The sequence below is a fragment of the Moschus berezovskii genome, chromosome 4, assembly GCF_049115385.1.
Source record: "Moschus berezovskii isolate FMDL1 chromosome 4, NW_MosBer_1.0, whole genome shotgun sequence".
In the NCBI taxonomy this organism is placed as follows: Eukaryota; Metazoa; Chordata; class Mammalia; order Artiodactyla; family Moschidae; genus Moschus; species Moschus berezovskii.
In genome coordinates, this window is record NC_142463.1 from 103,918,125 (window position 1) to 104,062,303 (window position 144,179).

Below are 144,179 nucleotides of genomic sequence, written 5' to 3' on the forward strand. Positions count from 1 at the left end.
CTATCTTTAGGTTATTTTCTGCCACCTTAATTTTTGCTCTTTAGACTTCTTTTCAGTGTCTTTTCTCCCTCACTTCCTGCTCTCTATTGGATTGGCTGGGCTTTTTTTTTTCCTTCTTCCTCCCGGTTTTTAGTTTCTAAGTTATACATTCATTTTCCATTTTTTAAAATTGCTATTCTTAATTATTTTATTACGCATAAATTGGGAAGATTATTTTTAGTATGCATTTATTATGGATACTTAATTTATAAAGTTAGCATTATGGTGCTTTATGGTTTTTGAATTTTACATTTTGCTTAGAAAGCCTATTATTAAAGAATAAAATTGTTCTTTATTTTCTTGTCATAATTTTATAATTTTTATTTATATATTCTGATTGTTAGTTCATCTACAGTTCTTTCATGTAGAGCTTCAGGGAGAGAATCTACCTTTATTTGTTTCCAAATGGATAGCTAATAGTCTCAACACTTCTTATACTGTTCATCTTTTCTGTATTAACTTAAAATGATAAAGATTATTTATCATTTAAGTTATCATTATTCAAAATTATCTTCATCACAAAGTACATTTCCATTTAAATGTGGGTCTATTTCTGTGCGTTTTACTCTATTCCAATATACTTAACCTCTCCAGGTATATTATCAACTCTTTTTTTTTTTTTATTTTTTATTGGAGGCTAATTATTTTACAATATTATATTGGTTGGTTTTGCCATACATTGACATGAATCCGCCTCGAGTGTACATGAGTTCCCCCTCCTGAACCCCCCTCCCACCTCCCTCCTCCCTTTATCCTCCCTCTGGGTCATCCCCGCACACCAGCCCCGAGTATCCTGTAACATGCATCGACCCTGAACTGCTGATTCGTTTCACATACGACAACATACATGTTTCAGTGCCATTCTCTCAAATCATCCCACCCTCACCCTCTCCCACAGAGTCCCAAAGACTGTTCGATACATCTGTGTCTCTTTTGCTATCTCGTATACAGGGTTATATTAATGGTATAATATTTAATAGGGCAAATCCTTCCACTATCCATGACTCTGTAAAAGGAAAAATACTAAATTTCTCAATTGTCTATTCTTGTCCATATTCTCTCCTCATGTGTCAAGTCCTTACTGTCTGAAAAATGCCCCTTGGGGTTTTGATTGAGGTTATGCTGAATTGAGAGATTAACAGGAGATATACAGTGACAGACTTTATTTTTTGGGGCTCCAAAATCAATGCAGATGATTACTGCAGCCATGAAATTAAAAGATGCTTGCTTCTTGGAAGAAAAGCTATGACCAACCTAGACAGCAAATTAAAAAGCAGAAACATTACTTTACCAACAAGTTCTGTCTAGTCAAAGCCATGGCTTTTCCAGTAGTCATGTATGGATGTGAGAGTTGGACTATAAAGAAAGATGAGCGCCAAAGAATTGATGCTTTTGAACCGTGGTGTTGGAGAAGACTCTTTAGAGTCTCTTGGAGAGCAAGGAGATCCAACCAGTCCATCCTAAAGGAAATCAACCCTGAATATTCATTGGAAGGACTGATGCTGAAGCTAAAACTCCTATATTTTGGCCACCTGATTCGAAGAATTGACTCATTTGAAAAGACCCTGATGCTGGGAAAGATTGAATGCCAGAGAAGGGGACGGCAGAGGATGAGATGGTTGGGTGGCATCACTGACTCAATGGACATGAGTTTGAGTAAACTCCAGGAGTTGGTGATGGACAGGGAGGCCTGGCGTGCTGCAGTCCATGGGGTCGCAAAGAGTCAGACACGACCGAGTGACTGAACTGAAACTGATTGCCATCATAATAATATTTACTTCCCCACCCAAGATTTTATTCTTTCTTTATTTATTCAAAATGTTTTGAGTTATCTCTCTAGAAATATTTATAATTTTTTTCCATATAAACCATGTATTTCATATTGGGTTTATATTCTTGTTATTTTTATAAATGAGATTTTCTTCCATTATAATTTTTCATCAGTTATTATTGGCATACAGGTAGATGTTGATTTTATCTTTTATTCAGCCATTTTATTGTACTCTCTTATTAATTCTAGTTAATGTTTCATTGGTTGTCTCAAGATTATCTAAATAGGCAACCATTTTGCCTGCATGTGATTCTTGTCTCCTCTTTTCCAGTACTTAGCTCTCTTCTACTATTGATACATTGGCTAAGACATCTAGATCACTGTTGAATAGCAGCAGTTATAACAGATAGTATTATTGTTTTATTCACGAAAAACTTTCTAACGTTTCATAAGGTGTGATGTTCAATTATGTTTTTTAATAGATGGCCTTCATCAAATTAATGCAATTTCCTTTTCTTAGCTTACAATAACTTTTATCAGAAATAAGAGTTGGCTTAATAAATGTGTTTCAGCATCTTACAAGATTACCTTTTTGCTAATATTATTTAGTCTTTCAGTATAGGAATATATTCCCTAATATCAACCACACTTGCGTTACTGGAATTAACCCTATTGGCTAACTAAATTCATTTAATGCAACAAAAATTTAAGTATCTAATATATATCAAGCACTTTTCTGGGCACTTGGCATGTATTAGAGAACTGACAATGATTCCTCAGGAAACTTAGATGTCTATGACCTATTGATGAACTTAAATTGTTAATATTTGATTAAGTATTTAATAAGTGAGGTTGATGTTAATTTTTCTTTTCTGTGCTATACTTTTTGCTTTCCTTGTCAAAGTTAGATTATAGAAATATATTGCAAGTATTTCACTATTTCCCATGCCATAGAATTGCATACTTAACAAATGAATCTATCTCTTCCTTAAAGGTTTTCTATAACCATACAATCACCTAGACCTGGGGTCTTCCTCTTAAAAAGTTATTCTTATTGTGATGAAAACCATGAAATTTACTCTTAACCATCTTTGAGTGTACATTTCAATAAAGGTAAGTATATTCACATTATTGTGCTTTTTTCCTTTTTAAGTATATTTACTACCTTTTCAGTTGCTTCTATGGTTATTGGGCTATTAAGTTCTCTATCTCTTATCAAGTCATTTTAGTTTGTATTTCCCTCGAAATTCCTTTGTTTCACTTAGATTTAAATTTATTGCTATAATGTAATACACAATACATTCTTATGCTTTTTAGATATTCACTTTTTCTGTGCTTATGTCCCTTGTTCATTCCCAGTGTTGGTTGTTGTTTTTTTGTATTTCCTCCATCTTTCTTTTTATCAGACTTACCAAGGATTGTCCATTTTATCTGTCTTTTGTTCAAAGAATCAGTTTTTGGGTATATTAGTCAAGTGTAATTTTTGTTTGCTTGTTTACAACTCCATTCTCTCTTAATTCCATCCTTCTGCTTTTTTTTTATTTTTAGGGTTGTTGTTGATGTTCTTTGTCTAGCTTACTGAGTTTAACATTTGGTTCATTGATTTTCAACCTTTCATGTTTTCTAAGTGCATTTCTAAAGCCATATGTTTTCTTTTTTAATACTACTTTCTGCATGCTATAGGGAGAAGGCAGTGGGAACCCACTCCAGTACTCTTGCCTAGAAAAATCCCATGGACAGAGGAGCCTTGTAGGCTGCAGTCCATGGGGTCGCTAGGAGTGGGACACGACTGAGCAACTTCACTTTCACTTTTCACTTTCATGCATTGGAGAAGGAAATGGCAACCCACTCCAGTGTTGTGCCCACTCCAGTGTTCTTGCCTGGAAAATCCCAGGGACGGGGGAGCCTGGTGGGCTGCCGTCTATGGGGTCGCACAGAGTCGGATATGACTGAAGCGACTTAGCCACAGCAGCATGCTATAGGTTTCACTATGTTTTGCAATATTGTCTTCAATTTCAATTTTTTTCAAACCAAAAGTTGTTTATTACAAGAATTTTTCTTAACTTACAAGCAGATAGTTATTTTTTAACTACTTGTTAGCAGTATATATTTTTCCCTCCCACCACTACCCTGCTACATATCCACCCAGAGAACCAGCCCCTCTTCAGTGAAGACTGCCCTCAAGACTGGCCCCATTAATTTGGGTAAAGATCAGCAAGCTTTCTCCAGTCTGTGATCCCCAACAGTCATCTCACCCTGCTCTGTCTTGTGAGGGTCATTTGACACATTCATACCACATTCTTACCAGGCGAGGCCTTTAGGTAAGGAATTCAGAGATCTCTCCGCACTACATTTCAAAACAGTATTTCTCAAAGGGAGGCCCAGAGACCTTGAATATCAGAATTACCAGGTGATACTAATTAAACATAGAGTTTCTAGATCCCCATCTCAGATGTATTGTCAGAATCTCTGGGAATGGGGTCCAGGAATCTACATTTTTAACAGACACCCCATGTGAGTCTATTCTAGCACATTGAAGTTCAACTTTACAGGATACCCTGATAAGCTTCAATAAGTTCAGAGAAAGTCTACTAGATAGGAAGGTTTTAGGAACCATGTACATAAAGAATTTTGAAGAAACCTAGGATGTTTAACGCTAGGGAAAAAAAAGAACTTGATGGGGAGAACAAGAGAGATGGCTCTCATATGAAAGATACTTTAAATATATTCCATATTGCTTTCAGTGGATAAATCCAAAGGGCCGAAATTAGAGGAAAACAGATCTCTAACAACTTGAACTTTTCAAAAATGGAATACCCTTCTTGAGAATTAGTAAATTCACTGCTATTTGGACATGTTCAAGTAGATTAGATTATTTTGTACCTGAGATGTTGAATATATATATATATATATATATATATATAAGATTCACATATAAAATGGCTAATCCCAACCTAAGAGCTAAAACTACAAAACTGTTATCAAAATTAGGTGTGCAAATGACCAAATAAACTCATTCACTGCTTACCTGAAAGTCAAGGAAATGTGGCTAAGAAACTGTTTAGAAAAACATACTACTATATTTATGTAGTAGTTGTAGCCAAGGTCCCTAAACAGAAGTGGTGCCCAGTGGTGCCAAGGGGATCCATAACAGTATCAAGCATTAATAGATTCAGATTTCAAGTTCTAGTTGAAAAAAGATAACATTTTATTTGTTTTTAAACTAAACTAAGCTCTTAAACTAAATTCTTAAAATCAGAAGTATTAGTCAACAGTCTCCCTCCAAAGTTGAGGGAAGTTTTTGGAAAAAGAAGGCAAAAAAGCATCGAGAAAGATCACTTATTTTCTAGAGAAATCTGCTAATATTAGAATTAAACGGTTTAGTTAGATAGTAATTTAGTTGCTTTTCTGTACCTTATATCATATTCTCTAGCTTAAGTTGTTACAGTTCTGCATGTGAAAAAAAAACATATCACATAGCATAACATAACAAAAATTCATCATATTTTACTTAGTTGGGCTTCCCTTGTGTCTCAGCTGGTAAAGAATCCGAATCAATGTAGGAGACCTGGATTTGATCCCTGGGTTGGGAAGATCCCCTGGAGAAGGGAAAGGCTACCCACTCCAGTATTCTGGCCTGGAGAACTCTATGGACTATAGTCCATCTGGTCCCAAAGAGTAGGATACAACTGAGCGACTTTCACTTTCACTTTTCAAGATTAGTAGAACTGTGGTGTTGGAGAAGACTCTTGAGAGTCCCTTGTACCGCAAGAAGGTCCATTCTAAGGGAGATGGATCCTGGGTGTTCACTGGAAGGACTGATGCTAAAGCTGAAACTGCAATACTTTGGCCACCTCACGCGACGAGTTGACTCACTGGAAAAGACTCTGATGCTGGGAAAGGTTGGGGGCGGGAGGAGAAGGGGACGACAGAGAATGAGATGGCTGGATGGCATCACCGACTCTGTGGACATGAATTTGAGTGAACTCCGGGAGTTGGTGATGGACAGGGAGGCCTGGCGTGCTGTGATTCATGGGGTCGCGGAGAGTCGGACACGACTGAGCGACTGAACTGAACTGAACTGAACTGATGTCACAACATTAAGATCAAACTAATAACACAAATCCACTCCACTGCCAATTTTTTTAACTCCTTGCAATCCTCGAGCAAGTCCTCGAGAATATTAAAATGTAAACAAAAGTCTTTATATTTATCTTACAGAAGATACAAACATCAATTATAAATAAGAGATACAAGGCTTTTTTAGTTAAAACATAATTAACATGATTACAAAGCATCCGTAATAAAGCAGAGGTAATAATTCTATTGCTTGTAATTCTATTCAGAGTTCACTGAGCCATTGAAGACAAAAACCAAGGCAAATCCTTATTATAGAAACAAAATAAATGCGTTAGATACTGACTCAGCATTTGCTTTTCTCCAATCTAAACAACCTAATCTTAATTCCTGTGGCATGAGGGGTGGATTGAAAAAGGAAGAAGCTAAAATTTGGTTGGTACAGAGTTCCTAGTGTGTGGCATGTGAATGGTATAGTCACAGTGAAACCAAAGGGAGAAAGTCTTCTCTCACAAAACCTGCCTTTCCTGCAGTCTTCTCCATCTCACTTCATGGCAGCTTCATCCTGCTAGTTGTTCAGGCTAAAAAACCTAGTATCTTGCTGGAATTCCTCTCTGTCTTATGTATCTTTCATCCAAATCATCAACTATTTCTGTCAGTCTCCAGAATCCAACCACTTCCTCACCATTTCCATCTCCCTGGTTAAGACCACCCACCTTTCACCTAGATTACTGTAAATGGGGCTAACTAGTCTCCCTGCTTTCTGCCTTTGCTCTCTGCAGTTTATTCTCGATTCAGCAGCTGGATTGATCTACGCCCTAAAGCTCTCCAGTGACTTCCCATCTCATTCAAAATAAAAGTCAATGCCCTCATGTAGGGTCCAACACACACTGTTCCCCATTATTTATCTTTCCCCCTCCCTGCCTCAATTCCAACTACACTAGCTACTTTGCTCTTTTTTTCCCTGAATGATTTTATTTTTTATTCTTTTAAAAACTTTTTATTTTATATTGGAGTATAACTGATTATGATAGTTTCAGGGCACAGTAAAGTGACTCAGCTATACATATACAATTATCCATTCTCCCCCAAACTCCCCTTCACTTTGCTCTTTTATGAACAGGATTTTGCAATTGTTCTACCTTTTACCTGGGTTTCTTTCTTTCCTCTTTTTTTTTTTTTTTAGAATTCTATACTTAGTAAAAGATATCTTTTTAAAAAAATGTTTATTGGGATATAGTTGATTTATACCTGCAAGTTTCTTTCTTTAGATAACACATGGCTTACTCCTTTCATCTCCTCAAGGATTTTGCTCATGTTCACTTCTTAGTCAATGGTTCCCTGACCACCCTATATATAACTGCGAACTTTATACACCCCAGTATTTTTCCATCTCCCTTCTTTAAACTGTTTCTTTCTGTATAAAATTGGAAGGACTGATGCTAAAACTGAAACTCCAATACTTTGGTCACCTCATGCGACTAGTTGACTCACTGGAAAAGACTCTGATGCTGGGAGGGATTGGGGGCAGGAGGAGAAGGGGACGACAGAGAATGAAATGGCTGGATGGCAGCACTGACTCGATGGACATGAGTTTGAGTGAACTCTGGGAGTTGGCGATGGACAGGGAGGCCTGGCGTGCTGTGATTCATGGGGTTGCAAAGAGTCGGACACGACTGAGCGACTGAACTGAACTACCATAAATTTTACTTAATTTGTTTGTCTGATGGTCCTCACTAGATTGTAAATTCCATGAGATGAGGAATGTTTGTTTTGTTCAGTGCTTATCTCCCCATTTTTTTGCCAAACCATGTGGCTTACGGGATCTTATTTCCCTTACCAGGGATTGCACAGCAGCCCACCACAGTGAAAGCACAGAGTCCTAAATGCTGGACTGCCAGCGATTTCCTGTAATGATTATTTCCATAGCCAGCACATGGTAGGTATTCAATAAATGCTTGTTGAAAGAATGAATACATGCTACAAATCCTCTAGTAACCAGTGTTGAGAATCAGATGCCTGTGCAGAGCCATTTTGGGGGCTCCATACCAGTGCTAAAGCAAATGCATAACCCTGTGAGATTTCTATGAGTACACTGCTCCCAAGAATTGAGTAAGATGTTTAACACGAAGATATAAAACAATGGTTTCCATATGCACATTGCAGTTTTCCTAGTCCGTTTCCTTCATTTGAAAGACAGAGGTCTAGTGAGCTTAAATCATCTCTGCTGCTGCTGCTGCTAAGTCTTTTCAATCGTGTCCTACTCTGCGACCCCCATAGACGGCAGGCCACCAGGCTCCCCCGTCCCTGGGATTCTCCAGGCAAGAACACTGGAGTGTGTTGCCATTTCCTTCTCCAATGCATGAAAGTGAAAAGTGAAAGTGAAGTTGCTCAATCATGTCCGACTCTTAGCAACCCCATGGACTGCAGCCCACCAAGCTCCTTCGTCCATGGGCTTTTCCAGGCAAGAGTACTGGAGTGCCATTGCCTTCTCAGAAATCATCTCTGAAACTCATCTAAACATTAGTAATGAAACAAGCTATAAATCAGATTACTTGGCTCCCAATTCATTATTCTTTTCATTCTATCATGGTACCCTCTAAACTTGAGAGTTCCTCTGACCAGGAATTCTATAGTAGCTGAGTTTAAATTACTATATCACCAAAAAATAAAAGTCTTAATTCTCAACATTATGCCTAAATTAAGTTGTGGTGAGTCTGGATATTTCAATAATAACTGGAAATTAAAGAAAAAAAATTTCACTGTTATTTGCATATTTCCTGTCGTGAATGGAAGGAACTGTCATTTGCAGTACAGTGTTTTGGTATAAACATAGATTCTGGTGTTCACATCTTCCGGTTCAAATCCCACTTTTGTCACTTTCTGGCAGAAATCTTCTTAATCTCTCTAAGCTTCAATTTTCTCATTTTCCAAAAGAGGGTAACAAAATACCCTGGTGATCTAGTAGCTAGGACTTTGGGCTTTCACTGCCAAAGGTATGGGTTCAATCCCCCATTGGGGAATTAAGATACTGCAAGCTCTGTGGCCAAACAAAAATATGCTATATTCAATTGCATGGAAAGTACTCAGCACATGGCCTGAAACACACATGTGTATATTGACACATCTACTGTCAACTGCCCTGGAGGAGGAAATGGCAACCCACTCCAGTATCCTACCTGGAGAATCCTATGGACAGCGTAGCCTGCCGGCCACAGTCCGTGGGGTCGCACAGAGCGACTTAACACGCACACACGCACGCACTGTCAATTGCAATCAGATAGGAGTAGAAATTATAATCGGATTCTCACCCTTCAAATTTTAGATTTTATACTAAAATAACTTTCCAAATTGAATGCCTGTTTATTTAAACTTTATAGCTAGTAGTTTTGTCTAATTCTCCCCCAAATGAAAAAAATTATAAACAGTAGATTCATGCAACAATTCAGTATGATTTAAAGCCAAAACAGATTACACTCAACAGTAAAGCATTTCATGATCTATTCTGGCCAAAATGATGCGTTTTCCTTCATTGGTGTAACCATTACTCAGAGAACCAGCAGCCAGTTACAAAGGTCCTGCTGCTGCTGCTGCTGCGTCACTTCAGTCGTGTCCGACTCTGTGTGACCCCATAGACAGAAGCCCACCAGGGTCCCCTGTCCCTGGGATTCTCCAGGTAAGAACACTGGAGTGGGTTGCCATTTCCTTCTCCAATGTGTGAAAGTGAAAAGTGAAAGTGAAGTCGCTCAGTCGTGTCTGACCCTTAGCGACCCCACGGACTGCAGCCTACCAGGCTCCTCCATCCATGGGATTTTCTAGGCAAGAGTACTGGAGTGGCTTGTCATTGCCTTCTCCTACAAAGGTCCTATTGTCATCCATACCTTCCTAGTGGTCCAGGGGCGCCCTCTGGCAGGGAGCTGAAAAAAGTCAACTCTACACTAAATGAAATACTTTTTTTAAAGCTAATGCTTTTCAAGTAAATCCTTAACAATTTATGAAATTAACATTCTCTTTAATAACTGCTAGCATATTGTCAAAAAAGACAAATGCAACTTTACAAGGGCACCAGAATGTTCAGGTCTTACATTTCTCTAATTTACTGGGAAATGGAAAGAAAATCCAGGCCCTTTTCCCCAGAATTTACTTCACATAGTTCAATAAAATTGTTGGCATGGATCATCAATATAGATAAGTATATTGATCTCTTCATTTGTTCTGTCTACATAAAAGTCTATACTTTAACATGCCACTGTAGCAGTTTGCCCAGTAATGTGTATCACCAACATTAAATATTTATTGGGTATCTCTGTGTACAGGACACTGCACTAGGTGAAAAGGATGGGGAAAACAGTTCTCTATCCTCAAAGAAATGGCTATCTACTTTTTTAAAAAGGATGTGAAAAATGAAATACAGGGTAAGATGTGCATTGAAAAAGATAAGCTTCTCTCAATTTGCTTTCTGTGTTACCTTGGGAAAGTTATTCAACTTCTGTGAACTTCAGTTTATCTGTAATATGGAGATAAAAGTCACCCCAAAGGAAAGTTGCACAAGTTAACTGAAATATGGATGAAGGACTCAGCGTATAGAAAATGCTCGGTAAAAGGTGGTTATTTTTATTTATTAAGAGAAATCTTAAATAATAGCATCCTACATTAAATTTCACTTGCTTCAAATGGAAAGATATGTAAACAAAATATTTTCTATTTTCTTTTTTTCAACATTATTCTCTCTAGTAAAGAAAAATAAGTGATTCTGATGAGTTGCTTATTAAATCAGTAATTAGCCATTTCTAAAGGAATTATTTCAGTATAAAAATGTAATTAAGACTCCTTTGCCACTTACGAAATTTAGGATTCATAAGAACACACATTTTCTGGTACTTACTTTATATGCTTTGCCTATTCTCTTGAAATATTTAAAATTTAAAAATAGCTTCATTGCATTTTATGGTCATCTACAGAAAGCTGAGCACCAAAGAATTGATGCTTTTGAACTGTGGTGTTGGCGAAGACTCTTGAGAGTCCCCTGGACTGCAAGGAGATCCAACCAGTCCATCCTAAAGGAGATCAGTCCTGGGTGTTCATTGGAAGGACTGATGTTGAAGCTGAAACTCCAGTACTTTGGCCACCTGATGCAAAGAGCTGACTCATTTGAAAAGACCCTGATGCTGGGAAAGATTGAAGGTAGAGGAGAAGGGGACGGCAGAGGATGAGGTGGTTGGATGGCATCACTGACTCAATGGACATGAGTTTGGGTAAACTCCGGGAGCTGGTGATGGACAGGGAGGCCTGGCGTGCTGCGGTTCACGCGGTCGCAAAGAGTCAGACACGACTGAGCGACTGAAATGAACTGAACTGAACATTTCTAACAAAAGCAGCCCAAGAACAGAATCATGGTCATCAAAAGAATCTTAGCAATTTCTAGTGTAATCTTTTTCTTTTTAGAAATAAGAATTTAGAAAGCATCTCCTTAACATTACAAAGCACTTAAAATTTATTTTGTGAATTTTAATAATTTCTCAGGGAGGGCAAGCATGTAACAATCTTTTTTTTTTTAAATTCAGTTTGTACCTGGGGAAACAAACAGTAAAACTAAGCACAGTATAGGATTTCCCTGGTGGTAAGAATCTGCCTGCCAATGGAGGGGGCACATGTTTGATCCTTGGTCTAGGAAAATCCCACATACCAGGGCAACTAAGCCAACTACTGAGTCAGCACTCTAGAGCCCTGGAGCTGCAACTACTGAGCCTGTGTGATACAACTACTGAAGCCCCTGTGCCTTGAGCCTGTGCTCCACAGAGAAGCCACCACAATGAGAAGCCCATGCATGGCAAAGAGTTGACCCGACTCGCTGCAACTAGAGAAAGCTGCTTGCAACCATAAATAAATGTTTTTTTTAAAAAAACTAAGCACAATATAAAACATTCACTAAGAAAAAATAGTTAAAGTTAAGCTAAAGACTACATGTATCATCTCACTTAATTCTCACAATAACCTGATACAGGTGATATTTTCTCCATTTAACAAATGGGGAAACTGAATCACTAATCACTTATGTAACTTACCACTGTCCTGCAACTAGTCAACAGCAGACTCAAATCCAGGCTGTCTGATTCCAGAGCCAGGGCTCTCAACTTCTATATATATTACTGAAAAGTGACAATTCTCTAAATATCCATGTTGCTGTTGCTGCTGCTGCTAAGTCACTTCAGTCATGTCTGACTCTGTGCGACCCCATAGACGGCAGCCCACCAGGCTCCCCCGTCCCTGGGATTCTCCAGGCAAGAACACTGGAGTGGGTTGCCATTTCCTTCTCCAATGTGTGAAAGTGAAGTTGCTCAGTCGTGTCCGACCCTTAGCGACCCCACGGACTGCAGCCTACCAGGCTCCTCCATCCATGGGATTTTCTAGGCAAGAGTACTGGAGTGGCTTGCCATTGCCTTCTCCGAAATATCCATGCTGCTGCTGCTGCTGCTAAGTCACTTCAGTCGTGTCCGACTCTGTGTGACCCCATAGACGGAAGCCCACCAGGCTCCCCCATCCCTGGGATTCTCCAGTCAAGAACACTGGATTGGATTGCCATGACTCTGACATAAATAAATGATTGTATAAATAAATGAAGGAAAAGGATGGCTTTTTTACAGAAGAATTCCAAATAACTGTAGAAGGAATGAGGAAAAGAATTACCATTAGGTAAACACCAACTTTTGCAAGCAAGAACCATCAACAGATTCCAGTTAAAATTAACAGGTAAATGATGAGAATAGGATATTTGCAACTAATCGAGGCATCTCTCCATATGGTATTTATTAAATATAAGGAGAAAAATAGTAAATTTACAATGGAGAAACCCAGCAGACACCACCTAAACAAAGTGATCAAAGGTAACATCACTGCCAGAAGAGTAGAATCACTGTAATTACTGAATGTGCAGACAGAACCTTCCACGAAAAAAATTTTTACTTAATGATTTAAAGCTCGTCAATACTTCTGCTGCCATGAAGTCTGGTACTAACCTACCAACTGTGACAAAAACTTAACAAATTCTGCTTGATTTGAGACTGCTGCTGCTGCTGCTAAGTGACTTCAGTCGTGTCTGACTCTGTGTGACCCCATAGACGGAAGCCCACCAGGCTCCCCTGTCCCTGGGATTCTCCAGGCAAGAACACTGGAGTGGGTTGCCATTTCCTTCTCCTAGGTAGGCACTAAGTCTCTAAAATCACTTGAAGCATTTTTACTGTTCTGTCTTCATGAAAACTGTACCCTTTAAAGAAATTTGTGATGGAACAGCCCAAATAGTCCCATTAATATTTCTATTATTATATAGTAATGCAAGATACAGTTATTATGGAAATTATATTTGGAAGCTATAGTTTATAACTTCTGAAATCCATTCTATTTTTAAATATTATTAACAAAGGAAACTGAAATATGCCATATGCAAAAAATAAAAGGTATGTGTATCTTTTGATTTCAAATAATTATTTGATATTTATTCTTTACTATGTACCAGGCACAGTTTTTTTCCTGCACATTATTTCATTTAATTCTCATCATTTCCTAAGGTTGATTATATTACCACCACTTATCAGAGGTGTAAATGGTTACAAAGGTTAAAAATATTGTATAAGGATGGGTTTTCTGACACAAGCAATACTGTCACTTTTTCTAAATATTTTTTTCAATTGCTAACAAGAAGAAAATCTAATTAATTTGAGTTTCATTGACTTTAATCTTTACTTTTCTCCTATGCAGATGTATGTTAACAGACAGTAAAAGAATGGTAAATAATTACTAATCTAACTAAGAGTTGGCCATATTGTTATTATAATTATACTGAACTTATTTACATATCCTTTGTTTTATATCAAACTTTGAGCTCTTATGGAGGAAAATCATGATTTTGATTAAATATAAAATGGGCAGTTAAACTTCAAATAGTACACACTTTGTAAGAAGCTGAAGTACATGTCATTACTCAGGTAATCATTCTTGATTATTTCATTTACATACATATTTACAAGTCTAAACAAAATGTACACATATAAACACCATATTTAAGTTTCTAAAAATTTATTTAATTGGAGAATAATTACAATATTGTGATGGTTTTTGCCATACATCAATATGAATTGACCACAGGAATACGTGTCCCCTCCATCCTGAAGCCCCCTCCCACCTTCCTCCCCACTCTACCCCTCCAGGTGTCACAGAGCACTGGCTTTGGGTGCCCTGTGTCATATATAAAACTCCCACTGGTTATCTATTTTACATATGGCAATATATATGTTTCAATGCTATTCTCTCAAATCATCCCACCTTCTCCTTCTACCACTGAGTCCAAAAGTCTGTTCTTTACATCTGTAAACACCATATTTTTTAATGTTCTGTTTTCCACCGTTAAAGCACTGATTCCTTGAATCTAGTAAAAAAAATTTTCAAATAACTGCATCAGAAAGTTTATAATTAATATAATCATTTATATTTGAAGAATGTTGTATTTATTTTTCAAATTTGAAATTTTTATCATTAAAAATTTGTCTTTTTATGGTTTATTTACACCCTCAATTGTTAAAATAGAAGTAAGGTACTTCATGGGCTTCCCAGGTGGCGCTAGCAGTAAAGAACCCGCCTGCCAATACATGAGATACAAGAGGCACGGGTTCGATCCCTGGGTGGGGAAGATTCCCTGGAGAAGGACATGGCAACCCACTCCAGTATTCTTGCCTGGGAAATCCCATGGACAGAAGAGTCTGGTGGGCTACATTCCTTAGGGTTGCAAAGAATCAGAGAGGACTGAAGCGAATTAACCCACACACAAGGTACTTCATATTAGCTTCTGGATTTGCCATGTCTTGACTACAAAACAAATCACTAGGTTTATACTGGAGACTTGATCATTCATTTCAGTCCTATTTTTAGAGGGATGGGAATACAAAAGAAGTTCTTAATCTGGAGACAGTTAAAATGGCTCTTTTCGTTATCTTCAAAAAGGAAACAGACTGCCAAACTTCAGGATCATCACAACATCCATTAAATATATATCTTGTATAAAATGTTTACATTCTATTAAATACTGTATCTTAGCCACATATAAAATAACACTGCCACTGACATCAGTGGAATTTCATGGGCAATGGAATGAGTCAGTAAGTCTTGTCAAAATAGGCATATTCCTCCCCCTCTAAAATGCTATAATTGTCTAAATATAAATAAAAGGATGCAGTGTCCATGTATTACTTACAGGTTGACAATTGTCTAAAAAAAGCACAAAGTTCACAGACAAGCCTTTCTCTCCTTTTTCTTCTGAAAAATGAATAAAATGGAAAACAATCTTATACCACATTGAAATTCAAATTATAGGTTGCTATTGTTGTTCAACCGCTAAGTCGTGTCCGACTCTTTGTGACCTGGTGGACTGTAATCTGCTAGGCTCCTCTGTCCATGGGATTTTCCAGGCAAGAAAACTGGCATGGGTTGCCATTTCCTCCTCCAGGGGATCTTCCTGGACCAAGGATTGAATCTGTAGCTCCTGCACTGGCAAGCGGATTCTTTAACAACGAGCCACCAAGGAAGCCCAAATCATAGATAAGAAAAAACAAAAACCAATGACATGAGAGAATTTTCAACTATTGGAAACTTACAAGATCTGCAGTTACTTCTTTCATTAACAATTGTTTGCTGTTTTCTATATTTTAAATTGTATTATACTTTAAGTAAAATATTTATATCTTAAAATTCAAATAACATTTTAAATAACAATTTTTAGATATTAAGATTGTTCTCATTTGTATCCATTTAAAGATTCATATTTTCACTTTAATATAACTTTTCTTGCAAAATGTACCTCAAAAATAGAAAAGAATGCCAAAAGGGAAGTTTTATTTATGCGGTAGAAAAACTGAAAAGGAAAGAAATTTTAGAGGTGACAAAAACCTATGGTATTTCAGTTTCTGATCTCCTGTAAAGGATTTGAAAATTGTATACAAAGCTTTATAAAATAAGCTTAACAGCTAGATTCATGTTAGCGTGCTCCGGGTGTAGTTTTAACTGTACACGTCACACAATAGAATGAAAGAATAATGATTTGCTGATGTTGAATGTATTGATTAAACTGTGAGCCCAATAAACACTGGTTACTTTTTTGGTAGAAATATTTACAAGCAATTACAGTCACTGATTTCTTGCAGTTGTTTCTTGTTATGTTCCTGATTTTACAATTCCCCAACGCAAAGGTGCAGAAAACTAGTATTTACCCTCCTTTTCGAAAGATGGCATGATGGAGAGAAGACTCGCAGGGTATAAACACAAATGCAGACATTTGGAAGTTGATGGCTTTAAGATTCATTCTGTTGTTAAGTTTTTAAATAAAATTTTTCAGTTTTTTCTTAAAATCCCAGTACTTCTTTGCATTAGCCCAACCAAGTACATGATCCCTACCCATTTTTGACCCTGTTCACTGCTTCTGCCCGCAGTTTCAGCATCGCAGGTCCCCGGTATCCCGGGCGAGTTGAAGCCCACGGAGTGCAAAAACCCAGGGCCCCAAAAACTGGGAGGTTCCTGGCTCCGTTGGACCCACAGCCTGCGAGTTCCAGCGGCAGATCACAGCTCCAGGCTCTCCTAAGGGATCTGAGGCCTCTCCCAGAATAACCTGTTCCTTTTGTTCGTTTGTTCAACAAACGTGTTCAACTTCCGATGCCCCTCAGTCTTCGGAAAATCACTTCGGGCCTCACTTTGCAGGGCAGTGTCCTCACCTTGTTAATGACCCAAAGAAGCCGCGGAAGACGAATCTCGGGCACTGTTTAGCAGATATTACCAAACGCTGTCCCTCCAAGTGCCGTGAATCTGCGGGGAACATAAGGCCTCCTCCCTTCCCTTCATCCTTCACCACCACCCAAGAAAGCGTTAATAGCAAAGAGCGAGCACGGCGAGGCTCTGCCGTGCGTGCATCTGAGCCAGCCTTACGCCAAGTTCCTCCACACCGCGAGGCGCCACCTTCTCCCCCCAGCCAGCAGGAGGGGTGGCAAGCCGCGGCCAGGCCTCGAGGCTAAGGGCGGGGAGGGGTCTAAGCGTCGAGGCCTCAAAAACCTCCGGGCTGGAGGTGGATCGAGAATCACGTCCGGGATTGGCGGGGTGTCTCTGCTGAATTCGTGCATCCAGTCGGGAGGCTGGGTTCCCCGGACAGCGTAGCGGAACTACAACTCCCGAGACCACCGCTCCCCGGACTTCCGGAAGCCGGAGCTGGCCGGGGAGGAAGTTGCTGAGACCCGGCCAAAAGAACGGGGGTTAATTTAGAAAGAAAAACCCGAGGTGGGAAGAGCTATAGGGCTAACCTCTCAATTCGCCACCATGAACGTGGTTTTTGCTGTAAAGCAGTACATTTCCAAAATGATAGAGGACAGCGGACCTGGCATGAAAGTACTCCTCATGGATAAAGAGACGGTGAGTTTGCTTTTGCTCAGTGTTTGGGGTGGGGGGGACCCTCCTCCCTTGCAATAGGTGGTCCCATTCCACTGTAGGGTTTAGCATTTAATTAAAGATTTGTAAGTTCAGCATGGAACTGAAAGGCTTTATAAAGCTTGCCTAGATGGTTTTCAGTCTGAATGATTCTAACTACTATCAGATAGTCTTCTTGTACCCAAAACAATTGATTGAAATCAGAAATCTTTTTATAAATGCCTCTGCCAAGAAATGATATATAAGACAGACCACTGGGAAGACTTTGGGATTGCCCTTGTTATTTCCACTCAGCGTTGTGTTTTTAAAGTAAAGCTATTAGAGCTCAAACTGAGATGACAGGTTATTATTTATCGGTCACAAAATTTAAAAAAAAAAACCACTTAAGAAAGAAAAACGGGGGGTGGGAAGAGCTATAGGGCTAACCTGTCAATTCGCCACCATGAACGTGGTTTTTGCTGTAACCACGTGGTGGGAAACTTTTTATTTGTCATTCTATGGGTTGTCCGTGTCAGAGAGAGCATTTCATTATGGTACATTACTTATTATTTTAGATGCTCAGTAAACGTTATTACATATGTTAGTATTTAAGTTATCCCAGTTCAGTTCAGGTCAGTTCAGTCGCTCAGTCGTATCCGACTCCTTGCGACCCCATGAATCACAGCACGCCAGGACTCCCTGTCCATCACCAACTCCCGGAGTTCACTCAAACTCATGTCCATCGAGTCGGTGATGCCAGGAAGTAGTATTAATGGGGAAATTTTTTTTTTTAAGTCTTAGGTATTACTGCTTGTTTTTATTATTTTGGACTGGCATAATATTCTCTAATTTTTTCTTTACAGACTGGCATAGTGAGTATGGTATACACACAATCGGAAATTCTCCAGAAGGAAGTGTATCTTTTTGAACGCATTGATTCTCAAAATCGAGAGATCATGAAACACCTGAAAGCAATTTGTTTTCTTCGACCTACCAAGGTACTACATAAACAGCTGCCATGTGCTTAGGCAAATACAGCACACTAGGATCTGGAAGTATTATGAAGACAAAATAAATTTCTATTATCATCATTTGTGGCATCATAATTATACTGGCTTATCAGTTATAACCATGACTTTCCTCCTTTCCATATCTCAGTCACTCCTCACAGCTAGATTTCCTTCAAGACGTTTTGTAGGTTCTCAGCTACTTGCAAAGCCGCTAACTGCCCTGAGACCCACATCTCTTTATTCTGAATGAAACTCCACACCTATCCACTGAACACCATTACCATTTAATCTTACATACTTATGTCAGTGTTTTGAGTCTTTATCATTTTATTCATATCTATGTTCAGGAATCTTTAATGGCTCAATTTTACTTCCCTGACATATTTAGTAGCCCTCAGGTCTCTCCTCTAGCTGGCCAGGTCTGCCCTTATGTATTCAGTCTTGTATGTCCTGTCTCTGCTCCTCCACTGCAGCCAAATAGGCCTTTGAATGATCCTTCTACATGCTCACACCTGCCCCGTTTGTTCTTGTCTCCTAATTAAAGGTTACCCTTCTGTCAGTTTTCGTCCATTATCTAAATCTAACTTGAATCTTCCTTTAAAAATCCTTTACTATTTATCTTATTTTGTATATTCTCTTGTTTTATATTCACGTTCTTAACTCCAGTGCTTGTGTATTATGTACTTTCCAAGATGCAAATCTTACTGTGTCACCACACTTGAAATCCTTGAATGATTTCTCATTGCTTTTATGATAAAGACACAACTCCTTCTTCAGCGTGGCCTGCAAGGCCCTGTATGGTCTAGTTCCTACTATTTCTATAGCCTCATTTCAAACCATTCCCCGTTTGGTCTTAGCCACACTATTCTTTCAGTCCACTATATTCCATCATGCTGCAGGACCTTTGCACAGGTTTCTCTGTTTGCTGGACCCTTCACTCCCTCAAGCAAATCTTTCCTGGCCTTGCTGACCAGGTCAAACCCCCTCTTATAAATACTTATAGCACCATCTTCTCCGAACTATTGCTTGTCATGGTTGAAGTCTCATATGGTTTGTATGACTAATTGATATGTCTCATGTACCAGCAGTAAGTTCCAGAAGAGCAGAGATGATGTCCATATTTTCACACTACTGTGTCCCCAGTGTCTACCACATAGCAGATACTCAATACGTAGTTCTGAATTAATATATCAACTAATTCTTTTGTTATAGTAGTTTCCAATTGTTTCTTATTAGTCATGAAATTTTGGTTCTGAGAGGGGTCTTAAAGATAATTTAGTCCATCATCGCCTAATTTTTTTTATTAGAGAAGCTCTTTCACAGCCTTATGTATATGTTCTCTCAAGCTCAAAATGTGTTCTTAGAAACAATTTTTCCTTAAGATTACATTTAAAGTTAATTTTTTAAGTTAATTTTTAATATATTTTAAAATTTAAATGACAGTTTTTAAGGTCATTTTTCCATTTATCAAGCAATATGTATTGGTTACATTACTTTTCATTCTGTAAGGAAATGTATGGTTTTTTAATATTCAAAAATGATATTTTATATCATGTAGAGTTTGGAGATCAACTTTATACTGAAATTTAGCCATATGTTATAGTTTCAAAAGTAGATAAAACCTGCATTATGATCTTACCTAATTGGAATTATGTTTTGACCATATGAAAATCAGTTGTTTTTTATTTCTAAATTTCATGGTTTATTTTTAAATAATGCAATTATACAAAAGGCTTTAACCTACTGTTTATAAATACTTCAAAAATACTGCAGTTCTGCCACCTTTGGTCCCAATAAGTTAAAAGCCCAAGTGAATATAATTAACTATATTTTCTCTTGAATGTTGATTTTTAAAGGACTAGACAAATTTTGATGTTCTACAGAAAAAATAAGAATTTTGATCAGATGAATACAAATTTACAGACAAACAGCTTGAGACAAATTTGCATAATTGTTATCTATTTTATGTTGTATTTCAACATCTATGTACTTTATATTTTTTAAAACTAATTTGACCAGAGCAGTGCAGCTATATCACATATGATTTGATCGTTATATTTAATGTATCTCTTTTATCCCCAGTCCTCACCCCTCCCAACACAGGCACACTTAATCTAGACCTCAGCACAGTAGACTCTTAGTAAATACTTAAATAAATCAATGGATTTTACATATTTATTACTTGATCACTTAAGCGGTTTTTCTCATTTTGTTTGTTCTTTTCTTTTCTAGGAGAATGTGGATTATCTGATTCAGGAGCTCCGAAGACCTAAATACAGTATATATTTTATTTGTAAGTATTTTTGCACCTGTTTAATCATGTAACTAAATCCTAGCTAATATGTTCTACTACGTACTGCATATCATCAATAAATTAATTGAATCCATCACTCTAAGAGTCTGGCGGGTGTTTTGTCCTTCAAAGTATTACCCGTATTGGACCAGCATTCTGTTTCTGAGAACTAAATGTGGTTTCCACTCATCATTGACTGCTTAGGTTAAAAAAAAAATTTAAGTTTTACCTTGCCTTTCAAATTTCCTTATAAGTTAAAAGTTGTAAGTAGTTAACTTTCACATTCCACCTTTGCCAAAAAAAGTATGTATACTTATTCCTATTTTACACTGTTATGAACTGACATAGAAGCCGATTTATTTATTTGGAGGGAGGATATAGTTGAGTTTGTTGGAAAAGCAGAGATTTACTTTACATACCATTCTTCATCTCTTTGCAACTTTATGTAATACTTGAAAGTAAAAGTCATCAGATATATATGTCCTGTTTGCACAACTTTTGGGCAGGGGAGGAGAGGTGGAGGCCTGGAAATAAACTAGGTTTGTGGTTATCATACAATTTATATGGGTTTTTTTTTTTTTTTTTAAATCTAATACATTTTGCTTTGGAAGTTACATCTTTTCTCCTCTAGATGTCATTATTGATCTTTATAAAATTAATGTAGGTTACTTAAAAGCTTTGGAGTTTTTGGGTTTAGACTATAGTCTTAAGACATACATACTTTCTTCAGGATATATTGCAATTTAATAATGGTACCAAAAATTAACATTTGTGATAAGACACTGTATTTTATAAAAACTCTCTCATATATTATTTTATTCAGCCTTTAAAACAACCTCAGGAGGTAGAAATAGGCAATTTTATTCATTTCTATTATCCTACTTTTGTTTTTGTCATTGTTTTTTTTTTCTGTTAATAATCACAGGTTTTCATTTTCAGTTAAACTTTTCCTTTTGAGATAATTATAGATTCACATACAGTTGTAAGAAATAATACATAGATCCCATATACTATTTACCCTGTGTCCCCTAATGAAGCATCTTACATAACTATAGTTCGGTATCACATCATACCATATTGACATTGATACAGTAAGGATGCAAAGCATTTCCATCTTCCTAGGATCCCTCACATTGCATTTTGTCTACTTCCCTCCCATCCCAGCCTCCTCAGTAACCTCTGGCAACCACCAGCCTGTTTTCCATTTGTATAATTTTGTCATTTCAATAATGTTATATAAGTAGAATCATGCAGTATATAATCTTCTGAAATTGGCTTTTTTTCATTCAGCATAATGCTCTTAACAATTCATCCAGGTTGTTGTGTATCAATACTTGATTTAAAAAAAAATTTTTTTTTTTTTAAATTTATTCCATGGTATGACTATACCACAATTTGTTTAACTGTTCACATAATGAAGGACATCTGAGTTGTTTCTAGTTTGGGCTAATACAAATAAAGTTGTTATAAATATTTGTGTACAGGTTTTTGTGTGAACATAAGTCTTTATTTCTCTGTAATACATAATTCCCAGGGATCAATTGCTTGGTCATATGGTAGCTGCATGTTTAGTGTTTTAAAAAACTACTAAATGTTTTCTGGACTTAGTATGCCATTTTACAAATACAGTAGCAATATCCAGGTGATCTAATTTCCTTGTATCCTAACAAGCATTTAGCGTTGTCCCTGGTTTTCATTTTAGCCATTCTGATACGTATGTAGTCATTCAGTAACTTTTTAGTCTGATTACAAGCTAGGTACTTAGGATAGGAAAGTGTAGAAACTTTTGTATTCAGCCACACACACACACATTTATAGAAGGAGATCGATTCTCCATGCTGCCAAATCTATGTGCACATTTAATAGAATCACTGTTTTGCTGAGTCTCTTAGCTAAAAAGTGAATGGATATTGAGATAAAAGACTCCTTTTTCCTATGAAGAGTTATCTGATGCAGTGGCCAAGATTAATAATGAATAATAAATCTAGTATTTACTCTTCTGGTTCTAGAGATTGATTTAGGCTGTGAATCTGTGAAGTCGAAGAAAAAAATGATATATGTTAAAGTAGTTAGCACTAAGCCTAGGAAAAATAGACTGTTGAAATGTCTTGGGTGGAGCAATTTGACAGTTTTATTTAATTGAAATAAACTAAAATGAGTTTATATATAGTGATTTTATTCTTTTTTTTTTTAGAGGATAATCGCTTTACAATGTTGTGTTGGTTTCTGCTGTACAGTGTGAACCAGCTATAATTATACATATATCCCCTCCTCTTGAGTCTCCCTCCCACCTCTCTAGAGCACAGGGTTACTCTCCCTGTGTTATACAGCAGCTGACTCACAGGTTTTTGCAGCTAACATGAAACCAGGTGTCCCACTACAGCCCTGGCTTCAGGTCCTAGTTTTCTCTCTGTCGGGCTGTGTGATCTGGATAAATCAGTCCCTATGAAGGTTAGTTACTGATCATAAAATGAGGATGGTAATACAGACCGTGTGTTCTGAACAAAGTTGTTCTTTATAGACTTTCAGCACAATTTATATCAGCACTAAACTGGCCTTCTGCTCATGTCATTTTTTAATAATTTTATTTTTGTATATTCTTATGTCTACTAAATATCTTGTATTTAGTATTAGTATCCTATCCTTTATTTTTAAAAAAACTTTATTGTGGAAGTTTTCAAAAGTAGACAGAATAGCGTAATTAATCCCAATGTACCCATCATCTAGTTTCTACAGTTACTGTACCATGACCAATCTTGTTTTAGCTGTACTGCTGTCTACTCCCTCATCAACATTATATTGAAGAAAATCTAACAGATTGTATGATTTCATCCATAAATATTTCCATGTGCATCTTTAAATAATGACTCATTTTTTAAAAATAGCATTAGTACATCCAAACAATGAGAAGTAATTCCTGTTTATTCAAGTATTCATTCAGTGCTCAGATTTCAAATTCTTTCATGCCTTTTTTTTCCTGCTCAGTTTGTTTGAATTAGGATCATAGTAAGGTACACACATTGCTATTGGAAGATACACTGTTGAAATTTCTTTAATCTTCTATAGCTCCTCTCTCTAACTTCACCCCCACACAGTCTATTTATTGAAGAAACCACAAAACCACGTCCTTCTGTTAGTTTCCTTCAGCCTCTGATTACATCCACATGGGATAGTTTAACATGTGAAGGAAAGGGCAACCCACTCCAGTATTCTTGCCTGGAGAATCCCATGGACAGAGGAGCCTGGCAGGCTGCAGTCTGTGGGGTCGCAAAGAGTCGGACACAACTGAGCGACTTCACTTTCACTTTCAATTTAAAGAACTATCTTTCAGTTCCTATAAATTGGTACTTGGATACACAGGTTTAATTAAATTCAATTTGATTTCTTTTTGAAAAGAATATTTCATCAGCAGTGTTGTGTGCTTCCGTCGATTGTCTTACTGACACTGGCAAAGGTTAATACTCAATATTTAGTTCCATCCATTGATTCATTAGGAGTTGGAAAAAAAAATGGTGTTTTAATTCTATCGTTATCATTCCTGCTTTGCTTTTTAGCTGGAAAATTGCTATAGTTTCCCCTCATCTATTAATACTATTTGGTTATCTGATGATACAGTTGGGATATAAAAGGGCAAATACTTATTTCTTTTTAAGTATTCGCTCTTTTCAATATAATGATTTGGTTCCCTGGGGTTCTCCAGTGCCTATAATAATGGTTCCTTTTTTTTAGTATTATGAATTTACAGATTTAAATATATTTGTGTTATTCATTCCAATGTGAAGGTGTTTGACTTATACCGCAATGTAAAGTATAGTACCACATATACTAAACTTCATTTTGTTCATTAGACTTTAACTGTCAGGCCCCATTATGTCTAATTGTAACAAAAATTATCTCCTCTGAGTAAACCACAACTTACATGTCTGTTTCAGATTTCAGTAATGTAATAAGTAAGAGTGATGTGAAGTCATTAGCTGAAGCTGATGAACAGGAAGTTGTGGCTGAGGTTCAGGTAAATATATTGGTCCTCTAACACATCTCTTTTATTGGCCCTTTCTAAAGATTTGAGTCTATAAATAAGGAAAGTGCTGTCTCTTAAGAAGGGAGGCTGTTGATCAGACACAATAAATGTGCATTGAATCACACTGTACTTATATATATATATATATAGAAAGTTTGGAAGAGGTATCAAATTGAATGGGAATAGAATTAAAGAAGTCAGTGGAAATAAGGAGATTGGAATGGTACTGGACTGGCAGGGAGGGTTTCACAGTGTTGGAGTCAGAGGCAGTTATGTTTTATAAAGGTAGTCTTATGAGCTATGCTATAAGAATTTTCATCTGCACAGTTATAGTTTGTGTCTGATTGGGAGAGAATAGGAAGTAAAGGATGAATGGGGTTTGTTAAAGGAATAAGCAGATTGGTCATTAGGTTAAAATTTGGAAACTTCAACATTCTACATGCTATGGAATACCTCACATTAGAACATTTCATGTTACCTTTTCCTTCTTAAACCCTTTAGTGTTCTTGAACACATTTATCACAAATGTTTTAAACACATTTATTACCTCAGTGAAGAATATCTCCTCAGGGGAGCAAATAAGCAAGCTTTGGATTTTTAGAAGGATGTGCTAGGTGATAAATGAGTAAAAAAGAATGACTTATTTTAAATCACATTCTCCCTCATGAGAATACACTGGACAGCAATGTTCTTACTCATCTGAGTGTAACACTGTATATCTTTAGCAGTGTTTTATTTTTACTAATTGAAAAGTCTCCTTAAATATCTTATGTATACTTATACAACTTTAGGGTTTTGATCGGGTTTTTTTTTTAAGATTTATGTTTGCTTCTATTTTATAATTGTCTTATTAATTCCCTCACATTGACTATTGTTACTCAATTGTTAATTGATCAATTTTTCTTTTTTATACCTGTATTTCCTCCAATTTGATTGTATCACATAGTATTATATCACATATGAAAAATATTATTGCATGATACAGTTAGTTTGTGGAATAACTGACTGATCTTGGTGCTTTGTTTGTAGGAATTTTATGGTGATTACATTGCTGTGAATCCACATTTGTTTTCCCTCAATATTTTGGGTTGCTGCCAGGTATGGAAAGAAGGGAGGGTTTTGTTTGTTTGTTTATTTAACAGATGGAAGTTAATTCAGTAAGTAATTGGACTTGTAAGAAAAAATTCAAATATGTTCTATGAATGTATGTTTTTAACAAAAAGGGTCGAAATTGGGATCCAGCCCAGCTATCCAGAACAACTCAAGGACTGACAGCTCTCCTTTTATCTCTGAAGAAATGTCCGATGATTCGTTATCAGCTTTCATCAGAAGCAGCAAAGAGACTTGCAGAATGTGTTAAGGTACGGCATTCTGTATCCTCAGTTCCAAAACATCAAGACCATTAATTTCCTTATCATATTTCAGAAACTAAAGGAATATTTTATCTGAAACCAAGGAGATGATAGGTTTATTGGCAAAGAGGTAGGAATTATATTTTGAGACCCAAGGCAACAAATTAGAGCTAAGATTCTTAGGTTTAACTCAGGAAACGTTTGCAAGCTACTTAACTTCTTTTGATCCAATTAAACCGCTTGTAAAATAAGAGTTTCAAATTCCAACTCCTTAAACAGAATGCTACTAAAATTTTATCAAGCTTTTGAATCCTTTTATGGAAGGCCTTTGAAAGTGCAAAAAACTATTGTAAACGTGGTTTTTATGTATGAATTTTCTATTTATGTCATCTCTATCTGCTACCAATTGGTTGACCAAACGTCTTTCTCTCTTACCCACAGCAAGTGATAACTAAAGAATATGAACTGTTTGAATTCCGGCGGACTGAGGTCCCTCCACTGCTACTTATTTTAGATCGCTGCGATGATGCCATCACCCCATTGCTAAACCAGGTGCAGAGCCCTTTGTTAGCACGACGGAAGGATGATTTCAAGTGGTATTCATCAAAATGCAGATGTGGAAATGAACATGGTTCATTTATTTGCCTCCTATTTTCAGCTATTCTTGTTTTTGCCTTGTGTTTCCTAGTATTCTGGTATCAGTGTTCTAGCCACAGTCATCTTCAACTCTTGCTTCTGCCTCATCCTTCCTGTCTCTTTCTGCCACCATTCCTAATTAAGGCAACTTCTAGGTTCTCTGGAGTTTCCATGGTGGCTTAGAAGTGAAAAATCTGCCTGCAGTGCAGGAGACATGGGTTCAATCCCTGGGTTGGAAAGATCCCCTAGAGGAGGGCATGGCAATCCACTCCAGTATTCTTGCCTGGAGATTCCCATGGACAAAGAAGCCAGGGTCACAAAGAGTCATACATGACTAAAGCAACTGACCACACATGCACACTAGGTTCCGTAGATTCTACTTTTCCAGTGTCTATCTGTTCTTTCCCATTCATATTAGCATTACCTTGGTGTAACTAATCTCTTACAGCAGTAGTCCCCAGCCTTTTTGCCACCAGGGACAGGTTTCATGGAAGACAGTTTCTCCATGGACAGGGCTCGGAGGGAGGGGAGCCAGAGGGGTGGTGTTCTGGCCTTGTATGGTGGTGTTCAGGTAATGCGATCTATGGGGAGTGGCAGATGAAGCTTGAGTACACTCGCTCACCCAAGGCTCACCTCCCGCTGTGCAGTCTGGTTCCTAACAGGCCAAGGACCACTACCAGTCTGCGGCTCAGGGGTTGGAGACCCCTGTGTCATAGGAATTCTGAAATAGTCATCTACTTGATTTCCCACTTTTAATTGCTTTCCGCTATAATGTATCTCACAGATACAATGTTATTAAATTACTTTTTCTAAAGCTCACAACTCTTATCCTATTACTCCTGACTTAAAAATCTTACCTGTTTCCCATTTGCCTGCTGGATTAAATACAGACTCCTGAACTTGACCACCATGATCCTTCATAATGTGGGCTCAACCTTCTAGAAAACCTGCAGCTCACTACTGTGTAGATATGCCTGATTATTCTCTGCCATCATTTTATTCATGCTGTGACCTCGATCTGAACTCTGAAATGTTTGGAATACATTCTCTTCCCATCTTCACCTCTTAAAATTCTTATTTGTTAAAACCACTTGAAATATATCCTTGAAGCTTTTACTCTTTTGTCAGATATAATTTTTTTTTATTCAAATTACTGTAGAACTTTTTCTCTCATGTCTCATGCTGCACTTTCTATGTTGTACCTTTGTTTTCACATTCTTCTAGGTTATACATCCCTTCAAGGCAGACTATGTCTTACTAATGCTTGTTCTGTGAATTCAAGTGCAATGCCTTACAGTTTGTAGATGCTTTATTAATAATGACTTTAAATTTGTAGGAAAAGGCACAGTCTATATTTCAGTTCCATCTCAGCTTATAATAATGTTAATGCTAGGGGAAATCTGTGGCTGTGGAGTACAACTCCTCTATGATACAATAGCCTTATATTCTTAAAATTCAAAGTAATATAACTTTACATGTTTTATATATGACATATTTTATATACTTTTAGTAATAATTAAAGAAATTTGATAGTGTAAAGAAGTAGAAAGAATAATTGCCTATAATTCTGTTTCCCAAAGAAAAGCAATCATTCATTCAACAGATTTCACTGAGGACCTGATAGGTACCAGGTACTGTATTAAGTACTGGAGATAAAAGGTTAAAAGATGCAGTCTCTGTTCTCAAAGAGTTCATGATCCAATGAAGAGAAAGTAAACCGATCATTTTAATTATGAAGTATGTGCTAATGGCAAAAGCATGCACAGGATGCTGTGTATGGAAGCATAAAACATTTTGTTGTACTTATTTTAAATGCTCTAATGAAACTTGTTTTTTCAAGGATTTACTTGGCAAATATTTTAGGAAATAAAGTGCTTTCTTTTATAACCTCTTAAGTTATTATAACAAATCTAGATTATTTATATATGTATACACTTATACATATATAAATATTTAGTTTTAGACTCTAGGTTTAGGGAGTAATTTGCTGAAAAATAGTTTTCTCTAATGGGCCTATGACTAAAAGTAACCTATTCTCCATAAAAGGTGAAAAGGCAAATTTTGGGGTTTCTCCTTTTCAGTTTTACCAAATAAGTTCACATTTTGTAAAACTGGAAACCAGTCCTTCTTCACAATGCATATTAAGTAAAAATATATAATAAAGTGGATTCACAGGCAACTTTCTGAATATGCATGTTTTGATCAACCTATAAGGTTTTTTCTGATAATATTAGTGTTCCCAGGATAAATATAGCACTACTCAGATCTGCAAGACGTAGTTCTCATGCTGCAGAAAAACCACAGAAGCATACAGGAAATGGTACAGCTTATAACTGCAGTACCAATATAGCCCTATCTGTGAAGCCAAAAATATACTCTTAATTCACAGGCAAAAATTGGAGCTAATGATAGATCTAATTTGTTTTTTTTCTATCAGGAATATTAATCTAGCTGCCCTTCTTCCAAAAGTGTGAAATCTAAAAGTATTTTGACTTTTGGATGTTTAACCAATTAAAATAAGAATCTTAATGCTTAGTATAGCACAAAATATTAATAAAATTTGAGCCAAATAGAGAACCTCCATGTAAAAAAGACTAGTTTACTAAGAATATTATCAGTTTTCGTTTTCCTGCCAATTAATATTTCCACATTTTGTTAGTTACCAATTTTTTTGGTCATTATTCTTTATTTAGTGGACATACCAGGCCATGGTCCATGAACTGCTGGGTATAAACAACAATCGGATTGATCTTTCCAGAGTGCCAGGAATCAGTAAAGATCTGAGAGAGGTGGTCCTATCTGCTGAAAATGATGAGTTCTATGCTAATGTAAGTGGTTTAAAGTTCTTTTTAATTGTTTCTATGTGAGGTTAATCCTGATTTGTTAGAATGGGAGCAGGTGTGGGATTTCGTGTGGAAGGATGAGCGAGGCATCCTATAGATAAACTGCATCTCAAGGGAAGACAGAAGACTTTTTTCTAACCCTTTAACAATACCTTTTTCTTAGTAATCATATACTTAGTTTTGTACTTTAAAAATTAGAACCCAGTTTATTTACTGCCCTCCTGTCCGTAGCTCTTTGTGAGATTTGTAGTGGTATTCATCACCAGTGTCCTGGCCAATATCCAGATTTGGTAATTACAATGAAATTTTCTTGCCCTTCAATTCTAACTGTATTCATTGCTCTTTTTCACTCCTTTTAAATTGTCTGATAGTCAGCCTAGTGGATAGAACTGTGTTTGCAACTTCCTTTTTCACAGAATATGTACCTGAACTTTGCTGAGATTGGTAGCAACATAAAGAATCTCATGGAAGACTTTCAGAAGAAGAAACCAAAAGAACAGCAAAAACTAGAATCAATAGCAGACATGAAGGTAAATTGAACATGTACATGGATGACTAACATGCAAGACTTTGGAACTATTCATGTAAGCAACATTTCTGGAATATTCTGGGTCTGATTTCTGCCTTGATCCCTTTTGTTTGGTTCAAGATTATTTTCTCTTTCTCCTTAGGAAACAATATAGTGAAAACTTCATAGTAAGCCATGAACTTCTTTCCATCCTTCAGTCATGTTTGAACTATTTAATGACTCAGTCTACTGACATATACCAGTCCTTCTCTTCTTAAGCATATCAAAATGCTGTGTGATTGAAAGTTTTGGATGCCTTATTCTGGGCAGAAGAATAATCCCTTCCTTTTTTTTCTCTTCTTCATACATGCCTGTCCTCAAGAAATAACAGAACCGCCAATTCATGTTTTTCTTATGGCAGGCCTTTGTTGAGAATTACCCACAGTTCAAGAAGATGTCTGGGACTGTGTCAAAGCACGTGACAGTGGTTGGAGAACTGTCTCGGTTGGTCAGTGAGCGGAATCTGCTGGAGGTTTCAGAGGTTGAGCAAGAACTGGCCTGTCAAAACGACCATTCTAGTGCTCTCCAGGTATCTATTCAGTCCAATTTGATGAGCACCTGCTGTAGTAAGCTACTGTGGCAAGCAGAGCAGGCGATATGAAGGCAAGTAATCCTTCTTAACCAACATGGAATTTACAGTCTAACAAGGAGTTGAGACAGGAACACAAATTAGTATTATTTAAGATAGATGGGCTTCCCTGGTGGCTCAGATGGTAAAGAATCTGCCTGCACTGCAGGAGACCCAGGTTCTATCCTTGGATGGGGAAGATATCCCTTGGAGAAGGAAATGGCAACCCACTCCACTATTCTTGCCTGGAGAATCCATGGGCAGAGGAATCTGGTGGGTTACAGTCCATGGGGTTCCAAAGAGTTGGACACGACTGAGTGATTAATACACACACAAGATAGACAGATGATAAGAGGCACAGGAGAAGAAAAAATGTGCAATCCCTAAGAGTTCAGGCAATTAACTGAGTGTTTAAGAGGGCAACCCAGTCAACTAGAAAGAATGCTAGACTAAAATCAGAAGACCTAAATTTTAGTGTTTGATTTGCCACTGCTGACTTTGGGACCTGGAGCTGTTGGCTTAATTTCTTAGCATTTTCCTTATTTGTCAAATAGATATAATGATATGTATCTCACAGGATTGTTAGGAAGATTTAAAGATACAATATCTATTAAAATGCTAGCGTCACCGACTCGATGGACATGAGTTTGAGCAAGCTCTGGGAGTTAGTGATGGACAAGGAAGCCTGGTGTGCTGCAGTCCATAGGGTCGCAAAGAGTTGGACTAAGCAACTGAATTGAAATTTATACTATTGAGCATCTGCTTTTTATTCCATGAACATGTGAATGCCTGCTCCATGTACATAGTACAATGAGTATCTAGAGAAACAAAAATAAATAAAATACTATCTTTTTCCTCAAAGAGTTCACGTATTAGTAAGGGAGAAAGAAATTTAAACCAGGAGTTATAATATATGCAATAAGTGCTATACTAGAGGTATTACAAAGGGATATGGAAATACAGAGGAAGGACGGCTGTTTTCTGTAAGAATGTGGCTTCTTAGAGCTTCTTAGAGAAGATGATATTACTTTTCAAGAAAAGAAATTCTCAGCAGAGAGAATGCAGACATGGAGATGTTAAGAAAAAAAAAGCCAAGGGAACAGAGACTAACTCAGTGTAGCTAGTGCTGGATACAAGATGAGGCATGGTCTTAGATAAGCCAGAAGGACAGATTGAGGCCTGGTTATGGCCTCTGAAAAGAGATTGGACTTTAATCTTAAAATGACAGGAGCTATCAGAGGATTTTAGCAGAAAAGTAACATAAACAGACAATTAGGCAGCATTTCAAGTTAATGTTTAAGTCAGAGTTGTGGTACTGACTATAGTAAGATTTGAGGTTATTAGGGACAGTTTCTTAGAGAAAGTGATATTTAGATGGACTGTAAATAATGAATAGAATCTGGAGGAGGATTTCAGCAAAGCAAAGATGCAGAAGTATGCAAAAAAATAATAAACAGCATGACCTGTTGAGAGTGGGTGTGGAAGAGAAATAGGAGATAAAATTGAATTGGTAAACAGGAGCTAGTTTATGAAGACGCTTGTCAGAGGAATTTGTATTTGCTGAGATAGGCAAAGAGATCCAGCATAGAGTCTTATGTAGTATTTTTAGGAAATTTAATAAGGATGCTTTGGAGGTGAAAAAATTAAAACCCGGGAGGCTAAAAAAACTCTTCATAGTAGTAAAAATGTGTAGAAGGACAAATATGAAAGACAATATCAAAGAGAGAAAATAATTCAGAGACAGGTTGGCTATAAGGATAACAAGAGAGAACAAATCAGAGATAATTCCAAAGTTCCTGAGACGTGACAAAATGTGGTATCACCAACAGTAAGTAACTTGGGAATGAGAGTCCTTTGGGAAATGGCTGTTTCTAAGCCATTTATTATAAGAAGCACATTTCCTTACTAATAGGACCCTATATTTAAATCCTAGTCTCTTTCTCTCCTGCAGTTCTACTTTGTAAAATAAAGCCAGCTTGGTATAATGGAAGCAACATAGGGTTTGCAGCCAGACTGTCTTGGCTTATATCCTGTCTCTATGTATCAACATTTCTTTGGGAAAATTACTTATTTTGCCCAAACCTTTATCATAAAGTTTGATAATGATTTCAAACTTTTAGGTTGTTATCAGGATTCAGTGAGATGTAAAATGCTTCCCATATGATAGGTGCTTTGTAAAGGTTAGTTTCTTTCCTCTTAGCATAATTTTTGGTTTTGTTTTGTTTTTGACTGCCTTGGGCTTCCCTGGTAGCTCAGACAGTAAAGAATACACCTGCAATGCGGGAGACCTCTGTTCGATCCCTGGGTTGGGAAAATCCCCTGGAGGTGGGCATGGCAACCTACTCCAGTATTCTTGCCTAGAGAATTCCATGGACAGAGGAGCCTGGCAGGCTGCAGTCTGTGGGGTCGCAAAGAGTCGGATGCAACTGAGCGACTGAGCACAGCCACAGCCTCGGGTCACAGTTGTGGCACTCGGGACCTTTCCTCGCTGCCGGTGCTCTCTAGTTGTGGCACGTGGGCTTAGTTGTTCCACGGTGTCTGGAATCTTAGTTCCCCAACCAGTGATCCAGCTGGCATCCCCTTTGGCAGGCAGATTCTTAACCATTGAACCACCAGGGAAGTCCTTACGCATAGTTTTTTAAAGATATGATACAATTGAAAGAAACAAATTCACCCACCTGTGGTTGCTTTAGTTATATATACTAAAGTCTTTACTGTGATTTATAGTTGCTGATTTTTACTTTTTAAAAATCTTTATCAAGATTTCCTCTTGGTAAACATTATTTTTAAAATCATAAAGATGCTATTTGCTTTATATTTATGAAAAGTACTTCTGTCAGCAGTTCTAATTTTGTCTCTGTATTCTTAAACCTTCACAAAGAACTTTTAGGGTGACTATTATTTTTAGTTGTATTAAATTCTAATTAGTTTTTAATCAATATTTGTTGAAATATAGTTGATTTACAATGTTGTGTTAATTTCTGCTGAATAGGAAAGTGATTCAGTTTTATATATATATCCTTTTTTTATTCTTTTCCATTATGGTTTATCATAAGTTTTAATTCTTAAATAGTGTAAGTATTCGATGAAAGAGATAAATAGTACAAACTGAATCTGTTAGTAGTTTCACTTGCATCCTTACTGTTATTCTGTGTATGTGCAAGCCTATGTGAGTGTGTATATTTCCTTCTCTCTCTTTTTTAAAATTCAGTTGATACCACATTGTACACATAGTTCTGCATTTTGCTTTTTCACTTACTTTGTGTCTCAGAGACTGTTACAGACTAGAACCTAAACACTCATTCTATTAAATCACTGAATAGTATTCATTTGTAAAGATACTTAATAATCTATTTAACTTCACCAACTTTCTTTAAACAACACTGCTAATAACAGTTTAGAGTTGATCTGTAGGCCTAATAGAAGTATTCCTATGGAAAACTTTTTATTTTTCTCAATAAAATGAATTTTGTTCTCTTATGAAATAAAAACAGAATTGCGTCCTGTAACTAAATTTAAATTTCCTTATGTTTCTTTATCATTTTAGCTTTCCCTTTAAAACAATAGAACCAAACTTAATCACTAGCCAATTTTAGTCTCTTTATTTGTATCTCACCATATGGAAAGCAGTTAGAAATGGCTACTATAATTCCTTTGCCTGAAATCTTATTTTTTGTTCATTTTAAAAGAAAAATAGATACTTTAAAATATGAATTCCATTTGTGATCCACTTTGCCAGTACAGCATGCAGGGTCCCCCAACGAGGGATCAAACCCATGCCGTTTCATTGAGAGCCCAGAGTGTCAGCCACTGAACTGCCAAGAAATCCCTATATTTTTAAAAATTATCTTTTGAAGGTTTTCTTGCCCATGATATTAGGGTTTTACAGTGAGCGGTTGATTTTGCCACCACCATAAAGGATTTCTTTGGCAACATGATGTAAATAGTCAATAAAGAGAACTTTTGTTTAATAATGAGTAGATGCCAAGGGCCTGACCCCTAGATGGGATACAGCATTCCTTGGCTTGACCTTAGATGATGATAACATCATGAAGCAATGAATTGATTTTTGAGTAGAGATGAGGTTTGCTTTATTGAATAATGACTGTATCATGGTGAGGGAAGAAAAGCTCATATATTGCTAAAAATTAACCTAAAAATTGCTGTCACTTCTAACCAGTTAGTTATCCAGTTTGATTCAGAAGAATTTCACTAGAACCAAACTGCAGTGTACACCGTATGCGTAGCCTTGGAAAGACCAATTAGTAAGGAAGATTTTGTTTCATACCATAAAGGAAAAATCTTCAGAAAATAAACAATTCCCCTCCCTGCTCTGTGTGGTTGTCATATCACAACTTTTCATTTGAAAGAATCTAGTCTATTTTATCGGAGAAGGCAATGGCAAGCCACTCCAGTACTCTTGCCTAGAAAATCCCATGGATGGAGGATCCTGGTAGGCTGCAGTCCGTGGGGTCACTAAGGGTCGAACACGACTGAGCGACTTCACTTTCACACATTGGAGAAGGAAATGGCAACCCACTCCAGTGTTCTTGCCTGGAGAATCCCAGGGACGGGGGAGCCTGGTGGGCTGCCGTCAGTGGGGTCACACAAAGTCGGACACGACTGAAGTGATTAGCAGCAGCAGTCTATTTTATATTCTTCTTTCCTGACCTTGGGTAAAAGATCTCAAATCATGCCATTAATAACACATAGGACGATAAATATTTGTCAGAGAAATGAAGGTAAAGAGTTCTGTTTGAAGCAGTATAGCAACTGTAAGGGCTTGGATCTTTGATATCTTGAGTTTGAAAATGATTCTTAGCCACTCCAGTTTTAGTCTTTTTGTCTGTAAAATGGGAGGAAATATCAGTACTTAGCTCAAAGATTTTTGTGAGGATCCAGTGAGCTAGTACATATAAAACACTTAATATGGTACCTGGTGCTTATAACTTTCAATGAATGTTAACTATCACTGTTTTCAGTATTGTTATTTGATGGTACATTCTCTTTTTTATGGCATCCAGGACATGTTTTTTAATTGACTCGTGATCTTGGAACTCTCTCTGATTTTAGAAAGGCTTTTTTGCTTCTCATTAGAATCATAAGAAAATTGTTTGGGACACAAAAAATTGAGCTGACAATTTTACTTTGACCAACTAAGATTAAAAATGATCCTGTCTCTCTAAACCATCATTTAACTAATGTTTCAGAAACAGTGTTGACCAGCAGAAGACTGACAACAAAGCTAAGTTTGACTAGTCATTAAGTAAAAGAAACCTGATTCAGATATATTTTCCAGTTAGTAGAACTGGAACTGGATCTCACCTATTTTCTATCATTTTTTTCTAGATAAGCTCTTTATAGTCCCATAACACTGTTCTCTCAGACTGTTAGATTAGATTCATTTTTAAAATCATATCACCATGCTGAAGACTTCTAGTTTTATCTTGCTATTCTAATCTGTTGGCTTATAATGCTATTCATTGAGTGTTTTACTACAGTACTGTAATAGTTGATAACAAGGTACAGAGCTTGTTCTTTAGGTTAAATTAAAGCCAAAAAAAAAAAGAATTATCTTTAGTTGCAGACTTCAACTATACTTTATACAATAGTTTAAAATATAGGTTGTCATTGTCATCTTTTAGTCACTAAGTCATGTCCAACTCTTTTGCGACCCCATGGACCGTAGCCCACCAGGCTCCTCTGTTCCTGGGATTTATCAGGCAAGAATACTGGAGTTGTTTTCCTATTTCCTTCTCCATAAAATATATGTATGTCAATACAATTTTTTTTCTTGTGCTGCTTTAGCATAGTTTTGGTAGAAGAAAACAGAAAAGTAATCAGCCCAAGATAACAGAAGAATCTCTAAATATCAGAATTGTTTTTTAGTTAATGTCTTTTAGAGTGAATCTTAGCTCCATTTTGAAACTTGACCTTCACAGATGGTGTTTTTGCGTTTCTTTTCCTATTCCTTCATTGGGCCTACACTAATGTTAGAATCCAGTGGAAGATTTTTGAATCCCATCTTCTTAAGTGGACAGTAGTTTTCTGTTTCACTGTTTACTCTACTGTTGTTATTATGTAACAGTATACTTTTCTCTCTTGATTATCTCAAGGTTATGAGAAATTTAATAAGAAATAAGATACCAAAAAGTCATTATATAATCCAGCCATATTTTCAGCACATAAATACCTCCTTGAAGCACATACCTCCTGTGTAATTGAAGGCTCTCAGATTCTTTTCTCCTCTCCCCTGGTTAATACCCTGGAATCTCTGTATAATGTATGTCACTATCAGTCAAGTTGAGTCAAGTAGCCATGAGGGAAATAGTTCCAAATTAAGTCGAAGGATAACATGGCATCCAGGCAAACAAAAAGGCCCTGCTTCTTCAAGGATTTATATAACTGAGAAAGAAGAAAGAATTCAGCTTGTACCTACATGTGTCTTTTCACGAGGAACTAGGTGAGTTTAACTGGAACACTGACCTGAGCCATGGGTTGGGTCCTCAGGGCTCAAGAGAAAGCAGAGTAGTCTTGGACCAGATCTGGGCTATCAGCTCACAAGGCCTCTCATCGAGGAAAAGCTAAGAGTCAAGCCACAGACTCTAAAAACCAGTACCACATTTCAAGGAATAGAAGTGAATTTATTAATGGGAAACAGAGCCAGGAGTCAAGATTGAAGGGAAGGTAATTAGAAAGGGAGCAAATAGGAAGGGTATAAACTAATTGCTGCTAATAGTCTTTGTCACCATTCTGGTTTTTGTGGGTTTATAGTTACTTGAGTATCTCAGGTTTGCTTAGATGTACAAAGACAGGTCGGGCTTCCCTGGTGGCTCAGTGGTAAAGAATCCGCCTGCCAATTCAGGAGGCACGGGTTCCATCCTTGAGTTGGGGAGATCCCCAGGAGAAGGAAATGGCAACCCACTCCAGTATTCTTTCCTGGGAAATCCCATGGACAGAGGAGCTTGGAGGGCTGCAGTCCATCGGGTCACAAAAGAGTTGGACATGACTTAGCGACTAAACAACAAAGACAGATCAGTCAGAAATTTGAGTAGATTTAAGGTAAAAAGAGACTACAAGGGCAGAAAGTGAAACATTGTGCTTATAAGAAAAGCAACAACAGAGATCTCAGATGGATGTTTTAAACTTAGGCTAAGTGACTGAGATACTTATGAAATGGTGAATCAATTTTTACTTGATAAGGAATTTGTATCCTGAAATTTCTCCATATTATAATAGAAATTAGTGGAATGTGTGAACAGGCTATTCTAAATAGCCTGTGTTTAGTCACTGCTCTGTGGAAAAGTTACCACGAAAGGGAAAAGAAGTAAGGAAAGTTTTGTGGTTGCAGCGTTTAAATCTGTGGAAGAGAAATTTCTTCCTTTTTGATCCTGTAAGGATGATGGTAGTGAAATGTTCACCCAGAAAAGCAACAGTAGAAATCTTCCTGAGAGAACTTTCTACTTGAAAGCTACCTAGGAGGCTCTGCATTTCATCATCGTCCCTCTTTACAGTGTGAACAGTAGAGTTCTTAGACATTAGAAGTACTGTCGTGAAATACTGAAAAGATAATGTATTTTAAAGTATCTTGTAAGTTGCAGAGTACTATTCAGATGTTAGTGGTTATGTCCTCAGAATCCAGAGCCCTCCAAAACCCTTACTAGTCTTTCAACTCATTTCTTCCTCCGATTTCCATATCCCTATTAATAGCATCTCTTTCAGTCTCTCAAACTAATTCCAAAGCTTAGTTTTTAAGGCCTTTTGTAGAAATGAAGTCTTTTATGATTCCTCAGTAACTAGACGAACATCTCTTTACTTTGTGTTCCCTTTCCCCCATTGCACTGATTTTCACTTTTTGGTTTTTTCATACGTGTTTCTGTTATAATACCACATATGTGTTTCTGAAAAAACCTCACATTCTGCAAAATCATGCACCAAAAATAAACAAGGGTTATGGGAAAATAGGGTTATAAGCAGATCACTTAAAATTTATATAACTAAAAAAAGAAAAATCTATATAACTTTGTAATCAGAGCCCTAATAAAATAATAACAATCCTAATTAAAATGCTAGCACAGTTAAATTTCCACTGGCATTTGCACCTGGAGAAGGAAATGGCAACCCACTCCAGTTTTCTTGCCTGGAGAACTCCATGGACAGAGGAGCCTGGTGGGCTATAGTCCACAGGGTCGCAGAGTTGGACACGACAGCAACTAACATTTGCACCTAGAAATGCACTCAGACCATCCTTCGTGGTTTTACTCTTGTGGCTCATGTCCTTTTCTTCAACAAATAAGGCCTCAAAAATATCTGCTTCTCCTAGAGACTTGTGTCGTCAAAATTAAAACTACAATATGAGGATATCAGTCAGGTTGGGGTGGTGGTTTTGTTTTTCTTTTTGACACAGATAAACATCTTTGCGTTCTTTTCATTCTCATTTTTCCTTTCCCCATATAGCTTAACGTTGTGGCAAGTGCAGCAGTTCTTAAAGCTACAAAACCAGTTACTTCTTACCAAAAACACTTCTGTTGAATTTTCATCTTTTCCCTTAACATATTGGTGAAGCATGTTCTTTAAAGAGGAAACTTGTCCCTGATCTTTTCTAAATATTAACTTGCTGAAAAATTACATACAAACCAATATGCCTTCTGTGTTATTCCCATGTTTACCAGTCTCGTAGAGCTAAAGCACATTAAGAAATGTATTTTATAGCAGAATGAGCTATTCTGTTGTATCCTCCTTTACCCCATTGTCTATGAACTCACTGAGGACAGAAAGTGTCTCTAACTTATCTCTGTATCCCCTCCAGTGCCTGGCACAGTACCTTGTGCTTAAGAGAGTGAGCAAAAGTATTTGTTGGCTCTAATTAATTTGTTCTGCTGCATAATAAATATAAATCTATACTGTAGGGAAGTCTCCTTATGGGAGAATTAATAAAACCTAAACATAATTTTGTCTACTTTCCTTTGCTGTCAGTATCTGCCCTCTTAAGATCATAAGTGTTCAATTCACAGATTACATGCTGTTACATATTCAGATCTCTGTGAACCATGTTGAGACATATTGATACATATGATGCTTCCTGGAGATTAAGCCCGTTCTCCTATGTAAAATTCTACCAATATGTCTTCGTTTCACTGGTCACTCACTAACACTGAAAGAAGGCAGTAGAGTTTTACAAGTCAACTGGTAAGTTCTCTTGTGTGCTATATTGACTGAAGCAGTAGAACTAGTGGTGGGAATAATATGTATTCCTTATGTCGGCAAGGAAGTTGTAATCTCTCCTACATAAGACCCTGGACTATCTCAGTCAAAGGAAAGAAAAGAGGAAATAACCATGGTTAAATTCATATTTGTCTTAAGCAGTTACAATGAGAATTTATGTCCTTATTTAATTCTTAGGCAAAAGGCATCTAATTTTCTGTAGTTGAAACAGTTGCTGTACATTGCCTTGTAGTGATCTTGTGTGCTCAGTCACTTCAGTCGTGTCCAACTCTTTGCAACCCTGTGGACTGTAGCCCGACAGGCTCCTCTGTCCATGGGATTCTCCAGGCAAGAATACTAGAGTGGGTCGCCCTGCTCTTCTCCAGGGGATCTTCCCAACCCAGGGATCAAACCTGCGTCTCCTGTGTCTGCTGCTTTTCAGGCAGATTCTTTACCCACTGAGCCACCTGGGAAGCCCAGTGATCTTGGTCATGCATATCTTAGATGTATCACTACCATTCAATAATTCTTAGAACTAAGATATTATACATCACCCAAGTGAAGGGAGGATAAATATCAGTTCTCTGTTTTTTCAGAACGTAAAGAGGCTCCTGCAGAACCCCAGAGTGACAGAATTTGATGCTGCCCGCCTGGTGATGCTTTATGCGCTACATTACGAGCGACACAGCAGCAATAGCCTACCAGGATTAATGATGGACCTTAGGAATAAAGGTGTTTCTGAGAAGTATCGAAAGGTAACCAGATTTATATATGAATCCCGCCAAACAGGAACCAACTCTATTGTTGCAGCCTTTTAGTTCCAACAAATGATGAGTCATACTGTTTTTATGGGCTTCCCTGGTAGCTCGGTTGGTAAAGAATCCACCTGCAATGCAGGCGACCCCGGTTTGAATTCTGGGTCAGGAAGATCCACTGGAGAAGGGATAGGCTACCCACTTCAGTATTCTTGGGCTTCCCTTGTGGCTCAGCTGGTAAAGAATCCGCCTGCAATGCAGGAGACTGGGTTCGATCCTAATTCTGTCCTCTCATGTCTTCATTTCCTTAATAAAGTTATTTTCTTCCTGTTCCCCAAGCAGTAAGAAGTTGTTTCTCTCTCTCTTTTTTCTTTTTTTTAAAACAAAGCTTGTGTCTGCAGTAATTGAATATGGTGGTAAACGGGTCAGAGGAAGTGACCTCTTCAGCCCCAAAGACGCTGTGGCTATTACCAAACAGTTCCTCAAAGGATTAAAGGTATATTGCTATGCTTTCCTAAGTGAGAAACAGTTGAAGGCCCTGACCCTGAGAGTGAATGAATGTGATCTTCCAAGTAACTTCAGGATCGCTGCTGATTTAGTACTATGTCAGTTAAATGAGGGTCTTCCCAGGTGGTGCTAGTGGTAAGGAACCCACCTGCCAATGCAAGAGACGGGAGATGCAGGTTTGAGCCCTAGGTTGGGAAGATCCTGTGGAGGAGGGCATGGCAATCCACTCCAGTACTGTTGCCTGGAGAATTCCATGGAAGAGGAGGCTGGCAGGTTACTGTCCATGGGGTCGCAGAGTTGGACACAACTGAAGCGACTTAGCATGCATGCATGCAGTTAAATGAAATTAAAACAGACGGTCTCTTGAAAGCTTTTTCTTTAAATACTTTTTTCTTTAATACTTTCTGTATTGGAACAGCATCAGCATTGGCCCAAATAGCTAATAAGGGAATAGTAAGATATTTCCAGGAAATACCCAAGAATAAAAAGGCAGACAGTTCTGTTAGTCATAATTATTTTACTCCATTTGTTTATAATTTAAGGTTTGTCAGGTAGTTTTTCTGTGACAGAAATTAAAGATGAAGCAAGCAATTATAAATCTTTTAAAACTACCTATTTTCTTAATATGGTCAAAAGTTAGTTGTAATCTGCTAGCCTTTCTTATGTTTCCTGAAATTTTTTCATTTTCCTGAGTGTTTCTAGTCTCTTTTGCTACATAGTCCTTTTCTTTTTATTTACCTGTCATATAATATTTTCTCAAAAGAATCAATTGGTGAAGAGATGATAAGGAATTTAAGCAGTTGCATTTTAAAAATTCCTTTATAATAGCTAGCCTTAAATTACAGAGTATTTTCATAAGATTGGAACATTTCTATTGATGAAAATAACTAAAATTCTCCTAAAATTCCTGCTTGACTCTTATCCCATGAAATCTCTATTGCATGTCCTTTTCTGATATGAGTATCATTAATAGTTATATTGCACGTTTCAAAAAAAATGACATAAGAACCATTTCCCCCTGTCTTAGGGAGTAGAAAATGTATATACTCAGCATCAGCCTTTCTTACATGAGACCCTGGACCATCTCATCAAAGGAAAGCTTAAAGAAAACCTGTATCCTTATCTAGGCCCCAGCACACTCAGAGACAGGTAAGAGAACAAAGATATTAATAATAAAAATCAGAAGCACTAAAAAAATAGGAAATTTAGGGTACTGTAAGAGACTACAACTAAGATTCTATCATTCTACTCTTCCTTTCCCAGTTGTTTCAGTTCTCAGATTCATCTAGTTTTACATGTGTCAAAGTTAGATTTAAATTCCTCTATCAAGCCTGAAATATTCTTTCTTTTGGAATACAGAAACAAATGTTTTAGAGCACTTCAAATACTTGTGTCCTGTGCTTAAGTATCAGACTAGTTCACTTACACCATTTAAGGTTCAGTTCCATGGCATCTAGCATTTGGAGTTGCAAACATTAAAGCTGAAAATAGATTTGCTGCTCGATTGCCATCCAGAGCAGGTTGTTACTATTTTTGGCGAGGACTGGACTTTGCCAAATGTGGCCAATATACACACTGAGACCTAATTAACAAAGGCCTTTTGTCACACTGGAGGAAAGGATGGTTTACTGAAGGAAGTAATTAGTTGTCATTTTAATCTGGTGGTTTGTTAAGTTTTAATAAAAACAAAACTTGTCCAGAATAAACTTACATTAGCCAACCTGAAATTTTAAATATACATAAATTCTACCTAGTTACAAATTCTATACAAAAAAAAATTTATGTATTTTTTATTGGGACCACATATTATAAAGAGCCTAATATATGTAGCTGAATCCTATTAGGTAGATTGATTTGAGAATTGTTACTGTTGGTATAATTCTTCTATTATTTCAGCTAATTGTAATCTAAGGTCTTGGAAGAAGTGTTTTATAAATGTAATAAATTTCCAAAAGGAGAAAAATGTTTTGAGGTACATAAATAACTTTTGTATGATAAAAATGTATTTTTTCACTTTTTTCTTAAAAAAAAAAACCTCTGTAGTCTGATAACAGACCAGAAAAAAATTCTTTTTAAAAATCCAAGGTTGAGAAACAGAACATCTGGGGTTAAATTTAGACAGTATACTCATTTGGCATCAAAATTTAGAAATGTCAGCAAAGTGGTAAAAAGGAAAGCCAGCCCAAAGCTATTCACCTGAGAGGCTTTTTGAAAAACAGTATAACTCTATTAATAGCCTTCTAATTAACATGGTAAAAGTAAAAATATTGATTTTCTTATGAATTTCATATAAGAATTATTGAATAAGGAATTGGCTAAAGGGACATAATAGATCACCAGAAGAGTGGATGATTAGTTCATGACAGCAAACCTTTCTAATTTGGGGAATTCATTTCCAAATAAATTTCAAAATGATGCTCTTCCAGCAAAATGCACAGTTTATCAGTTGTCAGCATCTGTTAAAGCATTTGTCACTATTACCTAAATATATATTAATAATTCAGTTGCTTCATCCTTTTTTATAACAAATATTTGAATGCTTTCTATATGTCAAGAACTGCTTAAGATGCTGGGGAAGCAGAAGTGACAGGAAAGGCAAAGTACCTGCCTTAACTTACATGAAGGAGACAGACAGTAAACTAGTAAACAAATAAAAAATATAATTTGAATGAGATAAGTGCTATTCAGGAAATAAATAGGATAATAAGCTACAGAGTACTTTGTCAAGGTGGGGAGGGCTACTTCAGGTGGAGAGAACCTCTCTAAAGAAGTGATGTTGAAGATGAGTTTTGAATTATAAGAAAGAACCAATCACATAATGATGAGGAAGAAAAGCATCATAAGCAGAGGATACACCAGAACAAAGTCCTTGAAGAAAGAAAACTTGGCAAGTTTATGGAACAGAAAAAAGTCCTGTGCCATTGGAGCACAGCAAGTAAGGAGGAAATAAGTTGAAAAGATAAGTAGGGCTGGATCACATGGGGTCTTGTAGGCCCTGGTAAAGATTTTGTTTTTTGTTTTTATTTTAAGTGGCATAGAAAGCCACTAAAGACCTTTAAACATTCAAATGACATAAACTGAATCATGTATTAAAAGATCAGCTTGTGGGGAGAATGGATTATTGAAGGTAAAATTAGAAGCAGAAAGACTACTTAGGAAGTGGCTGCAGTAGTCCAGGTAAGAAATGAAGATGCTTTGGATAAGGAGCCTGGGAGCGAAGGTAGAATCAATAGACTTACTTAATGGGAGTGAAGTAATGGGACAAGGGTAAGAGAGAAGTCAAGAATAATTCTTAGGTTTTAGAAGGAAATCAAGAGTTTTATTGTTAAATTGCAGGTGTCTGTTAGATAATTGGAAATATTCAATGCTAAATTGGAAGTCAACAAGATTTTGGTGACTTAAAGCTTTGGGATTAGACTAGATCACTCAGGGAGAGAGCATAGACGGGGGAAAGAAAGAGTCCAGGACTAAGTACTGAATAGAGGATATGGAGTCAGCAGTGGAGACTGAAGAAGAGACAGAGAGGAGGGAAAATTTGATGTCATAAAGATCAAGGAGTGAGTGGTTACCTAAAGACTAGTCTTCTGAGACATAAAAAGTTGAGGTCAGTGAAGAATCCATCAGATTTGGCAATATGAAGGTCTTTGATGACTTTGTTCCCCAGTTTCAGTGAGTTTGGAAGCCAAATTAGGGTTACAAGAAATAAGATAGAGATGACAGATAAATGTATGGAACACTTTTTAAGAGGTTTTACATGACGGGGGTCCGAAAATGGGATCGTAGTCGGAAGAGACTGTGGGCTTGGGGGAAAAAGAAATTCTAGAGCATGCTTATAATCTGATGAGAATTATCCTAAAGAAAGAGAAATAGGTGATGCAGAAGAGAAAGGGGAAGAGTTGCAGAAGTGAAGTCTGAGGGAGCTAGAACATAAGCAGAGGAGATTTTGATAGGAGCAGAGGTACTTCTTTCACTGTAATAGCTTTGATGATGAGAACATGGAAACCATCTGATTACTTCTATTTTTTTCAGTAAAATATGACATCAAGCTATTAGGAAGGTACAGGATAAAAAGAAAAACATTGTGAAATTGTTATTTTTAGGCTTGGAATCAAATTTACTAGGGAAATGTAAGTAAAACTTCTAAGCAGGGATGAGCACCCATTGGAGTTTTGTGTTGTTAGTTTAAAATACAGCCCGTGAGCCTGGTTGTGTGGTTTTTCTCTAGCCACTTTTAGCTGCACTAGAGTAAATGAAGAGAAGGCTGATAGCTGGATTCAGCCAGGATTTGGGGAAATGAAAAAAAGGAAGGTATTGGATAGTGAAAAAAGTATTGTTGAATGAATTGGAGGTATTGATGAGGTCAAGGAATTATTTCTTCGTAGAGATATTAGCATAAGTGAGTTGAAAGTTGAGGAACTGGTTATTAGAGAAAGAAGTCTTGAATTCAAGATGGGGTGGGTAACCGTTCCCTTCTCGAGGGGATCTTCCCGACCCAGGGATCGAACCCAGGTCTTCCACATTGCAGGCTGATTCTTTACCAGCTGAGCCACCAGGGAACCCCTTTTATATTGTAGATACTTGTAATGAAAAAGTTTATGTTATAATCATGGGTGTTAGTGGCTGTCAGTATGGGTGAGGAGACTGGGATATGAGATGATATTAAAGTCACTGAAAATCTTGAAAGGAGCAGGAATGAAATGAAAAGGAGGACAGTAAACCAGAGTTAAAGTCTTCAGGGAATAAGAGAGTGACCAGGAAAGGAGGTCAGGAGAAAACAGTGCAACTATGTCATGAGCTTCTGAGACAATGAAAATTGTGAAGAAGGCAGAAAATTGGTTATGAAGCTGTGGTAGGAGGCACAGAAGATACCTCTAGCACCTCCTGACCCTGTTTTTAACAGAAAGAAGACTGCAGAGGACTTGAAAAGACCTACTAAACAATATACTTTTTAAAATTTGCCATATAGGTATACTCACACAAGTACACAAAGACATGTACACAAGGATATTTACCGAAACGTCATTTGTAATGGTGAGAAAAAAAAAACACCCAGAAACAAGATAAATATTTTTCAATGGAGAACTGGCTACCTAGATTATAGTACATTACTGTGCATTCTTCTTAAGAAATGGCATAACTCTTCATGGCGTGATACCAAAAACTTTCTAAGATATATTAGATAGAAAATCAAGATGCTATAATACCCCTTTGGTGTAAAACTGTATATTAGCATAAATATGATTGTGTATGTAGGTGTATATAAATAAGCCTGTGCTTGACTGTACATATATGTATATATCTATGCAGGCTTCTCTTGTGGCTCAGCTGGTAAAAAATGTGCCTGCAATATGGGAGACCTGGGTTTGATCCCTGGGTTGGGAAGATCCCCTGGAGAACAGAAAGGCTACCCACTCAGTCCATGGAGTCGCAGAGAGTTGGACATGACAAGTGACTTCCACTCAACTCACTCACATATATATATGCAAGCACATATATGGTTATGTATACAGTAAATATATCTGAGATAAAAATTCTTAATAATGGTTATCTCTGGATATTAAGACAGTAGTTGTAAAAAAAAAAAAAAGACAGTAGTTGTATACACATCTATCTTTCCCACTAGGTATTAAGTATTTAATCTTGAAGTAAGAACTATGTTTTATTAATATGGGGTTTTTCACAATATTTAACACAGTGCTTTACATATAGATGTTCAGTAGATTTGTCAGATTTCTTATGTAGCCACCTGTAGTGGTTGACATGACAAGGCTTACAGTTGGGAAATTTAAACTAAAGAATAAATTTGATTGATATTACCAGAAAATTTCAATGTTTGCAATTTGCCTGTACAGTATTTTGACTATTTATTCACTTAGCCCCACCCTAAGCTCTAGTCCCTGTCTTCACCCTAGATCATCACATTTAAAAGAGTCATTGATTATAGTCATCTTTATGGTTAGCTTAAGTCTCTTCATGATAGAACTTCTTGGTTTTGTTGTTACCGTAATAGTAGAAGATATCAAAGGAGATCTGGCAGGAACACAACTTTGCAAAACCAGGAACAATTGTAGAAATGTTTTAGCCCTTAGCTAAGTTAGTGGTTAACCTGTTTGGCAATGTAGCTATATCCACAAGTTAGGTTTGATCTTTCTCCGCAGATGGTACTTTCACATATCTGATTGAGGCTAATTTTTTTTTCTTGCTTCAGAATTGCTTTTTATTCCTGATAAAAACAAGCAACTGAAACATGTGATGAGAAAATGAAGCTATCTGGTCATGCATTCCAAATTTAGTAGAATTCAAAAAGGAATTACTTGTTCACATTTATACCAACTGAGTAGAATCTTGCTTTTGTTTCTATGGAAGCAGCAGTCCTTTCTCATTGGCTTTTTTTCCTACAATCAATGCTCATATGATCTTTAACCATCTGTAAGTACTAATTCAAAAATTTGAATTTTAGCCATAACAGCCCACAAAATAGGTAAAATATTGCCTCTTAAAAGTTTTAAGTTTTTCTGCTTAACTTAATGATTAATGATTAAAGTAATGATTTCCAGAAATACTGTATGTGAAAATGTTTTTATCTTCTAATAAAATTTGTTGTCATTTAGTCCAACTCTTTTGCATCCCCGTGGACTGTAGCCTGCCAGGCTCCTCTGTCCTGGGATTTCCCAGGCAAGAATACTGGAGTGTCTTGCTTCTCCAGGGGAACTTCCCAACGCAGGGATCAAACCCACATCTCCTGCCTGGGAGGCAGATTCTTTACCTCTGAACCACCTGGGAATAGGATATAAATTGGTTGGGTTCTCAGGGTATCCCTGTATATCTGTATACAGCATGAACAGACTAATGTTTTCTAATGTTTGCTATCTGCATGAATTAATGCTTTCAGTTGCTATGGTGAATTACAGAGCACAGGAAGATGTGTACAAAGAATTGAACTTGTGTCTTCCACTTACCTTTAACCATTATATATAAATGTTTTACTGTTGGCCTCATCAGAACATCTACTTTTAAAATTCACAGAGAAGGGAATTAAATGGAAAAATGTCCGAGATTTTTTTATTTTTTTCCACCTATGTTCCTCCTTAAGCCAGCCTAAGTAGTAGGAAGCACAGGAAAACATTTATTAATGTTTTCATAACCAAATGTGACATAATCATCTTTGTTAGGTACACAACTGAATCAAGCTCTATGAGCCTATCCCTATATGTAAGTTTGTCCTTACACTGGTACAACCTAAACTCACAGTTACCAACCGTGACGTTTTCTTCCCTCTCCAGCAATACGAAAATACTCTGGCACCCTGAAATTATCAGACTAAAAGATAGTATTCTCTGGCTGTGTTAGAAACCCACTTGAATTGATTCCTTCCCAGTTCTTGCCTTTCTTTTCCATAAGAAAGAGATGTACTCTAGAAGCAGGTGATAGGCAGAGGGCAGCTATGGAAAAGCAACACCATGTTCCAGGATGAGCCTTGTTACTCTACTCAGCTGCTTTTTAAATTGACTTATCAGACCAAGGGACTTTCCAGGTGGCTCATATAGTAAAGAATCTGTCTGCCAGTGCAGGTGACACAGGAGACTCAGGTTCAATCCCTGGGGCGAGAAGATCCCCTGAAGGAGGAAATAGAACCCACTCCAGTATTCTTGCCTGGAAAATCCCATGAACAGAGGATCCTGGTGGGCTACAGTCCACAGTGTCACAAAGAGTTGGACATGACTAAGCATGCACACACACATATCAGACCAGGACCTCAAAAGTGTTACTGTCTAGTTCCTCTCATCAGTCATGTGTACCCCTGTAAGAGAGAAACCTACTTCCCTTATTCTTAATGAAGTAATACGTGTGATTCATGAGTATTTATTGAAAATAAGCTGCAAGATGGGTCTCAGGCTGGATTCATCCCTTAATGTAAAGAGCACTGCTTATGAAGCATTACTGTAAAAAATACTCATTTTCTGGCAAAAAAATCATTTCAATGAAAAACAAAACCATTTCAGTTTTGAGGATTTTATTATTTTTGAATACTGTAACTGCCTGTGTTTTTCCTCCTCTTGTTTTCTAAATACATAGGCTAGCCCTGGATAGAGACCTGTTGGTAGACCCACATAGAACAAACTGTTGGTAGAGTGTCTTCTTGATGGCACGTTCTTACAACAGTTGATTTTTTCCCCCACAGAACTCATCCTTTAATGAATATTGAACCAGTTGAGACTGCACTTGAGAAGCCATTATTATCTCAGAATCACTGGTACCTCTAGAACCAATATCTTGGGAATAATTAAAAACATATTTCCTTAGAAATTTAGTGATTATTCATTATTCACTTTTACTGTGGTAAAAGTTACGAGGACTCATATCAGTTCTTAAAGTTACAACGAATTGTAGTTTATTTGATCCCTTTCTCATGAAATAAACCCCTAAAGATCCTGACAAGAGCAGAACTTGAGTTTTAGATGTTTGTAGAAATCTTAGAAATATTAGTATTTCTAAGAGAAATACTTCTGTAGAAATATTAGTAAGAGTTGAAACAACACATATCAGATGTAAGAAAAGACAAGGACCTGTATTTTGCCTGAATATTCAGTCTCTGAATAATTGAGAGATCATCATACTTTGCAGAAAAATATTACTATCACCGTTATATAACTCTTAAGCAAATGACCTTTTCTGCAAGAAAAAGCTGGCCAGTAACTATAAGCAAAGACGAGATGGAAAAAAACCTTGATAGTGTAGAAAATTGTAGTCATTTGTAGACAGTGATGATGCTTTCCTATAAGTTTATGAAGGATTTTATAAATTTGTAGGAGGTTTATAAAATAATCTGGTGTGTAGCCTAAAGCACCAGATTACTACTGGATTAGTAACGGCCTAAAGGCTCATATCTACTTCTCTGTACTACTGGAGATCATCATACAAATTATATATTAGGGCCACTCCAAATCCATTGTTTCTCACCTTGCCTGGCCTGCAGGGGTACTCAATCAGACTTATGTATCCTTAGATTCATAGAGAGGAGAACCCTCTCTGTCTTATTCACCGTATCAGTTTAGAATGTTTGCCATAATCTCCAAGTCACCTAACCCACGCTAGTGTTTCTGCTTCACAGTGAAAAATATTGCATGTGTCAGACATTAGCTCCCTCAGTGTCTGCTGCTGCTGCTAAGTCACTTCAGTTGCGTCCTACTCTGTGTGACCCCATAGACGGCAGCCCACCAGGCTTTGCCATCCCTGAGATTCTCCAGGCAAGAACGCTGGAGTGGGTTGCCATTTCCTTCTCCAGTGCATGAAAGTGAAAAGTGAAAGTGAAGTCACTCAGTTGTGTCTGACTCTTTGCAGCCCCGTGGACTGCATCCTACCAGGCTCCTCTGTCCATGGGATTTTCCAGGCAAGAGTACTGGAGTGGGGTGCTGTTGCCTTCTCGGCCCTCAGTGTCTAGCCCCGTGTTTATAGGATTAGTTAGATGTATCTGCCTTTATCTCCTTCCTTCATTTAAAGGAAATACATCCTCTTTTCCTTATTTAGAACTAACCTCTTTGCGATCACTAGTTTTAGACTCGTACCATCACTTCTGAAGCCTTTCTCTGTAATTATTTGCACTGTCTCTCCTTTCTCTTTCTCTCCCTCTCCCTCCTTCCTCTGTATTTTCAGCTTGTCTTCCTCTGATTACTTTCCTGTAGGCTCCACACTTACTCAGGTTTCTCCTGTTAAGTAATAAGTTTAAAGCCCTTGAGTCAGGGTTCTCTTCTAACCTGTCTTCCCTTCACAGTCAAGCTTCTTGGATAAAGTTACTGCCTTCACTCCTCACTTCTTCAGTCCATATACCCTGGCTTCTTGCTTCACTCTAATATACTGAAACATTTCTTGAAAAGTTACATTGCAAGCATATACACAGTGGTCTCTTTCAACCCTCACTTAACCATTCTGTGCTTCTTGAAACTCATCTCTTGGCCTCTCCCTCTGCTTCTCCTCCTACCTTTCTGATAGTCTCCTTCTCAACTACTTTTGCTAGCTACTCTTCTTGCTTTTCCTGTAAATCTTAAAGAATCCACTCCCAACTCTGTCTTTTGGTTCTCTTCTCATTCTTCTTGATCTCCCTAGGTAGAATTCATCTGTTCCCATGGCTTCAGTTACCACTTGTATTCAGGGAAATCACCAGGTCTCAATATCCAGATGTCTGGTGAACAACTCCACTGGGATGTTCCACAGGTATCTCAAAGACAGCATCTTTTTGTCTTCCTTTAAGTCAGTCAGTCTTGCTTTCTTTGTTCTCAAACTTAAACTACTATAGCTAGTCACCAAAGCCAGAATTCTTCAAGTTATCATGGATTCTTCTTTTATCGTCATCATTCACATTTAATCATTGACCAAATACTGAAGAGTCTACATTTTTTTTATCTTCTATATCCAGTCCTTCCCCTCCACTGCTGGTATTTCTTAGTTCCAACTTTCATCATATCTTCCCACAAGTCTTAAGAGTAGCCTTTTGTTCCCCAAATTTTCCAACCAGCAGCCCCCAATTCATTCTCACATAGCTGCCAAAATTATCATTCAAAAAGGCAAATCTGATCATGGTAACAATGGCAAGCCACTCCAGTACTATTGCCTAGAAAATCCCATGGATGGAGGAGCCTGGTAGGCTGCAGTCCGTGGGGTCGCTAAGGGTCGGACACGACTGAGCGACTTCACTTTCACTTTTCACTTTCCACTTTCACACACTGGAGAAGGAAATGGCAACCCACTCCAGTGTTCTTGCCTGGAGAGTCCCAGGGACGGGGGAGCCTGGTGGGCTTCCGTCTATGGGGTCACACAGAGTCGGACACGACTGAAGTGACTTAGCAGCAGCAGCAGCAGCAGCAACCTGTTAGAGCCCTTCGGTGATCCCCCCATGACCTATGAGGTTCAAGATTCTTCTGCTCACTGTGTTGTTGTTTTTCAGTGCCTAAGTCATGTCCGACTCTTTGCGACCCCATGGACTGCAGCAAGCCAGGCTCCAGTGACTTTCCAGGCTCCTCTCACTATATCTCTAACTTATATGCTTCACACCAGCCATAAAGGAGAAATTAGGATGACTCTAAAGTTTTTGTCCTAAGCAAGTAAAAAGATAGATTGGCCATCAGCTAAGATGGGGAGAGCTATATGTGGAATAAGCTTGGAGGAGAAGATTGGGGATTTGAACATGCTGAATTTAGATATAAGCTAAACAGCCAAGTAGAAATATCAAATAGATACTTAAGTCTAGCGTTTCAGAGAGAGGTCTGGGCTAGAGATAGAGATTTGGGAGTCATCAGCAGATAAATGTATTTTAAACCACAAAACTGAGTGCAATCACCTAGGGAAGTGCAGTTCAATAGAACTTTCTACAATGATGGAAATGTACTACATATCCATGCTATCTAGTAAGAGAGGCTACTAGCTACATATGACTGTTGAGCACTAAAATAAGGCCAGTTACACTGAAGAACTGCATTTTTAATTTTATTTTAATTCGTTTAAATTTAAATAGCCATATGTGGCTAGTGGCTACTACATTAGGCAGATGCAGGGAGTAAGTGTAGATCAAGAAGAAAGGAGGACCAGTGACTGGGTTCTGGACATTCCACCATTAAGAGGTCAAGGAGGTGAGGCGAGACCATCATGAGACACTGAAAAATGTGAACCAATGAAGTAGGAAGAAAACCCAAACAATATGATGTCTTGGAAACCAAGTAAAGAAAGTATTTTGAGGAAGACCAAATGATCAACTTAATTTAAAAGGACCAGAATTCTCCATAGTACACAGTACTCTCAGGATATGGAGAGTAGGCACTTTCCTGAATTGCTGGTAGAATGACATCAGTGGAGCACCTTGGACATAACTACCAAAGTGTAAGCTGCACAATATGTCCACACAGCTATATATAAAAGGCAGTTTCTAAACTGTATGTAAAATACATATTAAATATATGCATATCTATGCATGTATCTTATAATAAAAATATGTAAATTTGTGAATACATGTATATACACAGATTTATACACATAGTATCTCTAAAAGGATATACGTAAGAGATGAGTAAGTGTTTGCCTCTGGAAAGAAACTGGGGTACAAGAGGACTGAGGTGAGAAGAAAGCTTTTTTTTTTCTTTTTTTTTTTTTTTACAATATACCCTTTTTTATGTTATACCATATGCAAACATTTATCTAGTCAAAGCCAGATATTTTATTTTTATTTTATTTTGGCCATGCCACACAGTATGTGGGGTCTTAGTTCCCCTACCCAAAATAAATCAGGGCCAACTACAATAGAAGCACAAGAGTCCTAGCCACCACACCACCAGGGGAATTCACCAAAACAATATATTTTAAAATTAAGAAAATGATTGTAGAATATATGGCACTATGTAATGCTTAGAGCATTGTGGTGCTGAGTACATTTTTTCCAGTGGGTAGATTTGAATGAAGCTTATTTTGGCTTGAATAGTAACATTTCAAAGGCATAATTTTAAGTCCCAAGTTCACATAGAAATGTCATAATTAACTCTGCTGAATCAGTTGCAAAATAACTATCCCTTCATCATTGGGAGTCTTCATTGGGTATCTCTGAAGCTAAGAGATTATCTGAATTTTTTTTTCTCTTTATTTTACTTTTGGCTATGCTGAGTCTTCATTGCTGCCTAGGCTTTTTCTCTACTTGGAGTGAGCAGCAGCTGTTCTCCAGTTGCAATGCTTAGGCTTCTCCTTGCTGTGGCTTCTCTTATTTCAGAGCACAGGCTCTGGGTGCACAGGCTTCAGTAATTGCAGCATGTGGGCTCAGTAGTTGTCGCTCCTGGGCTCTGGAGCACAGGCTCAGTAGTTGCAGTGCTCAGACTTAGTTGCTCCGTGGCATGTGGGATCTCCCTGGACCAGGGATCGAACCTGTGTCCACAACATTGGCAGGCAGATTCCTTTCCACTGCAGCGCTAGGGAAGTCTCCGAATATTTTTTTGGTTTGTTTTGTTTTTTAACTGAAGTATAGTTGATTTACCATGTTGTGTTAATTACTGCTGTACAGCAAGTGATTCAGTTACACACATATATACTTTCATTTTTATATTCTTTTCCACTATGGTTTATCACAGGATACCGAATGTATTTCCCTGTGCTATACAGTAAGACTTTGTTTATCCATTCTATATGTAATACATCTACTAACCCTAAACTTCCAGTCCATCCCTCTTGCACTTCCCCTTCCCCTTGGCAGCCACAAGTCTGTTCTCTATTACTGTGAGTCTGTTTCTATTTCATAAATAAATTCAATTGTGTCATATTTTCTAACTTACGTCACTTAGAATGGTAAACTCTAGGTCCATCCATGTTGCTGCAAATGGCTTTATTTCATTCATTTTTATGGTTGAGTAGTTTCCATTGTGTTTATGTGTCACATCTTCTTTATCCATTCATCTGTCAGCGAACATTTAGATTGTTCCCATGTTTTGGCTATTGTGAGTAGTGCTGCTATGAACATAGGGGTGCATGAATATTTTTGAGTTATAGTTTTGTCTGGATATATGCCCAGGAGTGGGGTTGCTGTATCATATGGCAACACTATTTTTAGTTTTTGAGGAACCTCCCTACTGTTTTCCATAGTGGCTGCACCCGAACGTTTTTAAATAGCCACAGTTCCTGATTCTGTTTTCATGAAGTCCTACAAGAACAAATACTCTCTTGGTTAGTGATTCCTTCAAAATGTTTTAGAATAAGACAGAGAGACAAACAGAAAGGCCAATGTAGGGTTGTTGAGGCTTTGGGGAGCTTTTTTTTCATGATTTATACATAAGCATGCACATCCTTTGACTAAAGATGTTTCTATTTAATTTTGTGCTGTAACCTCAATGGCAAGCCACTCCAGTACTCTTGCCTGGAGAATCCCATGGATGGAGGAGTCTGATGGGCTGCAGTCCATGGGGTCGCTAGGAGTCGGACACGACTGAGCGACTTCACTTTCACACATTGGAGAAGGAAATGGCAACCCACTCCAGTGTTCTTGCCTGGAGAATCCCAGGGACGGAGCAGCCTGATGGGCTTCCGTCTATGGGGTCACACAGAGTCGGACACGACTGAAGTGACTTAGCAGCAGCAGCAGCAGCAACCTCCAAAATGGATGCTTCTACTTGATGTAATTTTAAGTAATGTCAAGTAAGTGATTTAACAAAGTTACTTGCCTACTAAGATTAAATAATTTTATTTTCTCTTGATGACATGAGAAAAGAGCAAACTTTGATAATTTTGAAAATAGTGTGATCTCCTTCTTGTTAATATCTATGGAAGGACCTAATAGGAGGACTAATCACTTTTGTTATGAAGCCATTTTGATAACAATTGAAACAGTGAAACAACGCAGTATGACCTAAATGTGGCTAGTGACTGAGATGATGTGTCAGAATGTCCAATATCAAAACTACACCCACGAGTTCTTTGTTTGTTTCCATGGTTTCTTTTTCTTGGTTTGTCAAAGGATTGAGGAACAAAGATTTTAAGAAGAGGTGGGATTCTAGAATTAATTTATGTGTCCCATTCTTTTTTTGCACTCAAAATACTAAATGTTTCTAGTTGCCATGTTATGGGGACATCCAAATATACCAGTACTTTCCAAAATACTTTGAGGTCCTTGGATAGAAGCCATTGTAATGACACTGTACTAAGTATTTGACAAAGGGCTTATATGAAAGGAGATGGGTAAGCATAAATTACTGTTATATTGATATCTTATCACACTGAGTTACTCTTCAGCCTCTTGAATATAAAAGAATATTTCTACATTTGGTTCTAGCAAACACTATTGTGCTATTCTGAAATCCACAGCACAGAAATTATAAGACATCCGCTCATAAACAGAAAGCAAATCACTATTCAGCATTTCCTGCTCTGTTTCCTGCCAATTTGAGATAATTAAAACTTTTTTTAAACCTTTTATTCTATTCTGCTTTAATTCTGCTTCCCTTACCAAAAAAGAAAGATTCAGAAATTAAAACCGTGTGTATAATCGTACAGCAAATCTTTGCCTTTTTTCCCCCTTATCCTGTAAAACTAACTTTCTTTATTATTGCAGACCTCAGGATATCATTGTGTTTATCATTGGAGGAGCCACCTACGAAGAGGCTCTAACAGTTTATAACCTGAACCGTACCACTCCTGGAGTGAGGATTGTCCTAGGAGGAACCACTGTGCACAACACGAAAAGGTAAGGGAAAACATTCAGTCCTGTAATTCTTTCCCCTTTCCCAGAGAGGAAGACTTAGATTCCTTTTATGTAGGAAAAGTAAGGTCAGTGCTGACCAAACTGAATACGAAAATGAGTAAGATAAAGATAGAACACAAAAAATAAGAAAATAAGTGCCTGGAGAGAGAGGTAAAAGAGCCATGGATTCTGAGTGGCTAAAAAAAACTAGTTTCATAGAGACAGTAGTGTGTAAACTGAGCCTTGGATAAAAAAAAAAAATGGACATAAGGTGGGAGAGCACATTCTAAGCAGATTTAACCACATGAACAAGTTAACAGAAAGCTATAGATAACATACGTAGAAAAAGAACAGCAAGTAGTCAATACTAGCTGGAATGTATGTAATAAGTGAAAAGGTTAACTGAATGCCATAATTGTGGAAGGCCTTGAATTCCATGCTGAAGAATTTTTTTTCTGCTTTCTTATGTAGAAAATGAGGAATCATTGAAAGTTTTCAAGCAGTACAGTTACAAGAAGGTCACAGTATTTTAGGAAGATTAATTTGGAAGCTAAAGGTAGGAAGGACCGAGGATGAGGAGCAAACTAGAGATCGATGGCATGATAGTAAATTTAATGATTGAGAGCCCTGAGATCCATGCTGAGCCATGTATACATAGATACACAGGAAGGCATTAGAGGTGTTTGTGTACTTTTTCACTTTGTATTATTTGCCTCATTGCACTTTCTGTTTTATAACCTGCCTTTTGTAGTCTATGGTAAAAACTTCTTATAGTTCTAAATATATAATTCATTAAACAAATATTACTTGAAAGATAAGATAGACTGGATTCGAATTTTTCCCCCCTACCATTTTTGTGAATTTATGCAAATTAGTTAACCTCTTTGTCGATTTCCAGAGCTCACTGGCCATTTATGTATTTCTTTTCGTGAATTTCCAATTCATGTTCTTTGTCACTTATATAAAGGATAGCGACCATTTTTTTGTTATATATTTTGCAAAATATATTTTCCTCTATTTGGTATTTTTGTTTTGTTGTATAAAACTTTTCTTTTTTTAACTTTTATGTAGTCAGAGTTACCAATGATTTTTGCCTTTGATGTCATGCTTAGAAAGTTCTTTCCCAGTCAAGATTATATAAATACTAACCTCTATCCCCATGACTTTTAGGACTTGTATTTAAAGTTATATATTTATAATCTATCAAAGTTTTATTTTGGTGTAAACTGTGTAGTAGAGCTTATTTTTATAAAATTTGCTGAAATATTACATGTGCATACATATGTAATTACATACAGAAAAGTATACAAATGATAAGCGGACAACTCAGTGAAATAACACAAAGTGAGTACATCCGTGTAACCACCACATGGATCAAATAACAGAATGTTATCAGCACCTCTGGAACCCCTCCTTATGCCTCACGTCTCCATCTTTGCACAACTCCATTTAAAATAATAGCTCTTATGACTTCTGTTATTATAGTTCTACCTGTCCATAAAAGATACTTGCTGAATGAATAAGAATGGTTAAAATTAATCAGTTCTACTTTTCTCACAAAGATCCTTAGACAAATGTCTAATCCCCTTCAGCTTACAAACTACATTTGTCCAGCATTTTTGTTCCACTTTTTTTTATAATCCCCAAATGAATTATTATTTTCAGTATTTTTTCCACATCTTTACCTCTCCTCACTCTTCATCCTGGTCCTTCTTTTCCAATTTTCTTCTTACTAAAAACATCTTATACTAGTTCTTTCAGGTCATGGTCAACTTGATGTTTTTGTCTAAAAATATCTTAGTTTAGCCAAGTTTAGAATTTCAGGTTAATAGTTGTTTGTTTGTTTTTTTCTTTTCCCAGCACTTAGAAATTAGAAGACAGTCCCAGAATACAGGGACTTCCCTGATAGTCCAGTGGTTAAGACTCTGCACTGCCACTGCAGTGGGGTATGGGTCCCATCTCTGGGAAACTAAGATCCCACATGCTGTGTGGGGTGGCCAAAATGAAAAATTTTAAAAAAGAAGATGACCACGAAACACTATTTTTAGTTGTTGCTGTTAGGAAGTCTCCTCTCAACATCTGTAATTGTGTCTCATCTGGAGGCAATATTTTCTTCTTTGGCTCTTTTTAAGATTATCTTTTTGTCTTTGATGTTCTTGTTTTGGTATCATATATCTAAATGTGAATTTATTTTTATTTATTTTAGTTGGTATGAAAATATATGTTTGGCATTTCAAAATTTCTGGAAATTTTCCAGTCATTATTTCTTTAAATACTGCGTTTTTTCTACTTCCTCTATTCCCTCTTTCTGGAATCCCTGTTAGTTATATGTTAGGCATTTATCTATTTTTTCTTGTTTCTTAACCTCTTATTTATATTATCTACCTGTTATCTCTCTGTGTTGTCTTCTGTGTAATTTTTTTCATATTAATACTTATTCAGTAATTCTCTCTTCAGCCATGTCTAATCTGTGTTTAAGCCTGTAAGTTCTATTTGCTGCTTTTTTCCAATTTGCCTGATTTTTTGTTAATTTCTTCTTTTCTCATGTTTTCAAATCCTTTTCAGATTTTTCTTTAACTACATTAATTCTGTTATCTGAAGTCCTTGGAGATCTAATTCTGCTATTGTGCCTGATGCTATTAACTCATGATGACTCATATCTGCATGTGTTTTGTAATTTTGGATTATGAGTTATCTTAGAGAAGACTCATGGGACTTATGAGGGGCCTAAGTTGAAGATATATCTCTTCTGCATAGTTTTTCTTTCATTTAGGCCAGGTACCCAAAGAGTATTATCAATTCAGAACTTTTTAAATTTAGCCTGTCCTGAAGAATTTCTGAACCATGCAGAACCGATACCTGTTTAAGCTTCCTTGTGATCTTCCTGTGCAGATTTTTGTTTTTCTATTCCTTCTTTTCAACAAGGGCCTCTCAATTACTCAAGAGTTTTAATTCTAATTCCCTTTCTTACTGAGTCCTAAACCCTGGATCCTGATCCTTTGTGGCTGTTAAAATACAGTGCCCTTGTTTATACACATGGCCATATACTTACCAGGTAGTCAAAAGCATTGGTTTATACTTGCCAACCTAAGTTTTGGTTCCCTTTTTGTGATGACTTAAGAGTTTCCCTTAATTTCTTAAGAGGTTTAGCTATTCATTTAAAAGTATGTTTGTCATTTTTTTTTTTACCAGTCTAATTTTGTAATTTTATTTATTTATTTATTTTTTGGTAATTAATTTATTTTTTATTGGAGGCAAATTATTTTACAATATTATATTGGTTGGTTTTGCCATACATTGACATGAATTCGCCCCGGGTTTACATAAGTTCCCCCTCCTGAACCCCCCTCCCACCTCCCTCCTCCCTTTATCCTCCCTCTGGGTCATCCCCGCATGCCAGCCCCGAGTATCCTATAACATGCATTGACCCTGAACTAGTGATTCATTTCACATATGACAACATACGTGTTTCAATGCCATTCTCCCAAATCATCCCACCCTCACCCTTTCCCACAGAGTCCCAAAGACTGATCTATACATCTGTGTCTCTTTTGCTGTCTCGTATACAGGGTTATCATTTGCATCTTTCTAAATTCCATATATATGCGTTAGTATGTTTGTCATTTTTTTATCCAGCATTTCTATATGCTTTATTTAATTCCACCTATCTAGTTGGCCTTCATTTCAGAAATGGAAGTATAAGTGTGGTTGTGATCTTAGAAAAGTTTTGATTGGTAGTAACATTACATGAAGTTTACTCTAATTTGAAAACTGTTAGGTGATATTTGGAAGCTTAGCCATGCATTCTAAAATGTCAAACTGAGTATTTTGTATCTAATTCAGTAGCCTGTGGGGTACCACTGAATATTTTTGAGCACTGAGTGACACAAAATATCACAACTATTTTATTCAGTTTTTTCCCATTGTTCCTACTGGTGGTGGTGACCCCATGGACTAGAGCCCACCAGACTCCTTTATCCATAGAATTTCCCAGGCAAGAGTACTGGGTGGGCTGCCATTTCCTCCTCCAGGGGATCTTCCTGAGCCAGGGATCAAACCTTGATGATCTGCTTGGCGGGTGAATTCTATACCACTGAACCACCTGGGAAGCCTATTGTTCCTGCTACTGCTAATAAAAATAACAATCGTAGTAAATATTTATTGAACATCTACTATGTGTTAGGCACTTTACTAAGTACTTTACATGTATTAAGTCATTTCATCCTCAATAAGGTATATACTATTATTTTCAGCACTCTGCATATGGAAACTGAGGCAGAAAGATTAAATAACTTGCCCAGGTAAACATGGTTACAAAGAGAGCCAGTTCTGGGAGCCAGAGTCCATGCTTTTGGTCACTCTTCATTTCCTTCATAGATATTACTTGAAAGCCTGACAATGTATTATTTTTCTAAATAATATTTGATAATTTAGGGTTTAAAATGTTTTATTACTAGATAGACATATAGGATTTTATTTTCTTAACCTGAATGAGTTCTCTCATGTTTGTATATATGATTATTGGCTTTTAAACAGGCTTTACTATCAGAATCTGAAAAGGTTGACTCTTAAGTGACCTTTCTGAGAGTTAATATTTCCCATTGAGTGTTTGTAGCCTCATGACCCATACCTAAGGACTATAGCATCTTCTCTTTAACTTGAAATATTAGACCTTTAAAACTAATTACCTGTATTTCAACTTAAAAAGGGGGCTTCCCTGATAGGTCAGTTGGTAAAGAATCTGCCTGCAATGTGGGATACCTGGGTTCGATCCCTGGGTTGGGAAGATACCGTGGAAAAGGGAAAGGCTACCTGCTCCAGTATTCTGGCCTGGAGAATTCCATGGACAGTCCATGTGGTTGCAAAGAGTCAGACACAACTGAGCAACTTTCACTTTCGCTTTAAAATATACTTTGGATTTAGAGGGGAAAATAGATTAGCAAAGATTTTTACACATTTCTTTGTAATCAAGTCATATTACATATAAACAAAAATGCATATATTTTCAGGTATGTTTGGCTAATTAATTGTACTGTGAATAAAACTATATTTTATTAAAAATGGGAGGGAGACCCTAAATATCTAGGTTTTTCCTTAAATTAGTGTCCCAGGTCCTGAGAAAATAATGGTTAATGTAAAAGTAAGAAAGGCAGAAAAATAAAAGAAAGTAAAGCAGCTTTGTGAAAGCTATAGACTAGATTCTTCCAACTTACCAGCTCAATATTTCTTTGTCTGACCTATTAATATGTTAAGCAGTATACCGAATTACAATTGAGCAGATATCCTTAGCAATAGAAGGTCCAATAAAATCTTGGACAGTATTGTTCACTGTCCCCTGATCAATGAAACTTTTAGAAAGAGGGAGTTGCTATGGTAATTACCAACCTGGAAAAAAATTAATATTTGCAATACATAAATGTCCCAAAAACTGGTTTTTATCATTTACTTTCATAAATATATAGCCTCTAGCAATAAGTAACTAGTGAAATTTTTCACTATCAGTAAGAAGATAGTGAAATTTGTATTTGAGAGACCAGTTATTGTAAAGACTTAAGTAATTGAAAGCAACAGTTTCAGCTTTTAGAGGAAAGACTCATTTTTCATGATGATTGTGGACTACCCTGGGTATTACTAGACTATCAAGTAATTAAGAGTTCACAACTCTTTATACATATTGAAATCCCAGACTCTCAGTAAATGGGAAGGTTAATATTTTTTAAAAATCAGCTTTATACCTCAATACAGTAGGGCTGTGAGCAGCAGTAATATATGGGGGGAGAAGTTGAATGATATGTTTTTGTGAATTGATAGGGTTTTATTTTTGTGGGCGTCTGTACAATTTCCTATGTAATACATGGATTATTTCTTAAGAAAAAGTCCAAAGGAATAGCTGATAAAGACACAGCTCTCCCTCACAAAAGTATTATTTTAAGAGATTATGGCGACCGGGAAACAGTATGCTTTTAGATATGTCATGATGAGTGCCCTCGTTTTATACTTAGAATTATGTAAAATATGGTATGCCCCATGAAGATCTGGATTGGTAAGCATTGCAATAAACAGAAATCATACCTTGAGAATTCCCTGGCAGTGCAGTGGTTAGGACTCACTGCTTTCACTGCCATGGCCCAGGTTTAAGCCTTGGTTGGGGAACGTAAGATCCTGCAAGCCACGAGAGGTGTGGCTGGAAAAAAAGTAAAATCATATCTTGTAGCTCGGAGTGTTATCGGCTGATATAAAATCTGTTATCCTTCCCGAGTGGGAAATGCCTGTTGCAGGGTATTTCTGGGATACAGGTCACTTGATTTTCCTGGTGTATTAAATAAAATCTGATTTATTTTACAGTCAGCTCCCAACACTACCACTTACTAGTTTATGATTTGGAGCAAGATATTAATGTAATAGGTAGATGGGTCAAAACTGATCTCTTGCATCCTGGAAAATTATCTGTACCTTTCATGTAGCAACTTTAATAGTCTTTATCCTGGGATACCTTCTATTTATAAAATACATTGACATTACCTTTACTTTTGTTTTGAAACAAAATCTTAATGTTAAACAAAATAAAAAGCAAAAAAATTTTTTCGTTCCCTCTCTGAAGTACTTCCAGAACTCATTGTAACTTTGATGAAAGAATAGGGACCATGTATGGGAAATAGATGGAAAAACAGTGGAAACAGTGTCAGACTTTATTTTTTGGGCTCCAGAATCACTGCAGATGCTGATTGCAGCCATGAAATTAAAAGACGCTTACTCCTTGGAAGGAAAGTTATGACCAACCTTGATAGTATATTAAAAAGCAGAAACATTACTTTGCCAACCAAGGTCCGTCTAGTCAAGGCTATGGTTTTTCCCGTGGTCATGTATGGATGTGAGAGTTGGACTGTGAAGAAAGCTGATCGCCAAAGAATTGATGCTGTTGAACTGTGGTGCTGGAGAAGACTCTTGAGAGTCCCTTGGACTGCAAGGAGATCCAACCAGTCCATTCTAAAGGAGATCAATCCTGGGAAGGACTGATGCTAAAGCTGAAACTGCAGTACTTTGGCCACCTCATGCGACGAGTTGACTCACTGGAAAAGACTCTGATGTTAGGAAAGGTTGGGGGCGGGAGGAGAAGGGGACGACAGAGAATGAGATGGCTGGATGGCATCACCGACTCTGTGGACATGAGTTTGAGTGAACTCCGGGAGTTGGTGATGGACAGGGAGGCCTGGCGTGCTGTGATTCATGGGGTCGCGGAGAGTCGGACACGACTGAGCGACTGAACTGAACTGAACTGATAAGTAAGCCAAGTTTTAAGTCAGAAGTTACCTGAAGATATATGTCCCTTAGATTTTTATAAGAAAATATATATTTGTTGAATCTGAAATTCAACTTGCTTTTCAGAGTTCTGCTTTAAGCTGCTCTCTCTTAAGTAGTAATACCTTAATTCTTTAAAGCAGTTCTTTTATGACATTTTTTCAACGATTCAAACACTGGTCACAATGAAGCAGAGTTCTACAGGCCTTTTGTAGTTATATGACTTATTTCTATAGGACCTGCTCTGATTAGGTGTAATTGTAATTATCTTTGTTTAGATTTAAACACTATTTAAAATAGATGGTGTGTATTTGCTGCTAAGACACCAAGGAACTTTGCAGAAGCTAATTATCTCCTTAGCAACATTCTTAATAAAACTGCCTTCCAAATGAAGGGAGGTAGTGGATACTTTCTTCTCTCTATAGCCATATGAAGTTTAATATGAATTTTATATTGCTTTCCCTTCTCCTTGATACATAATTAAATACAAAGAAATGAAAGATAGTAACCAATCACAGGGACTTCTTTAAGGGCATAATTTTAATGCCTTTTTGAAAGCAGAGAACCTGCCCTGAAAAAGGATCCAGGTAAATGGATTAAACAGTAACCTGAACATGTCGTGCAAGTGCCTGCCCTAAGCAGTAAGTCTTTTCTGCCTCTGGGGTCCATGCAGTTTTGTAGTGTGTAGGCTCTCATCTCCTGTCCCAGTGTTTGCCCTTCCTATAAAACTACTTCCCCCCTGCCTTTACTCCCTCCCTCTTCATTTATCTCATTAGTCATACTGGCCTAATAGATCCTCAGTTGGGGGGGAAGAATTCAAATTTCAACTTCCGGCATTATATATGACATGAGTTGTTCTGTATTACCACAGATACTTCCACCAAAGTCTGCGTGAAACAGTGAGAAGTCATTTTGGCCTAGTTATAAGTTCTAGAATAGATAAACATTTATTGAACAAATGAGGACAGCTGAATTTACTGAATATTGGAATGCTTCTGTGAATAAAAGCAAAGATCCTAATCCTTATGAAGCTTACATTTTAATGCAGAGACAAATAAATAATAACTTAATAAATTTAAGTATTCTTTATAGTCAATTAGAAGATGATAAATTCTATGGGGAAAAAAAAGTAGAGCAAAGTGAAGGGAAATCTGTAGTGTGTGGAGGCAGTAGGGACCAGCCACACTACTCAGTGTATCAGGAAAGGCCTCATGAAGAAGAGGTCTGAGCAGAGACTTGGAGGAAGTGAGGGAATGAGCCAAACAGATGTGGGGGAGAGCATCTCAGGACAGCAGGGCTGTGGTCCTAAGGCAGGATCTTGCAGTGTATTCAAGGAGACTGGGGTCTGGGGTGCAATCAGAGAGGTATTGGGGGCCCAATCATGGAGGGCCTTGTAGACTATTTTGAGGGCTGGTTTTTACTGTGAGTCAGAGAACATCGTAGGACATTGGGGTTTTGGTTTCTAACAGGTTTATGGAGATAAAATTCATATACTGTACAGTTCACCCCCTTTAAAGTATACAATTCAGCGGTTTTTGGTGTATTGAGAGACATGTGCAAACACAACCACAGTCAATTTTAGAACATTTTCATCACCTCAGAAAGAATCATCCAGCCTTAAGCAACCACTAATCTACTTTCTGTCTCTTATCGATTTCCTTGTTCTGGACATTTCATCTAAATGGAAGCATGTAACGTATAATTTTTTGTTAGTGGCTTCTTTTACTTAGTATAATGTTTTCAAGGTTCATCTGTGTTATAGCTGTCTTTACTTTTGACGGATGAATAGTATTTCATTGTGTAAAATGAAATACCATATTTTCTTTACCTGTTTGTCAGAGGTGGACATTTGAGTTGAGTCCACCTTTTGGCTGTTATGATAAGGTTGCTATAAGCATTTCTGTACAAGTTTTTGTGTGCATTGTAAAGTTTTGAGCAGAATCAAGACATCTGACTTATATTTTAACAGAGTCACCATGGCGATCAAAGCGAAAATGAATTAAGAGAAGTATTATTTATCTTAAAATGTTCAGAATGAACAGGGGTTATTATAAAATGCAAGTTTTCTAGACATGTATAAATGAACTATGCATGCTAAGTGTGTGTGTGTGTGTGTGCATGCACTCTCAGTCACGTCCAGCTCTTTGTGACTCTACGGACTGTAGCCTGCCAGGCTGCTCTGTCTATGGAATTTTTCAGACAAGAATACTGAAGTGGGTTGCCATTTCCTACTGCAGGGGATCTTCCCGACCCAGGGATTGAACCCGTGTCTCTTATGTCTCATGGATGCTTTACCACTAGTGCCACCTGGGAAGTAAACTAAATGAACTATATAAACGAGCTGTGTGAAAGTGGAAGTGTCAGTTGCTCAGTCGTGTCTGACTCTTTGCAACTTCATGGACTATAGCTCGCCAGGCTCCTCAGTCCATGGAATTTTCTAGGCAAGAGTACTAGGCAAGTGGGTAGCCGTTCCCTTCTCCAGGGGATTTTCCTGACCCAGGGATCAAACCTGTGGGTCCGCTGCACTGCAGGCAGATTCTTTACTGTTCTTAGCCACCAGGGAAGCCCATATATGAACTATACCAATGGGTATACCAATGTATTCACCTACAATAGACTGGGGGCTTCCCTGGTGGCTCAGTAAAGAATCCGCCTGCAATGCAGGAGTCCACCTGCAATGTAGGAGACCCAGGTTCAATCCCTGGGTCAGGAAGATCCCCCGGAGGAGGAAATAGCAACCTACTCCAATATTCTAGCCTGGGAAATCCCATGGACAGAGGAGCCTGGAAAGTTACAGTCCATGGGGTCACAAAGAATCAGACACAACTAAACGACTAAACCACCACCACAATAGGCTGCCATTATTCTAGTTGTGTTTCCAAAGCATGTGATCCTACCTTGCAAATAAATAAGCATCTTGATTTGGGTTTTGAGCTGGCTTGCTTGATGACTTCACAAGTCAATCAGTGTTAAGGAGTTCTGGATCCTTGCTGAAAGCAGTTGACACGCTAGGTTAGCTGTGTGAGCCGAGAGGTCAAGAACCAGATCAGAATGGATAGAATTATCTCCCAATAGATGAAATCCCTCTGTCTTCTCAGACAGAGTACAGGGTAGAAGTGAAGGAGAAAAGGGAGGTGAGGTGAATGTGTTAGTCAGTACTGCTGTCAACATTACCTGAGCCCCTGAACTATGTGTGAAGTCTTCCACAATGCTGTTCATCAGTTCAGTACTTTCTTTAGACTTTTGACAAGGGGGAAATGTAACACTAGATCAACCATCCTCTTACCGCCAGATTCCCTTTCAAACCAATAATAATGATTACACATAGTAGGTTCTCTATAACTCTACTGGATCCAACTAAACCCTCATTAACTATAAGCCTGCACAATAATTGTTTCATTTTTCAGTTATTTTTCTAACTAGCAAAGACGGATAAAGAAAAATAGGCTTCCCCGCCAAGTAATTCATGCTCATTGTAATATAAAAATTAAGTATAAAAGTCAAAATCATTCATACTATTACACAACTCAGAGCTAACCACCGTTAATATTTTGGTATATTTTCTCCTAATTTATTTCAAGATTTATTTTTATTTATTTTATTTTTGGCTGTGCTGGTCTTCATTGCTGTGCGCAGGCTACCTGTTGTTGGCAAGAGTCGGGGCTCCTCTTCGTTGTGTTGCTTGGGCTTCTCATCTGTGGCTTCTCTTGTTGCAGGCTTCTAGCACGCAGGCTTCAGTAGCTGTGGCCCGTGGACTCAGTAGTTACTTGCGGGCCCTACTAGCTCAGTAGTTCTGGCATGTGGACTTAGTTGCCCCGCGGCATGTGGGGTCCTCTTGGGCCAAAGTCCCCTGCATTGGCAGGCGGATTCCTAACCACTAGACCACCAGGGAAGCCCCTCCTGATGTTTTTTCCTTTACTTGAAAGTTTTTGAGTTTTAGGATCACGTTACATTCATTGTCTTTAAAGTTTTGACTTGTTTTGCTTATTTTTAATTGTACTTTTAATTATTCCATATTATTAAAATTATTTTAAATGATCCAAATAGCTCTACAGTTTCAATTTTAAGAGTGTATCTCTGTTTAACTATTACTGTTCAACATTTAGATTGTTTATAGTTTTTTGCTTGATATAAATATTGCAATAAGCATCATGTATATCCATAAATCCTTGTCCTACCTCTGAATATTTTCTCAAGATAAATGTACAGTGAGACAGTCTCAAATATTGCTAGTAGAAATGTAAATCAATAACTTTTCTGGAAAGCAGTACATGAGGCTTCCCTGGTGGCTCAATTGGTAAAGACTCCACTTGCACTGCAGGAAATGCAGCTTCTATCTTTGGGACGGAAAGATCCTCTGGAGTAGGAAATGGCAATCCACTCCAGTATTTTCGCCTGGGAAATCCCATGGACAGAGGAGCCTGCTGGGCTGCAGTCCATGGCTGCAGAAGTAGTTTTCTCGTTATATATTTCAGTGCTATTTAGTGACATGCCCTGGAACCACCAGTTATAAGCTGGTGTTATGAGCACATGATGTGAGAAACACTGACCTATAGCAACTCCTAAGGCGATTATGATAACACTAAAAAGTTAAAATTTATTTAACATATACTGTGTGTTAGACACCATCCTTTATACCATGCGGTCCAAAAAGGTAACCAGTAGCCTCTGTAACTATTGAGTACTAGAAATGTGGCTAGTCTAGTTTGAGGTGTGCTACAAGTATAAAATACATAATGGATTTCAGACTTAATACACAAAGAGTGTAAAATATCTCAATTTTTAAAGTTGATAATGTCTTAGTTATATGGGTTAAATAAAATATACAATTAAAATTTATTTTACCTGTTTCTTTTATCTTTTTAATGCGCTTACTAGAACATTTAAAATTACATAGCCATTCACTTTTGTGACTTGCTTTTCATTTCTATGGGATAGTCATGTTTTATTCATTAAATTTTTGTCTAATTCTCATAACAACCCAGTGAGGTAGGTATTTGTATTATCATCAACCTCATTTTTCATATGAGACTTAGAGTAGATAAGTACTTTTTCCAAAGTCATAGAGCTAGTAAGTGGCAAAGCTGGAATTGAACTCAGTTTGTTTCCAGTCTGAGCACACAGACTGGAATATTTTAGGAAGTTTAATCTAGCTATGATTTTTTAAATCCCTTGCTTATAAATGTCATTTATAAGATAGCCAAAATGTGTTTTTACCAAATGGAAATTGTGTGATGCTTTCTGCTTACTAAAAAAATACTGTAAACCAAAGCAGGGAAAAAAACAATACAAAAGTAAGGAATTGTTTAGTTTTGTTTCATGGTTTTTGCCAAGCAATGATAATTAAGAATGAGATTTAAGACAGTGTTGCTCTTTGGCTAAAAATGCAATTTGATTAACTAGTGGCAGCTGTTAGTTTTATTACTACCTGAGATGATGCCTGAATGTTGGTAATAATAGAATTCTGATTCGTTAATTTTTTTTTTTTAGAGAGAGTACAGTTTAGGGCTTAGAAAACAGTTTGAATTTCTGTAAATAAATGGGAAGCTGGGAGGATGTCGATTCATATTATCAACAGGTTCTTTATAGATTTCTACTTAAGTAACACTAGAAACTTGGACCTTCTCCTGTAACCATGAGTTGGTTTGATCTCTGAATTATTTACTGAAAAATTAGGATCCTATGACAGAATTTGCATTTCAAAGAAAGAGGAATCCAGAGGACACTTCTTCACTTGTAGGTATTTCAGAATCAGTTTTGAAATTGTTGGAACTTTCACCATCTTGGTAGGGATTTGGGAGAGAGTTTGACTTTTCTCTTATAACAAAATGTTAAGACATCATTGCCAAGAGCTGTGATGGGAGTGTATTGCCTATCACTGACAAGCATTTATTGAGCGCTATTACGTGTAAGGTTCTGTGTAAGGTGTTAGAAAGATGAAGACAGTTTCTGTATCATTAAAGATCTCAATGTCTAATGGAAAAATAGGCATATAAATGAATAACTCTAATACAATGTTTTTCTAAAAAACTAAATTAACCCAAGATTCAAATCTAAGTGTGTCCCCTGATTCCAGTTTATTTGTACATTGAAACATATTTTAATTAAAAATTGCTTTTTGTTACAAAATCAGTATATAATCCTTATAGGAAAAAAAATTTATTGCAGCTAAGCAAAAAGAAGATAATAAAAACATTCATACTACCACCATCTCAGCATTGGAAATATCAATGTCTTGATGATTTAGATTTTTTTCTGTGAATATATACATCAGTTCAGTTCAGTTCAGTCGCTCAGTCACGTCGGACTCTGCGACCCCATGAATCACAGCACATATGTTTAAATAAAATGGAATATACTATACATGTACTTTCAATGAAAATACTTATATGTCATTTTTAATGACTGAATGGTATTCTATTGTGTGATTGTGCTGCAACTTATTTAACCGATTGTCAGTTTTTTGTCCATTCAACAGGTACTTACTGAGCACTTATATATTCCAGAAGCTATCTTGAGACTAGATACATGGTTATAAACAAAACAAATATTCTTTGATAGTCATTGTTTATCACTTTTTACTCTTATAAGCAGTACTATAACAAACATAATTTTATATAAATCTTTACACACTTGTTCATGTATTCTCTTAGGATAATAGTAATGCCAAACAATCTGCTGACTTCATTTCATATATTATCTCATTTAATGTTCATGATCCAGAAGGTAATATTGTCGTGGTCCCAATTTGCAGGTGAAAGAACTGGAACATTAAGAGAAAAATTAAGTAGTTTGCCTTAGTCATATAGCAAGGAAGTGCAAAGCTAGAATTCAGGTTCAGATTTCTGTCATTCTAGATTCCATGTACTACTAGCAATGTTGAGATGAAATTACTGCATCAGACAGTATTAACTTTTTTAATATGCTTAAATACTAATTGGCCATCCAGAAAAGTTTTGTTTATACCTTCACATCATACGCTTCCAACCCTGAGGTTAACTGCTCTTGATTTTTTAAAATAGCAAATTTAAAAAATAATTTGTACAGAGAAAGTTGGTTAAAAAACATTTTATTTCAACTCAAATGCAGAGAAAAAAGAAGAAACAGATAGTGTGAAGTAAGAGACCAGTAAATGAGAGCCAGAAATAAGAGGCAGAGGCAAAGGTAGATACTGTGTGGTTTCAAAGCAGCCCCCATGTGCTCTCCACAGTGCCCTTAAGAGGCACTGATCTTACACTGGTTCAATGATAGACCTCCACCCCCACCCCTATGTCACTGAGGATACTTTTTTTATTTTGCTTGAGCTAGTTTGAATGGGTTTCTGTTTCTTGCAACCAGAAGGTTGCCATTAAGGAAAAGGGATATTCTCTTTTGCAAGTTTATAGGATATGCCTTTTTGTGTAGTATGTAAGACCCTATCCAGTGTTTGCATATTTGTTTCAGGATTTGTTGGGTTAGACAGTAAAAAACTTTAAATGAAAGGAAAAACTCAAAAATGCTAACTCTGTGTAGTGAGACATGAGTGACTCATTTACTTCTTTTATTTCTTATGTTATTTGCATTTTAATATTTTTTTAATGATGAGAAAAATTTTAAGATATTCCACAGAGTTTTAAAAGTCGATTTGATACCATTTGCAATTATTAAGTAGTAAAGTATATAGTTGAGTAGCCTCTACATAACCCTGCGAAACTGTATTTAACCTCCCCAGTTGAATGATGCATCTTTCAGGATATAAGTTCTTTCATTAGGATTATCATTAGAACTCCTGGGCTTGAATGAAACGTATTATTTATAAATCACCTTTTGATACCCTTTGGTCTTTTAAGAGGCAGTGTAGCAATTAAGAACAACAGCTCTAGGGACTTCCCTGGTGGTCCAGCGGCTAAGACATCGAGCTCCCAATGCAGGGAAACAGGGTTCAGTCTGACTGAGGCACTATATCCCACATGCCTCAACTAAGACCCGGCAAAGCCAAATAAATAGTTTGTTGTTGTTGTTGTTTTTTAAAGAACCAAGGGCTCTAGGGCCAGACTACCTTTTTTGGGGGGCTGCATCAGGTCTTAGTTGTGGCATGTGGGATCTAGTTCGCTGACCAGGGATTGAACCCAGGCCCCCTGCATTGGGAGCTCGGAGTCTCAGCCACTGGACCATCAGGGAAGGCCCCAGACTACCTTTTATAAATCCTAGTTTTGCCATGTGTCCACTTGTATGACCTTAGGCAAATTATTTAACTTTTTTGTGCCTCCATTTTCTTAACTGTAAAGTGGAGGTAATAGTAGCTCCTTATATCATTGTTATAATGATTGGATGATATATGTAAAATATTAGAGGAAAATCTGGCACAGGAGAAGCACTTAATATGTGTTGCTTGCTGCTGCTGTTGTTATCATTACATTTGGGGAAAATCAAGTAAAGACTGGATACTCATCATCACCACCTCAGTTGTCACTCATACTTCCAAATCACTTGGTTAGAAAACTCATCAGTCCAGTTCAGTTCAGTCGCTCAGTCGTGTCCGACTCTCCGCGACCCCATAATTCAAGAGCAGAATTATATTATTATGCCTAGCAATACTGGGGTTATGGTAAAAGTTACTATGAAGATAGCCAAATGCCAGGTGACTTTTGTGGTCTGTGCAGGAAAAATTTTAGTAGCTTGATTACCATTTGTGCTCACGCAAATTTCCCCTTTGAAACCTCCAGATTCGGTACCTCTATAATTAATAGACTTTCACAGAGTCTTTAACATCCATGCTTGCTACAGAGAGGTTGTTTGGAGCTTTGTTTCTTGTTGGTGTAGGCGAGTGGGGGGTTTTAGTTTATTTTGGTATGTGGTCACCATTCTACTTCTGTAGTTGTTGCTCTGACAAATTGATGTGCTCTTGAATGTTCCCAATGGTGAGAAAGTACATCTATCACTCTCTTTCTTCTCAGATGATAATCTCCTTCCATACCTCTATGAAACTGATGTTACAGGCAGTTCAGTCTTTGAGGAGTCCATCTTTTGCCCTATGGACCATGAGGATAATCCTTTCTCCTCACATGAATGACACATGCAAGGTGTTGGATACATGCAGAATCCCATTGGTTGCTTTTTTTTTCCGATTTCTTCACAGGAGGGAGAGGAAGTAAGACCAAGGGGTCCTGTTTATTTGTTTTGCTTTGCTTTGCTTATTTTTTCATTAATCAGGTGTCTGGTACTAAGGTGAGAACTGGGAAGGAGTAGTCTACAACAGGTGGTTACATTGTTTGTAAGACTTATTTTTTCATTAATCAGGTGTCTGGTACTAAGGTGGGAACTAGGAAGGAGTAGTCTACAACAGGTGGTTACATTGTTTGTAAGAAAGTATCATAGGGTAAAGTAACCTCATTGGAGTTGGTTATAATCAAGGAAATATTTTACATCTTAATTCAGTGTTTCCCCAGGTTTGTTCTATAGATTTGTTTGGGGAGATATTGATAGATATTTTTAAAAGTTTCTTGGACAACTAACTCACTATATCTTCCTGGAAAGTAGAGAGATTCACATTAGCATGTTAAAGATTGTGAATCAGAGTATAGAAACCATTTAGGTATAGAAGCTTTTATCTTAATTATGTCTTAACGTAGTAGTCATGGCTCAGTGGTAAAGAATCCACCGGCAATGCAGGAGACACAGTTTCAATCCCTGGATCAGGAAGATCCCCTGGAGAAAGAAATGGCAACCCACGCTAGGTTTCTTGCCTGGGAAATCCCATGGACAGAGGAGCCTGGTAGGTTACAGTCCATGGGGTTGCAAAAGTGTTTAGCAACTAAACAACAAGAATATATGTAAATAGAAGTTAGAAAATATAATGAATACTCTTGGATCCTTCACCAAAGGACTGGAAAATTGCCAATAACATGGATCTGTCTGTGTGTTCTGCTCCAATTATATTCCTTATCTCCCTACAACAAGTAAACAGTATCCTAAATTTTGTGTTTAATTCCCTTGCTTTGATGGGGAGAGTTGTATTTTTATCACTAATCCATGTATTTCTAAATACAGAATAAGCAAGCATTGTTTAGTCTTGCTTATTTTTTAGCTTAATAAAGAAAATTGTATCATGCTTTTTCACTGGCCATAGGTCTAAGATTCATCTGTACTATTCCCTGTAACCTTGTTCATTCATTTTTCAGTACTGTGTACCATTCTACTGTGTAAATACACCGCAGCTTGCTTCTCCATTCATCTGTCCATAGACATTTGAGTTATTGGGTTTTTGTTTTGTTTACTGTTGCTATTACTATTGGTTTAGTCACAGAGCAGCAAGAAAAAAATGTAAGCCAAGGGTATTGACAGATTGTTTTGATTATACTATTTGGGAGGAAGATATTTATTGAGTAACTGCTTTATATAAGGTACTTTTCCAAGTCAGGGCCTATAATACAAAGAAAATAAGATCCCTATCTTTAATGATCTTATGGTTCAGGTGGAGAACTCAAACAAACCAGTATTTCTCAAATTAGGATATGATTAGTACCAGAGTCACACAGAGGCACAGAATAAGCATGACACATCTTTTCGGATGTCTGTTTTCTTTAGAAGTCGGGGGCACTTCTAATTCCAGGAGTAGAATTAAGTAATTTAACTGGTCAACTCCTATGCGAAAAATAAAAATATGTTTATGTTGAAATTTAAAAGGCCCTTTTATGAAAAATAAGAAAATTGTTATGTGTTTTTAAAGCGAATTATCAGCCCTCAAAGAATGATATAAGCCAGTAAACAAATTTGGACTGTACCCTCAATACTAATAAATTGATTCTCTTCTGTTGTTTAGGGGGTTCTTAGGGACAAAAGTTTGAGAAGTGTTAATGTATGTAAGTTAAGTAAAATGTGTCCAAAAAAGAAATAATTAATTTTGGCAGTGTAATCTGGCAATGGTTCACCATGGAGATAGCATTTGAACTAGACCTTGAGGAGTAAGTTGGATTTCCATAGGAAGAAAGAGCATGCAGGACTGAGAAAACAGCATAACTGAAGACAGGAGGTGGTGGGGAAAGGTACATTGCATTTGAGAAATAATGAGTTCTAAATGGGTAAAGTATACACCCAGTGAAGAGCAGTATGATCTCTATGTATGAGATTCTTAATATTTTCAGACATAGATATCAAAGCCACCTTGTTCCCTTACTCCTGATAAAATTGCTGCTGGATGTTTAGGAAAAGTTTAGCACAATAGGTGACATTTAAGCTGAGGTCTTAACTTCTTTTAAAAAATATAAATCTGATCCATGTATTCATTCAGCAAATACCTAACTCAGCGTCTGCTTTATATTGAGGATACACAGATCAAGAAGCTATTACGAAGTGGACTTGCAGGTAAAAAGTCTTTAGAAGAGAACTCCCACAGCCCCACTGCCACTGGCCTCCGCCTTCCGTCCCACCACAGTGGTGAGCCCAGCCCTCCCACTTGGGCACCAGATTCCATTCCCTCACTTTCTCTAGGGCATCGCTCCAGACCTGCTTCTCTCTCAGTCCTGAGTGGGTTTTTCACACCCTATTGGATCATTCATAGAAGCACAGAAACATGCTAGGTTTTTTCCCCATCTTTAAAAACTCTGTTAACCTCCTGTCTCTTCCCAGGTTCTATGCTATTTCTCTGTTCTCTTTTATAGCAAAATTCTTTAAGAGTTGTCTTTACTCACGACCTCTAATTCCTCTCCTTATACATTCTCTTAAACCTGTATCTTCTTTTAAATCTTACCTCTTCTCTTAAGCCACTCCATTTATCCTTTCATGCCTGTCATTCCCCGAAATCACTGTTGTGGGTTCCAGGGATTTCCATGTGGCTAAACTCAGAATCAACTTTTAGTACTCATTTTACTTGACATTTCAGCAGCATTTGACACTTGACCAGTTCCTTCACTTTGAAAGACTTATACCATTTAGCTTCCAGAAACTATACTCTGCCAGTCCTCCTACCTCACTTGCCATTCCTTCTCTCTTTTGTTCATTTTTCCTATTTTTGAAGTCCCTGAAACTCTATTCTTGGACTCCCTCTCTTCTTGTGTATACCTCACTCCTTGCTAGTCTTATGGCTTTAAATTATATCCTCTAATAACTCCCAGATTTACATCTCAAGTCTTTTTCAACCTCAGCACTGCTGGTATTTGAGCACAGATAATTCTTTGCTGGGGGAAACTGTCCTGTACATTATAGGATGTTCAGCAACATCCCTGGCCTTTACACACCAGAGGCCAATGGCACTCCCACAGTTATGGCCACCAAAAATGTTTCCAGACATTGCCAGATGTACCCTGAGCATAAAATCACACACCTCTCCATTGAGAATCACTATTTTTAAAAATATTTTTATTTATTTATTTGGTTGCACTGGGTCTTAGTTACAGCAAGAGGGATCCTTAGCTGCTACATGTGGGATCTAGGTCCCTGACCAGGGATTGAACCTGGGCCCCCTGCATTGGGAGCCCAGAGTCCTAGCCACTAAACCACCAGGGAAGTCCTGAGAATCACTATTTTTAATATGAGCTTCTCTCCCAAACTCCAGATGTATGTAGCCAACTGTCTACTTGACACTTCTACTTGAATGTCTAATAAACATCCATATTTAACAGTAATCAAACCAGTTTTCCAATATTTCTTCTTAAATATAATCTTCCCTCAGACTTATCCATTCTCCTAGTTGCTTAGGCCAAAAACCTTGTCTTCCTGGCTCCCCTGTTTCTCTCACCTACATGCTGATTTATCAGTAAATCTTGTGATCCTTCCCTTCAGAGCATATCCAGAATCTGATACCCTCTCATCACAACTGCCTGATTTGTACCACCATCACTTCCCATCAGGATGCCTTACCTTTAAGCCCCTGTGTAGTCTGTTCTCAGCATAGCAGTAGAGAGAATCTATGAAAGTACATAATGTCACATCTCTGTACTAAACCCTCCAGATGTTTCCCATCTTACTCAAAGTATAAACCACAATCCATACAGTCCTTATTGCCAGGCCTCACAGGAGCTCATCTTCACACTCCCCTCCATCCCCTTCCCTTAATCTCTAGTCGCATCTCTTACATACCTTATTCACCTCACTCCAGCTCCACCTGCCTACTTTCTGTTTCCTGAACATACCAGGCCTTGGAAGCCCCCAGATACGTCTTCCATTGCCTTATTCAAGTCTTGGCTCCAATGTCAACTTCTCAGTGAGGTCTTCCTTGACCACTGGATTTAAAATCTCACACCACCATCATTCCCTCCAACTCTCCTTCAAAGCTGCTTTGGTTTTCTCCATAGTGTTCTCTTCATCTAACATATTACAGAGACGCGGTGTAGCATCCTGGTTAAGAGAACAAACTCTTGTCTCTTTAATAAGAGACAAGATTATCTGGGTCTGCATCCCCATTTGGTCATGTTCAAGATCTCAGACTTGATTCCCGTGCCTTAATTTCGTTGTGAAGTAGGATGGTTTCTGTCTCATTAGAATCATACTTCACATGTAGTGATGTTTTTCACCGTTATTATTATTACATTTTACTTATCAGTTTTGCTTATCTTCCTTCCTTCCCCAGTGGAATATGTATGCCATGAGAACAGAATTTTTTCGCTTCACTTATTGCTATATTCACAACTTTTAAAACGGTGCCTGGCACATAGGCACTTAATAAATATTTGTTGATCAAATTGTTATCTCTGGCAAGACTGATGGGGAAGAGTCAAAGAAGACGAGCTTTATGTATACTATTTAACACTTTTACAGAAAGAGTATATTCATGTATTACTCATACCCCAAAAAACTCATAGGCTTACATGGAAAATAGATAGGAAAACAAATACATTCCTAGAGGCGTTGTACTGTGAGAGCAAGTTGGGTTTTAAAACATGCATCGGTCCACTAGATAAAATGCAATAGGGATGGGACAGGTTTCTAGACAGAGGGAATAGTACATGCAAAAGCAAAGAGTATGAAACATAGTAGTAGCTCTGACAACTGTAATCAGTATTTTGAGCTATTCCATCTTGTCCTTTTCTCTCCCCCATTCCAATATTCCAGCTAAGCATTTGGCTATAATGAGAAGCTTATTACTCCATTAAGGCAAATATCTTGGATTTTTTCTCATTATTTTTCAGAATATCTTTTTCTATTTTCTTGCTCCCCAGAAATTCCATTCATTTTTTTCCATTATACCACTCTTCAGATCTGATTCTAAATTCCTTTAATGTTTTTGTTGTAAGAAACTCACATGTAATTTCCATCTGTGGAGTATAGTTTTTTTTTTTTAAAAAAAGGAATAGATATTGTTATAATATATAGCTTTATTTAGGAACACAGTTCTTTTCAATTATGTTAGTAATTAAAATTTAAAATTCTGTTAGTCTCTAGTCCCTTACCAAAGACTTAAAAGTAAAGAAACTTGTTTTTCAATATGTGATGCAAGATTGTTGGAGGTTGACTTTTAAAAATCAGGGCTTTTTTCTGCCCACCTTCCTTCTCTCCTTAGAGCCCAGAATGACAGCACAAACCGAGATAAGCAATAGTGCTAATCCACTAGGTTAGCGCCTGCTGCCATCTCTGTTTATCCCATCTCCCACGTTGCTTTGTGATTGTGCGTCCCTCTGACTGAAGTCATAACGTGTTCATATATACAGCTCATTCAGTGCCTGCCACATAATGGATGCTCAGTAAATACTGTCCATTTAATTGGACTGAGCTGAATTGACTGGATTACAGTACCACAGGGGAAGGGGATTTTTGAGTTTGCTTTTTAAGTAAGATGGATTTAAAACAAATCTGGGAAGAAAAATCATTCTGTTTTGTTGTTTTTAAACACAGTCTAAATTTGGGGTACAGATACCAATATGTTCATCACCCATAATTTTTAAAGCATTCTGAAGTGACTCATCGAAGTCCCCAAATAGATACTTTTTAAAAAAAGCCACAATAGCCCCGGGGGAACAAAATTAGGCCTAGCAGATATAGAGTATTTTCTCTTTGCAGGCAAGAATGTGGGGTCTTGTTGATCCACAGAGCAGGACCTTGACGTGCAGTTTCACGAAGGTTACTCCTTCCCTTTGCACATGAAGCATAGTCTCACGGGAAGCAAAGATCGCCTCATAGGTTGCCATAGGGTTCCCAGCATATTTGTTTCATTCTTACCAAACGTCACTAATCAAAGACTTCTTGTGTTATCTTTCCAAAAAAAAAAAATGCTGCCTCATTTCCTGACATTTTCTGACCTCAAAGTGTCTCCTGGCCAACTGGCCAAGAGGCAGGCTAGACAGAGATGCCATTATTAACAGAGGTGTTCATTGGATGAATAGATGAGTTTAGCTTCTAATCCTTTACTTCTATTTCACCATCTTCTTCTTTTGCAAAGGAGTTTGGAATTTAAATTCTCTAAGCCTTGAATCTTCCAGGTCTAAAACTGCACAACTCTGGTAATAAGAAGTTACCTGGTCATTTCACCGACCCTCTGCCTGTTACTAGACCTGTATCCTGAGAGTGAGTCCAGCATACTTCTAAGTACTGCCTCCCAAACCCCTGTATTACAGAGAGGCTTTCTTGCCAATGGGTGGCTATTTTAATTACTTCATTGATTCAGTGTACCTTTATTGGGCCCCTACTAAGTGTCAGCCTCTGTGCTAAACCCTGAAGATCTAAGATGAATAAATCTTAGTCCCACCCTAAGTAACTCACAGTCTATTCTGGCACCAATAATGTACGGAGTACCTAATTAATAATAATATGGTACTAAAACAGCTCTGGAACAGAGTGATAATAATGGTGGAGGTGACTAGTTCAGCATGGAGGAGAGTTTGGGAAAGCTTCACAGAAAAGGTGGCCTTTAATCCTCAGGCTTAATGATACAAGGGATTTCATCAGACAAAGAAGGGGTAGTCAATCATTTAAGACTTAGGACATAATAAGAGCCAAAGCATAAAGGTGTGAAAGCTTAGGACACATTTAGGGAACAATGAATGGTTGGGCGTGAAAGGCACATAGACTGCATGGTTGGTGGGAGATGGAATCAGACAAGTGAGAGTATCGTGTGGATTCGAGAGCTGGATTTGAATCCCAGCTAAGCCACTTGCTAGCTGTTGTGACCTTCTCAAGTCACTTAATCTCTCATTTTTTAAATGAGGATAATAGCATAAATATATATACTCCATTTATATGTATACACACACATAGCTTAAACCAATTCTCAGAACAAAATAAATACAACTATTAGTTATTATTAGGCCACATTATAAAGAGCCTTGAATTTTAATCTGTATATATTCTGTAAGCAAAAGAAAGTTTTTAAAGCAGAAGAGGAGAAAGTATGCAGTAGGATATAACTTTTATTTAGAAAATTGGTGCCACTTTGGATAGCAGATTGGATAAAGAATAGATGAGAGGCACAATAAAAGTTCTGAGGCAGTTTTAAGAGTATAAGTAAGAGGTACTGATATAATATGGTTCTGAGGTTGTATAGCCTTGTCCTTAAAGATTCTGGATTCCAGACTAGAAATTTCAAACTTGAAAAATCCTGCAAGTTTGAAACTAAAAACACAGTGAGAACTCTGGGGAAGTGCAAAAAGGCGCTCTCCCAGTCCAGATGTTTTCGTGCTCAACTGATGGGCCTCTATTCTGCATCAGACCAGTGCTTCTTGTGTTCTGCTCATGATATCCATTCATCTATGTAGATATTATGAGCAAGATACTCTGTTTTGGAGATACCTTTTTTCCCTTTGAGTAACTCAAGTCTACTGGTCAGTTTCCTAGAGGAAGTTCTGGCTTCTGGACTGCACAGCCGAAGCAAGGAAGGCTCTCAGGTTACATCAAGGTCAGCAAGCAGAAGATGAAATGGTGATGGAGAGGTGAGCCGAATGGTGCAACTTCCCCTCTTGCGTCGCTGCAGGCTTTCTCCACTGACCAGAGGGGTGTTGGAGAAGAGCCTTGGGTTTTGTGCTTATTGTTATAACCCACATTCAGGTAGCCTGCTGATTCCTGAACTGCTGGCACAGACACCAAGACTCCCAGTGATGAGAATAAGTCTGAGCTCATTCCAATCCACTTTTCTCATGGTTTCTTTATCAAATAAATAAGTGTATTCCTTAATTAGCAGATTGGGATCGACTTATATACACTACTATGTATAAAACAGATAACTAATGAGGACCTACTGTCGGGGAGCTCTCCTCCATTCTCTGTGGTGACCTAAATGGGAAAGAATCTAAAAACAAAGGGATCTATGTATCCATATAGCTGATTGACTGCTGTACAGCAGAAACTAACACAACACTGTAAAGCAACTATACTTCAATAAAAATTAATTTTTTAAAAATAGCTCATGAACTCATACTTAATTTAGGCAAACTGAGTAGTAAGAACAAAAGTATGTATGTACAGATGTTTACAGTATTTGGAATTGATTAACAAAATTAAACCATTTGTATCAGTTTAAAAAAATGTATTCCTTGTATTTAATAGTGCAATCACTTCGGTTCCTGATTAATTTTGTTGGGCTCTTACTTGAGTAAAGGATTAGAGCTTAAAGGAGTTTTAAAAAGTAAAAATTAGATGCATATACTACAGACTCTCTCTTCTCTTGACCCCTTTTATTTTTCATTAACATCACATTTCTGCACAAATCATTTCTGAAAACTCATATTTCTATAAGAACCATCCAGAAATTGTCCCTAAATTGCAGTTTTCTGTGGTACTGAGAAACCATGTATGAAGACAATAAAAATCCATTTTATGAAAAGATACAGGTGATTTGTTTTTGTTTCTTTGGGGTTGATAACTGTTTATGGGAATTTATGAGATGAGGCATGAGTTGGCTGTACACCAAACAGAGAGGAGGCATTGCCTGTACCCAAAGGATAGATAAAGTATGTCAAGTCAAATAATATATTCTGGTGTCAATTTCACTTCTCTTGAAAGCAGTGGAAAATGATAATGTCATTAATACCAGGAAATTACGGTGTGCTCAAATCCTACCATAGTCCTTTCTGGTGCTTGGTATAACATTTTTAAACCTTCCTTTTATGTTGATAAACTTTCTGTAGCATCAGATAGCCTAGGCTCAAATCTGTGTCACAGTTATGTGACTTTGGGAATGTCATTAAGTCTCTTAGTGGCTCAGTTTCCTCATCTATTAATACAAAAAGAGAGTAATTAAATTCCTCCTTATAAGATTATAAGGACTAAATAAGATGAGAGAATACATATAAAGCAATTAGAACAATGTCTGATACATAGTAAACCACCCAATGAAATTTGACTTATAGTATAAATAATATGGATTCTGTCTCCAAGTTGGGGATACAGAATCACTACACAAAATGACTGAATTTCTGTCATCCTCCCACTACATTAATCAGCGGTTTAAGAAGTAGAAGGGAAGAGCTTAAGGGTCATTGGACCCATCTCCCCCTTCCTCTCCTCTCAGCTCTCGGCCATTGTTTCACCATATGGTCATGAGAAGCCCCTATGGCTTTTGTCCATATTACAGCTAAGGGCTAAGATCTAATAAGTTCTGTTCTCTTTTATTTTTAAATAATAAAAATAAATAAGGCAGCCATACTTTTAAGGCTGCTGCTGCTGCTGCTGCTAAGTCACTTCAGTCGTGTCCGACTCTGTGCGACCCCATAGACGAAGCCCACCAGGCTCCCCTGTCCCTGGGATTCTCCAGGCAAGAACACTGGAGTGGGTTGCCATTTCCTTCTCCAATGTGTGAAAGTGAAAAGTGAAAGTGAAGTCGCTCAGTCGTGTCCGACCTTTAGCGACCCCACGGACTGCAGCCCACCAGGCTCCTCCGTCCATGGGATTTTCTAGGGAGACAAATTTTAAATGCAGCATTTTACAAGTTACATAGTTTTTTCAAATAGAAACCTCCTTTTTCCAAACAGGATTGCCTGTGCTTGCCTTTCTCTCGGCAAGATAACTCTGGAATAAGAACACTTTTCTAATATCGTTCTCTTCATTATTCACCTGCTTCCATAGTGCCTGCTCAGCCAGCAATATTAAGAAGTCTAGGGACACATGTGCACCCGTGGCTGATTCATGTCGATGTATGGCAAGAACCACCACAATTTTGTAAAGTAACTACCCTCCAATTAAAATAATTAATAAAGATAAAAAAGAAGTCTAGGAACTTCCCTGGCAGTCCAGTCAGTGGTTAAGCCTCTGTGCTTCCACTCCAGGGAGCCCTGGTCAGGGAACTAAGATCCCACACACATGCCTCAAGGTGCAGCCAAAAAAAGGGAAACATTTTAAAGTCTTAAGAAATGAGCCCTACCTTCAGGGTGTTTTATACCAGAAGATGGCATTTCTTTATTAAGGATCAAAGATTCATATTTTTATTTAAGATTTATAGAGCTGGTAATATTATTACTGGCTCTTTCTTTTTTTCCCTTTAAAAACATCATTTAAAAAAAAAAAAAAAATCTTTTGGCCACATCACATGGCATGTGGGATCTTAGTTCCGGGACCAGGAATCAAACCCGTGCTTCCTGCATTGGCAGCCTGGAGACTTAACCACTAGACTGCTAGAGAAATCTCTAAAAACATTTTAATTAAGGTCTCATGCTTTTAATGACCTCCCTTCTAGGAGATTGAAATGCCCTAGTCAAAACCTCTATATCCCATTCACTCTACAAAAGCCAAGATGCTTGTATTTAGCTAAACAACTGTTTGGCTAACAGTTTCCGGCCTGTGAATGTGCAGGCAGCAATTCACAATCTTTACCTCTGATGGCTCCCTTCTTCCTCTTTTAACTGAAGTTACTTATAAAGTAGCCAATTTAAGAACAACACTACTGAAGGTTGGGTCTTACCATGGCAATGCAGTTAGGGAAGTAACCCACCATAAGTACCCCCAGTATCTTATCTCCACCAAAGAAGGAAATTGGTGTGTTTGAGTTATTTTTGTGGTTTGTGTGTGTGGTAGTGTCAAGCTCACTGAGGAGACTGTGCTATGAAAATGAGAAAAAGAACCCGTAAGTTCCTACTCTGAGATTTCTTAAAGATTGGTCTTTGGAAACAGTCCCAATTCAGGTGGAGAGAAGTAAAGCCTAAAGAACAGGCCAGGGGAGGAGCATGGCTTATGGAAAGAGGGATGAGTAAGCGGACAAAAGGAGAGAGCAGGTAGGGTAGGGTAGGGCAGGATAACATGAGGGAGTGTAGCCGTACAGGTTAATGAAGAAAGAAAAGCCAGAAATTTATGTAACAGCTTCAGGAGCAAATAGACAGGGAAGGTTCTCCAGCCCACAAGCATCTGTTCTGGAATCTGAAAATTACTTTGGAGAGTTTGGATATTTTAGCAGTCCCCCTGCCTGATGTTCCACAAAGCTCCAGTTCCTTGCCAATACAGCACAGCAGACTCTAGTAACTTGCATGCAGGATGTACTCAAGTATTTGCTGACTAAAGGAAGATGAAGCAAGTCATGAATTAATTTTTTTTTCCCCATAAACAGGAACCTATTTAAAAGTCCAAACCATTCCTATCTCCCTGGGCCAGCAAGCTTTCAAAACATCAAGCAGGGTAGTTTTCTTACTAGTATATTGGGACATTTTGCTTCCTCGCTTATGAAGATACCTTGGGTTTTCTCATTCTTTTTTAAACCACTTTTAAATAGTTGTTGTTGTTCAGCCAGTAAGTTCTGTCTGACTCTTTACAACCCCATGGACCGCAGCACTCTAGCCTTCACTGTCTCCCAGGGTTTGCCCAAATTCATGTCCATCTAACCATCTTATACACTGTCACCCCTTGTTCCTCTTGCCCTCAATCTTTCCCAGCATCAGGGTCTTTTCCAATGAGTTGGCTTTTCGCATCAGATGGCCAAAATATTGGAGCTTCAGCATTGGTCCTTCCAATGAATACTCATGGTTGACTTCCTGCAGGATTGACTGGTTTGATCTCCTTGCCGTCCAAGGGACTCTCAAGAGTCTTCTCCAGCACCACAATTTGAAAGCATCAATTCTTCAGCACTCAGCCTTCTTTATGGTCCAATTCTCACATCTGTACATGGCTACTGGAAAAACCACAGTTTTGACTATACAGACCTTTGTTGGCAAAGTGACGTCTCTGCTTTTTAATATGCTGCCTAGGTTTGTCATAGCTTTCCTTCCAAGAAGCAAGCGTCTTTTAATTTCATGGCTGCAGTCAACTTTCCACAGTGATTTTGGAGCCCCCCAAAATAAAATCTGTCATTGCTTCCACTTTTCCCCCTTCTGTTTGCCACGGAGGGTGGAAAACAGAGATGGTTAGAAGGGGACTGTGTATGTGCACAAAGCCTACAGGCTTTGTGGAGTCAGAAAACCTGGATTCTAACCTAGTTAACCAGTAACTTGCTGTGTTAACTTGGGCAAGTCAGTTGATGTGTCATGCCCTGTTCCTCATTTTCCAAGTAGGAATAATATTTATTCCTCATTTCCAAGTGGAAATAATATTTATACCTCACAAGGTGGCACTAAAGATTTAAAGAAACTATATATGAGAGCATTTTGAAAGGACACATTTCTATATCAGTCTAAAATAGAGGAATAAATTAGTATGGTAAATGAGAAGAAGTTAAGAGGAATATTGTTGGATTCAGGAGAACGGAGGAGCTGGAAAAAAAAAAAAAAAGAGAGAAGACCCCTCCTTCATTTGACAGATACCAGAAAAAGCCAAGACCACTTCACTCCTCAATTTGGCCAACATTTTTTTTTTTTTTTTAAATCTTGAGACATTTCTGAAAAAGAGGTTCTTCCTTTCTTCTGCTCTCTGTGCCAGGGATTTTTATTCATTTGGAAGTTTCTGTGTGCCTGCCATATGCTAGGCAGTGTGTTCGTTAGCTCATTATTATTTAGTAATTAGCCCTAGAGGTCAATACTGTATTTTGAAAGGACTTTCATGGGTCATCTCATGTATTCCCCTATCTTTCCTATTGGTGGAACTGGCAGTCAATTCCTACAGAGGAACTGAGGCCCAAAGAACTGAGGTCAAACCAGTGATGAAACCAGTACCCAAACTAGGTTTCCTCTCTCCTCTTCCCATTAAATGTGTACTGAGGGGAAAAAGGAAGTCACCAAGATGTGTGGGCTCCGAGGCAGATTCGGCTTAGGAGTGATCAGCAGTTTCCTCCAGCCAGGGCCTCCTCTGGGCATCGTGGCAGACAGGGTGGAATTTTTACATGTCAGTGCATTAGGGAGACACACCAGATAGCAGGATGTTTAAGCCGTACCTGGTGCTTATATTTACAGCCACTTTGTCTAACAGATCAGGGCTTTGGAGACAAGAATTCTATTCCTTCCAGCACTTACAATGTGTCTGCAAATTCTGTATGTCACTTTTCTCTCGATGCAACGGAGATCATAATATCTACCTCATACACAGGGTTGTTCTCCCGAGGCTCAAATCAGGCCTAATGATTTGTAAACTGGAAGAAATGTGTATTAAGTTCTCTTCCGCGGAGAGCCCCTACACATCGGTACCCTCCGAAGCATAAAACTTTTCCCCAACAGTTGACCTGCCCAGACCACTACTCCACCACCTAGGGCGTGTGAATTCCGGATGCCTCCCATCTCACGCTCTTGTTTTCGTTCGGGGTGTGGAAGGGAGAAGATCTCGATCTAGGTCATCGCCGGTCTTTATGAACCTGCCTGTCTCTCCATCACCCGCTCCATCGGCCCCTTGCCGGCCGTCTCGGCAGGTCGGCCCGGGCGGTCTTCTCAGGCTCCACCTCTCGCTCCGGCCGTCCGTGCGAGTCTGGGTCCCCCCGCCGCCCCAGACGCCGCTCCCCGGCGGGGTGTAGGTCTGTCTTCTTCACCCTCAGTGAGTCAGAAACAAAGGAGGGTGTGGGGGGAGCGCACTCTCTCCGGCTCGGCGATTCGCCCTTTATTCTGAACTCGCAACGTCAGCGGGCGGGTGGATGGAGCTGCGGGGCGCGGGCTGGGCCGCCCACATCGCGCCGGGCCGGGGGAGCGGCCGCGCCGGGCCGGGCTGGCGGGCTGCGGGGGCGCGCTCGGGGGACCGGGCCGCGTGGGCGCCGGGATGGAGGGCGCCGAGGGGCGGGGAGCAGGCGTGCGTGTGTGTGCGAGCGCGAGGGAGGCCGGCCTTTAGTGTAACCGGAGCTACAAAGAAGGGGAGCGTCCGGGAGAGGGAGGGAGGAGCGGCGGCGGCGCCGGGGGCCTCTGCGCACCCTCCCCGTGGGCAGGAGCCCCCTCGAAGCGGCCTCGGCCCCCAACGCGGGGCCGCCCCTCGGCGCCCGCCCGGCAGCCCGGAATGATGAAGAAGAACAATTCCGCCAAGAGGGTGAGTCCGTCCGCCCGCCCCGTGGCCGCCGCTGACTTTGTGCCCCGAGGACCCCGGCCCCGTCGGGCCCGCGGGCGGCCGGCTTGGGGGCCGGGGCCACGCCGCGCCGGCCCCCTGCTTCCAGCCCGGCCCGGCCGCCGGCCCCCTTGGCTGCGGCCTCGGCGCGCCGGGCCCGCGACGAGGTACCGCGGGGGCTTTTGTTTGTTTACTTGGGCCGGGGGTTAACTTGGCTGAGTTTCTGCCCCGACCCCCGGCCTCGCCTTCCCCGGGCGGTGGGCGGCCGCTGGCACCAAGCTCTGCAGCGGCGAGAAGACAATGAGAAATAAAATGCCGTAAAGCCGGCGCGGCGGGGAGGGGGCTGGGGCGGGGGCCCGGCGAGCCCCGGAGGCCACCCCTCGGCTCCAGCCCGGCCCCCACCCCGGGCACGGGCAGTTCCAGCTGTTTATTGGAAGCAGGGGGAGGGGAGCGGTGGGGACGCGAGTCCCTTGGAGTGAAAGGCTTCGAGGAAGTGGGGAGCGAACGCGGGGCTCCCCGACTCCGGCTGCGGCGGGGCGGACGCGGGGAAGGGGCCGGGGAGTCGGGAGGGCGCGGGGGACGGAACGCGGGGAGGAGAAGGCTGCCACCACCTCACCGTGCGCTTCTCATCTGACTCGCGGGTCAGGGGCCTCAGGATGGAAACCATCAGTGTGCACCGCCTGAGAAGGTCGGCTGGGTCCGGAAATTCTGCGGGAAAGGGATTTTCAGGGAGATTTGGAAAAACCGCTACGTGGTGCTGAAAGGGGACCAGCTCTACATCTCTGAAAAGGAGGTAGGTGCCCTTGCCGCTAACTACCCAGTTTTCTCATAGTCCTGACCTGGTCTTTCCGAAGGGGTCTTATATGTACTTCTTGTCTCCCCCTTATCTCACTCCTCATTTTGTTCCCAAAGCGAGTTCATTGGTCCAGTTGGCCTCTACCCCATCTTACCTGCAGAGAAAGGTCGCCCTTCAGTGAGAAGACCCGAGTTAGAATTAGAAGTTGCATCTCATTTAAAGATTTCCCTTTGATAATACCTTTCTGATAACCATGATAATGTCCCCAAAACTCTTAAGTGTCTCCTACTGTCCCCTACCCTATCCTGGCCTCGAGCTGACCGTAGGATTCTTTTTTCTTTGCTGTTGCTGCTGAAACACCCTGTTCAGCTTCTTCTTCCCTCCTCCTTGCCCCCCAGCCCAGCTAGCCTCCCCTTTCCTGTCTCTCACAGAGACATATGCAAGTCATATCAGCAGTACAGCTGCTCCAAATCACAGAAAACACACATACAGTCCAGAGGCAGTCTCACATGACCTCAGGTAGAGTATTTGTAAGTGGCAGTTATTTCTCTTGAAGCCAGTGTCCTTAATTAACATGTTCTCTGTTCCCCACCCCCACTCCACTTAAAAACAAAGAAGCAAGGAACTCATCCTCCGTTCCTTCCTACCAAGCACTTGTCCCCCAGTTATATCAGAAGGGAGAGTGGAGTTTTGAACCCCTGCATGTCTCTGTGTCTTTGGGCCTATAGTTAAAATGAAAACAGTCCACGTTGGGTCAGAACCTGAGCCCACATATTGAATCCAAACTTTTCTCTGTTTTATTACTAATTCTTGGGCTCAATAACACATAGGAATGTGGAGAAACTGAAATTGCCCCTCCGTGGGTTAGAAGTCATTCCAGTCCCTATCTCTGCGACTGTGTCAGCATTGCCTAGGAGACTGTCCTGAGTTCCCCTGGTAGGATGGCCCTCCCGTGCCTGGTGAGGGTGAGTTCCCTCACCAAGGGCTAACTGGGAAGTCCTCCCTGAGTTCTAACCTCTTCTGCTTTCTGCTTAGACTATATTTAGGTAAATAAATCCTTTTATGGTATTGAAACAAGACACACACACAGTCCTGGAGAAAGTATTCATCTTGAACAGAACATCTACCGAAGCAGCTAAGAAAGAACTAAGCTATGCCAGGGCCCAAGAGATCCCTCTTAAGGGTATTTAAACCTTGCTGTTTACACTAAGCTGAGAACTTGGTGTTGGAGTGAGGTGAGAAAACACTTTGACAGGAGAATTTATCTTTAAGGGTCACCTCTACCCAACCCCAAATCCTACCCAAGTTTCTTTTTTTCACAATTTGCTGACTTTCTAGTTTTTTTTTTCTTTTTTAAAGCAAGTGTCCAAGTGTATCTCCTGTCTTCCCTGAACTTCATAATGGCAGGAAACTCTAGTGAGCAATCAGGGAGAACTTCCCACACGTCAGTGGGGAAAAAGATCAGGGAAAGGGTAGAAGGAACAAGATTTTTTTTTTTTCTCATTTGTACCAATCTAAAAAACAGTCTGGGGATGAAAGAGTGTGACGGACCCTTATTTGTGGAGGAAGGGGTACTGAGACAGGGGAAAGAATGGAATGACCTCAGCCTAGGATGTCTGGTGTCCTGTGAGTCAGGAACATCTGACCAGTCATGGGGCCAGTTGCCCACTGCAGAGGAAGGCATAGGAAGAGGAACAAGCCTATTGGTATTACTCTTCTTTAGAGCCAGTTTCCATGCTTCAGAGGCCTAAGCTAAAGGTGAAACTGATCAAGGATGGGGGCTGTATCCTGTCCCCTTCCTGAAAGCTCCAGAGCCGATAGAATTAAGAATTTTTTAAAATGTACTATGATATCTGTAATTTACATGTTAATGCAAGGAAATCCCTAACCCTCTGTCCTAGAATTTGCACCAGTCTTTTTCCTGCAACTGCCTCGACCAAAGAAATCATTCTGTATTTGTTGTTAATAACTGTTCTTCTCATTCTCAGTCAAAGGGCACTTTTTGACTATGGGGCTGATGTATAGGAACAGAAACTAGACCTTCGGGAGACCTCATGGTAGAGGAAATTGAGTTCAGGGCATCTTTTTTGGCAAGCATGGGGAAAATTCCTTTCTGTGGCCTAAGGACAAAGAATCAGGGGAAAGAAAGGGTTGACCTTGGTGGGTGGTAATTATAAATGACTGTATGAATTAGATGGGGGGAAAAAATACAGTGGGGAACTAGGGTCCTGGAGCTGTCCATCTTCCCTGGGCACTGGAATACGTGTCTCACTGCTTGTCTTACCCCGTCTCCTACCCCTGCCCTATGTAGGGCTGACCTCTGTCAGTGTCTCCTGCTCCCCTGAGCTGCTTATCAATGTCCAAGCCAGAATACCTCCCTTCCCTTCCCCTCCCCTAAGGAAAACAGAAACAAGTAACTCTCTTCCCCTGGCTACATACACACACCCAGCACTTTCCTCTCCAAGATTTCTGGCCTCTGCTGATAGTCTCAGCTCTGCGGAGGGAGGGGGAGAGGAGCGATGCCCCACCCTGCATCCATGCTCCCCTGTTTCTGGGAATTGTTCTGGATACCCATTACCAGCATCTTGTCCACTTCCACCCACAATCCTTCAAGGCCCCTGTCACTTCCTAGCCAAAGCCAGGATAGGGGAGAGGCTGGAGGAGCCACAACCTGTTGAAACAAAGAAAGGTGGGTGTATGAGAGGCCATTCACCTGAATGGGCCTGTGTCCCCTGGGTCCAGCAGCAAGTCAGAAGGATGGGCAGATGAAAGAACAGAGACGGATTGGGGGATGGAAGAGAGAACCAGGCAGACAGATGAAGTCACCTCCACGCTCACATTTCCTATGTCAGAATTTGTGAAGTGGGGACTCTTTTGTGAAATAATTCCAGTCAGGGAGGATAGATGCCATCCAAGGAACATATGACACTACTTCTGCCTGTTTAGTTTTAACAAGTGCTGGTGGTTGTCATCTCTCATCCCAGGAAGACATGAACAGGCTCATTCCCCAGGGTCTTCCAATCTCAGATGCAAGTAGCAGAGGGTGAAAGGATTTTCTAATCACCAACTCCTCCGTCTGGACCAGTGACAAAGTCTTCTCTCCTCTTGTAAGCCAGATCACAACTTCAGAGGGCCAGAGCCATGGGAACACCTCAGGGGAGAAGAGAAAAAATCCCTGAGGGGTTTAAAACGGACCTTGGCAGAAATTTAGTGAAATTTGCTTTGTGGCGCTCCCTTTGTGGGGTCAGAGGATATAGACAGAGTTATGATCTTTCATTAGACATTCAGCAAGAGAGTTAAGAGCCAAATGATGGATAAAGCTGCTAAGGCTGGAGCCGGTTACAGGATAGATTCTACAAGCAGGAAGGGCTCAGTTTAGACACAAGAAAGAACTTCCTGATCGTAATGGCTCAAACTGGAATCATAGGAAGAGTTAGCAGAACACTCTTTTCAAGTAGTCCTCCAGGGAGAGTATAAACGTATCTTTGCCTAGAGCACAGTAGATGACTTTAGTGGCTTCTCAAGCCTGCAAGAGCTACATTGGGTTGTCATGGTACCTTGGAAGGAATAAGGTGGGGTAGGAACTACAGGTGTATTTTTCACCCTATCTGAACAAACCGAACACAGGGGTGGCTGTCCCTGTGGTGCTAAAGCTCCTGAAATGAAAGAGATAGATGAGTCTCATCATAATAGAATATATTTAAGGAAAGAGCTAAATGAGGGTAAGAAAATATCAACATATACATAAGAAAGGGGAGGCTGGAGGTGGCCCTCCATTCTCTCCAGACATCCCCTAATGCTGGCTCTGCCTTTACCTTCTCTGGACAATCAAGGGCCATCCAGGTCTGCTTACTTCGGAATGGTAGGATTAAAGTATGAGCCCTGTAACGGTGTCCTTTGAAGGACAAAGTAGGAGTCATAATGAAGAGACCTACGGGGTTCTGGAAAGAGTAGCTTGGCTGAGGGGAGTTGGGAAAGGAGTTTAAATGGAAACCCATGCAAGGAATCAGGACTTGGGGTCCCCCCCAACTATCAGGCCTCTATGAGCCTTGGGTAGGCCAGCCCTTTCCTATCCTGTCATCCCTCCCTTCTCAGGCTTCTTCTGGTTCTTAAGACGGGTCTAAACTAACAATTTGGGAGAATGGACTAAGTAATTTTAATCCTCATCACTTCACCTCCCATCCTCCCCTAGGTAAAAGATGAGAAAAACATTCAAGAGGTGTTTGACCTGAGTGACTATGAGAAGTGTGAAGAGCTCCGGAAATCCAAGAGCAGGAGCAAGAAGAATCATAGCAAGTTCACTCTTGCCCACTCCAAACAGCCCGGGAACACGGTATGCTCCTGCTGCCACCTTGGCCCTAGAACATGGACCGGGTCAGGGGTGTGGAGGCCAGAGGAGAACACCTTCCCCTTTGGGATCTCTCTCAGTTCTCTGACTCAGAGGCCCTGAATTTCTGCTCTCCCACCAGCTTTTATTATTTAATCTGAGGATATGGTGGCCATTTCCTTCCTTCCAGGCAAGCCAGCCTTTAAACTGTCCAGCTACAAAAATTCTCTCTCGGTCTCTGTCGGATACACACACACACACACACACACACACACACACACACACACCCCTCTCTTGGGAAGCAGCCACTTTTCCCTGTTCCGTGGTAGGGAATCTGAATCTAATTTCTCTTGTCTGAGGGAACCCAGGGAAGCCATTCCTGTCACATTCTATTGCTTCAGACATTTAAAGATCTTTAGTACCTGTCCTTCACCAAACCTCTTCTAATTATCTCTGCTGCTGCTGCTGCTAAGTCGCATCAGTCGTGTCCGACTCTGTGCGACCCCATAGATGGCAGCCCAACAGGCTCCTCTGTCCCTGGGATTCTCCAGGCAAGAATACTGGAGTGGGTTGCCATTTCCTAGTGCTGTATTAATATCCAGTACCCTTCTGAGCTCCTCGGTCATTTTTAAAACAGCCTCCAAGCAAGGGCATTTTGCAGAAATAGAGGCTGATTTCCTTAAGTTACAGGTGACTCCAGAAGTAGAATCTCTTTCCTTCCAAGAGCTGGGTCTAAGAGAATGAAGTTTAACTTCTCATTTCTTCACTGTCAAGGTTAGGCCAACTCTATAAAAACCCTGACTGAAATGTGAATCTTCTCACAGGCACCTAACCTGATCTTCCTGGCAGTGAGTCCGGAAGAGAAGGAATCATGGATCAATGCCCTCAACTCCGCCATCACCCGAGCCAAGAACCGCGTCTTGGATGAGGTTAGGGGGGCTAATTGTGGGGAGGTGAACACTGAGGCACAGGGAGCTGGGTGACTCATTAAAGAGGGAAGAGGATGGTGCAGGCCCCATTTACTAGCTCCCCACCAGCTCTGCTGCTTTATCTCCCTTTTGAAAGCCCTGTTCTCCTAGCTTCTAAGTCTTTTCTGCCAGCTCCTGTTTCCCCGCTTTCCGATGCATGAGCGAGCCTAAGAAGCCCCTTCATGTCCCATAAATCCCTTGCCCTTGGATTTGCTCAGGAGCAGTTCCTGAGCTGGGGGTTATTTCCCAGTCCAGGCATGTTCAGGCCTCGGGGGAAGCTGGTCTGGGACTCAGAGTCTCTGAATAGCACCCATGACTCACAGTGCATCTCTTCAGGTCACCGTTGAGGAGGACAGCTATCTCGCCCACCCTACTCGAGACAGGGCAAAAATCCAGCACTCCCGCCGCCCTCCGACTCGGGGACACCTAATGGCTGTGGTATGTAAGACTGTAAGAAAGTAAAAATTGCTGAAGGGCTAACTCCATGTCAGTTCATCTCAGATGGGACTGTATCTTAGCCAACCAGAGGCATTTGTGTACCAAGGTCAAAAGCTAGGAAAGTCCCTTCACCCTGTTCCCTTTCTCGATTCCTCCAAACCAAATATATTTAGTACCTACTGTGAATTTGAAAGATGTGCCCTCAACAGGGGCTTCCAGTTGGTCCTAGTGGTAAGAAACCCGCCTGCCAATGCAGGAGATGCAGGTTCAATCCCTGGGTCTGGAAGATCCCCTGGAGGGAGGGTATGACAACCCACTCCAGTATTCTTGCCTGGAGAATCCTATGGACAGAGGAGCCTGAAGGGCTACAGTCCATGGGGTCACAAAGAGTCAAGACATGACTGAAACGACTTAGCACACACGGATGCCTTAGTAGATTTAGCATCCTTTGAGGAAAATGAGATACACCCACAAGCAAAGTGAGAAATAGAAGAGATGAATACTATGAAGCAGTGTAAGCTGCTGTCCAGTGGCTAACTATCCTGACAGGTGAGCATTATGTATTGCAGGCATTTAGAGGAGCAAGGATTTTCTTTCACTTGTCCGAACTCAAAGTCTCTAGGGAATGAGGCACTCAGGTATAGTAGAAAGAGTGAGGGCTTTGCAGTCAGACAAAACTGGGTTGGTATCAGCTTTGCTGAAGCTGCCCACCTCCAGCTGAAATCGTGCCCATGTGAAGGGCTGCTATGAGGAATGATTGAAATAACATGTGTATCAATACATGTGAGGTGTTGAATAATTTAAGTGTTACTTTTTTATCTTTTAAAAAATTACAGTATTTTACCCTGTAAAAAATTACAGGAATTTTCTGGAAATAGAACAAGTTTTATTTAAAGGCAAGGGGTTCTGAGGTCCAAATAGCAGAGGGGGTTGAGGGGTGTGGCTCAGAGGATACAGAAGAAAGGAACAGTTACCCTGCCAGGCCAGGCATCCTGTGTGTGTCAGGCCCAGTTGATGCTGAGAGTCCACAACACAGAAGGAAAAGACACTGTTCAGGAAGCTCGTGGTAAAGTGGAAAATAAGGGAAACAAGCAAGAGAAATTGCTTTAAATCACAGAAAAGTGAAAGAGTTAAGTTTAAATCACCATCAAAGGAATAAGAAAGACCAAACAAAGTCAGAGGGCTCTGTCATGAGTGGGGGCTTCTCATTCAGGGAAGGCACGTGGAGGAGGGAAATGACTCCAGCTTGCTTCTCTTTCAGGCAGTCGGTCCTGAAATGCCCATGGATGACAGTCTACCCCCTTCCTTCCCGCTCTCTCCCTCCCCAGGCTTCAACCTCTACCTCGGATGGGATGCTGACCTTGGATCTGATCCAGGAGGAAGACCCTTCCCCTGAGGAGCCCACCTCCTGTGCTGAGAGCTTCCGGGTCGACCTGGATAAGTCTGTGGCCCAGCTAGCAGGCAGCCGGCGGAGAGCAGACTCAGACCGTATCCAGCCCTCCTCAGACCGGGCAAGCGGCCTTCCCCGACTTTGGGAAAAGCCAGACAAGGGGGCCACCTACACCCCACAGGCACCCAAGAAGTTGACCGCCACAGAAAAAAGCCGTTGTGCCTCCCTGGAGGAGATCTTGTCTCAGCGGGACACTGCGCCAGCCCACACCCTCCAACGACGGGCTGAGGACCCCCCAACCCCCATCCCACCCCCCCCGGGGCAGCTGTCCCGGATCCAGGACCTGGTAGCCAGGAAACTGGAGAAGACTCAGGAGCTGCTGGCAGAGGTTCAGGGACTGGGAGACGGGAAACGAAAGGCCAAGGACCCCCCTCGATCTCCTCCCGATTCTGAGTCAGAGCAGCTGCTGCTGGAGACGGAGCGGCTGCTGGGAGAGGCATCATCGAATTGGAGCCAGGCGAAGAGGGTGCTGCAGGAGGTCAGGGAGCTGAGGGACCTGTACAGACAGATGGACCTGCAGACCCCTGACTCCCACCTCAGACAGACCACCCAGCACAGTCAGTACCGGAAAAGCCTGATGTGAAGGCCGGTGCCAGAGTCTAGAACTCGTGGGGGTGGACAGATTCTTATCTCCAAGTGTTGCAGGATAAAAGCTTTTTTATTTACCTCAGTCAAAAAAGAAAACAAAAACACAATCAAATTCGTTGCTCTTGCTGCTACCTGACCCTCCTACAGCCCTTATTTCCCAACCTCCTTTCCTTCTTTCCCCGCTGTCTGTCTCTGAGCCCTAAACTGCCTCAGGTGTGAGGAGCAGGTGACCCCTACAGCAATATTAAGAAGCTTTCACCTGGATGAAGAGAGGGTTATGAAGGCTCAGTTTGACCATCTGACCCACACACACCCTCTGAGGTGTGGTGAGGAATAACCTGCTGCTCCCAACCATGTGTTTGGGCTCCTAAGTTTAGAGGGGCAGGGGAGGGGCCTTCTCTGTCGTCCCATTCCAAGTTTTCAATCTGAGGGTGAAATTTCAGCTGCTCAACTCTAGAGATGTGGGAGCCAGTGCCACCTGTCCACGCACACAGAAGTGAAGTTTATCCCAGCCCCAAGGAAGATTTGTGCAATTAAAATCCTCCCTGACCCTGGCCCCCACCAGGCACTGGCTTCTCCTGCGTAGCAGTCTCTGATTGAGATCAAGCTGCCCAGCTTTCTTAATGTGAGGTCTTTCTTCCCTTCATCTCTCACACCCTTCCCGATCCAGAAAAACAACCCTGGACGGAGGGGACGGGTTTGGATTTGGTTGGGGGCACCTAGCACAGGAGAACCAGGGAGAGTCAACCCAACAGAAAACCAAACTAAAAAAGAAACTGACTTGTGATGCATAGGATGAAGGGGAAAACCAAATATGTGCCCGGGTTCCTCTTTTCGGCCAAGCTTGGGTTTCCTGTAGCCTCTCCCTCTCCTTCCTCAAACCTCGCTTCCAATATTAATCAAGCCCCAGCTTTAGAAAAACATCTTTATGCTCACACCACCATCCTCCCGACCACCTTTGGAGTCGCCAGGCTCCCCTGCATCCTTGGCTGTGGGGAGCCTTTTTGATTGCTTCTTTCCTCTGAAGTTTCTAAGATCAAGTTAATAACAGTGATAGTGTCAAGAGATGAGTCATAAAGGCAAGATATGAATGACTATTGGAAAGAAGGGGACAGATAGCCCCCTGAATCAAAGGGTTAAAAAAAACCTTTGAAATACAGTTGACACTTGAAAAATCCAAAGGTTAATCCACCTTCTAACTTAACCGCCATACCCGTGGTTCCTCTGCATCTGAGGATTCAAGCAACTACAGGCTGTGCTGTAGTATTTATTGAAAAATACCTGCAGGTAAGTGGACCTGTGCAGTTCAAACTTGGGTTGTTCAAGGGTCAACTGCAGACCGCTTGTTAGCTTCTTTATCCTCTTCCCTAGATTTCCTCTAACCTCCAGGAGCCAAAACCTGGAGCTCCCCTAAGGGTGAGAGGGAGGAAGGGGAGAAAATGGGAACAAACTAGACATCTTGGCCACAAGACTGTCCTCATGTGACACTCAGGAGGATGGGTAAGAGGGAAACAAAATCCTTTGGGCAAGACCCTCAATTGCCATTCTTGTGCTCTGACTACTCCATAACCCACCGTAAGCAAGATGGTGGAATCTAAGTTGAACATCTGTAGGAAAGAGATTCTCACACTCTTTTGGTCCCCACCACCCTCAGTCATGAAGATTTTTCCTAGATCTATCCTGTCGTTGCATAATTAGGTGTATCTTTGAGTGAGGAGAGTATGCCAGGGTGCCACCTACATGTTACTCCCAGAGTCTCCTGGGGTAGGAGGTGAGGAACCTGGGTCTCCAGACTTCTCTCCTCCAAACAAGCTTTACTCACCTAAACAGTCAGCAGATATACCCGTTGTCACAGTCTGGGTTAAAATGGTATTTACTTCCTTTATATAAGTCTGCATCTTCCTATAAATTTATTTTACCAGCATTTTCCCTTTTTTTAATCTTTGTTGCTCCCACATAATGAAGAAAAAGACAAAAGAGTGACATATATATCCCAACATGCCAATTATCTGTTGTCTCCCAGGGGAGCTTGAGGATCAAGGGAGACAGTGGAGAGGAGGAGGATGGTGAGGAGGAGCATAAAAGAAAGACCAGGGACCCCAGGAAACTAAGAACTGGGCACGGGACTCCTGGGCTCTTCAGGCCCCAAAACCAGGCCACAAGGTGGTAGTAAAATGAGGCCAGCTTTGGAACCAGACAGATCTGGGTTCAAATTCTGACTTTTTAGTTATGAGGCCCTGGGCAAGGCACAAGCTTTCCAAGTGTCAGTTTTCTCATCTGCAAAATGGAAGCGTAAAGATGTATGTCAAATGCCTGCTGTCTGGTAAATAGCAGCTGTGGCAGCTGCTGCTGTGATTGGTTTGACTCAGTGTCTTGTTAACCGCAGCTCAGCTGGTGGGAGTGCAGTCTAAATGAGGCTTAGAGGAGGAGCTTACTGTCGCTGCACCCTGGTTCACAGGCTGGCCCAGTTCGTGGACTGTGCCCATAGCGTTTCTTCAAGGAGAGAATGCCAGGTACTGTGCTAGAGGCTACAGATAGAACGGTGGGGTGAGGAGAGCTTGAGCTCCTGTCTTCAGAAATTTCAGAGCTTAGCACAAAGCCAGGCTTCCCGCTAGAAAAACATCTTAGAGTATACCCTGTTGGTGGGCTGCTCCTGTGATGTCAGTTAACAAAGCAGGAGCAGGAGCGCCGTGGCTGAAGGATGATGGTGCTGGAACTCTAGCTTTCCCCTCCTCCCAGGCCCCTCTTCCCTCGCTCCATCACTCCAGTTTCTTTACCTGCAATATTTCCCCTACGTCTTCCCAGTCACGTGGTTTGGGGTAAATGGGTGGGTTGAGTAGTGGATATGGGGCAACCTGCTTACAACAGAGTTGCTGACATTTTTCAGGACGTGTGTTTTTCTTCCTCCTTCCCTCTCTTCCAGCATCTTTGTTATATTCTTTTCTTCCACAAATGAACTGGAAAAGAGAGAATCTTTTGGGAGGCACCAGGCAAGGAGATGAGGCGATCCAGGACAGAGTTGAAACGGGGTGAGGGACAGAGGCAGGTAAAGAACTAAATGCCGTTTCCTGTTTCAGTGACGTTTTCCTCAACTTTTCCTGTTCTTCTCCCATTAAATTGTTAAGTAGAGGTTTGGGGAACAGAACTGCAGTCCTGATCTGCCTCCATTAGGAAGAATATCTGAGGTGTTGACCTGGAAAGCTGATGAATTTGCATGTTATTTCCACAGCAGAGCTGTAGGTTGTTTAGGGCAAAAAGAAAAGGCCGGGGGTGGGGTGGGGGGTGGATAGCAAATTTCTCTACTCCGGCTCCAGCCTTCACAAGCCATGCCATGCTGACCCTGGGGAAACAACTACCCTCTGACAGCCCCTCTGCAACGGTAAACTGTACCTCATTCCCCACAAAACAGCAGTCCCAGGGAATTTCTCCCCTCTTTAAACCTTATGGGCAAGGGGACCCAGCCCATTTCTCAACCCTTGAAGAAGCTCAGCTACAGCCCCTTTCCCTTCACACTCCCTCCCCTTGCTGGGTTCGTTCCTTTTTCTGCTTTCTTCCTACCTCCCAGTCTCCCAACAACAGCAGCCAATCCCCAGCCTGCTCTAGAGCCACACCATATATGGAGAGATTGGAAAGAAACCCGAGTAAATGCGGGAGGGAACACACCACACATACACACACAGGCGTGCACCCCTAAGAGCTTGAGCGCCTCTCTGCACGCGACCCTGTGTCTGTGTGTATGACACAAGTCCCACCATTCCCTGCCCCAGCTCATCCCACCCAGGAAACAAGGAACCTGTTTGCTATTCCCCGCCTTTATTCATGCCCCTGAGATCATCAATCCAACCAGTTGCCTGTGACCCAGATTCTCTGCACTAATTACAATCCTAACGAGATCTAACAAACACCCAACTTAGCGCAGCTGAGACCCTCGAGGTCAATTAGTACAGCCCAGCTCACAGCTCAGGAAATGAGAGAGGGAGCCAGAAACTCGTGTACGTGCCTCGCCCCAACCCCAACCCCAACCCCAGCCTGAGCTTTCTTGAAAGCAGGCTTGGGGAGAATGCAAAAATTAGCAAAACCAGTTTAAAAATAAGTTCTTGGAGAGTTAACGAGTGTGGAGAGAACTACATGAAGGTTGGGGAGCAATTGGAGAATCCAGATTCCCGGTTTCTCCTAAGTTATCAGGATGGAGAGGTTGATATAGCTGTAGAAACAAGGGACATAAGGGAGTGTTAATTTTCATAAAGACAATATGAAGAAGAGTAACTCAGAGAAGGAGCAGGCAACAGAGAACCCTTGATCTGCAAAACAGCCTCCAACTCATTCCCTCCTCCTCTTTGCCTTCTCCTTTGGACAAGTTGGATTTATCTCCCCTGTCTTTCCTGCTGGTTTGGAATAGCTCTGAAGTCACCTCTTTCTTTCAAAAATACTAGATTCAATCTCATTCTTGCTAGTAAAATCATGACAGCAAACAGTCCCTTCTCCCAGGAAACACAGAAAAATCTAAAATAAGGGAAATCAGTTTGGGTTGAACAAAGTGATGTCAGATATCTTGGTGAAGTGAAAGTCACTCAGTCGTGTCCAACTCTGTGCAACCCCATGGACTATACAGTCCGTGGAATTCTCCAGGCCAGAATACTGGAGTGGGTAGCCTTTCTGTTCTCCAGGGGATCTTCCCAACCCAGGGATCGAACCCAAGTCTCCCACATTGCAGGTAGATCCTTTACCAGCTGATCCACAAGGGAATATATCTTGCAATGATGTCTAAACTTCTATCTTCTGGATGAAGAATGAGAGGAAGTGGTCAGAGGTGGTAACAATAGGAATATGGTTGCTTTTGCAAATTGCTCCTACCTGGCAGCAAATGCAGAACAGCAAAAAAAAAAAGATTGGGCAGATCATCATGGATGGCTTCTTCCCCATTTTCCTGGGTTCCTTTCTTTAGGTGACAAGGCAGTGGAATGATTTCCTGTCCTACATCCTCTGCGTGCAAGCCAGTCATCCTAACCTCATCCCTAATGCCTAGGCTCTGGCAGGAAGAAGGAGAGGACTAGTGGAATACTCCACCCGAGTGGGGACCTGGACTTGGAGCCACCATGAGAGCACAATGTTCCTCTTCCCCTAGGCTTCTCCCAGCCTTGTGCATAGGGCTGCTGTCTACTAGCACTCTGCCTTAGCAACCAGGAACTTGCAGGGCAGGATGATGCACAGAAGCATCAAAGCTATGTGCTGATTCCCAATTGCTTTCCTGGCCTAACCCCCAACTCTGGGATCAAGGCACTTACAGTGAAGTACTTTTTGGCTCCTTTACTTGGGTGTCTAACAGGCACTGTTTTTTATAACTTATTTTTATTTTTTATTTCTTTGGTTGCACTGTTGCTGTGTGTGGCCTTTCTCTAGTTATGGCAAGTGGGGGCTGCTCTTTGTTGTGTTCTGAGGGCTTCTCATCGCAGCGGCTTCTTCTGTTGCAGAGCACAAGCTCTAGGTGCACGGGCTTCTGTAGTTGTGGCTCACGGGTTTAGTTACTCCAAGGCATGTGGACTTTTCCCAGACCAGGGATGGAACCTGTGTCCCCCGCATTGGCAGGCAGATTCTTATCCACTGCATCACCAGGGAAGTCCCATCTTTTTTTTTTTTTTTCCTTGTGATGAGAACTCATAGGATCTATTAACAAATTTAAAATATTGTCTATATTCCCTGTGTTGTACAATACATCCTTGAGCCTACCTTACTCTCAATAGTTTGTATCTCCCACCCTCCCACTCTTCTGTTACCCCTAACTAGTAACCACTACTTTGTTCTCTGTATCTGTGAGTCTGCTGCTTTTTTTGTTGCTATATTCCATAGTTTGTTATATTTTTTAGATTCCACATATAAGTGATATCATACAGTATTTGTCTTTCTCTCTCTGACTGATCTCACTTAGCATAATTCCTTCCAAGTCCATCCATGTTGATGCAAATGGGAAAAATCTCGTTCTTTTTTATGACTGAGTAGTAGTCCATTTTAATAGGCACCTTAAGTGTGGTAGATCCTTAAGTAGTGACCCTCAATGAATCAACCTCCCTCCATGCTCTTGCATTGTGAGTTTACTGCTTCCCCTACTCAAGAAGGATTGCTGTTTCTCCAAGTGCTATTTGAATCTGGCTTTGCCTTGTGACTTGCTTTGGCCAGAGGAACATGCCATTGTATAAGTTCCAGAGTTTAGGCCCTAAGAGCTCTTACAGTTTCCTCTCTGGCCCTCTTAAAGTTTAGCTGCACGTAAGAAACCTGGCCGAGCATCTCTGGGATATGAGACCACATAGGGGAAGAGGCAGTGAAACCACACGGAACCATCCCAGGATTCAAGCCTCTGGGCAAACACAAGCTAAATGCAGCTCACCATTCGACACCAAAGACCAACCATCCAGTCAGCCCACTGTCTAAAGTCACTAAGTCTGGGGTGGTTTGTTATTTAGCAGTAGAAACTGAAACTTTGAAGTGGGAAACTGCCATAATTAAAACCTAAAACACAGGACATTGGCATTGGGATCAGGCAGCCAACAGAGGCTAGAAGGGCAGCCAAGAGACTATTAGTAGAGGCTGGATGAACAGGGAGGAAATTACTATTGGACGCTGGAGAAAGGGTTACCTTGTGTTAAACAGTGGTGGAATAATTTATAAAACTGTCACCTATGGTATTAGGAAGATAGAAAACATACCGAAAAGTTTATGTACTCATAAACTTTTCTTACCTATAAATGATAAGGTATTGCAAGAGACAGGAACTAAAGAAGGAACCATTTGGTTTGCAAGCAAAATTTAAAGGAAAAATTATAGAGAGGCAGAACCAGTCTCCAGCCAGAAAAACTTTCACTGCTGGTAACTCAGGAGAATGATTTGGTGGAGGGGACCTTCTAGCCAGTGAAATGATTCAGGTATTTGAAAAGGATAGGGAAATGACTCATACAAGGACAAGAAAACTGGCTGATAGTTACTCAATTGCTTTGGCATCCACAGGGAGATAAGGAAAAGCAATTACCAACCAACTGAAATGAAGTGTGAAAGCCTGAGGCTTCTCTGGTTCTTCTCTCCTGCCATTAAGAGAGTAATAAAGAATGAAAGCTCAACCCAGAAACTAGCAGACACGTAGAACTTCAAAGATGAACTTCCAACTGAGGCAGGTAACTAGAACCTCCAGACAAAGTAGATCTATTGAGCCAAGTTCAGGGAAAACCTACACTGGAACCCTGACACACAGAGTGGGGACATCTGGTACCCTCAGATGGTAGACCTCCCAGAAGATTTTGGTTACCCATTCAAAGGTGGCCCGCCCCTCTCCATTAAGAGTTAGCACCACGTGTCCCCAGGAAAGGCCCCTCCCTAAAAGGTGGCAGGCACCAGGATCTGCTCCATCCCCTTTTCTGGCTGCCAGGATGTCAACTGGGGCTAAGTTACAACACAGTTCATTTAAGAACATGCTGGACCTCATAAAGGAGAAAAGGAACTAATACCCAGCATGTAATAGCAGGAGCAGGAGAAGATGCCATGGATTAGATTTTGAGTGTGCTTGATCAAGGGTGCGTGCATACTAAGTTGCTTCAATCATATCCAACTCTTTGCGACCCCATGGACTGTAGCTCACCAGGCTCCTCTGTCCATGGGATTCCCCAGGCAAGAATACCGGAGGGGGTTGCCATGCCCTCTTCCAGGGGATCTTCCCCACCCAGGGATCGAATCTGTTACATCTCCTGCACTGGCAGACAGGTTCTTTACCACTAGCGCCACCTGGGAAGCCCTTGATCAAGGGTACCAGAATATAAAATTGAATAAGAGTTTATTAATTTAGAGGCATGCTCTTGGGATACAGGGTTTAAATTCTAGAAAGCACTCCAGAGATGGTTCCAATGTGTTATTAGAGTGGTCCTAGAAGCCTGGAAAAAGTAATGTCCCACATTGAGCGAAGTTACATCAGACAGTGGAGGAAAGGATTAAAAAGCTTAGGAAGTGGACGTACAAAAATGGATCTATTATTTGAGGCCTGAAGACTTCATGGACAGTCCAGAAGACACACCATTCACCACAGCCATTAGAGGGGCATCAGCATCACCAAGTTCAGCGGTGGCCCATCTCTGCACACCGGGATGAAGGCAGGAGAGGCAACCACAGAGCTGGAAGTATTGACAGCAATGGAGATAATCAAACCCTCCTCCCCCACACCACCAGTGGAGGCCAGGTGGCAACAGTAGAAGCTGGGGTGGGGGGGGGTCACAATTATCTTAACCAACAGAAAGGTTGAAGGGCCAATCAAGGGGGCTTGACCCACAGATATTTGAGTTGATCAATAGAATACAATATCCTTAGCAATAAAACAGATGGACATTGTTTAATACATAAAAAGAATGCAAGACTAGATGAATAGGGGGCTGAGCACTGCTGCCCCAATTAAAAAAAAATTCATGCTTCCTCGATGTGGAGAGATTGGAACCCTTGTGCACTCTTGGTGGGAGTGTAGAATGGTGCAGCCACTATAGAAAATAATATGGCAGTTCCTCAAAAAAACAGAATTACCATATGATACAACAACCCCACTCCTGGTATATATCCAAAAGAATGGAAGCAGGATCTTGAAGAGACATTTGCATACCCACATTCATTGCAGCATTATTAAGGTGGGCCTGATGTGGAAGTGACTCAAGTTATTCACCAAAGGATGAATGGGTAAACAAATTTTGGTATATATGTACAATGGAATATTATTCAGCCTTAAAAATAGTAGTAAATCCTGTCATATACTACTACATGAATGAACCTTTAGGACTGCTAAGAAATTCAGTCACAAAAGGCAAGTACTCCTACTTCATATGAAGTATCTAAAGTAGTCAAATTCATATAAACAGACGGTAGAATGGTGGTTTCCAAGGGCTGTGGGGAGGGGGAAATGGGTTGCTTCTTAATGGGTGCAGTTTCAAAATTGTAATTGAACAATTTGGGGGGCTGGGTTTCACAATATTTTGAATATGCTTAACACTACTCAACTGCACAGTTAAAAATGGTTAAGATAATCAATTTTATGTGGTTTTGTTTTTTTACCACAGCTAAATATATATTTTTTTAAACACTTTTTTAAAATGTCATAATCCCTTGTTCAGTTCAAAGACCTGAAACTGTTTTCAGACCTGAAATCTGCTGAATGAAAGTGTCCAAGTCTCCAGGAGAAAGGACCCTGCAATGTCACAGAAAGTATACGCTATAATAATCCCTCCAGTCTTTCTCCCAAAGGGACTCACAGCCATTTCACTTGGGGGACTGTAAACTAGGTGGTGGTGTTGGGGGGTGGGGGTGGATATCCAGCAGGACACAGGGTCTGAAATGATACTGATTTTGAGAGACCTAAAATGTCATTATGAGCTCCCCCCACCCCCCAAATCAGTGTTGGGACATGGGCCAGGTCAAAATGGAGCCCTGGCTGATGCCATCTTCAAATGGGCCTACTGGGTCCATGGCTCCACCTGGTGGTCATTGCCCCTGTCCCTGAATGTGTAGCTGAGATTGATATTTATTTGGTAGTTGGAGAGGCCCCCACATTAGGTCATTAGTTTATGTGATAAGAGCTTTCACAGTGGAGAAGGGCAAATGGAAACCTCTGAAATTGTGTGCCTCTCCCCACTCCTCTGCTCCCCAGACAAGATGGTAGAACCATATCCCATTTTAGAGGGAAGATAGAGATCAGTACCACTTTTTAGGATCTCAAGGATGCAAGGATAGTGGTCTCTACCATACCTCTGGTTAATTCATCAGTCTGGGCCCTGCAGAAAACAGATGGATCCTGGAGAATGACTATAGACAGATGCCAGTTCAATGCAAGCCCTGATGGCAGCCACCATGCCAGACATGGTCTCATTGCCAGAGCATATAAATATGACTTCAAGTACCTGATATGTGGCCACTGATTTAGCAAATGCATTCCTCTTTATCCCAATCAGGAAAGAGGATCAGAAACAGCATTCATATGAACTGGAAAACATTCATTTTGGTTTTCCCCCCAGGCCGTGGTTATTCTCCAAATCTATGTCATGATATAGTCAGTAAAGATCTAGACTGTCTGGACATCCCACTGAATATCACGTTGATCCTTTATATCAATGATATTGTGCTGACTGGGGAGAATGAGCAAAAGATGACTAGCACCTTAAAGCCATGGTAAGACAGAAGCACTCAAGAGGGTGGGATATAAATTCCATGAAGGTTCAGGAACTTGCCTTTTCATTAAAGTCATCTGGGGTCCAGCAGCCTACTATGCTAGGACATCCATCTGAAGAAGACAGTTTGCTTCATCTTGCATCTACAAAGATGGAAACACAATCTCTCGTGAACCTCTTTGTTTTCAAGACAATATGTTCCACCCCTAGGAATACTGCTTTACCCAATATACTGGGGGACATACAGAGTTGCAGCTTTTTTTTTTTTTAGAAGAGCTTATGCTTTTATTTATCCTAAACCTGATCCCTGTCTAACTTCAGAAAGTAACTATTCACTCATTGACCCAACTAATGTTTTTTGAGTACCTACTTTGTGCCAGGCACTTTCTAGATGCTTAAAATACATAAGTATACAAGACATAGCTCTGAGCCTTCCTGGAGTTTGTAGTCTAGCAAGTAGAAGTATTTCCATGGCCACCTCCTTGGCCCAAACCACCATGTCTCAGCTGGACAACCACAGGAACCTCTGCTTATCTCCCTGCTTCCACTCTGACTCCCTTTCCTTCAGGTTCCACACAGCAGCCAGAGTGACATTTTAAAAATATAAGTTATATCATGCATGTCATTCCCCAGGGCTGCAGCTTTAAGAGGGGCCTGAGGCAGGAATATTGACCCTGCTCAGCAAACAGAGGTAGACCTGGCTGTGTAGGGCGGGGATACACACAGCGCACAGGTGTCCACTGGGGCACCTCTTGGCACGCTGGCCTAACTGTGACATGAATGCCAAGCCCACACCAGCCTGTGAGGCATAAGGGCATCGGGGCTCAGATCACCTCAAGAATAAGGGTGTGAGGGGACTCGCCTGGTGGTCTGATGCCTACGACTCTGTGCTCCCAATGCAGTGGCCTAGGTTCAATCCCTGGTCAGGGAACTAGATCATACATGCCATAATTAAGAGTTCACATGTGTGTGCTTGTGTATGCTAGTCACTCAGTTGTGTCTGACTCTTTGTGACCCTATGGACTATAGCCCACCAGGCTCCTCTGTCCATGGGAGTCTCCAGGCAATAATACTGGAGTGGGTTGCCATGCCTTCCTCCAGGGGATCTTCCAGACCTAGGGATCAAACCTGCATCTCCTACATCTCCTGCAATGGCAGGCGGTTTCTTTGCCAATAGAGCCACCTGGGAAGCCCAAGAGTTCACATACCACAACTAAAGATCCCACATGCCTCAATGAAGATCAAAGATTCCCCATGCCACAACTAAGAGGCCGGGCACAGCCAAATAAATATTTTTTAAAAAAGAATAAGGGTGTGGGTTATACCATCAGGTAAGCCAGCAGTGGTAACAGTGGACTCATCTCCAGCAGAGAGAGAGAGAGTGGAATTTAGATAACAGAGCAGGCAGACAATAAGTTACCAGTTGTCACCCCAAGACCAACCACAGTAATAGCCAGAGGTTGTCGCACAGACCTCCCTTTTCGCAGTCCCTTAGGACCCGGTGAGCTAACCCAGCTTCTCCTCTTCCCCACTCAGCAGCTGGATTCTTGAAGCAATTCATGTTCTTTCTTACTTAAAAATCATCCAAGTTTCATGTCGATCACAAAATAAAAATCCAGACTTCTTCCCCTTCGTCTGACCAGGCACACCTCCCACCCTGTTTTCCACAAGCAGCCCCACAGATCTGCTTTTTGTATTTCAAATGCACCAGCCCCTTTCCTGCCTCAAGACCTTGCCCTTTCCCATTCCTTCAGCCTAAAAAGCACTCTAGTTCTCTTCCTTAGAATCTTGTTTTCAAATGTCAGCTCTCCTGAGAACCCTTTAGTGGCCACCCCATCTGAAGAAGCACCCCTTCCAGTGGAACTGCCCCCATCATATCCCTCAAGCAGAACCACAGTTAGCACAGTCTCATTACTTGCCTTGTTTACTGTGTTATTATCTCTCTCCCTGAGTAGAACATAACCCCCATAGGGACAGGGTCTTGACTTGTTCACTGTTATCTCCCTAACACTCTGAACACAATGTAAAGGCAAAAATTGTTCATGTAATGAATGACTGAATAAAATGGTACCTAACCCACCCACACCTCTGCCAAATTCACCCCCACCATTTAGTTTCATTGTAATAATACATTTGACGGCTCGTTACAGTTTTTAGGTAGTATATTCTTGTTTGCTGCTGCTGCTGCTGCTAAGTCACTTCAGTCGTGTCCGACTCTGTGTGACCCCATAGACGGAAGCCCACCAGGCTCCCCTTTCTCTGGGATTCTCCAGGTTATAGCTTTTACATACATTGTTCATTTATTTTGATCTTAAGAATTAACCCTGTGAGGAAAGTAGGGCAGAAATGACCCCCAAATGAAGGATAAAAAAAAAAATTGAAGCTGAGGGACTTTCAAAGTGGTCCAGGGGTTAAGGCTCAGCCTTCCAATGCAGGGGGCATGGGTTCAATCCCTGGTTGGGGAACTAAGGTCCCACATGCCATGGGCACAGCCCAAAATTTAAAAACATAATAAAGTTTAAAATTAAATTTTTGAAAAATTTGAAGCTGAGAGAAGCAACCAACCTGGCAAGTGCCAAAATCTAAATCTAAAATCAGGTTTTGGGAAATGCAATGATGTCCGACACCAACTACCAGGGTTAGGCCACCAAACTTCACAGCTTATGGGCGCAGTCCTCCACAAGGCTGCCCTCACTTCAGACACTAGTCTCAAAAGCAGGGGTCCTGCTACTCCATCAAGTTTGAGAGTTTGCTAGAACTACTCAAAGGACTCAGGAAAGCACTGTACACACTATTAAAGTATTATCATTACAAAAGGATACAAATCTGAAGCAGCCAAAGGAAGAGACAGATGGGGTGAAATGTCAGAGAGGCCCAAACATGAAGTTTCCGGTCATCTCCCGTGGAGTCCTGGATGACATTACCTCCTCCCGGATACAATGTGTGCCAGTTCTCAAGAGCGTTGCCAAGCAGAGATGCTTACCCAAGTCTCTGGTGTCCAGAGCTTTTACTGAGGCTCAGTCACACAATGCCCACATCTCTGACCTGTAGTCTACTGTTCCTCTGGAAGCCAGAACTGATATGGATGGCATGTTTCAAAGCCCCCATCATAAATCACATTCTTAGACTGGTCAGTAGCCAAACCCCCCCAGGCAAAGACACTCCTGTCAGGTAGGACATCTGAGGGGCCTAGATTTTACCTCCCAGTAGCTGAGGGCAAAGGCCAGACATCTCTTTGGGTAAAGATAATTCATTATACAGGGGAGTTTTACTCTTCCTTTTATAAATACAATTCTGAGTCTAGTGCTCTAAACATACTGTTTTGTTTAATCTTGAATCTCTGAGTCTGACCTATCCTTCTTCTTTTAGAGTCTGCTTTAGGTCACATGTAGCCCTGGAGAGTGAGAAGGATGAGCAGACCAACAACCAATCATGGCCCCAAGAAAGCAAGAGGACAGAATTAAGCAAAGTCTTTATTATCAAACAAGAAATATGCTGTTTACAAAGGAAATTATTACAAATTCTTTTGTTTACATGATGTTGTTGAAATGTGAAGTGAAGTCGCTCAGTCGTGTCTAACTCTTTACGACCCCATGGACCGTAGCCCACCCGGATCCTCGGTCCATGGGATTTTCCAGGCATGAATACTGGAGTGGGTTGCCATTTCCTTCTCCAGGGGATCTTCCCGACCCAGGGATCAAACCTGGGTCTCCTGCACTATAGGCAGACGCTTTACCATCTGAGCTACCAGGAAAGCCCAGTTGTTGAAATAAGATCTAGCAAATGTATCCATTAGTAAGAAAAAGACTAAAACAATGCTAGGCAGTGACATCAAAGTAACATAATACTGTAATCTAGTTGACATTTTCTGATGATATACTACAAACAGCAGCCTGTAACTTCCTACAGATTAACATGCCAAGCAAATTACTTATTAGAATGTAAAATTGAGATGACTTTCACTGATGTTGGGGAGGGGGAGCAGCCACACACACGGGAATGTGTATGTATGGCTTCTTTATCCCACTCTTCACAAAAGTCAGAAGTGATCATCAATTTTTGAGGAAAAGTTGTCATCACGCTGTCATTTAAAAAAACACTTACTAAAGTTTCCAAACTGACGAGTATATTTTGTCTTTGATCGTAACCATTTGTTTATTTACCTTTCTTCCAACTAGATGGTAAGCAGTTTACAAAGGCACTCAATAAATATTTTTTAATGAATGTGTGCACAAGGTTATCTAGTTTGAATTTTTAAATAAAAGAATTCAGTTCAGTTCACTTCAGTCGCTCAGTCGTGTCCGACTCTTTGTGACCCCATGAATCACAGCACGCCAGGCCTCCCTGTCCATCACCAACTCCCAAAGTTCACTCAAACTCACCTCCATCGAGTCGGTGATGCCATCCAGCCATCTCCTTCTCTGTCGTCCCCTTCTCCTCCTGCCCCCAATCCCTCCCAGCATCAGAGTCTTTTCCAGTGAGTCAACTCTTCGCATGAGGTGGCCAAAGTATTGGAGTTTCAGCTTCAACATCAGTCCTTCCAATGAACACCCAGGACTGATCTCCTTCAGAATGGACTCTCAAGAGTCTTCTCCAACTCCGCAGTTCAAAAGCATCAATTCTTCGGTGCTCAGCTTTCTTCACAGTCCAACTCTCACATTCATACCTGACCACTGGAAAAACCATAGCCTTGACTAGACGGACCTTAGTTGGCAAAGTAATGTCTCTGCTTTTTAATATGCTATCTAGGTTGGTCATAACTTTCTATCCAAGGAGTAAGCGTCTTTTAATTTCATGGCTGCAATCAGCATCTGCAGTGATTTTGGAGCCCAAAAAAATAAAGTCTGACACTGTTTCCATTGTTTCTCCAAAAGCACAATAACAATAATGAAAGTATAAAAGGCATTGGCCAGAAGGCCAGGTTCCCATCCTGACTCTTCTCTTTATTGATAGTTTGACCTTGAGCAGGTCTCAATTCCTAAATCTATGTCCTCATCTGCAAAATGGAATCACTTGCATTTGCTCTACCTACTTCATGGGGTTATTGTAAGAATCAAATGCATCCATGGATTTTAAGGCATTTTGCAAACTGTAAAGTATCTCTGTAAAGTAGTACTGTAAAGTACTACTCTCTTTCAATGAGAAATTATTTTTAAAGTGACATGTATTTTACTAGGATATAAAACATGACTGGGGAGAAAGACTCAAGAATTCCAAGCAAAGCACTTCTCTGGTGGTCCAGTGGCTAAGACTTTGTTCTCCCAATGCAGGGGGCCTGGGTTCAACCCTTGGTCAGGGAACTAGAGCCTACACGCTACAACTAAGACCCAGTGCAGCCAAACAAATGTTTGATTAAAAAAAAAGAAAAGACTTCCAAGCCTAGGCAGGTTGAGAGCAGTAATGCAGCAGTCTAGAGGGACCTCTTGCTGCTCTCTGCTCTTTATTACCTGTGTCTTTTCCGAGTTGTAGTTTCTTTATACCACTCTCTCTGAATCTCAGGTATGCCATCTGTTGCATGGGAATAAAGTAGGCCCTATTTATCCAAGATGGTTTGCTGGGAGCCTCAAATTAGACCATTGTTACTAAGGTATCTTTGTCAGCCATAAAGTGCTATACAAATCTGGTTATATTTTCCTAAAGGTGATGACCTTTCAGGAAAAGATTCAATAAATCACGAAAGCTGAGGGTATAGGAGGCTTATATTGGCAGGCACATCCCAGGAAAGAACAGAATATGCTTCACTGTCTTGGGCTGGATTACATATTACTTCAGAAACTCCATTCTGGCCAGGCCTTGGAAAAAAGTAAAATGAAACATAGGCCCTTTCACATCCATTGGTTTGTTCAAACTTACCAACACTGTGCCAACCAGGAATTGTTATACCCATTTTGCTGATGGGGGGGGTTGAAGTTTGAAGATGTTGAGACTTTCTCAAGATCATGCAACTGGTAAATGGTTGCATCTGAAAACTAACTCTTCCAGCATCAGTGGGAGAGGACAAAATGCTTAAACCAAAGGGAGGAACTTGTGGGAGGCAGCCTTACAAAACGGCCCGTTTCTCATTCTTCCCAAGCTATCAAAACTACTTTCTGTCTTTCTCAAACACTTCCTGTTTCTCACTATGGCTAGCGAGCCCAGATAAACAACTGTGACAGCAGGTAGGTTTAGGGTACAATACCATGACTGACAGCCATGGATGGATAAGAGGGCATTTCTACTGGAGGGGAGCATGGTCAGTGTTCACAGCTGTGGCAGCCTCCTCTCCTGAAAGATCTCTACTTGGTGAAGAAGTGACTATGCCAGCTTTAATCCATCCCTGTCAGAAACACCCAGTCCTTAGGTCTCAGAGACTCAAAGGTGCATATAAACATTCACTACTCTCCCACCTCCACCCTCATAACTATCCTCACCCTAAGGCTTAGGCAAGGCAAGAGTAGTTCCACAGTCACAAAAACACCAGGGGGTCCGGTTTATATAGGAACCCTTTTTTCACAACCTAAAATTCCTTCTTTCGGAGAAGGCAATGGCAAGCCACTCCAGTACTATTGCCTAGAAAATCCCATGGATGGAGGAGCCTGGTAGGCTGCAGTCCATGGGGTCGCTAAGGGTCGGACATGACTGAGCGACTTCGCTTTCACTTTTCACTTTCCACTTTCACACATTGGAGAAGGAAATGGCAACCCACTCCCGTGTTCTTGCCTGGAGAATCCCAGGGACGGGGGAGCCTGGTGGGCTTCCGTCTATGGGGTCACACAGAGTCGGACACGACTGAAGTGACTTAGCAGCAGCAGCAGCAAAATTCCTTCTTTATTAATTCATGCCTCTTCTCTTATGTACAAATCTAAATCAAATAACAAAAATTGGAAACAGCCCCAGTGTCCATCATTTTGGAGATCAATTTCAAAAAATTATGATAACACATTTCATTCAATGGACAATCATTAAAAAGAATGAAGCAGATGTGGCAAAACTGCTACAATATAATGTAAGTGAATCAGTAAAGGGAAGAACATGATGTACTGTATGTTCCTACTTTTATAAAAAGAAAAATATTAAATGTTTTCATAAAAAGGAAAACTGTTAAATAAAAATACTAAAAATTTAAGGTTACAGTAGTACAAAAAACTTCTAGAAGGATACCCAAGCACTAGTAACAGTACTTGTCTCTGTTTAAGGAGAGATACTTTTCATTGTACCTCTTTAGTACTGTTTGAATTTTGCTGTGGCACGTGTTACTCTTTCAATTAAAACAAAAAAAACTTTAAAATCTTTTTCCCTCAAAAGCTCTCCTTGTCCATCCTACTTTTCAACTATCTCCTTGATTTGATCACCTCCCTCCCTCCCCCTGCCTCTGCCTGAGATTAACTACTAGAAATTGATGGTGCTTTTCCCGTGGAGACAAAAATGTAGAGAGGGAAGTTTGGGTTTGTTTGCTTTTTAAAAAACAAGTATTTTAAAGGACTGGCAGCACCTGGTTATTCAGAATATTTAGTTAAATTGAAAGCTATTGGAAGGCACATCACAGTCACACCCACTTACAAGCCATATCTTGAATTACAGAATTGTTTGAAGGTCAATTTTTAGCTGTTTGCCTTGAATGCCAAAGTTGTTATTCACAGTTCTGCCCCTGCAGGTTCAGGCCATCAGCTCTTCTCCTCAACTAATGCAACATTCTTCTTATTAGTTTCACTGATTCTACGGTTTCTCATTCTCCCTCTTTCACAATCCAACAGCAATCAGAGTGATCTAAAATTTAAATCTGATAGGCATATCCCCATTGCCCTTGAGTTAAAAGTCTGCTTTCTTTAACAGGGTTTACAAGGCCCTCTAGCTCTGGATTCTGCAGACTCATCTTCCCTCTCCCCACTCCCTTTACTAGATGCTTCAGGGCCCAGCAGCCCCCTCACCCCATTCTCCAGCCATATTGCCCATGTACTAAACTTTCTGTTCCCTGAACCAGCAGTGCTCTCTCTGGCCTCAAACTCTCATATCTGTTATTTGCTTTTTGGGGAGCGTCCCCCCACCCCGCCACACACACACACACTACGTGACTGCAGAGCAGTAACCAAAATACATGTGCTGCCACAGGCTTTCATCTCTAAAGAATACCCTTCTGTTGGAACAAGTATCCTTTCAATTAAAAGGAATAAATCCCCTCTGGTTTAAGTAGCAGATGGTTAAGATTGTTAATTTTGCTTTTAGCAATGCTCTTAAATGGGAAAGAAAACCTAAAGGCATAGGCATAGAATGAGAAGAGATCAAATATTAAGGTCAATAACTAATTCCTAGCAACTGAGCAGAAGTTCCTGGGGAGTAACTCAAGTTCTTTACATCAAGACCGGCACAAGGGCCACTCCTGTCATAGAGTCAAAATTCTAGCCATCTAGGTTCATCCTCCAATGTTTGATGGCCAAGCTTACTCAGAAATCTGTGAATCACTTGGACTCCACTTCACCCCCCCACCCTCAACCTCCCAACCTTCACCCAGTTTGCATTCTGATGTTCACCAAGGGAACTTCCTGTATGTACATGCTCCAACAGACTACACATTTAACGGCTTGTACTTGCACTGAAGAATATAAATTTCTTTATGTCTGTTCCCCAACAACACAGAAGCAGAGACCAGATTTTTCTGGTTCTTTTGTGATGTTCACGTCATACCCATTCCTCAAAACCTTCCAGATAAACCAGGTAACAATGAACTTACTTCATGTGCAATGGCAACTGATTATTCAATTTACACTTAATTATATCTTGTCTTGAATTGTTCTCTAACAACAAGGGGCACTTTCAAAGACAGTCGAATGGAAAAATACCAAACTGGGAGTAAAAAGATGTAGCTTCCAGTCAAAAATCTGCCACTAACTCTGCATAATCTCTAGCAAGTCACTGGGCCTCAGTGCTCCCTGCAGAATAAGGGTGAATCGCTGATCTTCCAGAGTCGATGGGGTCAATGACACTGAGCTCCTCAAAGTTCAGGAGCACAGGCCACATCCTTTCTCAAGGCTAAACACATAATAGGAGCTCTATTAATACTTGAATGAAAACCTTTGATAAAGAGATTGTCTGGCCCCAGCCCTTCTCCAGCAAACTAGCATGCCACAGATGGTTGTGTCTTTCCCAAAGCACTCTCCCAAGCCTACAAGTAAATCTACAACTTCACTGATACAAATCTAATGACTTTGAATACCTTTTTCTACTGGAAAGTTATTCCTTAGGATAAACTTAAATCTTTCCAGATCAACCATCAAGAAAACAGAATCATCAGCCTCAAAGTTGTCTTATTTCCCCCACCCAAGGACTCCTTTTTGCTCCAGCTCTTAGATTCTAGTTCAGAGAGCAAACTCTAATGCTGGATCACTAATTTGTTAGGGACAACTATTCGGCCCTACTGCCCAGACCCCCAGTGTTCCCACTAAGCAAGCCAAGAGATTATGTGAATCATTGACTGACACTCAAAGGCAAAAGATAAACAAAAACAAACTCCTTTTCAGGAATTTCAGTTAGAAAACCAAGTATAGTGGAGGGGGAAAAAAAGCCTACTTTTAAGCTTTGGGGGATGTTGGGGGTGTAGAGATCTCGAGAGCTGGTTTCCGAAGGGCATTGCATACCAGACAATGTACTACAAGAGCCTCCCGGCTGTTGTGTCAATGAAGCCTTTCAGGCCTTGCACACTACTTCACTTGTTCCCTTAAAGTAGCGCTTTCTGGAAGCTAAACTCTCAGCTGGCGAGAACAGTGAACTCTGTGCCATTTGTCTATCAACTTCTTTAAAAAGAAAAATCTCCTGTACAGCTGTCTTGTTTTGCATTTTCTATTCTGTACTTCAGTACACGTAATGACAAACAGAGGAGGCAAGGGGCTCTTTTAAAACTGTGAAGAAAGAAGAAATGAAAAAGTGCCCAGAAGTCTCGGCTTCAGCTATTGGGAAAAGTCTGCAGCCCATAAAAACCAGCACTAATTTTAAAAAAAAGGTCGTCAGTGTTGGGAATTAACAATAAGGCTTCAGGTTGAGGATACAAAAGAAAAGGTACACAGCCCATCCATCCTTTCTAAATCAAACAATATAGCTTTCCAAAACTTGAAGGTAAAAATCTTTTCACATGTAAATTTTATCTCAAAAGATAAACTTTAAAAAAATATAAAAAACTCAAAAAAATCTTTTCACATACAATCTACTCTATTGGCATTACTATATGAAAATAGTGCAGATAATTCAAAGTAGTAAATATTTCCCAAAACATTAAACATTTTTTTACCACACTTTGGTATACCTTATATACATTTTACAGAAAATGTATCATTGTAATTTTGCTTAGTATAAAGAGTTTACACCACTTGAGCCCACATCCACTGACAGCATGAGAAACCAGTTCAAAAGAGTACCTAAAAAAAAAAAACGGAAATTAAATGTTTACCCCAAATAATATTTTTTAAAACTGAGAAACCCTACTTGTTGAAAATTGGTGTTTAAAGGAATATAATTTTAAAAGAACTATCAACACTATTCATTAAGAAAAAAAAACTAACATTAACATCTTAACACATCAAGAACTCAAACAAACTGATAAAACCTGAGAAAATTACAAAGTAAATAATAATATAAATAAATAAGAAATAACCATAAATATGAGGAATTGTTTAAACTTAATAGTAATCTTCAAATACTTGATATTAAAACAATAATATAACATTTTTTGTCTCCCAACTTAGCAAATAAAAAACAAATGAGACTATTTTGTGCTGTTGATTGTTGTGAAATGGATCTCACATTGATAGGGACAACTCTTCTGGTAAGCAATGTGTCAAAATATATCAGGAACCTTAAAAATGATATACTCTTTAGCTTGGCAGCTCCACTTCCAGGAGTTGGACCTAAGGAAAAGAATCCTTAATATGAAAAAAAGTTTGTTTACAAAGATGGTAGGGCTTCCCTTGTGGCTCAGCTGGTAAAGAATCTGCTCATAATGCTGGAAACTTGGGTTCGATCCCTGGGTTGGGAAGATCCCCTGGAGAAGGGAAAGGCTATCCATTCCAGTATTCTGGCCTAGAGAACTCCATAGACTGCATAGTCCATGGGGTCACAAAGAGTCAGACACGACTGAGCGACTTTCACTTTCACAAAGATGGTCACTGAAGCATCAGATGTGGAAAATTTGAATGAATGTCTAACCATGGGGCCTGGCTGACTGAACAAGTGATGACACATCTCACTATTGTCAAGTAGGTATTCTCCAGCGTTCTTGCCTGGAGGATCCCAGGGATGGGAGAGCCTGGTGGGCTTCCGTCTATGGGGTCACACAGAGGCAGACACGACTGAAATGACTTAGCAGCAGCAGCAGCATATGGACATTTTTTAATGCTTCTAACTTTAAGGAAAAACAAATAAACAATTCTACTTCATAATCACAAGTATTTGTAATGTTTTTAAAAGCCTGGAAGGAAATAAAAATAGTTGTCTTTAGAATTATGGATTAATGTTTTCTTCTTTTTTTCATATTTTCCAAATTTTAAAAGGGTCCTTTTCCTAATGGAACAAAACAGATTAAGCTTAACTTTAAAACTTAGTGTTTCTAACATATGCAAATAATGCCAGTATGACAGATAGGATGAATATGAAGTTGTTTTTGAAAGAACTAGATATTTCATTTTAACTCAGAATCCATGATGAACTCTCTCTCCTTCTGCATTTCTGGAATGAATGAACATGAATTTAGTACTTTGGGAGTTTAACATTTTAGGACTATAGTTTAAAGTTAATTCTAAATCTCTATACTAATATTACTTTCCCACTAGATTTCAAGCTTAATAAGAGCCAAGATCATATGGTTTCTATGTCTTGAACATACTCCCCATTCCCCAGTTCTTCTGCACATAACCAGAACTTCCTGATGATGACTATGTGTTTCCCTAACTGGTAAAGAGCTAGTATCTAGAGTGCAACTAGTGAAATAATCAAATACAATTGAGATCAGTTACTGTAACTGATGTGTAGTTACCACACACAGTATATTACTACTAATCTCACCATATTAGGCAGACAAATGATCCTAAATGAACCTCAATTCAAAATGTGAACACATAACTTCTTGGCCATTAAAATCAATCCATGTGAAACCTGCTAAGTGGTTCTAAAGGACCTCATATTACCCGTGCATTTCTAAGGGTCTGCCCTGGTCCCAGTCCATCTCTCAGAGTTTCAGAATCTCTCACTTGCCATCATCCCTGCCACCACTCCCACCATCTCCAAAATCTTAAAATTTTTACCTTTACCTTTGAGTCACCCAACTAATTGCATGACTTTGGACAACTTATGTACTTTCAAGCTTTAGATTCCCTCTGCTATAACTTAGAGCTATACTGTTCAATTAAAGTAGCTACTAGCTACATGTGGCTATTGAGCACTTGAAATGAGCCTCCTGAAAATTAAAATATGTAAAACTCATATCACAGCCTAAAGACTGGTATGAAAAAAATAATGTAAAATATTGATTATGTATTTAAATGATAATATTTTGTTAATTAGGCTAAATAAAATATATTATTAAAGTTAATTTCACCAATTTTTAAAAAACTTTTTAAATGTGACTACTGAAAAATTTTAAATTAAAAAAAGTGGTTTGTGTTATATTCCTATTATATAGCTTACCTTGAAGGGACTATAGGACTTCCTCCCAGGTTTAAGCAATAAAATTCTTCCAAGGAATTCCCTCACAGTCCACTGGTCAGGACTCTGTGCTTTCATTGCAGAGGCCATAGGTTCAATTCCTGGTCAGGGAACTTAGAACCCGCAAACCATATGGCTTGACCAAAAACTTTGAGTTCAAATCTCTGCTCTGCCCCTTACTGGCTTTATAACCCTAGGCAGCTACTTAAACTCCCTGTGTTTCAGTTCAGTTCAGTTCAGTTCAGTCGCTCAGTCGTGTCCGACTCTCCGCGACCCCATGAATCACAGCATGCCAGGCCTCCCTGTCCATCACCAACTCCCGGAGTTCACTCAAACTCACCTCCATTGAGTTGGTGATGCCATCCAGCCATCTCATTCTCTGTCATCCCCTTCTCCTCCCACCCCCAATCCCTCCCAGCATCAGAGTCTTTTCCAGTGAGTCAACTCTTCACATGAGGTGGCCAAAGTATTGCAGTTTCAGCTTTAGCATCAGTCCTTCCAATGAACACCCAGGATCGATCTCCCTTAGAATGGACTGGTTGGATCTCCTTGCGGTACAAGGGACTCTCAAGAGTCTTCTCCAACACCACAGTTCAAAAGCATCAATTCTTCGGCCATCAGCTTTCTTCACAGTCCAACTCTCACATCCATACACGACCACGGAAAAAACCATAGCCTTGACTAGATGGACCTTGGTTGGCAAAGTAATGTCTCTGCTTTTTAATATATTATCAAGGTTGGTCATAACTTTCCTTCCAAGGAGTAAGCGTCTTTTAATTTCATGGCTGCAATCAGCATCTGCAGTGATTTTGGAGCCCAAAAAAATTAAGTCTGACACTGTTTCCACTCTTTTTCCATCTATTTCCCATGAAGTGATGGGACCAGATGCCATGATCTTTGTTTTCTGAATGTTGAGCTTCAAGCCAACCTTTTCACTCTCCTCTTTCACTTTCATCAAGAGGCTTTTGAGTTCCTCTTCACTTTCTGCCATAAGGGTAGTGTCATCTGCATATCTGAGATTATTGATATTTCTCCCAGCAATCTTGATTCCAGCTTGTGCTTCTTCCAGCCCAGCGTTCCTCATGATGTACTCTGCATGTAAGTTAAATAAGCAAGGTGACAATATACAGCCTTGACGCACTCCTTTTCCAATTGGAACCAGTCTGTTGTTCCATGTACAGTTCTGACTGTTGCTTCCTGACCTGCATACAGGTTTCTCAAGAGGCAGGTCAGGTGGTCTGGTATTTCCATCTCTTTCAGAATGTTCCACAGTTTATTGTGATCCACACAGTCAAAGGCTTTGGCATAGTCATGAAGCAGAAATAGATGTTTTTCTGGAACTCTCTTGCTTTCTCCATGATCCAGCGGATGTTGGCAATTTGATCTCTGGTTCCTCTGCCTTTTCTAAAACCTGCTTGAACATCTGGGAGTTCCCTGTGTTTAGTTTCCTCTTTAGTAAAAATGGAGATGATGATAATAATAGTACTTACCTTCTAGAGTTGTTATATGGGTTAAATGAGTGTATACATGTAATGCACTTAGAATTGTGCCTGCCACTTATAGACTAGTGTTAGCTATTTGCATTATCATTATTATTCACCAAAGAGAGCAAAGTCACAAACCATACCTTTAGTATATAAAATACCTAGGGGAAAACAGGAAATATCTTGCATAATTCCAAATATACTGTTGTTTAATATTAAATGATGTATACCAAAGTAGTTTAATGAATAATTCAGATGGATTATGTTCTATATATCCATTCATTCAACTAAATATCCCTTGAACATCTACTATGTGCTGGGCATTTTTACAAGTATAAACAAAAATAGACAAAAATTTGGGTCTTCATGGTGTTTACATTCTAGTAAAGAGCAGTACAGCCAGTGACCAATAAAGTCAATCTGAACTACTTGGGTTTTTTTACAATCACATATTCCTGGATAGTTGAAAGAGATCTTAAAAGCTCAAAAATTATAAAAAACATTTCCTAGTGTTTTCCCCATTCCCAGCACCCTCTCAAAAGAATGATAAACCTAATTAGTATTCTGTAGCACTACACCAATTAATACCCACCCAGAGCTAAGGGGAAAGAAGCTACTACAAAGATGTGTCTAAGCTCATTACTTAAACCAAATGAAAGCGTAAGATTCAAAGAATTTTTTTCATGTTTGTTTCAGAGTTTGAGAAAATATACAATCTGATGCAACATATTATAGGAATTTGGCATTTTTAAACAGATTTAATTGATAAGACAGCAAAAAATGAATATGTGCCACCTAGTGAGCTGACTCACTGGAAAAGACCATGTCACTGGGAAAGATTGAGGGCAAGAAGAGAAGCAGGTGAAAGAGGATGAGATGACTGGATGGCATCACTGACTCAACGGACATGAGTTTGAGCAAACTCTGGGAGACAGTGAAAGACAGGGAAGCCTGCTGTACTGCAGTCCATGGGGTCACAAAGAGTCGGGCACGACTGAGCAACTGAACAACAACAACATACCTTGAATGTTTAATATATAGGAATGTGTAGGTTCAATGTGACTTTAGCAAATGGCTTGTCCTGTTTGGGGGAAGGAGTTTCGATTTTTATTAAAATACCCAAAAACTCAGGCTTCAGCCTGGATGTCTCACACTGAAAGAGAAAATATTGTTTCATTTTTTTAAAATCTGGACTGACCCTTAGGAGAAAACAGAAAATGGCACTGCATTCTTGAACAGTTAGCTGATGTAAATACCTTCACGAAAACTGGTTATTATTTATCTGTTTCAGAGATGGCTGAGTCAGATTCTCTGCCTCATCTAATGGGTTTAATCAGCTTCACCTGTCTGCTCGTAGTCCCCGGGTTCCAGACACTGCTTCCCACAGCATTACAATGATCCACATGTCTTAGAATAGCGATTTTCCATCACCTGCTTCGACAGAGCAAATAGAAGTGTAGGTGGCAATGACGTTAGTGTTACTGTGTGTGAAAACCTAGCGTGAATTTTCCCTTTCTCTGGCAAAAGTTCACAAGGCATCATTTATAAAAATAAGAAAAATCCCGCTTGCTCTGCTTTTACTGATTTCAGAAAGAGTAATTGTTAAAACTGCCTTTTGATCTAGAATTACTTGAATAGTTCTTTAAGGATCTCTTAAAGTTATTTATCTTCAAGTAACGTAAATTATGAGCTCCTTTTTAAGTTCAAAAGACCCCCCAAAGTAGTATCAATCACAACTGTTGGGCAGGTACTGCCCTCTAGTGCTTACACGTTTACAAAAAAAATTTTTTTAAATACTGACATATCAAAGCAAGCCTGTCAAAAATTAAATAACATCCTCTTGACCAAAGATTTTTCAGCTTCATACTTTTGACATTTTGGGTCAATAAGTCTTTGCTGTGGGGCTGTCCTGTGCACGCTTGTCTGTTTAACAGCATTCCCAGCCTCTCTACCCACTAGATGCTGGCGCACCCCCATACCTCAATTGTGACAAACAAAAATGTCTCCAGATATTTGCTAAATGTCCCTAGGGAGCAAAATCATCCCTGGTTGAAAACTACGAAAAGCTATCCAAAACATTCATACTAGTCTCTTATAAGCAAAAAAAAAAAAAAGTCTCTCTAGACTAATTCATTTGAGTGAAATAATAGGAAATTTCATTTCTGCATGAAAAACAAAAAAGAATTAAGATTTTTCAGCTTCTCTCCCCACCCCCAAAATCTTGGCTGGTGGGAAAGTCTTTACATGCTTATGTTCCAGCTTCATTTCTTAGATCTATTCACTTCCTTTCAAAGTGCTTAGAAAATAAAACTTGCACTTCTAGCTGAATGTAGGAAATACGATAAGGAAAGAGTGGGGGGAAATATGAATGTTTGAACTATGTTTCAGCATAAGGTAAAGGATCAGGCAATGAAGACTCTGTATTGATTGTAAACATAATATGAAAATTCTTATAAAATACCAAAAGAAGTTTCAAATCCAGATTTTAGAAAGTTAGACTAGGAGGGTTTATTCAGGTCTGCTATGAATGATGTATTTCCTCATGTAAGCTCTTTGTTTGTAAGTCCTGATACTATGAATTTTAAAACCTACAAATGACTGAGGATTTGATATTTTAAACATAAAAAAGTAGTTTAGACTGACACAGTGAAACTTCCTTCTCTCATCAAATTTCTCTCTAGCTTAATTGATTTTACTGAAGAAATAAACAAGAAATAAGAATCAATAAATTTTAATTCACTATAAAAGCGTATTACTTTTTATTAATACATTCAGATCTAATATTTTATTTATTGCTTAGTGAAATTGAAAGTATTAAAGCTCTCTACAACTGACAAGCCCTTATCAGCAGAATGTTGGAATAGATATCTATTTTAGCTGTTCAGAGCAATTTGTGATCACTTCTGACCTCTTCTTAGAGGCTATTGCTCTGCTGACTTTTTATATTGGTTTCATTCTATCCTCCCTAATTAAAATCAATTAGAAAGCTTTCTAATCATATAACAAATCCAGGGACAAAGAGATTTTAGGTTTGATCTTTTAAAGGACAACCACATGATATAGAATGTATATTTAAAACAGTAATGTAGAAAGTTACATGATTTGGAGCAAAGTTAAAAAAACAGAAAACAATCTGGAAGGATCTTACTTTGATCAGAGAGACAGGAGTGATACATGTCACCCAGTACATTACTTAAGAGTTATTTTGTAGAACTTTTTTCAGTTGTATAGAAAGTCCTGGTTAAATTCTGTAATGTGCAATTATTTTAAAGCATTTAGAAGCTTTTTCTAAAAAGCATATTACTCTGGAAATTCATTTACATATTCATTGTTAATTGCACAGCATTTTAAACTCCTCAGTGAAGGAAAATATTTGCTTAGGTTTTGATTTAAAGGAACTGTGGTGGGCAGAATAATCGCCCCACCTCTTCTCAGAAGTCCATGCTCTAACCCTCAGAACCTGTAAACATGCTACCTTACCTGGAAAAAGGGATTTTTCTGGTGGTGATTACATGAACAATTTTGAGATGGGAAGCATATCCTAGATTATCTGTCTTGGCCAAATGCAATTGCAAAGGTCCTTATAAGTGAAAGAGGGAGACAGCAAAGTCAGAAGAAATACATGATGGCAGGGGAGGTCTCAATGAGGCAATAACTGGCTTTGAAGATGAAGAGGCTACGTGCTGAGGAAAGCGGGCCATGTCTGGAAGCTGAAAAAGACAAGAAATGGACTCCCCACGAGGGCCTCCAGAAGGAACACAGCCCTGCACACACCTTGGTTTTATTCCCGTAAGACCCCCTTCCGGCTTCTGACCTCCAGAATGATAACAAAAGTGATTTGCATTTTATAGTGACTAACTTTGTGGTAATTTGTTGTAGCAGCACTAAGAAACTAACACAGGAATATCTCATTACTTTTTTAGTACTTTCAGTATCGTTAATTCAGAATTTCAGCATGTGAGTAATTACCTCTCATATTACTACCATGTTTATTATTTTCAAAATTACAGGTGCTCTTTCTCTGGTTGCTAATAACTATCATATTTTACTAAACTATACCTGCTATTTACTTTTAATAGGCCTAAATCAGCCAAAATACGTATTCCTTGATTTGAAATGTAAGAAATAATTTTAGCTTGTGCTAAGTCACTTCAGTCATGTCCAGCTGTTCAACCCTATGGACTGTAGCCTGTCCTTGGGATTCTCCAAGCAAGAGGACTGGAGTGGGTAACCCAGGAATCAAACCCACATTGGCAGGCAGGTTCTTTACCACTAGCACCACCTGGGAAGCCCTATTTTATCTTAGCACTTGCAGTTTAGGAAAGTAAGCTTCAGAAATTCTCTTGCTTCATCTCCTCCTGTCAGGTTTCAGTATCATCTGGCCTTTCAACTAGAGCATGAGTCAATTTCTTAGCTTCAACCAACAGTCATTTAATATGTTGACTTTTAAAATAGGGTCTACAGAGTAAATTAATTATTACAGAATATTTTCATTATTTTCAGCTGGCATCAATTTGGGCATCAAGGTGTCCTTTTTACTAAGCAGTTTAATCTGAATTGGCAATATATGGATTACATATGTATAGTAACTTATAGATTTCATTGTAGTTCTCCTGTGTGGAAGGTTTTATACTATTTTTCTCCTTCTTTGATGTGGTAAAATGCTTCTAGAGAACTTTATGCTTTATGTCTGAACAACAAGTAAACTGAGTTTAAGGGAAAATATTTCAAGAAAAGTAAACTCTAGCGATTTTTACCTATACTTGAAATTTTTCCTTTCTTATACTTCTGTAATGAGGCAACTGATAACTAAGGGGATTCTAAAAATCTAAACAGGCATTATAAGCTGCTGCAAAAGGTGGAAGAGGCAAAGATAATTCCTGCCTTCCAGGAGTTTTCGCTTTGGTGGGGGCAGGAAGAATGATGATAAGAGACTATTAGCCATATCATGGGGGAGCACTAGACAAGCAACCCAAGGATAGTCAGAGAAAGACTGTATCCCCAGGGATCCATAAAAGAAACTTCCCCGATGATGGACAGGATCTTAGCGAGTAGAGATGAGGGATGTTCCAAGCAAAGGGGAAAGTTTGACCAAAACCAGAGAGATATGGCATATTGTTTTCCAAGGTGCTGTAACAAGGTACCACAAATTAAGTGACTTAACAAAAATCTATTTTCCTTTAGTTCTGAAAGCTAAATGTAAAAAATCAAGGTGTTATCAGTGCCATGCTCTCTCTAAAGGCTTTAGAGGAGAATTTTCCTTGCCTCTTCCTAGTTTCTCACGGTTGCCTGAAATCCTTGGCTTATTGGACATCAGTCCAATCTCTTGCTCCATCATCACGTTCTCCTGTGTGTGTCTCTCTTGAAGGTCTTCCCTGGGTGTCTGTGTCTCTTCTCCTATTCTTATAAGATTTATCAGTCATGTTGGATTAGAGCCCACCCTAATCAAGGATGACCTCATCTTAACTTGATTACATCTACAAAGACTCTATTTCTAAATAAGGTCACACTCACAGGTACTGCAAGTTTGAACTTGGACATGTTTTTCAGGGGACACAATTCAACCCACAATATGTGGTAATGAGAAGTTCAATGTGGCTAGAAAGTAGACTACACCCTAGGGAAGAATGAAAATAACCCAAGAAAGAGTTATAGAAGACCTTGATGAATAAGCAGTAGGGGTGCCACTGAACTTTTTTTCATAATTTCTTTTTTTCTTTTTTGGCCATGCCATGTGGTTTCCAAGATCCTAGTTTGCTGCCCAGGGATCAAACTTGGGCCCCAGCAGTGACAGCCCAGTATTTTAACTACTGAACCATCAGAGAATTCCCCTGCAGAATATTTTTAAGTCAAAGAGTATTACTAAAAAAGTTAAAAAAAGATTTTTTAAAAAAGTATTAGTAATGAAACGATCCATTTGGGGAAATTAATTTGTCATGACTAGGTAAAACTCATGATAGAAAAGTCAGAGAGCTACTTTAGGAAAAGAGTGTGTTTGTGATGCCTCAAATAAAATGGTCTCATAAGGTTTATAAAGAATAGGACATACAAGAGAGATTGGTTATAGGAGATAAATAAGGTAAGACAATTTGGGGACTAGGAGACTAGTGTACAATTATTATCATTATTATGTTAGTTGTATTACACTTTAACACCAATTCTCTAACAACAACTGGATGTCCTACAGTTCAACGCTTGACACTATACTAGAGTTAATGCAGACCCCACATGTTAAGGGCAAAGTCCTTCACAAGACTGCCCCTACTTTAGACACCAGCCACAAATGTCAGGGGTCCCCCAGCCACTTGCACATCTGCCCGGCTCACTACAAATTCTCAAGTTTCTCACAGCCCCTTGGGTTTGATAGACAACTTGCTAGAATAACTCACTGAATTCTCTGAAACCACTGTACTGATAGTTTTGCTATTAAAAATACAATTCAGGGATAGTTAAATGGAAGAGAAACCTAGGGCAAGGTCTGCGGTGGGGGAGCAGAGGAGGGGAACACAAGAGTTTCCATCCGTTCTCCTTATGTAATCCAGTACATCACCATACTGACACATTAATGTGCTTATGAATCAGGAAGCTCCACTGAGCCTCAGATCCAGAATATTTATTGGGGTTTCACTGAGTAAGTATGATTGACTATATCACTGGCCACATGACTGAATCCAATTTCCAGTTCTCTCCCCTCCTAGGAGGTTGGGGCTGGGGGTTAGGGCAGTGGGGCTGAAAGTTCTAATCCTTTAATCATGCACTAGGTCTTTCTGGTGTGGCCAGTCCCTCACTTGAAGCTATCTAAAGACCCAATAAGAGTCACTTCATTAGCATAAATTTAGTTATGGTAGAAAGGGGCTTGTAATGAATAAAATATTTCGGAAATTCCAAGTTTTTGAAGCTTGTGCCAGGAACTGGAGACAAAGAGTGGATATATTGCTTATTATACACATACTAACGTGCTGTGCTTTAGTCATTCAGTCATGTCCGACTCTTTGTGACCCCATGGGTTGGACTATAGCCCGCCAGGTTCCGCTGTCCATGGGATTCTCCAGGCAAGAATACCGGAGTGGGTTGCATGCCCCCCTCCAGGGGATCTTCCCAACCCAGGGATCGAACCCACATTGCCCCAGTTACAGGTGGATTCTTTACCATCTGAGCCACCAGGGAAGCCCAAGCATACTAGAGTGGGTAGCCTATCCTGTCTATAGGGAAACTTCCCAACCCAGGAATCAAACCAGGGTCTCCACATTGCAGGCAGATTCTTTACCAGCTGAGCTACCAGGGAAGCCCATGTGTATTAACAACTAATATTTAGTAAGGACTTGATATGGGGCTTCCTTGGTGGCTCAGATGGTAAACAATCTGCCTACAATGCAGGGGACTAGGGTTCGATCCCTCAGTCGAGAAGATCCCCTGGAGAAGGGAATGGCAACCCACTCCAGTATTCTTGCCTGGGAAATACCATGCACGGAAGAGCCTGGCAGACTACAAACAGTCGGACACAACTTAGCGATTAACACTTTCACTTGATAAGAAACAGGTACATTTTTCTCACAAAGTTTTATTTTATCATCTCCATTATACAGATGAGAAAATTAAGTCTCAGACTTGACTGGTGGCCCAGTAGATAAGAATCCACCTGCCAATGCAGGGGACACGGGTTTGATCCCTGGTGCAGGAAGATTCCACATACAACACTAAGCCTGTGTGCTACAACGACTGAGCCTAGAACCCGTGCTCTGCAATAGGAGAAGCCACAGCAAGGAGAAGCATGAGCACTGCAACAGAAGAGCCCCTGCTCTCCAAAACTAGAGAAAGCCTGCACACAGCAGCAAAGAGTCAGCACAACCAAAAATAAATATATAATTTAAAAAAAAGAAAGAAAATTAAGTCTCAAGGATCATAAGACCAGTAAATGGTAAAGATTTGAAGCCAGGTCAGCTTACTCCAGAGGCTGTTCTAGTAACCACAATACACACTTGGTAAGTGTCCTTGGGCAAATCACTCTACCTCTCCAGAATATCAGCAAAATGAAGAGGCTATGATCACCAATGTACTTTTCAATTCCAATGTTTCCTTTTTTCATTTAAATTGTTTCAAAGCATCGTAATATTCTACTTATGAGTAAAGAATAATTTACTATTACTCTGCTATTGGACATACAGGTTGCTTCCAGTTTTTCCTTAGTATGATTAACCCTGCGATGAGCATCCTAGTGTACTCATTATTCGTTTTACAGATTATTTCCTTAGAATAACTTCTTAGAAATAATTTTATCTAAATATATTTCAATAATAAGGGTTTTTTAAATTGTGTTAATCTAAGGAAAATTTAAATTATCATTTTAATATACCTGCTTTTTAAAAGCAGTATTTTGCTATAATAGGAATTTAATAAGAAAAGTATAGCACTTTTTTTAACTTTATTTTATTAAAAATTTTATGACTAATTTTTAAATATCAGGTCTATATTTTATCTTCACAAAATTACATTTGTTAATAATAACAATTCAAAAGAAAAGACAGTAACACATTTTACTTACACCTGATTACTTTTAAATTGTAATATCTTATTCACTGATGTATCCTTAGGGCTTGGAACATAGACATCAATACTCATTGAATGAATAAATTAGTCTTGCTCTTTTTGTTTATTCTTTTAGAACAACTTTATAAAATATTTTCAGTTCCCCCCAAAAAGCTCCATAGGGAATTTAAATGAGAATTATATTGAGCTTTTAAGTTGATTTAAGATGGGCTGAAAATTTTCAAAATGTTTAGGGCTTCCATCAAAAACTTAACATGCCTCTCTTTCATTCAGTGGTAAAAAACTAAGGATATAACAGAAATATCCATAAACATCCTTTTTATTGGGAACACCCAATATTTTTTCTCTCTGCTAATAATTTGATAGTTTGAATTATATAGGTCAAACACATTCTTCAATAAAATCATGACTATGAATTTCATTTCTTGATATAATGACTGAGATCTTTTTCATTACATTTCCTAGCTAATTACTGCTAGAATAGAATAATTTTTTCCTGAACTACTTTATCAATTCAAATGTTCAGTTCAACATAAAAATTCCATCATCTATTTCTCTCTAGGATTTAAACCACTTATTCATTTACTATCTTATTGCTTTGGTCTGAAATTTCAAATGGCAAGCCACTCCAGTACTATTGCCTAGAAAATCCCAAGGATGGAGGAGCCTGGTGGGCTGTAGTCCGTGGGGTCGCTAAGGGTCAGACACGACTGAGCGACTTCACTTTCACTTTTCACTTTCACACATTGGAGAAGGAAATGGCAACCCACTCCAGTGTTCTTGCCTGGAGAATCCCAGGGACGGGGGAGCCTGGTGGGCTTCCGTCTATGGGGTCGCACAGAGTCGGACACGACTGAAGTGACTTAGCAGCAGCAGCAGCAAAATTTCAAAACAACTTTCAATTATAGTGACTGAAAGACTAAATATGCAAGTGTATAATGGCCAGACCATATAACAAATAGGACCTTGACCCACAAGCTGCAGCCACTTGCCCAGGAAGCCATCTCCTTATTTACAATAAACAACCCAGGAACCCAGCCTGCTATGTCAGACTTGGAGTAAGCCAAGCTGCTATCTATAGTGACAATCCAAGAAGCTAAACAATAAATTCTGTAACAACTGGCTCAAAATGGTCAGGATTTGATTAATAACTGACAGTTTCCTTCATTTTGTTTCCCACCTCTGATGTGGGACCAACCATAGAAAGCCAAATATGCACTCCTAACCAGTCACAAAGGATGCCCCATTTCTAGTTGGCCTGTCTATATGTTTCTCCATGCCAATAGCCTCCAACTGCGGCACACCTGAAGCCTTCCCTTTATCCACTATGAAGCATTCCCAATTCTGTACCGGACTTTGAGTCATTGACAAACTCAGGTAACCCAGGCTGACTCCTTTGCTATAGTAAATTCAGAAAAAATAGCCTTTGCTTTTCTCATTTGGTTGGTCTTCATATATTTGCACAGTCAGTATCAGGTTTCCTTAATTTTGCTCCTCATCTTAATGGAAACATCCTTAATTTTTTTGCCATTAAGAATAATACTATCAGTGGGACTTCTCTGGTGGTCCAGTGGTTAAGAATCTGCATTCCAATGCAGGGGATGTGAGTTTGACCCTTGGTTGGGGAACTAAGATCCCACATGCCACATTGTACAACCAAAAAAAGAATAATACTGCTATTTTTAAAATTAATAAACAACTACAAATTAAGACAACATTGTAAATCAACTATACTTCAATTAAAAAAGAAAGAAAGAATACTGTTATTTTGAGAAAGACTTTTATCTTGTTGAGGTAGTCTTCTATTCCATTCCTAATAAGTACTTAGAATATTTACTTTTATCAGATATCTTTTCAGTATCTGAAAAGATCTTGTATTTTTAAAAAACTTTTTCAAAGTTTTAAAATTAGATTTTTTTATTGTTTAACCATCCTCAAGTTTCTGAGATAATAATTTCTCAGTTCAGTTCAGTTCAATCACTCAGTCGTATCCAACTCTTTGCGACCCCATGGACTGCAGCAAGCAGGCTTCCCTATCTATCACCAACTCCTGAAGCTTACTCAAATTCATGTCCATGGAATCAATGATATCATCCAACCATCTCATCCTCTGTCGTCCCCTTCTTCCGCCTTCAATCTTTCCCAGCATCAGGGTCTTTTCCAGTGAATCAGTCCTTCACATCAGGTAGCCAAAGTACTGGAGTTTTAGCTTCAGCATCAGTCCTTCCAATGAACACCCAGGACCGATTTCCTTTAAAATGGACTGGTTGGAGCTCCTTGCAGTCCAAGGGACTCTCAAGAGTCTTCTCCAACACCACAGTTCAAAAGCATCAATTCTTTGGCCCTCAGGTTTTTTTATAGTCCAATTCTCACATCCATACATGACTACTGGAAAAACCATAGCTTTGACTAAACAGACCTACGTTGGCAAAGTAATGTCTCTGCTTTTTTAATATGCTGTCTAGGTTGGTCATAACTTTTCTTCCAAGGAGCAAGCATTTTTTAATTTCAGGGCTGCAGTTACCATCTGCAGTGATTTTGGAGCCCGAAATAATAAAGTCTGTCAATGTTTGTATTACTTCCCCACCTTTTTGCCATGAAGCGATGGGACTGGATGCCATGATCTTAGATTTCTGAATGTTGAGTTTTAAGCCAAGTTTTTCACTCTCCTTTCACTTTCATCAAGAAGGCTCTTTAGTTCTTCTTCACTTTCTGCCATAAGGGTGGTGTCATCTGCATATCTGAGGTTATTGATATTTCTCCCTGCAATCCTGGTTCCAGCTTGTGCTTCATCCAGCCCAGCATTTCTCATGATGTACTCTGCACAGAAGTTAAATAAGCAGGGTGACAATATACAGCTTTGATGTACTCCTTTTACTATTTGGAACCAGTCTGTTGTTCCATGTCCAGTTCTAACTGTTGCTTCTTGACCTGCATACAGATGTTTCAGGAGGCAGGTCAGGTAGTCTGGTATTCCCATCTCTTTAAAAATTTTCCACAGTGTGTTGTGATCCACACAGTCAAAGGCTTTGGCGTAGTCGATAAAGCAGAGTAGATGTTTTTCTGGAACTCTCTTGCTTTTTCGATGATCCAACGGATGTTGGCAATTTGATAACTGGTTCCTCTGCCTTTTCCAAATCCAGCTTGAACATCTAGAAGTTCACGGTTCATGTACTATTGAAGCCTGGCTTGGAGAATTTTGAGCATTACTTTACTAGCGTGTGAGATGAGTGCAATTGTGCGGTGGTCTGAGCATTCTTTGGCATTGCCTTTCTTTGGTATTAGAATGAAAACTGACCTTTTCCAGTCCTGTGGCCACAGCTGAGTTTTCCAAATTTGCTGGCATATTGAGTGCAGCACTTTCACAGCATCATCTTCTAGAATTTGAAATAGCTTAACTGGAATTCCATCACCTCCACTAGCTTTGTTCGTAGTGATGCTTACTAAGGCCCACTTGACTTTGAATTCCAGGATATCTGGCTCTAGGTGAGTGATCACACCATTGTGGTTATCTGAGTCATGAAGATCTTTTTGTATAGTTCTGTGTATTCTTTCCACCTCTTCTTAATATATTCTGCTTCTGTTAGGTCTATACCATTTCTTTTCTTTATTGAGCCCATCTTTGCATGAAATGTTCCCTTGGTATCTCTAATTTTCTTGAAGAGATCTCTAGTTTTTCCCATTCTATTTTTTGCCTCTATTTCTTTGCACTGATCACTGAGGAAGGCTTTCTTATCTCTCCTTGCTATTCTTTGAAACTCTGCATTCAAATGGGTATGTCTTTTCTTTTCTTCTTTGCCTTTCACGTCTTTTCTTTTCTCAGCTATTTGTAAGGGCTCCTCGGACAATCATTTGTCTTTTTGCATTTCTTTTTCTTGGGGATGTTCTTGATCATGGCCTCCTGTACAATGTCACAAACCTCCATCCAGAGTTCTCCAGGCACTCTATCAGATCTAATCCCTTGAATCTATTTGTCACTTCCACTGTATAATTGTAAGGGATTTGATTTAGGTCATATCTGAATGGTCCAGTGGTTTTCCTTACTTTCTTCAATTTAAGTCTGAATTTGGCAATAAGGAGTTCATGATCTGAGCCACAGTCAGCTCCCTGTCTCATTTTTGCTTTGGCTCATCCATCTTTGGCTGCAAAGAATATAATCAATCTGATTTCAGTGTGGACCATCTGGTGATGTCCATGTGTAATCTTCTCTTGTGTTGTTGGAAGAAGGTATTTGCTACGACCAGTGCATTTTCTTGGCAAAACTGTTAGCCTTTGACCTACTTCATTTTGTACTATAAGGCCCAATTTGCCTATTACTCCAGGTATCTCTTGACTTCCTACTTTTGTATTCCAGTCCCATATAATGAAAAGGACATCATTTTGGGGTGTTAAATCTAGAAGGTCTTGTAGGTCTTCATAGAACCATTCAACTTCAGCTTCTTCAGCATTACTGGTTGGGGCATAGACTTGGATTACCGTGATATTGAATGGTTTGCCTTGGAAACAAACAGAGATCATTCTGTCATTTTTGAGATACATCCAAGTACTGCATTTCGGACTCTTGTTGACTATGATGGCTACTCAGTTTCTTCTAAGTGACTCCTAACCGCAGTAGATATAATGGTCATCTGAGTTAAATTCACCCATTCCAGTCCATTTTAGTTTGCTGATTCCTAAAATGTCAATGTTCACTCTTGCCATCTCCTGTTTGACCACTTCCAATTTGCCTTGATTCATGGACCTAACTTTCCTGGTTCCTATGCAATACTGCTCTTCGCAGCATTAGACTTTTTCCATCACCAGTCACATCCACAAATGGGTGCTGTTTTTGATTTGGCTCCATCTCTTCATTCTTTCTGGAGTTATTTCTCCACTGATCTCCAGTGGCATATTGGCACCTACTGACCTGGGGAGTTCATCTTTCATTGTCCTATCTTTTTGCCTTTTCATACTGTTCATGAGGTTCTCACGGCAAGAATACTGAACTGGTTTGCCATTCCCTTCTCCAGTGGACCATGTTTTGTCAGAACTGTCCACAATTTCTCAGTTGTAATTATTCTTTCAATTTATTGTAATATTTACTTGCTTGTCTCTTCATTTAAGATTTGAAGTCTGTATTTATAGACAAGACTTATTTTTAGTATTCAGTATTAATCTTACTAGTTTTATTTTCCAATGGATAATTTTATTTCCAGACTGAGAGGACATCTTTTAGGTTATTTTTAAAAGATGAACCAGAATGTTGGCAGTCACTTACAATTATAAAGGAATAATAAGCAAATGCCTCACCTTTAAGCTTATAACAACATGGAACTTCCCTGTGGTCCAAGTGGTTCAGACTCCGTGCTGCCACTGCACGGGCTGGATCTCTGGTCTGGGTACTAAGATTCCACATGCTGAGTCGCCAAAAAAGAAGAAGAAAAAACAGAGTATACAATTCAGTGTGTCCAAAAGTGAGGTGAAAATAAACCTACTTGCAAATATCTGCTTTAATTAAATAGAAAACCATTATTTTAAGCATTGTCTTTATTTGAAAATTCTCAACAATAGAGAACCATAGCATTCAAGCTAGAGAGAGAAAATTCTATTGATATTAGAGACAAAAATTGAGGCTTTTCAGAAAAACGAACAGTAAATATATATAATAATGTTTTCTTTTAATGCTAATTTGTTCCTGTATTAAATAACAGTATATGTTTTACATATCAAATTCATATATGTTTAAAATCTGACTTCATGAATTTTAATATCTTGATGTGAATGATATTAATATTTTTAAATAATTAGATATAAGTAAAATATTATGCATAAGAAATTAATACAAGCTAAAAAGGAGATATCAAAAATCACTGGCAAAGGGACAGATGTGTTCATAATAAATAGTGCTAGAAAAACGAACAATTTGGGAGCAGAGAGAGACAAAAAAAGAGTGTCCAAAGAATGTGCCCCGGGGCTCTCCCGGGGTGATTGATAACGAGCTGACTGGTATCTGGAAGGAACCTCATCTCATCTTCCCCCAAAGTCTCCAAGTGCTGGACAGATAGTGTTTCCACCAGCTCTCTGAAGAACTGGCACTCAAGGTCAGGTTATTCGACACCCAAATTCAGCTCCACTCTCAGGCCACTCCCATGTTTGACCACAGAACACCTGATGCACTCAAGCAAGTACACTACTTTCCTGGATGGTAAGTGCATGGCCCCTGTAGCCTGCTGACCCTTCTATTTATGAAGTCCTGCTTGAACCAAATAATGCTGGCTGATGACTGCCTGAGCCCTCTGTGGAAATGGGTTTAAACCCTGACTTCACATGACGCACTAAAACAAACTCCAGAAAGTAAATAAAATAAGATCAATAAAATGAAGTTAACAAGAAATTAAAAGGTTAGTAAAAATAAATTAAGACAATGAAAAGCTAGAATCAAGTAGAATTAAATGGTTTTCAAATCTCTGAAGGGTGAGACAAATTTCTAGGTTTCATAAGAAGATAAATCAAAAACACTAATCAATTTATTATTTACTTACATACTTTAAACATTTATGTAACAACAAAAAGGCAAAGAAGAGAAGAAATATTTTTGTCTAGTATGACAAAAGTTTAAAATCCCTATTACATAAAAATTGATAAAACTGATTTTTAAAAATCAAAGCACTGAAGCCTAATTGATAAAAGTTAGAAACCATCTACACAAGAACATGCAATCAGAACTGAAGAAATGCAAATGAAAGCAACAACAAAGTACCATTTTACCTACTTTCCCCCCTACTTTTCTGACAACTCCTTCTTAGCCTCTTTTGCTCTTCATCTCCTCAATCTCTGTTTGTTGAAGTGCCCTAGGAATTCAATAGTATTTAGACTCATTGCCTAATGATCTCAACCAGTGTCATGGCTTTAAATAGAATCCATTTATCAATTCAAAAAAATGGGTTTTTGAGGGGCTGAGCTGGGTCTTCACTGCTGCACAGGCTTTTGTCTAGTTGCCATGAGCGGGCATTACTCTCTAGTTGTGGTACACAGGCTTCTCACTGCAATAGCTTCTCTTGTGGAGCATGGGCTCCAGGACACAGGCTTCAGTAGTTGTAGCTCCTGGGTTCTAGAACACAGGCTTATTATTTGTGGCATGAGCTTGGTTGCAATGCAGTATGTGGGATTTTCCCAGACCAGGGATTGAATCAGGGATTCTTTATCACTGAGCCACCAGGGAAGCCCCCCCGAATTTGTATCTCCAACCCAAACTGGGATATCTAACTGCCTACTTGCCATCTCCATTTGGACTTTTTAACAACAGACTCAAATTTAATGCAAACTCCTCTCTCCCGCAAACCAGCTCCTCCTGTAGCCTTCTCAGTTGATAACAACACCATTCTTTCTGTTGCTAAGGCCAAAAATCTTGGTATCATCCTGACTCCTCTCTCTCATATGCCACATCTCATCAGTCAACAATTTCTGTCAGCTCCACCTCCAAAATATACCCAGAATTCACTTTACTTTCCCCACCACCATCAGGGGGCTTCCCTGGTGGCTCAGATGGTAAAGAAGAATCCATCTGCAGTGCAGGAGACCCGGGTCGATCCCTGGGTCAGGAAGATCCCCTACCCACTGGCTACCCACCCCCAGTATTCTTGCCTGGAGAATTCCATGGACAGAGGAGCCTGGCAGTCTACAGTCCATGGGGTGGCAAAGAGCCAGACATGACTGAGCAACACACACACCCATCACCACACCAGGATCTAGGCCACCATCGTCTTTTACCTGGGTTACTACATGGACCTCCAGCTGATGTCCTGGCTTCTGTGCTTGTCCCTGTTCCTCTATTCTCACAAGAGTAGCCAGAGTGAAACTGCTAAAACCTGAGGCACATGCTCTTACTCCTTTGCTCAGCTCTCAAATAGCTGCCCATTCCCATTCAAAGTAAAATCCAATTCCCATTCAAAATAAAAAAATGTAGGCATGATCTACTCTCTTCTTGCCCTACCTCACTCCCTGTCTCCATGACTTCATCTAATATTGACACCCCTCTTGTTTACTTTGTTCAGTAACTCGAGCCATGCTCCTACCACAGAGCCTTTGCATGTGCTATTCCTTATCTGAAATGCTCTTACGAAGACATCAAATAGCTAACTTTCTTTTTTTTTTTAATTGGAGGCTAATTACTTTACAATATTATATTGGTTGGTTTTGCCATACATTGACATGAATCTGCCCCGGGTGTACATGTGTTCCCCTTCTTGAACCCCCCTCCCACCTCCCTCCTCCCCTTATCCTCCCTCTGGGTCATCCCCATGCACCAGCCTCGAGCATCCTGTATCATGTGTCGAAGCTGGACTGGTGATTCATTTCACATATGAACAAATAGCTAACTTTCTAATTTCCTTCTGGTCTTTACTAAAAATTTGCCTTTCTTTTCCTCCTCCCTTTCCTTCCTTCCCTGGCAATTCAGTCTTAAAAGATATTCAGGGTCAGGGCGGAATATCGTATGCTGGCCCACAGGGGTGTGCTGAAGCCAAGCAGGACCAAGTGGGCACCCATGCAGAGGGGGGGCCTGGAATAGGGTGTCAGACCTGAGCAGGATGAAGAGGTGCTTACATGCAGTGGCAGAGCCCATATCGAGCCTATATTTAGTCAGAGGGCATCGAAGCAGGGGAAATGGTGACAGCAGAGGAAGAGATTATTTACACACAAGTTTGATCAAATAAGTAAATACACTGACGATAAAGACAGCTAATTTCTCACTATAATAGAGGTATAAAGATGGAAAGGGATAAAACTAGAATGAAAACTGAAGTGTTAGACTGAAACTGAAGTAAACTCATGGTTTCCAATATACAGTATAAATATATTTATAGAAAAAAATAAATATATGTGCATATTGCTTATATGTACATACACAAATATTCTCAGTCCATTGAGAGTACCTGGGAGAAGGAAACAGCACTAGCAATGAGCATACCTAGCATGCAGAGCATGGCTTCAAAATAGCATTCCCACGGGCTCCTTGGAGAAATGCCTGATTCCAGAGTCGGGGCAGGAAAGCAAAAGATAAACCTGGAACGTCTTGGTATGCCAGAAAGTAAGGTGTTCAGAGAATGATGGCGGCATGATGAAAGACAGAAGCTAAACTTGAAATGTTCCAATGGGAAAGTCTGAGAACAATTTGACCACCAAAATAATGGTACTAACTCGTTGCCTAAAATAGGAAACAATGAGCTCATATCAGTTCAGTTAGTCGCTCAGTCGCGTCTGACTCTTTGCGACCCCATGGACTGCACTATGCCACTCTTCCCTGTCCATCACCAACTCCCGGAGCCTACTCAAACTCATGATGCCATCCAACCGTCTCATCCTCTGTTGTTCCCTTCTCCTCCTGCCTTCAATCTTTCCCAGCATCAGGGTCTTTTCCAATGAGTCGGTTCTTCGCATCAGGTGGCCAAAGTTTCAGCTTCAGCATCAGTCCTTCCAATGAACATTCAGGACTGATTCCCTTTAGGATTGACTGGTTTGATCTCCTTGCAGTCCAAGGGACCCTCAAGAGTCTCCAACACCACAATTCAAAAGCATCATAGACATCGACAAATAATGTTTGATGAGAAATGTGATCAAGTATCTCCCCCACAAAATACTTAGTTACAAAAGAAGAAGCAGAGACGTTTGGAAGATCCCATCTAAATCAAGTGACAAAATAAACATTATCAGTAATGGGCCAAATAGAAATTATGTGCCATCTGATAAGATACAACAAGAATACAGCATTGCTTCTGTGATATTCTTGCCAAAAATGCATAACCTTAAGTTTAATCATAAGGAAACAGCAGACAAACTTAAATTAAGAGATATTCTAAAACAAGTGGCCCGAAATTTTCAACAGTATCAAGGTCATAAAAGTTGAAAAAACACTTAGAAACTATCTCAAACTGAAGGAGTCTAAAGAGACAAGATACTAAACGCAACAACTCACAATGTAGAACTGAATCCTCTTGCTACAAAAGGCCCTTATTGAGATAGTTGACAAAATTTGATGTGGGGGGGCAGCATGAGGATAAAACAGTATTAATATATCAGTGTTAATATTCTTATTTTGATGGTTACCTTTTGATTATATAAAACAATGTCTTTGTTTATAGGAAAGATACTCTAAAGTTTTGGGGGTAGGTGGAACATTATATGGGTAAGTAACTGATTTTCAAATGGTTCAGGAAAAAAAGATTTTGCTACTATGCTTGCAAATTTTCTGTAGGTTTGTGATTTAAATTTAAAATATTTTAAAAAATTTTGTCACTTACTTAATGAGAACTTTACTAGCTACTCTAAAATGCTCACCCGTATGAAACTTCATATTCTCCTTGCTTTATTTCCTTTAGCACATATACTTCATTTATTTATCCAGCTGATTGTTTCACCCAGGAGGACCTATGACACCAGGAATTTTTGTCTGTTTTATTCACCATTGTGTCATGAGCGTTTAGAACATTGCTGGGACATAGCAAGTGCTTAAAGGGATAAGCCTATTAAGTAAGCGTATGGAGAAAGATATAACCATTACAAGCACAGGTAAAGTAAAACTGTTAGTCTCATGATATTATGTTAAAAATCCTTTCAGAATTGAAAAAGTCATGAAAATATTAATAATCCTTTAACCTATAAATTCCACTCTTGGGAATTCATTCTAAGTAACTATTCTAAAATATGGGAAGTAATTGCAATGTCAAGCTTTTCACTAGAATGCTATTTATACAAAAAAAATAATAATAATAAAAGAGAGCTAAATAGATATTCAAAAATATTGGATAAATTATGCCATGCCTGCATGCATGCATGCATGCTCAGTTGTGTCAGACTCTTTGCAACCTGATGGACTGTAGCCCACCAGACAACTCTGTCTGTGAAAGATTCCAAGCAAGAATACTGGAGTAGGTTGCCTACCTACAGATTAAAATTCGATGTCATTTGAAATTTTAATAATGTGGGGAAATGCTTTCTTCTGTATTATTATATGAAGGGAAAAAATAATGTAAATTTACAGCCGATGAGTCTAACTAAATAAAAATATGTACTGTAATAAGCAACTATTGCATTGTGGCTAATTTTTTTCTCTTTTCCAAACTGTCAGTAATATGGTTTTAATTTATATTCTTAAAATATACCTATAATAAATTTATTATTTATTTTAAAAAACACATCATGAATGAAATTAGCTAGATGTAGAGAGTATTAGGGCTTCCCAGGTGCTGCTAGTAGTAAAGAACCTGCCTGCCAATGCAGGAGATGCAGGAGATGAGGGTTCGATCCCTAAGTCAGGAAGGGCATGGGAATCCACTCCAGCATTCCTGCCTGGAGAATCCCATGAGCAGAGGAACCTGGCAGGCCACAGTCCATAGGGTCACAAAGAGTTGCACATGACTGAAGCAACTTAGCACGTATACACAGAAAGTATTAACCCCATGAAAGAAAGTAACTGCTTGAGTGAAGAAATTACAGACACACAAATCAAATATTCACTAGTCACACACACAGTCTACACACAAATTCAAATATGACTAAATATAAAAGAGGTAAAAAAATGTTTAACTTTTTTGAATAAAATATGCTAATAGAAAAAAGTGATCAAAAGACGAATTTGGCAATATCAGTCTATTACTGCTAATGCAAAATATGTTTAATACAACAAACTCTAAAACCACCAAAAAAGTATACTCTACTGGATCAGGGTAGGTTCATCATACTTGTCAGGCCAATAAAATATCCCCCGAGACCAACCAGCAGCCCCTGTTCTGATTCTGTGCTCATCAGAGAGTCTTCTGATTATTAGCTTGGCCTCCCAGTTAACCTCTTCTAGGAAAGGCATATCCTAGACTTTCACATAGCCACATGAAATGTGGCTAATCCAAATTGATATGTACTGTTAAGCATAAAATCCATCTGAAACTTTGAACACTCTGTATGAAAAAAAAGTAAAACAATCTCAGTAATAATTTTATATTGACTACCTATTAAAATTAAATAGCATTTTGGATAAATTGGGTTAGATATGTTATAAAAATTAATTTTATTGTTTATTTTTATTTTTTTAATATGGCTAAAAAGAACATTTTAAATTACTTCCTGGCTCACATTTGCGGATATTACTATATTGCTATTGAACAGAATACTGCAGTAAGGGACTTCCCTAGTGGTCCAGCGGTTAAGAATTCACCTAACAATAGGATAGGAATTCACCTATCCCCTGCCATAGCCCAGTCAGGGGATATGGGTTCCATCCCTGGTTGGGGAAGATCCCACATGTTGCAGAGCAACTAAGCCCTCGGGCCATAACCAGAGAAAGCTTGCATACAGCAAGACCCAGTGCAGACAGAAATAAATACGAAATATTGCAGTGGACTTCCTGATGTTACAGTGAATAAGAATCCACCTGCCAATGCAGGGGGGATGGGTTCAATCCCTGGTGCAGGAAGATGATGCTCATCACATGCTGATGAGCAACTAAGCCTGTATACCACAACTACTGGAGCCCATGCCCAAAGCCTGTAGTCCACAAGAGAAGCCACTGCAATGAGAAATCTGTGCACCACAATGAAGAGCAGACCCCACTCACCACAACTAGAGAAAGCCCACATACAGCAATGAAGACACAACCAAAAATGAATAAAAAAATAAAAAGAATACTGCAATCAACATAATTATACAATCTCCATATAAAGCAATATACCGATCTCTGATTTAAAGGGCTTCCCTTGTGGCTCATCTGGTAAAGAATCCACCTGCAATGCAGGAGACCTGGGTTTGATCCCTGGGTTGGGAAGATCCCCTGGAGAAAGGAAAGGATACCAACTCCAGTATCCTGGCCTGGAGAATTCCATGGACTGTATAGTCCATGGGGTCACAAAGAATTGGACACAACTGAGCAACTTTCACTTTCACTCTGATTTAGAACATTAGCCTCTTGTGAGCTTTCACAGCACAAGTCTGTCCCTCACTAGCTGGCTGACTTTGACAAAATGAAGCCCTGCTAAGGAGAAGATGAGACCTTCACTGAAGTGAGCAAATCTAGGTTCTGGCATCCTCTGAGCTTCCTGGGCACAAGTTGTCAGCTCCATCATTTCTCTACGTTCCATCCTGTCTCTCCTGTTTCATAATCTTGTGTTTAGACTGTGTTTTTCAAGGGATAGAGATGTGTATTATTTATCTTTGTTTTCCTAGCACTTAGGTGCCTTAAACAAAGATATTAAAAAGTTTGTTAAATGAACATTCTTCCACATCTTATGCCTTTGATCATAGCTACAGGCCTCCTTGCCTTGAAAAGAATTTGTAGATAATCTCCTCACTTCTTCATCTGTTAACTGTAACTAATAAAGTCTGAACACATAGGAACCTGAAAGAAAGTGGTTACATTACAGCCATGAGAACTAATATCAAATATGGAGTGAAAGCTTTACAACAATCACAGCACACTATATTATCAAGGACAGAGCCTTAGAGACCGAGTACTGAATTGATATTTCATCATTATGCAATGACCTACATTATATGACCTCTTATTTGTCCCTGAACTCCAGCAGGCTGATATAAAACAGTGGTGGAAGGAGAAACAGATGACACAAAAAGGAAAGGAGGTTTTTTAAGGGATCAGTGTAAAGATTTGGCTTCATAACATAGACCAGATGGCAACAGCCCCTTTCTCAGCAGGTGGCTACTCAATGTCCTATGGGTTGTTAAAAAAAAATAAAAATTCACTATCAACTTCCTCTGATAATTGTTTCTAAGTACTGTAGCAGCATCAAAAGAATGCTGGAAACTCACAGCACCCCTCAACATAAGGAGAAATAAACAATCTAAAAACTTCTTCTACATATTAATTTCTGACAAAAGAAAAATCCTTTTCTGAGAAATGCTGCTACCCATCTTAGTTTCTAAAAACCCAAGTATATTCTCATCTTTTATTTCAAATGAAGATGGCCTTTGTTTTACCCAATTTTGTGGTTATTTTGTAACAGCCATTGAAAATGCCTGAGAAACTATTGACATTAGTTTTACTGAAGTTAATTATTTATAGTTGCTACTTTTATATAAGACAGAACCCATCCTTTAACATTTTATCAAAATTGTGTACCCAAGAACTCGTTTGCTGACACCTTCCACAGCTCCAAAAAAACATTCCTGGTGTACAAGACAAACTGAAGGAAACAGTCCCTGAAAGGTGATTTACTGATTCCAATAAAAATATTAAAAGTATAAATTTAATGACAATTTCTCTCCAGAAGTTTGAGACACTTCTAACAAACTACAGTTCCGTTACTTTAACTAAAAGCCTGCAAACTGACCTTCACAGAAGTTCCCCAAAAGTTCCCTTCTATCCTTCTAGGAGAGAAGAAAAAGATCGTATGTTAGTTACAGCTCTTTATTACTTCACACGTGGGTTCAGCATCATTTTTCAGTGATTTCCCTCCGGCTAGTTGGTTGCTCTAATATTCTCCAGAATTGATTCAGTACCTACTTGAACTATTAAGGCTCAGGTCAATCCAGCAATTCTTGGTTCAAGATAGAGAAAATGGGAATAGGAACCGCAGAGGAGGCTAGCAAGCTCCTGAGGAGAAGCAAAGGTTACCACTGAACAAAGGTTATTCAAGTGCAAACTTGAAGCATAAACGCACGAACGAGACGGAGAAACAAAGTGCCCTCAGCTCGAATCGCACCTAACACACCTCAGTTTATAGTCATTAAACTGGATGATATTCGCAAATGTGGGGCTAAGAGCATTCCATATTTGAAAATTAGAAAGGAAACAGACGCTCTGTTGGCCAGGTGGCGCTAGTGGTAAAGAACCCGCCTGCCAATGCGGGAGACCTAAGACACGCGGGTTCAATCCCTGGGTTGGGAAGATTCCCTAAAGTAGGGCATGGCAACCTGGTCCATAGGGTCGCACAGAATCGGACAAGGCTGAAGCGACTTAAAACGCACAGAAAATCTGTAAACTGTTAAGCGAGAGCTGTACGATACGAGTGAGTAAAGAAAAGGAACGTCTTAAGTGCCGACGGACGAGCTTCTCTCGTCGTTAGAGGGCGGAGGCAGAGGAACCCATTCCCAGGGGACCGCTGTCGCCACGCCTCACGCATGCGCAACTCGCTGACTTGAAGCTGAGGGCGTGAAGTAGCCCCCGCTTACCTAGAGGCTCGGGGAGGAGGGCGGGGCGAAGGCACGTGACCGGAATGCGGCATTTCTGGCCCAATCGGAGGCGCTTCGGAAAGCGCCCTTGCAGAGCAATGTGGGTGGCCCCGGTTGGTCCGGAATTCTGACCTCTTTAAATTCCTGGCTTTCCGAATTCGCTCTTGAATTTAAGAAACTAGTTTGTCAGAACTTTTTGCCGTGGGCTTCTTGAATCAAGTCAGGGGCACACTCTAAAGTGATTAGCGCTTTTTATTTCTTTTCCCCTGTAACTAGAGTGTTATTTCTGTAGTTTCAAGTCCTTTTGCTCTCGCCAACACGCTCTACTATTACGACCGCGCTAGTTTCCAGAATCGCTGGAGGGCGTCTTGCTGTAAAAAGTCCTCTAGGAAGAGAAAGTCCATGGGCTGCAGTCTCTGGGGTCGCAAACAGTCGGAGACGACTGGGCGACTGAACTGACTGAGGAAAGAAAAACTGCTTTGTAGCACAGTGGTAGAGATTGGGGAAATTAAGGTTAAAATTAAGGCAAAGATAACCTCAAAGACATACCCTGAGATTATTTTATTTCACTATAAACATTGAAGTAAAATCTCCCACTGTTTATTCCAGACTGCTATCAAGAATCCGAGTGCTGATAGTGGGATAAGATAACCTGCACGGTGTGGTTAGTTCGCCCCAGAGGAGTGTAGCGGGAGTCAGCCTTAAAGCTGGAGTCCGCAAAGT

At 39.7% G+C, this 144,179-nt stretch overlaps 2 protein-coding genes and 1 non-coding gene across 8 annotated transcripts; 2 read left to right on the forward strand and 1 right to left on the reverse strand.

Annotated features, from left to right (window-relative positions):
* Positions 1 to 17,050: 17,050 nt before the first annotated feature.
* Positions 17,051 to 81,311, forward strand: VPS45 (vacuolar protein sorting 45 homolog). Of its 2 annotated transcripts, none has more exons than XM_055401966.2 (15): positions 17,051 to 17,329; positions 18,187 to 18,321; positions 20,566 to 20,626; positions 24,559 to 24,638; positions 25,677 to 25,745; positions 25,871 to 26,008; positions 26,441 to 26,551; positions 29,329 to 29,463; positions 29,895 to 30,008; positions 30,408 to 30,575; positions 40,415 to 40,573; positions 40,962 to 41,069; positions 42,108 to 42,229; positions 56,154 to 56,285; positions 80,317 to 81,311. In XM_055401966.2, exons 1-15 carry the CDS (start codon positions 17,237 to 17,239, stop codon positions 80,402 to 80,404), a joined length of 1,713 nt encoding a protein of 570 aa, XP_055257941.1. In that variant the 5' UTR covers positions 17,051 to 17,236; the 3' UTR covers positions 80,405 to 81,311. The 2 variants fall into 2 exon arrangements, with proteins under 2 accessions (XP_055257941.1, XP_055257942.1); XM_055401967.2 differs by lacking the exon at positions 80,317 to 81,311 and adding an exon at positions 56,754 to 58,591.
* A 4,916-nt stretch (positions 81,312 to 86,227) lies between these two features.
* On the forward strand, positions 86,228 to 97,349 carry PLEKHO1 (pleckstrin homology domain containing O1). 5 transcript variants are annotated; one of them, XM_088835719.1, is made up of 6 exons: positions 86,228 to 86,363; positions 87,505 to 87,651; positions 91,847 to 91,987; positions 92,806 to 92,910; positions 93,286 to 93,387; positions 94,716 to 97,349. In XM_088835719.1, exons 5-6 carry the CDS (start codon positions 93,379 to 93,381, stop codon positions 95,418 to 95,420), a joined length of 714 nt encoding a protein of 237 aa, XP_088691845.1. In that variant the 5' UTR covers positions 86,228 to 86,363; positions 87,505 to 87,651; positions 91,847 to 91,987; positions 92,806 to 92,910; positions 93,286 to 93,378; the 3' UTR covers positions 95,421 to 97,349. The 5 variants fall into 5 exon arrangements, with proteins under 5 accessions (XP_088691845.1, XP_088691849.1, XP_055258848.1 ...); XM_088835723.1 differs by lacking the exon at positions 86,228 to 86,363 and adding an exon at positions 86,487 to 86,843 and having other exon boundaries at positions 94,649 to 94,932; XM_055402873.2 differs by lacking the exon at positions 86,228 to 86,363 and adding an exon at positions 86,491 to 86,843.
* An 11,938-nt stretch (positions 97,350 to 109,287) lies between these two features.
* Positions 109,288 to 109,360, reverse strand: TRNAY-AUA (transfer RNA tyrosine (anticodon AUA)). Its single transcript has one exon. It is a non-coding gene; the product is annotated as a tRNA-Tyr (tRNA).
* Between the last annotated feature and the right edge of the window lie 34,819 nt (positions 109,361 to 144,179).

Bases quoted from the DNA above. Each gene is read 5' to 3' on its own strand.
- VPS45 (XM_055401966.2), top strand. From the start codon at position 17,237: ATGAACGTGGTTTTTGCTGTAAAGCAGTACATTTCCAAAATGATAGAG. The intron at 18,322-20,565 runs GTACTACATAAA...TTTCTTTTCTAG, and splicing joins GTTTTCTTCGACCTACCAAG to GAGAATGTGGATTATCTGAT. The intron at 29,464-29,894 runs GTAAGTGGTTTA...CCTTTTTCACAG, and splicing joins ATGATGAGTTCTATGCTAAT to AATATGTACCTGAACTTTGC.
- PLEKHO1 (XM_055402873.2), top strand. From the start codon at position 86,814: ATGATGAAGAAGAACAATTCCGCCAAGAGG. The intron at 91,988-92,805 runs GTATGCTCCTGC...ATCTTCTCACAG, and splicing joins CCAAACAGCCCGGGAACACG to GCACCTAACCTGATCTTCCT. The intron at 92,911-93,285 runs GTTAGGGGGGCT...GCATCTCTTCAG, and splicing joins AGAACCGCGTCTTGGATGAG to GTCACCGTTGAGGAGGACAG.